At 44.7% G+C, this 144,179-nt stretch overlaps 1 protein-coding gene and 2 long non-coding RNA genes across 3 annotated transcripts; 2 read left to right on the forward strand and 1 right to left on the reverse strand.

The window, feature by feature from the left end:
* Nucleotides 1-6,993: 6,993 nt before the first annotated feature.
* Nucleotides 6,994-100,109, forward strand: ARTN (artemin). The gene is made up of 5 exons (XM_077450705.1): nucleotides 6,994-7,095; nucleotides 22,205-22,625; nucleotides 82,911-82,975; nucleotides 89,035-89,230; nucleotides 91,220-100,109. The coding sequence occupies exons 2-5, from the start codon at nucleotides 22,352-22,354 to the stop codon at nucleotides 91,663-91,665; spliced, it is 981 nt and encodes a 326-aa protein (XP_077306831.1). The 5' UTR covers nucleotides 6,994-7,095; nucleotides 22,205-22,351; the 3' UTR covers nucleotides 91,666-100,109.
* Nucleotides 100,110-138,167: 38,058 nt separating this feature from the next.
* LOC143927061 (uncharacterized) lies at nucleotides 138,168-139,310 on the reverse strand. Its single transcript, XR_013262236.1, has 3 exons — nucleotides 139,218-139,310; nucleotides 138,462-138,640; nucleotides 138,168-138,366 (listed from the first exon to the last, which is right to left on the reverse strand). It is a non-coding gene; the product is annotated as an uncharacterized LOC143927061 (long non-coding RNA).
* Nucleotides 139,311-139,890: 580 nt separating this feature from the next.
* On the forward strand, nucleotides 139,891-140,440 carry LOC143927062 (uncharacterized). The gene is made up of 2 exons (XR_013262237.1): nucleotides 139,891-140,146; nucleotides 140,242-140,440. It is a non-coding gene; the product is annotated as an uncharacterized LOC143927062 (long non-coding RNA).
* Nucleotides 140,441-144,179: the final 3,739 nt, after the last annotated feature.

A 144,179-nucleotide genomic window follows, 5' to 3' on the forward strand; every position in this document is an offset into this window, starting at 1 on the left:
GTTGGCATTCATGGGCCCCTCAATGATCTGTAGCCCCCCAGTGCCGGCAGCACTCATGCAGCCCCAGACCATGACACTCCCACCACCATGCCTGACTGTAGACAAGACACATTTGTCTTTGTCCTCCTCACCTGGTTGCCCCCACACACGCTTGTCACCATCTGACACCAAATACCTTTATCTTGGTCTCATCAGACCACAGGACATGGTTCCAGTAATCCATCTCCTTAGTCTGCTTGTCTTCAGAAAACTGTTTGTGGTCTTTCTTGTGCATCATCTTTAGAAGAGGCTTCCTTCTGGGACGACAGCCATGCAGACCAATTTGATGCAGTGTGCAGCGTATGGTCTGAGCACTGACAGGCTGACCCCCCACCCCTACAACCTCTGCAGCAATGCTGGCAGCACTCATACATCTATTTCCCAAAGACAACCTCTGCATATGATGCTGAGCACGTGACCTCAACTTCTTTGGTTGTCCATGGCGAGGCCTGTTCTGAGTGGAACCTGTCCCTTTACATAGTTACATAGTAGGTGAGGTTGAAAAAAGACACGAGTCCATCAAGTCCAAGCTATGTGTGTGATTATATGTCAGTATTGCATTGTATATGCCTGTATGTTGCGGTTGTTCAGGTGCTTATCTAATCGTTTTTTTTAAACTATCGATGCCCCCCGCTGAGACCACATCCTTGCCACTCTTACAGTAAAAAACCCTCTACGTAGTTTAGGGTTAAACCTCTTTTCTTCTAATTTTAATGAGAAAGTTCAGTGCTCATAACCTTTCCTCATAACTAATATCCAGGAGGAAGGAGGTCCTGATTCCTCTATGTAGAAGGTCCTGATTCCTCTATATAGATCTTTATATCACTAGAGGGGTCACCAGCAGGAGGAAGGAGATCCTGATTCCTCTATATAGATATTTTATCACTAGCGGGATCCCCAGCAGGAGGAAGGAGGTCCTGATTCCTCTATATAGATCTTTATATCACTAGAGGGATCACCAGCAGGAGGAAGGAGGTCCTGATCCCTCTATATAGATCTTTATATCACTAAAGGGGTCACCAGCGGGAGGAAGGAGGTCCTGATTCCTCTATATAGATCTTTATATCACTAGAGGGGTCACCAGCAGGAGGAAGGAGGTCCTGATTCCTCTTTTTAGATCTTTATATCACTAGATGGATCACCAGCAGGAGGAAGAAGGTCCTGATTCCTCTATATAGATCTTTATATCACTAGAGGGGTCACCAGCAGGAGGAAGGAGGTCCTGATTCCTCCATATAGATCTTTATATCACTAGAGGGGTCACCAGCAGGAGGAAGGAGGTCCTGATCCCTCTATATAGATCTTTATATCACTAGAGGGGTCACCAGCTGGAGGAAGGAGGTCCTGATCCCTCTATATAGATCTTTATATCACTAGAGGGGTCACCAGCTGGAGGAAGGAGGTCCTGATCCCTCTATATAGATCTTTATATCACTAGAGGAGTCACCAGCAGGAGGAAGGAGGTTCTGATTCCTCTATATAGATCTTTATATCACTAGAGGGGTCACCAGCAGGAGGAAGGAGGTTCTGATTCCTCTATATAGATCTTTATATCACTAGAGGGGTCACCAGCTGGAGGAAGGAGGTCCTGATTCCTCTATATAGATCTTTATATCACTAGAGGGATCACCAGCAGGAGGAAGGAGGTCCTGATTCCTCCATATAGATCTTTATATCACTAGAGGGGTCACCAGCAGGAGGAAGGAGGTCCTGATTCCTCCATATAGATCTTTATATCACTAGAGGGGTCACCAGCAGGAGGAAGGAGGTCCTGATTCCTCCATATAGATCTTTATATCACTAGAGGGGTCACCAGCAGGAGGAAGGAGGTCCTGATTCCTCCATATAGATCTTTATATCACTAGAGGGATCCCCAGCAGGAGGAAGGAGGTCCCGATTCCTCTATATAGATCTTTATATCACTAGAGGGATCCCCAGCGGGAGGAAGGAGGTCCTGATTCCTCCATATAGATCTGTAGTGAGACCTCATTTAGAATATTGTGTCCAGTTCTGGAGACCTCACTTACAGAAAGATATAGATAAGATAGAACGAGTCCGGAGACGGGGGGGGGGGGGGGGGTAACAAAAACGGTTAAAGGTGTGAGAGATAAAACATTTCGAGAGCGATATGTACAGTCTGGTGGAAAGAAGGGAAAGTGTGGAGACGTGACTGAATCCTTTAAAGACATCATGGGGGGGTGAATAAGGTTCAGGAGGGCAGTATTATTTTCCATATAAAACCAAAATCGAGGACACAGGGACATGACCTCAAACGAACTGGAGGGAAGTTCATATCGAAAAAGAAAAAAACACAAAAAAACAAAAGAAAACAAAAAAGAAATAAAATGGTCGGACTCGATTGACTACTCGGTCTTTTTCTGCCGTCACATTTCTTTGTTTCTAATGAGGGCTTATAAACGAGCAAGAATATTGGTAAAAGAATTTTACATTTGTGAATAATTAATGGATTTATATATCTAAATGAAAGCGCTTTATACGCACGTTCACGCAGCAAATTTATATTTTCTGCATTGAAAGCGTGTTTTTGCCGGCAGAGATAGCAGAAGATCCCATGTAAAACAAGCGTGTAAAGTACTTGCATTTGGACGAATTCAGTCCTTCTATTGGCTTCACACGTGTATACATGTATGTGTGACATCAGCAGGTATGTACAGCCCTGTATGAAGCCTCGTCACACTTTTTTTGCACGCCGCCAAATGACAGCACGCATTTTTGTTCGTAGGGCTCATTCACACACGCTTCTAAAACGTTCCTGAAATGCGTTCAAATGAATGCGCTGCCGCGTCCGCGCAAACACGTGGGGGGGGGGCGCAAAAACGTGGAGGTGTGAACCTAGGGCAACGCGTTTCTGTGTGGCGCGTTGGGGAGAGTGCGCGATTCTGCATGCGTTCTAGACGTGCGCAATTTGTTTCGCTATGAATTCGGTTCAGGATAGACATGTGCGATTAGTTTTGTATGAATCTCAAATTCGTACGAATTTCCCTAAATCCGTACGTTCGGGAGGATCCGAAATACGAATTGCCATGCGGTTCCAAATTTTGTACGAAATACGAACTTTTGTTTACGAATTTTCGGATCAGTCGTTGTCGCGTCGACGACTCATTATGCTTATTATGAGGGGCTCCCGCCATCCCTGTGCTATGCTGACTTCCTCCTGGGGCTGTAACCAAATTCCTGTGCTGTGCTGACATACTGAGCACAGCAGAGGTACAGCCCCAGGAGGAAGTCGGCACAGCACAGGGATGGTGGGAGCCCCTCATAATAAGCAGCCCCAGGAGAAAGTCAGCACAGCACAGGGATGGTGGGAGCCCCTCATAATAAGCAGCCCCAGGAGAAAGTCGGCACAGCACAGGGATGGTGGGAGCCCCTCATAATAAGCAGCCCCAGGAGAAAGTCAGCACAGCACAGGGATGGTGGGAGCCCCTCATCGAAATACGAAAATTCGTATTTCGGATAGGAAATCCTTCAACGGAATTTCGTATTTCGGATAAAAACCAAACTTCCATCAGCATCGTCATATTGAGGTATATTTTTGCTTTTAAATGCGAATGAATGAAGAGTCTTTGCCCGAAGTAACGAATGCCCTATCTAAACAGATGAAACATAATGAATATGAATGCATCCAAAGCATCGAATGCCACATTTAAATGAATGGAATGTAACGAATACAAATGATCCCATGTAACGAATGCCGCATCTAAACGAATGGAATGTAATGAACACAAATGCCTCTGAAGTTATGAATGATCCGAAGTATTGAATGCGGCATTTAAATGAATAGAATGTAATGAATACGAATGATCCTAAGTAACCAATGCCCTATCTAAACGAATGGAACGTAATGAATTCAAATGCGTCCGAAGTTACGAATCATTAGAAGTATCGAATGCGGCATTTAAATGAATGGATTGTAATGAACACGAATGATCCGAAGTAACAAATGAATAGAAGGAAATGAATACATATGCGTCTGAAGTTCCGAATGATCCAAAGTATCAAATGATCCAAAGTAACGAAATTCCCTATATAAACGAATTAAACATAATGAATACAAATGCATCCGAAGTTATGAATCATCCGAAGTATCGAATGACGCATTTAAATTAATGGAATGCAACAAATACGAATGATTCTAAGAAACGAATGCCCTATCTAAACGAATAAAACATAATGAATATGAATGCATCTGAAGCTACGAATGATCCAAAGTATTGAATGCTGCATCTAAATGAATGTAATGTAATGAATACAAATGATCCAAAGTAACGAATGATCCAAAGTAACGAATGATCCAAAGTAACGAATGATCCAAAGTAACAAATGCCTTATGTAAAACGAATGATCCAAAGTAACGAATGCCTTATGTAAAACGAATGGAACGTAATGAATTCAAATGCGTCTGAAGTTATGATTCATCCGAAGTAACGAATGATCCGAAGTTACAAATCATTCAAAGTATCGAATGCAGCATTTACATGAATGGATTGTAACAAACACAAATGATCCGAAGTAATGAATGCTGCATCTAAACGAATAGAAGGGAACAAATAGAAATGCGCCTGAAGTTCCGAATGATCCAAAGTAACGAATGAGCCGAAGTAACGAATGCCCTATGTAAACAAATTAAACATAATGAATACGAATACATTCAAAGTTATGAATCATCCGAAGTATCGAATGCGTCATTTAAATGAATGGATTGTAATGAACATGAATGATCCGAAGTAACAAATGCGGCATCTAAATGAATAGAAGGGAACTAATACAAATGCGTCCGAATTTCCGAATCATCCAAAGTAACGAATTATCCGAAGTAACGAATGCCCTATCTAAACAAATTAAACATAATAAATACTAATGCATCCGAAGTTATGAATCATCCGAAGTATCGGATGCCGCATATAAATCAATGGAATGAAACAAATACAAATTATTCTATGTAACGAATGCCCTATCTGAACGAATAAAACATAATAAATATGAATGCATCCGAAGTTACGAATCATCCAAAGTATCAAATGCCGCATTTAAATTAATGGAATTTAATGAATACAAATGATCCGAAGTAACGAATGACCCAAAGTAACGAATGCCCTATCTAAACGAATGGAACGTAATGAATTCAAATGCGTCCGAAGTTACGAATCATCTGAAGTATCGAACGCGGCATTTAAATGAATGGATTGTAACGAACACGAATATGATCCGAAGTAACAAATACGGCATCTAAATGAATAGAAAGGAACGAATACAAATGAGTCCGAAGTTCCGAATAATCCAAAGTAACGAATTATCCGAAGTAACGAATGCCCTATCTAAACAAATGAAACATAATATATACTAATGCATCTGAAGTTATGAATCATCCGAAGTAGCGAATACTGCATCTAAATCAATGGAATGTAACGAATACAAATGATTCTAAGTAACGAATGCCCTATCTAAACGAATAAAACATAATGAATACGAAACATCCAAAGTATTGAATGCCGCATCTAAATTAATGGAATACAAATGATCCAAAGTAACGAATGCCCTATCTAAACGAATGGAATGTAATGAATTTGAACGCGTCCGAAGTTACGAATCATCCGAAGTAACAAACGAGCCGAAGTTACGAATCATCCGAAGTAACAAATGAGCCAAAGTTACGAATCATCCGAAGTAACAAATGAGCCGAAGTTACGAATCATTCGAAGTTTCGAATGTTGCATTTAAATGAATAGATTGTAAAGAACACAAATGATCCGAAGTTACAACTGCTGCATCTAAACGATTTGCAGGGAACTAATACTAATGTGTCCAAAGTTCTGAATGATCCAAAGTAACGAATGATCCGAAGTAACGAATGATCTGAAGTAACAAATGATCCGAAGTAATGAATGATCCAAAGTAACGAATGATCCGAAGTATCGAATGATCCGAAGTAACGAATGATCTGAAGTAACGAATGATCTGAAGTAACAAATGATCCGAAGTAACGAATGATCCAAAGTAACGAATGATCCGAAGTATCGAATGATCCGAAGTAACAAATGATCCGAAGTAACGAATGATCCAAAGTAACAAATGATCCAAAGTAACGAATGATCCAAAGTAACGAATGATCCGAAGTAACGAATGATCCAAAGTAACGAATGATCCAAAGTAACGAATGATCCGAAGTATCGAATGATCCGAAGTAAAGAATGATCCAAAGTAACGAATGATCTGAAGTAACGAATGATCTGAAGTAACAAATGATCCGAAGTAATGAATGCCCTATCTAAACAAATTAAACATAACGTAATGAATACGAATGATCCGAAGTAATGAACGCTGCATCTAAACGAATGGAACATAATGAATACGAATGCGTCCGAAGCTACGAATCATCCGAAGTATGGAATGCCTCATTTAAATGAATGCCATGTAACGAATATGAATTAACCCGAAGTAACAAATGCTGCATCTAAATGAATGGAACGTAATGAATACAAATGCGTCCGAAGTTACGAATGATCCAAAGTAACGATTGGCGATCATAATGAATGATCTGATAAACAGAAAAAAAAAAATGAATGAAAGAAAAATGAAAGGAATCTCCCGGGAGTGCACATGTGTAATGCGTTGTTTTAGACACGTGTGTGCATGAGCCCCGTGTACCATCACATGTACAGACCGCGCAGATCTGCGTATTTTATGACTTCCATGTGCAGAAAGCAGTGAAGATCTTCTTCTTCTTGTGATTTGGATATCTGGAAGGTCTCATTCGATGCAGGAGGACTGCGAGGAATCCGAATGTATCATTGGAAGTCTTTGATGTGTCGGAGGAAAGTATCTTCTTTTTATCTTCCTGCCTGTGAAACGCTGAGATGGTGTGAATGCAGAACGCAGGGCGGACACCCCCCCCCCTCCTCCCTCCCCGGGAGGTGGGAGCAATGCTTGTCAGCTGAGAAGAGGATAGGATCAGCACAAGTCCTTCTATCCCAGAGCATGCCATGGGGTGGGTCAGAGAATCATCCGTCTGCTTACAAGTGAAGGCAGACCAGCAAGGTAAGTGAGATGACATCTACGCCTGCGAGTCGCGTTGGGGGGGCTCCCAGGTGGGCTGGGGGGGGGGTCCAGGAAAATAAAAGTCCCAGGCGGAGAATGTGTGCCCAGTCCCATGCTGATTATTTTATCTCGGCTCCCTTCCACCCTCCGGATCATCGGATCATTAACGCACAGCTGGAATATTCGTAAGGAATTCACAGAAGGTGTGCGCGGCTCGTCACTTTCACCTGCCGGCCGTGGCTCTGGGGCGCTCCTCCTGCATGTCTGGGCGCTCCTCCTGCATGTCTGGGCACTTTTCCTGCACCGTGGTGGTGCCTTCCGAAGATTTTGGCGAAGAGTTGACAGGCGGCGTTAACCCCTTGTCAGCCCAGAGCATAGCGCTGCCTCCGGCAAAGGGTTAAATACCGTCACCATGTGTGGATGTCGGCAAATATTTGCCGATGAATGCATCAATGCCTCCCGTCCTGAACCTTGGATTGTTTGCGCTGTATTGTCCGCTCACATGAGCCGTATTGTGGCGGGACGGGAGGATCGATCGTCCCCTTAACAGCTTCGCTGCTGCACAGGTCGGCACATGACGGGGAGTAGTTGGTGTTGTACAGCCGCCTACGAGCCGGGACCTTCCACCCCGGGGGGCCCCCCAAGATGGGACTTATTCCGGGTCTACATCGCTTCCAGTCATTGTAGCCGTATTAGTGCATCCGCAACAACGTAGCCGAGTTCCCTCATTGATACTTTGGGGGGAGAGTTACTAAAACTGGGAAATATAAAATCTGGTGCAGCTCTGCATAGAAACCAATCAGCTTCCAGGTTTTTTTTTTTTTTTTGTTTTTGTTTTTTATCTAAGCTTAATTGAACAATCTGAAGCTGGAAGCCGATTGGTTACCATGCATGGCTGCACCAGATTTTGAACTCTCAAGTTTTATAAAATGAATCGCTTTGTTTTATTTTTACAACAGTTACATTTTTCAGGATGAGCTTTGGGGAGGGGGGGGGGGGGGTCCACCACCTCCCCCTCCTTCTTCTTCTCCATCCAATCCTCTGTTCACATTTGTGCGATTTTTTTTCATCAGTTGTAGGGGCCAGATTTACACCTTGGGGGGGCCCGGGCACTTCAGGTTGGGGGGGGGGGGGGGGCTCATACACGGAGCTGGTTTACATTCTCAATGACAGTCACCCATTTTTTTAAATCCATGACAGAACGTCATTCTGAGGTCATGTGTGCACACACACACACGCGCGCGCAGTCCTAGCACTCTATTTGTAGTTCGCTTGAGCTGTCAAAATGTGTTTTTTTAAAACGATATCATATACCGTAAGTCCAAAAACTTTTACAGATGATGGCTGGCAAGATATTACTTCCCAAGATACATTTAATAAAAGAAAGGAAAGTAATTTTTTTTATTAGTATATATGTTATATTATCTTCTTAGTATATATTGTAGATTATTTTATTAGTATATATTTTATATTATTATAATATTAATATATAGTTTCGATTATTTTATTAGTATATATTTTAAGTTATTTTATAAGTATATATTTTATACTATTTTATTATTATTTATTTTTTATTATTTTATACAATTTTTTATATTGATTTATATTATTTTTGTATAGAAAGAAATTTTTTATTACTATATATTTAATATTATTTTATTATTATATGTATTAGTATATATTTAATATATTTTTATTATTATTTCTTTTAATTATTTTATACATTTTATTTTATATTGTTTATATTATTTTTGTACAGAATGTCATTTTTGATTACTATATATTTAATATTATTTTATTATTATATCTATTACTATATATGTAATATTATTTTATTATTATATTTATTACTATATATTGAATATATTTTTATTATTACTTCTTTTCATTATTTTATACATTTTCTTTTATGTAGTTTATATTATTTTTGTATAGAAGGTAATTTTTGATTACTATATATTTAATATTATTTTATTATTATATTTATTACTATATATTTAATATTATTTTATTATTATTTTATTATTATATTTATTAGTATATATTTAATATATTTTTATTATTATTTCTTTTAATTATTTATACATTTTCTTTTATATTGTTTATATTATTTTTGTATAGAAGACAATTTTTGATTACTATATATTTAATATTATTTTATTTTATTATTATATTTATTAATATATATTTATTATTATTTTATTATTTTTTATTATTTTATACAATTTTTTTATATTGTTTTATATTTTTTTTGTATAGAAAGTCATTTTTATTACTATATATTTAATATTATTTTATTATTATATTTATTAGTATATAATTACTATATTTTTATTATTATTTCTTTTAATTATTTTATACATTTTCTTTTATTTATTTTTTCATTTTCTTTTATATTTACATTTTCTTTTATATTTTTGTATAGAAGGTCATTTTTGATTACTATATATTTAATATTATTTTAAGAATATATTTATTAGTATATATTTAATATTTTTTTATTAGTTTAAACTATTTTTTATATTGTTTTATGTTATTTTTGTATAGAAAATATTTTTTCATTGCTATATATTTAATATTATTTTATTATTATATTTATTAGTATACATTTAATATATTTTTATTATTATTTCTTTATATAATTTTATACAATTTTTTTATATTGTTTTATATTATTTTTGTATAGAAGGTATTTTTTGACTATATATTTAATATTATTTTATTATTATATTTATTAGTATATATTTAATATTACTTTTTTGTATTATTTTATACAATTTTATATATAGTTTTATGTTATTTTTGTATAGAAAGTCATTTTTTTATTACAATATTATTATTTTATCATTATATTTAATAGTATATATTTAATATTATTTTATTTTTATTATTATTATTTTATTATTGTATACTATTTTATATATTGTTTTATTTTATTTTTGTATAGAAAATATTTTTTCATTATTATATAGTTAATATTATTTTATTATTATATTTATTAGTATACATTTAATATATTTTTATTATTATTTCTTTTAATTATTTTATTTAAAAAAATTATATTGTTTTATATTATTTTTGTATAGAAGGCAATTTTTGTTTACTATATATTTAATATTATTTTATTATTATATTTATTAGTATATATTTAATATTATTTTATTTTTATTATTATTATTTTATTATTTTTTACTATTTTTTATATTGTTTTATGTTATTTTTGTATAGAAAGTCATTTTTTTTATTATTTTATCATTATATTTATTAGTATATATTTAATATTATTTTATTTTTATTATTATTATTTTATTATTTTATACTATTTTTTATATTGTTTTATGTTATTTTTGTATAGAAAGTCATTTTTTTTATTATTTTATCATTATATTTATTAGTATATATTTAATATTATTTTATTTTTATTATTATTTTATTATTTTATACTATTTTTGTATAGATGGGGGGGCCCCTTCTGTTGGGGGTGCAGGGCAGTTGTCCCTTTTCCCCTCTTATAACTCCGGCACTGGTCAGGTTCACGACGGCGTCTTTTCCTAAGGTGTCTGTTTACATAACGCAACTCTTTTTTTTTTTTTTAAATGCCTCCTTTGGTGCAATGTTGGCCAATAACATTGCATCAAATATGCACGTGCGTGCGTGTGTGTTATGTACATTTTTGATAAGCTTCTGCTACAACAACAAGACAAGGCAGGAGATAATGCTTATCATTGGCCAAAACAAAAATGCACAAAGCATAAAAACGCATAAAAAAAATGTACAAAAATTGCATGAAAACTGCAGAACCTTGGGGTGCGAGTACGGCTTGGACCGAGGCGACCGGGGCGGTAGACCCATCGCAGCTCGCCTTGGAATATTAACTGTTGCACACAGAGTATCACAGACAGAATTCAACCATGAGAGTACGCTCTGTAAAATATAAAAGTGGGAGAGGAAGCGGCGGGACGGGAGTTTTTTTTTTTTTTAAACTTGAGACCCTTCGCTGATGAAGGAACTCATAACTTTGATTATGTCCTCCTCGTATTTGGTGATTGGTTCCAAGATCGGCGATCATTTCTCTTATTTAACCGCCAGTTCCATGGCGATTCATAAAGCAATGGTGTTGGAGGAGGGGACGGTGTGTTTACTACACTCGGGACCTGTAAAAATAAAGAATAAAAAGACACCAAACAGGAATTTGTGAGATTACCTCTCAGCTATTCCTGTGACTCGTAGGCAGAGAATCATATTACTAGGTGAAGGTTAACAATTTCGGAGTGAAGCTCCAGTAAATTGTCTCGGCTTGTCCCTGGTGTGACAGTGTGGCGAACCCTCTGCTGAAATCACAAGTGTCTTCGTGTGAACTCTCCTCTCGTTTTAAGGGGGTCTACAGGCTTTGTATGGAGCCGGGAAAGGGTTATTATTGGCATGCGTGTCGAGTCGACCCTTCGATCTGTACTGGTGGTGACCACTGTCAAATAGGAAGAAAGTGAAGGGGGAATCCAAAATTTAGGAGTAGTCACCAGAAGAAGAGGTGAGGGGAAACTGTCGGTGGTGACACCTGTTCTGGTGACAACTGTCACTGGGATGTTCAAGATAGGGAGAAAACAACATTTTGAGATGACACCAGAACAGGAATAGAGAAGCCACCAGAACAGGAAGAGAAGCCACCAGAACAGGGAAAGAGAAGCCACCAGAAAAGGGATAGAGAAGCCACCAGAACAGCAAGAGAGGCAATCAGAACTGGAAGAGAAGCCACCAAAACAGGAATAGAGAAGCCACCAGAACAGGAAGAGAAGCCACCAGAATAGGAATAGAGAAGCCACCAAAACAGGAATAGTGAAGCCACCAGAACTGGAAGAGAAGCCACCAGAACAGGAGTAGATAAGCCACCAGAACAGGCATAAAGAAGCCCCCTAAACAGGAATAGGAATAGAGAAGCTAAGAGAACATGGATAGAGAAGCCACCAGAACATGAAATAGAGAAGCCACCAGAACATGAAATAGGAATAGAGAAGCTAAGAGAACATGGATAGAGAAGCCACCAGAACATGAAATAGAGAAGCCACCAGAACAGGAATAGAGAAACCACCAGAACAGGAGTAGATAAGCCACCAGAACAGTAGTAGATAAGCCACCAGAACAGGAATAGGAATAGCAAAGCCACCAGAACAGGAATAGAGAAGCCACCAGAACAGGAATAGAGAAGCCACCAGAACAGGGATAGAGAAGCCACCAGAACAGAAATAGAGAAGCCACCAGAACAGGGATAGAGAAGCCACCAGAACAGAAATAGAGAAGCCACCAGAACAGGGATAGAGAAGCCACCAGAACAGGGATAGAGAAGCCACCAGAACAGAAATAGAGAAGCCACCAGAACAGGGATAGAGAAGCCACCAGAACAGAAATAGAGAAGCCACCAGAACAGAAATAGAGAAGCCACCAGAACAGGGATAGAGAAGCCACCAGAACAGAAATAGAGAAGCCACCAGAACAGAAATAGAGAAGCCACCAGAACAGGAATAGAGAAGCCACCAGAACAGAAATAGAGAAGCCACCAGAACAGGGATAGAGAAGCCACCAGAACAGAAATAGAGAAGCCACCAGAACAGGGATAGAGAAGCCACCAGAACAGAAATAGAGAAGCCACCAGAACAGGGATAGAGAAGCCACCAGAACAGAAATAGAGAAGCCACCAGAACAGAAATAGAGAAGCCACCAGAACAGGAATAGAGAAGCCACCAGAACAGAAATAGAGAAGCCACCAGAACAGGGATAGAGAAGCCACCAGAACAGAAATAGAGAAGCCACCAGAACAGGAATAGAGAAGCCACCAGAACAGGAATAGAGAAGCCACCAGAACAGGGATAGAGAAGCCACCAGAACAGGAATAGAGAAGCCACCAGAACAGGAATAGAGAAGCCACCAGAACAGGGATAGAGAAGCCACCAGAACAGAAATAGAGAAGCCACCAGAACAGGAATAGAGAAGCCACCAGAACAGGAATAGAGAAGCCACCAGAACAGGGATAGAGAAGCCACCAGAACAGGAATAGAGAAGCCACCAGAACAGAAATAGAGAAGCCACCAGAACAGGGATAGAGAAGCCACCAGAACAGAAATAGAGAAGCCACCAGAACAGGAATAGAGAAGCCACCAGAACAGGAATAGAGAAGCCACCAGAACAGGGATAGAGAAGCCACCAGAACAGAAATAGAGAAGCCACCAGAACAGAAATAGAGAAGCCACCAGAACAGGGATAGAGAAGCCACCAGAACAGAAATAGAGAAGCCACCAGAACAGGAATAGAGAAGCCACCAGAACAGGGATAGAGAAGCCACCAGAACAGAAATAGAGAAGCCACCAGAACAGAAATAGAGAAGCCACCAGAACAGGGATAGAGAAGCCACCAGAACAGAAATAGAGAAGCCACCAGAACAGGAATAGAGAAGCCACCAGAACAGGGATAGAGAAACCACCAGAACAGAAATAGAGAAGCCACCAGAACAGGAATAGAGAAGCCACCAGAACAGGGATAGAGAAGCCACCAGAACAGGGATAGAGAAGCCACCAGAACAGGAATAGAGAAGCCACCAGAACAGAAATAGAGAAGCCACCAGAACAGGGATAGAGAAGCCACCAGAACAGAAACAGAGAAGCCACCAGAACAGGGATAGAGAAGCCACCAGAACAGAAATAGAGAAGCCACCAGAACAGGAATAGAGAAGCCACCAGAACAGGAATAGAGAAGCCACCAGAACAGGGATAGAGAAGCCACCAGAACAGGGATAGAGAAGCCACCAGAACAGGGATAGAGAAGCCACCAGAACAGGAATAGAGAAGCCACCAGAACAGGGATAGAGAAGCCACCAGAACAGGGATAGAGAAGCCACCAGAACAGGAATAGAGAAGCCACCAGAACAGGAATAGAGAAGCCACCAGAACAGGAATAGAGAAGCCACCAGAACAGGAATAGAGAAGCCACCAGAACAGGAATAGAGAAGCCACCAGAACAGGGATAGAGAAGCCACCAGAACAGAAATAGAGAAGCCACCAGAACAGAAATAGAGAAGCCACCAGAACAGGGATAGAGAAGCCACCAGAACAGAAATAGAGAAGCCACCAGAACAGGAATAGAGAAGCCACCAGAACAGGGATAGAGAAACCACCAGAACAGAAATAGAGAAGCCACCAGAACAGGAATAGAGAAGCCACCAGAACAGGGATAGAGAAGCCACCAGAACAGGGATAGAGAAGCCACCAGAACAGGAATAGAGAAGCCACCAGAACAGAAATAGAGAAGCCACCAGAACAGGGATAGAGAAGCCACCAGAACAGAAACAGAGAAGCCACCAGAACAGGGATAGAGAAGCCACCAGAACAGAAATAGAGAAGCCACCAGAACAGGAATAGAGAAGCCACCAGAACAGGAATAGAGAAGCCACCAGAACAGGGATAGAGAAGCCACCAGAACAGGGATAGAGAAGCCACCAGAACAGGGATAGAGAAGCCACCAGAACAGGAATAGAGAAGCCACCAGAACAGGGATAGAGAAGCCACCAGAACAGGGATAGAGAAGCCACCAGAACAGGGATAGAGAAGCCACCAGAACAGGAATAGAGAAGCCACCAGAACAGGAATAGAGAAGCCACCAGAACAGAAATAGAGAAGCCACCAGAACAGGAATAGAGAAGCCACCAGAACAGGGATAGAGAAGCCACCAGAACAGGAATAGAGAAGCCACCAGAACAGAAATAGAGAAGCCACCAGAACAGGGATAGAGAAGCCACCAGAACAGAAATAGAGAAGCCACCAGAACAGGGATAGAGAAGCCACCAGAACAGAAATAGAGAAGCCACCAGAACAGGGATAGAGAAGCCACCAGAACAGGGATAGAGAAGCCACCAGAACAGAAATAGAGAAGCCACCAGAACAGGGATAGAGAAGCCACCAGAACAGGAATAGAGAAGCCACCAGAACAGGGATAGAGAAGCCACCAGAACAGGGATAGGAATAGCAAAGCCACCAGACAAAGGAATAAGGAAGCAACCAGAACAGGAATAGAGAAGCCACCAGAACAGGAATAGAGAAGCAATCTTCCAATGGGGACACCTTCTAGTGACAACTGTCCAAGAGGGGAATACCCCTCTCTTTGTAGAGTTTCCCTCTAACTTCCTGCCTGTGTCTCTGGGACAGTAAGTGATGGAAAATGCCCCCCAGTACATAGACAGTTAAAATATAACCCAACAAGGATTTTAACCTTTGCCTACTCTACTGTATCCAAAACAAGCTGACCATACACATAATGGGGTTGATTTTACCAAAGGCAAATAGACTGTGCACTTTGCAAAGCGCAGTTGCACTCTGCAGGTGCAGTGGCTCCAGAGCTTAGTAAATAAGGGGAAACTTCACTTTGCATTTTTGCTTGCACATGATTGGATGATGGAAGTCAATAAAGCTTCTGCTCATTTACTAAGCTCTGGAGAAACTGTACGTGCAAAGTTCAGTCTATTTGCCTTTAGTAAATCAACCCCCATTGATTCATGATTGTTCAAGGTACAGTTAAAAAAATCTAATGCCGCGTACACACGACCAGACTTATGTCTGACAGACTTTCGAAGGAGTTCTGACGGAGTTCTGACAGAGTTCTGACGGACTTTACAAATGAGCGGACTTGGCCACACACAATCACACCAAACTCCGACGGATTCGAACGTGATGACGTACGACTGGACTAGAATAAGGAAGTTCATAGCCAGTAGCCAATAGCTGCCCTAGCGTCGGTTTTAGTCCGTCGTACTAGCATACAGACGAGCGAATTTCTCGGTAGGAACTGGGTCCGGCACAGTTCTGGCGGAAAAATTTGAAGCATGTTCCATTTCTAAAGTCTGTCAGACTTTTGCAAATCAAAAGTCCGTTGCAGCCCACACACGATCGAATAGTCTGCCGGAATCATTCCGTCAGACTTTGGATGTTGAAAAGTCTGGTCGTGTGTACGGGGCATTAGATAACGCACCTAAAATACAACCTACCAGAAACGAGCTATTGAAAACGATCATTTCCTTGAAACTGTTTATTGCTGGCCATACATACTTGATCAATTTCTTCTCGATCGCTTCCGATGGGAATAACTGATCTATAGTTGGAAAGTTGGAAGATACGATCGTAAATTATCGATCTCACGCATGCATCCGCTCTGTCCAAATGTGGATGGATTCATGCTGATCGATGCAACGCGATCAATAATTTTCTGCCTTGGCTGATCTTCTCAGTTTGATCGATTCTGATCTAAATTGAGTCAACATCAATCAGAAGGGAAGTTATGGCTGTTCTATCGATCAGTAAAATTCCACCGCAGCCAATTGGTTTGCCTGTAGTTGAAAATGATCTAAAACTGATCGAATGGAGATACTGTAATTTATAGTTCTTATATAGTATATATCCTATAGTTTGATCACTCTAATGATTGATAGAATGATCACATTGATAGATGTGTGGCCACCTTTGGATACACAAACTCTTTCATTCTTCCTGAATGGTATGATCTTTCTCACGGTGTGAGATATTTTGGCACAGTATGGCGGTTTGCTACTTAGGTCACCAAGTAAAGACTCCTCCGTAGGATAATATGTCAGATAATGACATTTTATTCAGTCAAAACATTTTGGAAAGGTCTCAGATTCCCGAAAGGCTCTGCTAACAATCCTAAAATGTCATTGACAAGTGCATAGAGAAGGTATTCCCCCCTCCCCCCCCCCCTCAGTAGTCGCACACTGGGAGTCCACATTCTCTACAGTAATCTTCAGCACTCTGGTTCAGCCTCAGAAGCGAGGGTGTTATGGTGTCATGTCAAGCAACGGTGTCATGGTGTATTGTCGAGCGATGGTGTCATGTTGGCTTCTGTAGGCTACTGTAAGCAATTACTGCTCGGGTTTCACCGCTGTACTGGAGAAAGGTCTTCTCTGTTGAGTCAGTAGCGGATTTCCACCTTGGTGATGGGATATTATGACATAATGAGCACACATAAAAGGTTGCATGGTACCCAGGGCCGTCTTTAATATTGATTGGACCCTGGGCAAAACTTTTCTTGGGCCCCCCCCCCCCCATGCAGTCCCCATGCAGTCTCACTCTCCACCTGCTCTGAGACATACAATAAATAGCAGCTAGACTCAAAATCAGTTTACTGATTCAGATCAGGCAGCTATTGCGATTGGTTGCCAGAGGTTTCAGTGTATCATTACCGCTCACTGACTGGTTGCTAGAGGTTACAGAACACATTACAGCTCACTGGTTAGTTGCTAGAGGTTACAGCACATGATTTCCGCTTGTTGTTTATTGGTTGCTAGAGATTATGCAGATCAGGCAGCTATTGCGATTGGTTGCCAGAGGTTTCAGTGTATCATTACCGCTCACTGACTGGTTGCTAGAGGTTACAGAACACATTACAGCTCACTGGTTAGTTGCTAGAGGTTACAGCACATGATTTCCGCTTGTTGATTGGTTGCTAGAGATTACTATGGATATGACCTCAGGGGGGCATGATATACATATCAATGCCACCAGCCGCCTCTGTTTACATATGAATGCCGGTAATTTACATGTAAACACAGGGTCTGCGGGTGAGTCATCTGGGACACAGCACAGGACTAAAACCTCAAGGGGCGAGGGAATTTAAACCATGATAGTTGGCAAGTATGAAGCAGCTGCTTTGGGCCCCACAACAATGACAGGGCCCAGGGCAGCTGCCCCTTTTGCCCTGCCTTAAAAACGGCCCTGATGGTACCCAAAGTAACTAAATTAAAAAAAAAAAAAAAATGGCCATCTTTTCTTTTGGCAACAAAGAAAAGGTTTTGGTTAAAAAAAAAAGAGAAAAAAACTTTTGGCAGCAGCATTTTTTAGGGGTATATTGTCGGGTTATGTGAGGGATATCTGTAGATATGACAGGCAGGGCCGGGACAAGGGGTGGGCAGGAGGGACGGCTGCCCCTGGCACAATGGTTTATTAGCAGGGGTAGGGGGCACCCTGACCCTAACCCTAAGGGAAAGGGGGGGGCGCAGTTTGGCGTCTTTGCCCTGGGCGCTGGATGACCTTGTCCCGGCACTGATGACAGGCACTCTTTATTGGCGGAGGAAGCGATGATTGTAGCCAAAGGTTAGACATGACTTTGCTGGAAGAATCTAGGTGTCACTTTCCTCTACATGCAAAGTAGAGCACAAAGTGACATTTGCATATTAATTAAAAAAAAAAAACTAAATATATGGCCATCTGTAAGGATCCTCCTGTGTAATACAAAACCCTCTGCATTTATAAATGTATATTTAGTATCGAAAAAAATAACCTAAAAACAAAAATGCAAAACACAGCCATGGCCTTTTTATGAGATGAACATTTGAATAGTTCTCTGGTCATCTCTTCTTCTATGGAAATGTTTCTTTTCATGCAAGACAATGCGAGTATTTCATTTCCATGTCCTGCGTTCGGCGCTTTTGTTTCTGCCATTGGTGGTTCAAGAAGTAGATTTGCATGGTCGGACCGTCGCATTTTCCATCTCTTTCCGCCGGGCGTTGATAGAAATAGACTTGTGTCCTTTGATAATGTTGTGTAGGGGGCCAAGAGCAGTGCCTTACCCTCAACCCTTTGGTAGCATCTCCATGGTGGCAATTTAAAACTTGATTTTCTGTTACTGAGATTACATTTGTTGGTACATGAAGCTGTGTGGTCACAGAAGGTACACATCTAGGTTGGTAAGTTATCAAAAGACACAACTTTAAAATCTGATCTACCCTGTTATTTCAGACTATTACGGTAGTCGAGAATATAAACATAGGACACTATATCAGAACTTCCAAAAAAAAAAAAATCACTTCATGGGGCAAAATAATGCTCCTGACCTTCTCTCTACCTTTCTGAGTACATTCCAACACAGGGATATCGCACCTCCAACATGACCATCCATGAGCTAAAAAACACTCTGCTCTTGACCTTCTCTCTACCATTCTGAGTACATGCCAACATCGGGATATCACATCGTCCAACATGACCCTCCATAAGGTAGGAAATACTCTGCTTCTGACCTTCTCTCTAGCTTTCTGAGTACATTCCAACACTAGGATCTTACACCATCCAACATGACCTTCCAAACAGTAGAAAATAGTATGTTCCTAACCTCCTCTCTACCTTTGTGATTACAGCCACCATTAGGATATCACATTTTCCAACGTGACTATCCATAAAGTAGAAAATACTCCTCTCTACCTTTCTGATTATACCCTCTACCGGGATATAACATCTTCCATGACTCTCTATAAAGTAGAAAATACTCTGCTTCTGACCTTCTCTCTACCTTTCTGAGTACATTCCGAAATTGGGATATCACATCCTCTAATGTGATTCTCCATAAGGTAGAACATATTCTGCTCCTGACCTTCTCTCTACCTTTCTGATGTTGGAGGTTAGAAGCAAAGTGTTTTCTACCTTCTAGTGGATCATGTTGGAGGATTTGATATTCCAGTGTTGGATTGTAATCAGAACAGTAGAGAAAAGGTCAGGAGCAGAGTACTTTCTACTTTATGGAAGGTCATCTTGGAGGGAGTGATATCCCAATGCTGGGTGTAATCAGAAAGGTAGAAGCAAGGTCAGGAGCAGAGTATTTTCTATCTTTTGTAGGGTCATGTTGGAGGGTGTGATATTCTGGTGTTGAACATAATCAGAAAGGTAGAAAAATGGTCATGAGCATGATATGTTCTAACTTATGGAGGGTCATGTTGGAGGGTGTGATATCCCAGTGTTGAAATGTACTCAGAAAGGTAGAAAAATGGTCAGGAGCAAAGTATTTTCTACCTTATGGAGGGTCATTTTGGATGGTGTGATATCAAAGTGTTGGAATGTACTCAGAAAAGTAGAAGAAAGGTCAGAAGCAGAGTATTTTCTACCTCATGGTGGGTCATGTTGGAGGCTGTAATATCAAAATGTTGGAATGTACTCGGAATTGTAGAAAAAGGGTCAGGAGCAGAGTATTTTCTACCTTTATGGAGGGTCATGTTGGATGGTGTGATATTCCGGTGTTGAAATGTACTCTGAAAGGTAGAAAAAGGTCAGGAGCATAGTATTTTCTACCTTATGGAGGATCAAATTTAGGGTGGGATATCCTGGTGGTAACTTTAAGCGTAATCAGAAAGGTAGAGAGAAAGTCAGGAGCAGAGTATTTTGTATCTTATGAAGGGTCATGTTGGACAGTGTGATTTCCTGGTGGTGGCTATAATGAGAAGAGTAGAGAGAAGGTCAGAAGCAGAGTATTTTCTACCCTATGGAGGGCCATATTGAAGGTGGGATATCCTGGTGGTGGGTGTAATCAGAAAGGTAGAGAGAAGATCAGGAGCAAAGTATTTTCTATCTTATAGAGGGCCATGATGAAGGGAGTGATATCTCGGTAGTGGGTATACTGAGAAGGGTAGAGAGAATGTCAGGAGCAGAGTACTTTCTACCTTATGGAGGGTCACGTTGGAGGGTGTGGTATCCCGGTGATGGAATGTACTCAGAAAAGGTACAAAAAAAGTCAGGCGCAAAGTATTTTCTACCTTATGGAGGGTAATTTTGGATGGTGTGATATCAAAGTGTTGGAATGTACTCAGAAAGGTAGAAAAAAGGTCAGAAGCAGAGTATTTTCTACCTTATGGTGGGTCATGTTGGAGGCTGTAATATCAAAATGTTGGAATGTACTCGGAATGGTAGGAAAAGGGTCAAACTTAAGATGGGATATCCTGGTGGTAACTTTAAGTGTAATCAGAAAGGTAGAGAGAAAGTCAGGAGCAGGGTATTTTGTATCTTATGAAGGGTCATGTTGGACAGTCCGATATCCTGGTGGTGGGTGTACTGAGAAGGGTAGAGAGAAGGTCAGGAGCAGAGTATTTTCTACCCTATGGAGGGTCATATTGAAGGTGGGATAGCCTGGTGGTGGGTGTAATCAGAAAGGTAGAGAGAGGGTCAGGAGCAGAGTATTTTCTGTCTTATAGAGGGTCATGATGAAGGGAGTGATATCCCGGTGGTGGGTGTACTGAGAAGGGTAGAGAGAAGGTCAGGAGCAGAGTACTTTCTATCTTATAAAGGGTCATGTTGTAGGTGGGATATCCTTGTGGTGGGTGTAATCAGAAAGGTAGAGAGAGGGTCAGAAGCAGAGTATTTTCTGTCTTATGGAGGGTCATGATGAAGGGAATGATATCCCGGTGGTGGGTGTACTGAGAAGAGTAGAGAGAAGGTTGGGAGCAGAGTATTTTCTACCCTATGGAGGGCCATATTGAAGGTGAGATATCCTGGTGGTGGGTGTAATCAGAAAGGTAGAGAGGTCAGGAGCAGAGTATTTTCTGTCTTATAGAGGGTCATGATGAAGGGAGTGATATCCCGGTGGTGGGTGTACTGAGAAGGGTAGAGAGAAGGTCAGGAGCAGAGTACTTTCTATCTTATAAAGGGTCATGTTGTAGGTGGGATATCCTTGTGGTGGGTACAATGAGAAAGTTAGAGAGGTCAGGAGCAGAGTATTTTCTACCTTACGGATGGCCGTGTTGGATGATCCACTATACCATCCTCAGATCACAAGATTTATGTTTGCAGAAATCATTTTAAACAGGAATTTTGAGAATGCAAGCTTTCTGATAGTCCGCAGTCCCGAAACTTGAAGCACCCAGTAATAACATGGTTAATTCGAGCAGGATTTACAAGATGTTGCCTGCCAAGGTCCTGCGTCATTTTACTGACCCTGGAGAGCAGCCTATTACTCAATCAAGTCATTGTGCTTGGTCGCTCTGAGTCTATGTGACAGGCGAGGTGACTTGTACAATCTGTAAAGTAATAAGGAAGGATCACCCGCGATGTGTGTGCGTGGTCAGGACACACATGGACGCTACGCTATCATACTTTACTGACGTTGTGTTGTGATATTGTTTGCCAAGCCCCGCCAGCCCTAATTATTTATGCAAATCAGAAGACGGAGCAGCTCCAGATCTGATTGGGGCGAAACATGTGATTGCAACGTTGATAAAGTTGTGGGCAGACACTTGGGAGTTCCCAGATAAATGACATTTGCTTTGTACTTCTCTTCTTCTCCTCTCTCCCCCCCACAGGCACACAGAGCGTCTACTCCGAGCTCGCCGTGGTCCACCCATCGTCCCTTGTCACAGTCATTCCTAACCGGTGGGCTGGACAAGCTTCGTCCCACAACAGATTATGGTGTCGTGGAACTGTATTTAAACTGGGCTCACCCCCTGGAGATGCTCAGTTTTGCCCGAGGGGACCTCACCGTCACTTTACAACACCACGGGAGGAATCAGATACAGATCTCCGACCAACTGCCGGGAAGGATTGTACACTATGGGCGTGTCTGTGGGGAGGACAAATTTAAATTGACAGAGGAACACTTTGGTGAATGGAGCGCAGAAGATAAGACGTCTTCTCAACGGAACACTCGCTTCACAGCAGTTTGGGATCCACAGCAACCTGAGAGGTCGTCTACTGAGAGGGGCAGCGGAGAAGACCTAATTCACGGTGAGTTCTGTTCCTCTATCTAAGTGTGGTGTGGTGTGTGGTGTGTGTGGTGTGTGGTGTGTTCATATCATTCATATCAAGAGGTTTTATAGATTCTTCTCCTAGAGCAGCCATTCTCAACCAGGGTTCCTCCAGAGCCTGCTAGGGGTACCTACCTTGAGCAACCAGGGTTCCTCCAGAGCCTGCTAGGGGTACCGACCTTGAGCAACCAGGGTTCCTCCAGAGCCTGCTAGGGGTACCTACCTTGAGCAACCAGGGTTCCTCCAGAGCCTGCTAGGGGTACCTACCTTGAGCAACCAGGGTTCCTCCAGAGCCTGCTAGGGGTACCTACCTTGAGCAACCAGGGTTCCTCCAGAGCCTGCTAGGGGTACCTACCTTGAGCAACCAGGGTTCCTCCAGAGCCTGCTAGGGGTACCTTGAGCTGTGGCCGATGGACCTCTCATCTGATGGTGTCTTCACACTAGTTCCAGAGCCAATGCAAATTAGTATAGCCAGCCACGTGACACCAAAGATCTAATTAGCTGTCTGGAAGGGTGGCATTCAAATCATCAAACATTCTTCCCAATTTTTCTTTATTAACCACTTGCTTACTGGGCACTTAAACACCCCTTCCTGCCCAGACCAATTTTCAGCTTTTCGGTGCTCTCACACTTTTTGAATGACAATTACTCAGTCATGCAACACTGTACCCAAATGAATTTTTTTGTCCTTTTTTCCCCACAAATAGAGCTTTCTTTTGGTGGTATTTGATCACCTCTGGGGGTTTTTATTTATTTGCGCTATAAATGAAAAAAGACCGAAAATTTTGAAAAATAAAAACGCATATTTCTTTGTTTCTGTGTCTTTGTGAAAGTTAGAGAGTCTACAAGCTGTGGTGCGAATCGCACAAAATTGATCACATCTGATGTACTGGTGGCCTATCTCATTTCTTGTGACCCGAACAAGTCAGGAAAGTACAAATACCCCCCAAATGACCCCTTTTTGGAAAGTAGACATTCCAAGGTATTTAGTAAGAGGCATGGTGAGCTTTTTGATGTTGTCATTTTTTTCCCACAATTCTTTGCAAAATTAAGATTTTTCATATTTTTTTTTTTTTCCACAAAATTATCATTGTAATAGGTTATTTCTCTCACATGGCATGTGTATACCACAAATGACACCCCAAAATAAATTCTGCTACTCCTCCTGAGTATTACAATACCACATGTGTGGGACTTTTTCACAGCCTGGCCACATAGAGAGGCCCAGCATGCAGGGAGCGCCATCACGTGTTCTAGGAGCATAAATTACACATCTAACTTGTTGACTACTTATTACACTTTTGAAGGCCCAGGAGCACCAGGACAATGACACGTGGCACTGATGACAGATGGCACTGATACGTGGCAATGATGACACTTATACGTGGCACTGATGACACATGGCACTGATGACAGATGGCACTAATATGTGGCACTGATGACAGATGGCACTTATACGTGGCACTGATGACAGATGGCACTAATACGTGGCAATGATGACACTTATACGTGGCACTGATGACACGTGGCACTGATGACAGATGGCACTAATACGTGGCACTGATGACAGATGGCACTTATACGTGGCACTGATGACAGATGGCACTAATACGTGGCACTAATACGTGCCACGGAGGACAGATGGCACTAATACGTGGCACCGATGACGCGTGACACTGATGACAGATGGCACTGATAAGTGGCATTAATGACACGTGACACTGACAACAGATGGCACGTGACACTGACAGGTGGAACTGATGACAAATGGCACTGATACGTGGCACTGATGACAGATGGCACTAATATGTGGCACTGATGACAGATGGCACTATGTGGCACTGATGACACGTGGCACTGATGACAGATGGCACTTATACGTGGCACTGATGACAGATGGCACTGGGGACAAATGGCACTGACAACAGGTGGCACTGGGGACAGATAGAACTAACAGGTGGCACTGGGGACAGATAGCACTAACTAACTCTGTCTGTGTGAGGAGGGAGAGCGGCGCTGAGAGATGATCTCATATGTTTACATATGAGATCATCTCCCATTGGACACGCCGTTTGCGCTGTAAACGGCCGCTGTGATTGGCCGTGTACAGCGATCTGTGTTTGCCTGTCTCCGGGGGACACGGCAAACACAGAACTTCCCCGATGCGTGCCCGCGGCGGCGCGCATTGCAGAAGTAAACAACAGGACGGCCGTCATTCGGCTATAGGGCGGGCGGGAAGAGGTTAAAAGTCTTGCAATCAATAAGCATAAAATCACTATATATAAATATATACATATTTACATAAATGAAAATAAATATAGCAAATCTGCTCTCAAACAAAAAAAAAAAAAAGACTTTACAGCAAAAACATAAATCCTATTACGACTCACACCATTACACCAGACATCAAACTTGTGAGGTCAAGAAACAATCCCGCACCCATTATGCATGCAGCCCTTCTTCAAAAAGAAGATATTAACCAACACAAGCTAAGGGAGTGAAAGAAACAGAAAAAAGAAAAGAGCTCCTCACCCAGAGATGGGCAGTTCACCAAAGGCAGGTCTGATATTCCTCCACGTCCTCATCCAGACTGCCCGAGGCTCCCTGCCCTTCTCAAGACCCCGAATTTTCCCAACCTCACCCAGAATATCGTGCACCACCACCTCAACAGAGAGGACTTTCTTCCGCAGGGTAATCTGGCACCGTGCATTCCATGTGAAGTAACGGACAACTATACTAACTAAAAACAGTGTATCCAAATCAGAATCCCAGCGAGTCGGGAATGCCCCATACACCCACTCCGCATAACTCATGCGATAGAAAAAGGGGATGCCTAGAGCCCTCCCCACCCTTTTATACACCTCTGTGTTAAAGGGACAACAAACATTCTTCCCATTAATCACCAATGTAAGGGACATTCGTCCTACTGACCCCCAATGTGAGGAACATTCTTCTCACTGATCACCAATGTAAGGAACATTCTTCTCACTGATCACCAATGTAAGGAACATTCTTCTCACTGATCACCAATGTAAGGAACATTCTTCCCACTGACCACCAATGTAAGGAACATTCTTCCCACTGACCACCAATGTAAGGAACATTCTTCTCACTGATCACCAATGTAAGGAACATTCTTCTCACTGATCACCAATGTAAGGAACATTCTTCCCACTGACCACCAATGTAAGGAACATTCTTCCCACTGATCACCAATGTAAGGAACATTCTTCTCACTGATCACCAATGTAAGGAACATTCTTCTCACTGATCACCAATGTAAGGAACATTCTTCTCACTGATCACCAATGTAAGGAACATTCTTCTCACTGATCACCAATGTAAGGAACATTCTTCTCACTGATCACCAATGTAAGGAACATTCTTCTCACTGATCACCAATGTAAGGAACATTCTTCTCACTGATCACCAATGTAAGGGACATTCTTCTCACTGATCACCAATGTAAGGAACATTCTTCTCACTGATCACCAATGTAAGGGACATTCTTCTCACTGATCACCAATGTAAGGAACATTCTTCTCACTGATCACCAATGTAAGGAACATTCTTCCCACTGATCACCAATGTAAGGAACATTCTTCTCACTGATCACCAATGTAAGGAACATTCTTCTCACTGATCACCAATGTAAGGAACATTCTTCTCACTGATCACCAATGTAAGGGACATTCTTCCCACTGATCATCAATGTAAGGAACATTCTTCTCACTGATCACCAATGTAAGGAACATTCTTCTCACTGATCACCAATGTAAGGAACATTCTTCCCACTGATCACCAATGTAAGGAACATTCTTCCTACTGATCACCAATGTAAGGAACATTCTTCTCACCGATCACCAATGTAAGGAACATTCTTCTCACTGATCACCAATGTAAGGAACATTCTTCTCACTGATCACCAATGTAAGGAACATTCTTCTCACTGATCACCAATGTAAGGAACATTCTTCTCACTGATCACCAATGTAAGGAACATTCTTCCTACTGATCACCAATGTAAGGAACATTCTTCTCACTGATCACCAATGTAAGGAACATTCTTCTCACTGATCACCAATGTAAGGAACATTCTTCTCACTGATCACCAATGTAAGGAACATTCTTCTCACTGATCACCAATGTAAGGGACATTCTTCTCACTGATCACCAATGTAAGGAACATTCTTCTCACTGATCACCAATGTAAGGGACATTCTTCCCACTGATCACCAATGTAAGGAACATTCTTCTCACTGATCACCAATGTAAGGAACATTCTTCTCACTGATCACCAATGTAAGGAACATTCTTCTCACTGATCACCAATGTAAGGAACATTCTTCTCACTGATCACCAATGTAAGGAACATTCTTCTCACTGATCACCAATGTAAGGAACATTCTTCTCACTGATCACCAATGTAAGGGACATTCTTCTCACTGATCACCAATGTAAGGAACATTCTTCTCACTGATCATCAATGTAAGGAACATTCTTCTCACTGATCACCAATGTAAGGAACATTCTTCTCACTGATCACCAATGTAAGGAACATTCTTCCCACTGATCACCAATGTAAGGAACATTCTTCTCACTGATCACCAATGTAAGGAACATTCTTCTCACTGATCATCAATGTAAGGAGCATTCTGCCCACTGATCACCAATGTAAGGAACATTCTTCCCACTGATCACCAATGTAAGGGACATTCTTCTCACTGATCACCAATGTAAGGAACATTCTTCTCACTGATCACCAATGTAAGGAACATTCTTCTCACTGATCATCAATGTAAGGAACATTCTTCCCACTGATCACCAATGTAAGGAACATTCTGCCCACTGATCACCAATGTAAGGAACATTCTTCCCACTGATCACCAATGTAAGGAACATTCTGCCCACTGATCACCAATGTAAGGAACATTCTTCCCACTGATCACCAATGTAAGGAACATTCTTCTCACTGATCACCAATGTAAGGGACATTCTTCTCACTGATCACCAATGTAAGGAACATTCTTCTCACTGATCACCAATGTAAGGGACATTCTTCTCACTGATCACCAATGTAAGGAACATTCTTCCCACTGATCACCAATGTAAGGAACATTCTTCCTATTGACCCAAGAAGAACTGATATGAGAAGGGTTTTTCGGAGACCTGAAAATTATTTCGATGGTTCCTTTGGGGTAAAAAGGTTCAGAATGGCTATTCTAGGCCAACTACAGTGTATAATCCGTCATAATCGAAATGTTTAGTGTTCACTGTAAAGTAATTTTTAGAAGAGACTTTCATATTTTTACATGTTTGCAGTTGTTATTATTATACAGATTTGTAAATTCGAACCTTTATCTGCAATTATCTGTATTACGATGCATTATGATTTGTAACATTCGTTTTTTTTTTGGGTGTTTTATTTGCTCTCTTCACACCAAACTAATGTTCATGTTCTTTCGCTGGGTGAATTGCTGTGCAATTTTTTCTTTTTTAGCAATCACTTGCGGACCGCCCACCACCTTTTTTTTATACTGCAGCAGGATGGCCCCTCTGCATTGGATCCCGTACATGACATGACGTAATCCAGTCTCTCCTGGTAGGGAGTGCGCACACCACCACCCCCATCTGTGCTGCTACATCAAAAATCGGATTAGCCAATGACAGAGCCCTGTGGTTATTAACAACACAGGGCTCTGTACACGGAGCGGCGATGTGGCAAATCGGAGAGATAAAACAGTCACATCTCTTAGTAAAAACTGCACACATTGTTAGGCACACAGTTAACTCTTTGATTGCCCCTAAATGTTAACCCCTTCCCAGCCAGTGTCATTAGTACAGTGACAGTGCATAGTATTAATCACTAATCACTGTATCAGTGTCACTGGAGATGTCAGTGTCAATCAGTCAGTTCCAACCCAGCGTCAGTTAGTGTCAGATTGCCCGCCGCACTCACAGTTCCACTATAAGTCGTTGGTCGTTGATACATACAGTGCCGTAATTTGTATATGCAATAACGTTCATGCTAACCAATCAATATAGACTTATTGGAATTTATTTTAACCACTTAAGGACTGGAGGGATTTGTCCCTTAATGACCAGGCCATTTTTTTACGATACGGCACTGTGTAGCTTTAACTGACAACTGCGCAGTCGTTGTACCCAAATAAACTTTATGTCCTTTTTTTTTCCCCACAAATAGAGATTTCTTTTGGTGGTATTTGATCACCTCTGCAGTTTTTATTTTTTGTGCTATAAACATAAATAACCCGACAATTTTGAAAATATTAAAAAAATATGTTTTACTAGTGATTAGGAACAGCGATCTCTCTCCTCCTCCAGTCAGTCCCCTCCGCCATTACTAGTAAAGAAAAAAAAATAATAATAAAAATGCCATAAATCTATTTTGTAGACCATATAACTTTTGCGCAAACCAATTAATATACGCTTATTGCGATTTTTTTGACCAAAAATATGTAGAAGAAAATATATAGTGGCTTAAACTGATGAAGAAATTCTTTTTTTGCATTTTTGCAATTTCCAAAAAAAATGCAAAAATGCAAAAAAAGAATTTCTTCATCAGTTGAAGCCAATAAATATTCTTCTACATATTTTTGGTCCAAAAAATCGCAATAAGCGTATATTGATTGGTTTGCGCAAAGTTATAGCGTCTACAAATAGATTTATGGCATTTTTATTATTATTATTTTTTTCTTTACTAGTAATGGCGGTGATCAGCGATTTTTAGCGGGACTGTGACATTGCGGCGGACAGATCAGACACTTTTGACACTTTTTTTGGGACCAGTGATATTTATACAGGGATCGGTGCTATAAAAATGCACTGATTACTGTGTAAATGTCACTGGCCGGGGAAAAGGGGTTAACACTAGGGGGCGATCAAGGGGTTAAATGTGTTCCGTGGGAGGTGTTTCTAACTGTGGCGGGGGGGGGAGGGGACTGACTGGAGGAGGAGAGAGATCGCTGTTCCTAATCACTAGGAACAGACGATCACTCTGTAACTCCCCTGTCAGAACGGGGATCTGTTTGTTTACATTGGCAGATCCCTGTCAAGGTTGCCAACCGCTAGTAAATTTACTGACAGTTTGTAAAAATCTGTTTTTTTTGTTTGTTTTTTACAACTGTCAGTAAATATCAGGGGCTGATAATTTCATGCTGTGTTGACTTTTTAAGTGTAAATCAAGCTTCCATATCATGTTTATACCATTTAAACTTTCACTGTGTTTATTTTCAATAGCAGTTTTGTAATTTTTCAAGTCGCCAGTAAAAAAAATGTGCTCCGCCAGTAAATTTTCTATGTTTTGTCAGTAAAAAAAGCTGCTGGAGGTTGGCAACCCTGACCCCCCCCCCCCCCCCCCGTTCTGGCTCTCTGTGGAGTGATCGCGGACGGTCGGTGTGTGCGCGCTCCCACTGTGTATCTTTTGCACTAAGGGGCGTACACCTACGGCAATTTGCGTATAATGACGGCGGCTGGTCAGCAAGTGGTTAACAAAGACATGTAGCAGAATACATTTTGGCCTAAATTTTTGAAAAAATTTATTTTTTATTTTTTGATTGGATATATTTAATAGCAAAAAGTAAAAAAAAATATATATTTTGTTTTGTTTTTCAATTTATATAATAAAAAAAGAATCAAAAAAATGCAGCGGTGATCAAATACCATCAAAAGAAACCTCTATTTTTGTGAAAAAAAAATTATATAAATTTGGGTACAGTGTTGCATGACTGCACAATTGTCAGTTAACCACTTCAATACAGGGCATTTTCACCCCCTTCCTGCCCAGGCCAATTTTTAGTTTTCAGCGCTGTCGCACTTTTGAATGACAATTGGGCGGTCGTGCGAGGCTGTACCCAAACAAAACTGATGTCCTTTTTTTCCCCCCACAAATAGAGCTCGAGTGATATTTGATCACCTCTGCGTTTTTTTTATTTTTTGCGCCATAAACAAAAGAAAAGCGACAATTTTGAAAAAAATAAAATAAAAACACAATATTTTTTACTTTTTGCTAAAATAAATATCCCAATTTTTTGTAAAAAAAACGATTTTTTTTCCCTCAGTTTAGGCCGATACGTATTCTACATATTTTGGTAAAAAAAAAATTGCAATAAGCGTATATTGGTTGGTTTAGCGCAAAAGTTATGCCCTATACACACGGTACAGAAATTCAGACGGATAAGGTCCGGTTGGATTATATTGTCGGAAAATCCGATCGTGCGTGGGCTCTATCGGACTTTTTCCTGTCGGAAACTCCGGCGGAAAAAATTTGAAAACAGGATCTCAAATTTTACGACAAAAAAGAAAAAAAATCAGATCTGACTTTTTCCGATCGTTTGTAGAGAATTCCGATCGGACAAAGTGCCACGCATGCTCGGATCAAATTACGAGACCAAAGCTATTGGCTACTGGCCTCAACGTAGTCCCGTTATAACGAACGAACGGCGTCATGTTCCCGAACGATCGGATTTTCCGACAACTTTGTCCGACTGTGTGTACGCAACACCAGTTTCCGACAAAATCCGTCGGAAAAAATCTGACGGATTTTGTGGTCAGTATTTCTGACCGTGTGTACAAGGGCATTAGAGTGTCTACAAAATATGGGATAGATTTATGGCATTTTTTTTTTCACTAGTAATAACGGCGATCTGCGTATTTTTTTTTTTCGTGACCGTGATGTTGCGACGGACATATCGGACACTTTTGACGCATTTTTGGGACCATTCACATTTATACAGCGATCAGTGCTATAAAATTGCACTGATTACTGTGTAAATGTGACTGGCAGGAAAGGGGTTAACACTAGGGGGCGATTGAGGGGTTAATTATGTTTCCTAGGGAGTGATTCTAACTGTAGGGGGACTCACAAGGGGAGGAGACCGATCGCTGTTCCTCTGTACTGGGAACACACCATCGGTCTCCTCTCACCTGACAGGACATGGATCTGTGTGTTTACGCATACACAGATCCACGGTCCTGCTGTGTTCACGGGCAATCGCGGCCACCAGGCACGCCCACCAGGCCCCGAGCAACGCGCTCGCCCCCTAGACGGGCCAGGGATATCGGACACTTTTGGGACCATTCACATTTATACAGCAATCAGTGCTATAAAATTGCACTGATTACTGTGTAAATGTGACTGGCAGGGAAGGAGTTAACACTAGGGGGGGGCGATCGAGGGCTTAATTATGTTTCCTAGGGAGTGATTCTAACTGTAGGGGGAGGGGACTCACAAGGGGAGGAGACCGATCGCTGTTCCTCTGTACTGGAAACACACCATCGGTCTCCTCTCACCTGACAGGACCGTGGATCTGTGTGTTTACGCATACACAGATCCGCGGTCCTGCTGCGTTCACGGGCAATCGCGCCCGCCGGGGCACGCCCACCAGGCCCCTGAGCAACGCGCTCGCCCCCTAGACGGCCCGGGAATATCGGACACTTTTGGGACCATTCACATCTATACAGCGATCAGTGCTATAAAATTGCACTGATTACTGTGTAAATGTGACTGGCAGGGAAGGAGTTAACACTAGGGGGGGGCGATCGAGGGCTTAATTATGTTTCCTAGGGAGTGATTCTAACTGTAGGGGGAGGGGACTCACAAGGGGAGGAGACCGATGGTGTGTTCCCAGTACAGAGGAACAGCGATCGGTCTCCTCCCCTTGTGAGTCCTCCTCTCACCTGACAGGACCGTGGATCTGTGTGTTTACGCATACACAGATCCGCGGTCCTGCTGCGTTCACGGGCAATCGCGGCCGCCGGGGCACGCCCACCAGGCCCCCGAGCAACGCGCTCGCCCCCTAGACGGCCCGGGAATATTGGACACTTTTGGGACCATTCACATTTATACAGCGATCAGTGCTATAAAATTGCACTGATTACTGTGTAAATGTGACTGGCAGGGAAAGGGTTAACACTAGGGGGGGGGCGATCGAGGGCTTAATTATGTTTCCTAGGGAGTGATTCTAACTGTAGGGGGAGGGGACTCACAAGGGGAGGAGACCGATCGCTGTTCCTCTGTACTGGGAACACACCATCGGTCTCCTCTCGCCTGACAGCACCGTGGATCTGTGTGTTTACGCATACACAGATCCGCGGTCCTGCTGCGTTCACGGGCAATCGCGGCCGCCGGGGCACGCCCACCAGGCCCCCGAGCAACGCGCTCGCCCCCCTAGACGGCCCCGGGAAAGCCCGGGACGTCATATGACGCCCCGCCCAGGATGGGGGATCCCTCCTGCGGGGGGCGTCATATTACTATGGGCGGGTAGGGAAGTGGTTAAAGTAGCGCAGTGCCGAATAGCGAAAAAATTTACTTGGTCATGAAGCTGCTAAAGTGGTTAAAAGTGGTTTGAAGCTTTTCAAAGATGACTTTTGAAACTAAGTCAAGTCTTCATAGATTGTCGGCCGTGTTATCCGCAGAGCTGCATATGATGAAGTTGCCCCAGGGCCGGTCTTGTTATTTAGCAGGGCTGATAAATCCCAATTAAGCAGTAAATTAAATCATGTAAAATAAGCAAATACACGGAACGCGGCAATCATCTCAGTATTTGTTATCAGAGCTCAGCTTAGCCGGAGACCATTTTAGCAGAGCAATTCGCTTTTTCACCGCCGTCAGGGAAAAAAAAAAAGAAAACGTGAACTATCGGGCCCATGTATGTCGAATTCCTTAAAAAAATAAAAAAATAAACCCGAAATGAATGGTTTACTCCACAACTCCCAGTTCAATGACCAGAAGGGCTCCGTGGATGGAAATTCTTGGCATAGCTGCTGGGTGGGAAGAAGGAATCCTCCGATGGTGAATGTGATAGTAGTGCCCACAAACGGGGGGCTTCATAAATGAGGATGAGTGCAATTATCTGCTGTAAGCAATCCCATTAAGGATCCTCTCTGGGTTGGAGCCTAAAGCTCGAAGGGTTTGGCGCTTCTGTCCACAAAGTCGAGGTCAGATTCCTTTCTCATCCTGATTCTTTCTACGCACTCATATGGGACTGGCCCCTTTTCTGAAGGCAATTATGGAGAATATTGAAGCCTTCACATTAGTCTCTGCCCAAAGGCCCTTTAAAATGAAATGTCTCCACCACACACGCCTATAGATCCAGCTATAATGCCTGTATGTTCAGGATTGCGGGAATGCTACTTCAAAGCTCAGAGGAAACACACAAGCAAATGGATAACATACAAACTCTATACTTAAAATGTAATAAAGATCATTTTCAAAAAAAACGTACAAACTCAAAGTCTTTGGTGGGATGCAAACCCCAAGTGCTGCAAGGTAAAAGCTATAATCAGTTTGAGTTTTAGGAGTTTGCTTTATGAAATATATAGTTTTCCTTCTGTATTGAATATGTTTTAGTATTTCATCTTCCGAGTCCCACAACTCCTAGAAACTATTGCTCTAATTTTTTAGGTTACATAGGACCTATTTTACCCAAGTAGTTGTTCAAGAAGTCCTAGATGCCAGTACAAGGGTGGATCAATAAAATGTCCTATACAAAATCAATATTGAAAAACATTTCCTTCTAAAGTCACCGTAAACCCTTAGACCTCCTAGAGTCGCCATAAGACTGAAACCTTCTAGAGTCTCCACAGTTGCAAGAGCTCCTGGAGTCCCCATAACCCTAAAACTTCCTAGAGTCACCACAGCCCTAGTACCTCCGAGAGTCACCACAGCCCTAGTACCTCCGAGAGTCACCACAGCCCTAGTACCTCCGAGAGTCACCACAGCCCTAGTACCTCCGAGAGTCACCACAGCCCTAGTACCTCCGAGAGTCACCACAGCCCTAGTACCTCCGAGAGTCACCACAGCCCTAGTACCTCCGAGAGTCACCACAGCCCTAGTACCTCCGAGAGTAACCACAGCCCTAGTACCTCCGAGAGTCACCACAGCCCTAGTACCTCATAGAGTCACCACAGCCCTAGTACCTCCGAGAGTCACCACAGCCCTAGTACCTCCGAGAGTCACCACAGCCCTAGTACCTCCGAGAGTCACCACAGCCCTAGTACCTCCGAGAGTCACCACAACCCTAGGAACTCCCAGAGTAACCATAAGATCACCTAGGGAGGGCCTGGTCATTGTGTCTACACAATGGCCACCTTTTTCACTCTCCCTCTCCACTATCCCTTCCCCACTTTATCTGTTTATTTTATTTGTGTGTTGTGTGTCACGTTTTATGTTTGTCACTTGCACGTTTGACTAGTAGGGTGTCGGTCCTCGGGCCAACCCTGAACGTCTTGTGGGAGGGTGGACATAGGCTTTCTGGCTTGGTTCGCCCTCTCTTTGGGGGGTCTCCCTTCGGGGGGGCCCCTACCCTAATACCTGGGTGGGTCTGTTTCGGGCAGACCTTCCGGAGAAAGGCGGTCGTCCGGCTTCGGCTGGATGGGCCATGTATTTGGTACCTCAGTCCCCGTCTGGAGCCTAACGCCCCGGGGGATCAGGGTAAGGTCCTTCCTTGTGGAGGACAGCAGACACCCGTTGCACGTTTTTGTGTGTCACTCTTGATGTGTGTCCACTTTTTTTTGGCACCGGGTGGAAGTTTTTGGGTGTGTTTTACACGCCATAGGCTTTTAAAAAAAAAAAAAAAAATAGGGTCTTCACAGTCCTAAGAGCTCCTTATGTCACCATAGCTCAAAGACCTCATAGCATGACTATAAGAACCTAGAACCTCCTGGTGTAGGGTGACCACATGTCCCAGATTGCCTAGAGTCATCATAACCCTAGAACCTCCTAGAGTCTCCATAGCCCTCGATGCTCTTGGAGTCTCCATAACTCTAAGATCACCTTGAGTCACTATAAGCCTATAACCTCCTAGAGTCACCACAGCCCTAAGAGCTACTTATGTCACCATAATCCAAAGACCTCCTAGACTCACTATAACCCTAAGATATCCCAGAGTCTTCATAACCTTAGAACCTTTTAGATAACCCTAGGATCTCCTATATTTGAACCAAAACCCTAACATTCCCTAGAGTCACCATAATCCTAAAATCTTCTATAGTCATCATACCCCTAAGATCTCCTATAATCATCATACCCCTAACATTTCCTAGAGTCACTATAGTCGTAAAATCTTGCATAGTCACCATAATTCTAACACTCCCTATAGTCACCTTAATCCTAAAATCTCCTATAATCACCCTAACCCTAACATTTCCTAGAGTCACCGCATTCCTAAAATCTCCTATAATCACCATAACCCTAAGATCTCCTATATTCAGCATACCCCTAACATTTCCTAGAGCAGTGATGGCGAACCTTGGCACCCCAGATGTTTTGGAACTACATTTCCCATGATGCTCCGCTACACCGCAGAGTGCATGAGCATCATGGGAAATGTAGTTCCAAAACATCTGGAGTGCCGAGGTTCGCCATCACTGTCCTAGAGTAACCATATTCTTAAAATCTCCCATAGTCACCACAATCCTAACACTCCCTATAGTCACCCTAGCCCCAACATTTTCTGGGAATCACCTTAATCCTAAAAACTCCTAGCACTAACATTTCCTAGAGTCACCACAATCTAAAATCTCCTATAGACACCAAAACCCTAACATTTCCTAGAGTCACCACAATCCTAAGATCTCCTATAATCACCATAACCCTAACATTTCCTAGAGTAACCATATTTTTAAAATTTCCCATAGTCACCATAATCCTAACACTCCCTATAGTCACCCTAGCCCTAACATTTCCTAGAGTCACCATATTCCTATGATCTCCTATAGTCACAATAAGGCTCCATGCACACTGAAGCTGATAAACTGCAGTTTATTGGGGTTTGGGCATTTTTTGTAAAAGCCCATAAACTCCACTCTATGTTAGCCTATGTGTCCATGCACACATGGACGTTTTTCAGCTTTAATGAGCAGTGGAGTTTATGGGCTTTTTTCTGAACGCCAGAAATTCGCGCTCAGGCTCCATGCACACTGAAGCTCAAAAAAGCTATTTCTGGATGCCAGATTGCTGGCAGAAAACGCTGGTTGAAAAACCTGCTTTTAACAGCGTTTTATACTAGCGTTAATGAGCGTTAATGAGCGTTAATGAGCGTTAGCGTTAATGGGCGTTTTTTATAAAAATACACAGAGGACACTCCAAAAATCCCACAATGCATTGAAAAATAGAATGCTGAACACTAATGAACGAGCGTTAATGAGCGTTTGTCATTTTTTGCCGCTGAAAAACGGCACTTTGAACGCGAATTTCTGGCGTTCAGAAAAAAGCCCATAAACTCCACTGCTCATTAAAGCTGAAAAACGTCCATGTGTGCATGGACACATAGGCTAACATAGAGTGGAGTTTATGGGCTTTTACAAAAAACGCCCAAACGCCAATAAACTGCAGTTTATCAGCTTCAGTGTGCATGGAGCCTTAAAGTGCCGTTTTTCAGCGCCAAAAAACGACAAACGCTGATAAACGCTCATAAACGCTTGTAAACGCTCATAAACGCTCGTTCATTAGTGTTCGGCATTCTATTTTTCAATGCATTTTTCAATAAAAAACGCCCATAAACGCTAACGCTGTAAAACGCTCATAAACGCTAGTATAAAACGCTGTTAAAAGCAGGTTTTTCAACCAGCGTTTTCTGCCAGCAATCTGGCGTCCAGAAATAGCTTTTTTTAACTTCAGTGTGCATGGAGCCTATCCCTAACATTTCCTAGAGTCACCATAATCCTAAAATCTCCCATAGTCACCATAATCCTAACACTCCCTATAGTCACCCTAACCCTAACATTTCCTAGAGTCACCACAATCCTAAAATCTCCTATAGTCACAATAACCCTAATGCCGCATACACATATAGCCGACTATCCGGCGGACTTAGTCCGGCGGACTTCCCGCCGGACTGTCCGCCGGACTTTCCGAACGGGCGACTTGCCCACACACGGCACTTTTTCAGCGGACTAATACGGCGTACTAAGTCCGCCGGACTATCCGCCGTACTTTTGAAATGTTAAATAGAAATGTGTATCTATCACAGGGTGGCTTCTGCGGCTCAAGAGTCAAAAAACCAATTGCCGCGTCCTAGTCATAGCTTCAATTAGAAATTGCAAGGGAAAGGGGAAAGGGGGAGGAGAGAAAAACCTTCACACAAAAGACCTCAAGGAAAAGTGTTGGTTCTATTGGACTTTTTAGGCAAAATTTAAAATAAGAAAAAAGATATATTCAAAAATATTATTTATTTAAAAAACTAGAAGTTAAAAAAAAGAGGAAAAGTGAAAATATAAAAACATATCAAGTACTGCTTTGTATCCTGTCTATGTTAGTACAGTCTAGACAATATCCATATTCATTTCTATATATATCCAAAAGGTGACAAATTGTACATTAATACAAGAAATAAACTAGACAGGGTATCAATTACAGAACTAGATCTCAGATATGTTCTGGCGCTCTACATGTTTCGCGTTTTTGAGCAACGCTTCTTCAGGAGCTTTAACAATTTTGTTTCTTCATGGGTGCACCCCAAGAGAAATGTGCAGGAGGGAGAAGAGAAATGAAAGGAAAATATTTTTCCAAGTAGATAAAAAACGGTTTTCACTTCGGCACCACACTTTGATCTATATAAGAGAGTGCGGTTAGCATAAAGGCTTCAGGTACTTTGTAGTGTGAGGCAGCCAAGAAAACAGGAGGGGGTTATAATACCCCGTATTCTTTTAGATTTAAATAGTCACTTCCTGTAGTGTCTTAACCACTTCCCGACCAGCGCACGACGATGTACGTTGACAGAATGGCACGGTCAGGCATATTGGCGTACAGGTACGTCCAATATTCAATGCCGCCCTGCCATCGGGAGCGCGCCATCGGCGGCGCGCTCCCGCGCTGGTCGGGACCCCCGTGAGTCCGGTCGCGGGACCCGCGGACTCGATCGCCGCGGGCATCCCCGCGATCGTCTCACGGAGCGGCCGAATGGAGGAAATGCTGTGTAAACAACATTTCTCCATTCTGCCTAGCAACTAGTGACGCTGATCTCTGCTCCATGTGATTGGAGCAGAGATTAGTGTTCACTAAATGAAAGCCCAACCCCCCCACAGTTAGTAACACACCCCTAGGAACACTTAAAGTGGAGGGCCACCCTGAAAACCAAAAAATGTTAAAAATGACAAAAAAATCTAAAAAAAATAAAATGAAAAAAAATTTTTTTTTTTACTTACCAGAAATGCCTGTTGCTAGGCACTTTATCCTAATCTTCCTCTTCCTCCTCCGCGGAGATCTTCTGTCTTCTGTCTTCGTCGCGGCGTCTTCTGAGTAATGGGTCGCGCTGTGTTCTGGGAACTGTGTGTTCCAGAACACAGCGCGTCCCATTCAGAAAGCGCTGCGGGACTCGAGCATGCGCAGTAGCTGCGGGACTCGCGCATGCGCAGTACGAAACGGGCAGTGAAGCCATAAGGCTCGGCTGCCTGTTTCCCTTAGAGGGAATGGCGGCACCGGGACCAGGGAGCCGAGGGACGGGTCGGCCTCGGGCGGCCGACATCGCGGGCGCCCTGGACAGGTAAGTGTGTTTATTAAGTCAGCAGCTGCAGTGTTTGCAGCTGCTGACTTTTTTTTTTTTTTAACTGGCCCTCCTCTTTAACCCCTACACTGTCACCCACTGGTTAACCCCTTCACTGCCAGTGTCATTTACACAGGAATCACTGCATTTATATAGCAGTGATTACTGTATAAATGACAATGGTCCCAAAAATGTGTCAAAAATGTCCGATGGGTCCCCCACAATGTCGCAGTCACAATAAAAATCGCTGATCGCCGCCAATACTAGTAAAAAAAAAAATAATAAAAAATTATTAATAAAAATGCTATAAAACTATCCCTATTTTGTAAACGCTATAACTTTTGCGCAAACCAATCAATAATCGCTTATTGCGATTTTTTTTTACCAAAAATATGTAGAAGAATACGTATCGGCCTAAACTGATGGAAAAAAATGTTTTTTTATATATTTTTGGGGAATATTTATTACAACAAAAAGTAAAAAATAATGCGTTTTTTTCAAAATTGTCGCTCTATTTTTGGTTATAACGCAAAAAATAAAAACCACAGGGGTGATCAAATACCACCAAAAGAAAGCTCTATTTGTGGGAAAAAAAGGACGTCAATTTTGTTTGGGAGCCACGTCGCACGACCGCGCAATTGTCAGTTAAAGCGACGCAGTGCCGAATCGCAAAAAGGGGTCTGGTCTTTGACCAGCAAATTGGTCCGGTCTGCAAGTGGTTAAAGTAGATAGATTGAAGACAGCCTCTCCCAGACAGTCCAAGGTGAGGAGGGGATCCTTGTAGCCCCTATAGTGTTTTGTCTAGATAAATAAATGCTTTCTAAGTCCGTCGTACTTTCGGGTAAAAAAAGTCCGCCGGAGGCTACACACGGGGTAATTGTCTGGCGGACTTGAGTTTGCCGGACTTTTCCACCCGATTGTTTGATCGTGTGTACGCGGCATAACATTAACTAGATTTACCACAATCCCAAAATCTCCTATAATCGCCATATCCCTAATATTTCCTAGAGTCACCATAACCCTAAGATCTCCTGTAGTCACCATAATCCTAAAGCCTCTAGTTGGCAACATAAACCTTGGCTCTCCTACAGTCACCAAAAGCCTAGGACAGGGTACATTATCCCCATGTGGTAGGCGCCAGTTCACAATAATGGATGGTTTGGGTACCTAGGAACATGGTGAGATCTTCTACAGTGGGTGGGAGCAAGTCTTATCAAGTGAGGAAGAGCTTTCCAGGCGATGGGCAATGTAGAGTTGAACGTTATGTTAGTAGATTACGCAAGAAAATTCTGAAAAGTGACTGTTCTGTGTTCTGGCCTGAGCAAACCCTCACTCCGCAGTTCTGAAGTAAACAGGTGGTTGTCCCACATTTCTGTGAGGTGGCGCAGGAAGAGAAATGCTGAAACGGCTTTGGGCTACGAATGAGCTGCACTTTTACACAAAAATAAACAAAGATAAAAATGTTATCGATGGTGAAAAAGATAACATTATCTATATCATGTAGAACAATTTGGCAGAATGCAGGCCGTGAAGGCTTTCCAGAGAATGAGATTATGATACGGGTCAAAGTAATTGCCTCTAATTTATATCCTGGTGTACAAGCATGTTATTTTGGGCCGATTTGAAAGATGTAATTACAAACTTAAAAGAAAACTGAATGCAGAAAAAGCAAGATTATTTCTTGCCTTAATATATTTCATGCCAAAGATTTCAGTAAGAGCATTTAAGTAAGAGATATATTCCCAGAAATGGGTCCGCGTATAGACTAGCCAACAAGGGCATGCCACATAGCCTGCCCAGCCTAATAAGTATAATTAAACCTTCTAAATATAATATCCCTAAGACTTTCTGGAGCTATCATAGCCCTAAGCCCTTGTACACACGGGTCGGACATTCCGACAACCAAATCCGTCGGATTTTGTCTGAAACTGTTGCATACACACGGTCGGACAAAGTTGTCGGAAAATCCGATCGTTCACAGTGTGATGACCTTATTTCGTTACGACGGGACTACGCTCAGGCTAGTAGCCAATAGCTTTGGTGTAGGAATTTGATCTAAGCATGCATGGCACTTTGTCCGATCGGAATTCTCTACACATGATCGGACAAGGTCCGATCGGATCATGTTGTCGGAAAATTTTACCGACAAGTTGGAAAACTTGGTCCGTCGGATACTCCGACGGCAACAGTCCGATGAAGACCACACACAGTCGGATTATCCGACAAAACGGTCCGATCGGACACATTCCGTCGGAATCTCCGACCGTGTGTACAAGGGCTTAGACCTCCTGAAATCACCATAATCCTAAAGCCTTCTGAAGTCACCATAACGCTAGGATCTCTTACATTTTCTATAAGTCTAGAACAGACTATTATATGACTCCTCGGGTATTGGAATCGGTTTATAATATTGAATGATTATGTTATTTAGGAATATGGTGAGGCCATCTAAAGCTGGTGAGGGCGCAAGTCAAATCAAGCAAGAAAGAGAGCGCCGGGCAATGGGGCAACCCAAGAAAAGCCTCAGAGCTGGAGATGTGAGGAAGGTTATGACTGCATAAAACACTTGTAGGTCCATGGATGATTGGATGGTAGTTTGAGGTGTAAGGATCAATTAGGAAGTAATATGAAAGCAAACCCAATAACAAGGGAAGACCAAAATAAGGAGTTTTCACATCACAAAAAAAAAGCTGGCAAGCATTTGGACATTTTCACAAAATGTTACAATTTAAAAAAACGGGTTGAAGTATGGGAAGGATAAATTAAGTTGGTTTTGGGTAGTTTTTAAGGGGCTTTAAAGGGTTTCAGAGTATTAGGGAAGCTCCATTCAACTATCAAAGGACTTACGTTTATCTTTGTAATCATATGCTTTTATTAGAAAACAAAGCCATGTACAAACATTTTATTGAGCAAAGTTCCCCCGAAACAATCCGCCTGGCGAAATTTAAGGCCAAGTCTGATAAAATTTTGACTTGGGTAAATTTGGTAATTTCTCCCCAAAACAGTAATGGTCAGTGAAATTACTCCATACTTCCCAAAATAGTTCATCAGATTTTATTTTAACGATCATCAGAAGCCAGTGAAGAGGATGTCAGAGAGGGGCAACAGGTAAAGTGTAAAGACAGGCAGATAGATCTTCCAGCTTTCAGGTTAGACCACTGGTCTCCATTATGGGGGCCGGATGTGGTCTTTTGCTTGCTTTTATCTGGCCTTTGGGGCACTATTTAATTCACTGACACCAACTACGGGGCACAATTCCTACAAATGATATCAACGATGGGGCAAAGTTCCTTCCAATGACACCAATAATGGAGCCCAATGACGGGGCACAATACCTCCCCAATGATGGGGCATAACTCCTTCCACTAACACCAATGATTGGGAATTGTTTACTTCCACTGATGGTGGGACATTTCATATTTCTAATGGCCACATTCCACCCCAACCCCCTAAAGTCTGAATGAGAGTAAACTTGCCCTTTGTTTAGAACGTTTGGAGACTCCTGGGTTAGACCAACCATTCTCAAGTAGAAAAATATATAAAGCTGCGCCAACCCTCTAATATGTGTAATGTGAGATAATAAAAATAAAAACTATAATTAATTAACAGATAAATAATTAATACAATTATGCAAAACACCTCAAATTGTGTATAGATAGCAAAAAAAGCCAAAAAATGGCAAAAGAAAAAAGTCCAATCTAGGAAAAGTTCATAGGTGTTCATTCTCAAGTAGGGTTCTTCCAGAGATTGCTGGGGGTTCCTTGAGTTGTGACTAATTGACCACCCATCTGATGGTACCTGCATAAATCCGGGTCCAACACTAGATATGTGCAATTCCTTTTGTTTCAAATAAATTTTTTCATGAATTTTGATAAATTTGTTAATTTCTAAATATCCAAATTCATCCGAATGCAGTATCTAAACGAATGCAACGTAACAAATTAATAATAATAAATAACACTAATAATAGTAAAAACGTTTTATTATTATTTATTATTGATATATTCCGTCCCATTTGTTTAGATGCGGCATTCGTTATTTTGGACAATTCGTAACTTCGGATAAATTTGTATTCGTTACATTCACTGACAGCCAAATTTGAATTCCAATACCGATAATTTAATAGTTAGTTATTATTAGTTAGTCATTCTTTCGAATTTTCAGATTTTCTTTCTTATTTTCCAATTTTTGAATTTGCAAATTTGCAAATTTACAAATTGAAAAAATTTCGAATTTACACATGTACGAATTGCAATCAATGACCCGAAAAACAAAGAACAAAACAAAAACAAATGAAACAAAAATGAAAACGAACACATTTTTCGGCGGTGCACATGTCTATCCAACACCACGTGGCAGAGCCAGCAGCATGCCTGCAAAGGTGGCCTTCCCGCCACCCATGTAAGATGGAATTCTTCCCACTGACCACCATCAATTTAGGGGACATTTTCTCAGTGACTCCTGATGGGGTTTCCCTGAGATCTGAAATTGATTTCAAGGGTTCCACTCAAGTAAAGAGGTTGGGAAAGGTTGGGTTAGACCAGCCATTCTCAACCAGGGTTCCGTCAGAGGTGGCTAGGGGTTCCTTGAGTTGTGGCTGTTTTACCTCCTGTTTGATGTGGTGCCTACATAGATCTGAGCAAATGCCACTTGGAGGAGCCAGTGGTATGAGACCAATGATTTTTATAGCTCCCCTGCAAGAGGGCCATTCTTACCACCACTGTAAAAAAAGGGCATTCTGCTCACTGCTCACAAGTAAGGGGCATTGTTCCCATTGCCCCCCAATGAATGGGCTTTATCAGGGGTTCCCAGAGACCTGAAAATTATTTTAAGGTTTCCCCTGGAGTAAAAAGGTTGAGAAAGGCTGGGTTAGACCATAGTTGCTCAACATGTGGCCCTCCAGCTGTTGTGGAACTACAAGTCCCATCATGCTTCAGCTTTTGGGAGTCATGCTTGTAACTGTCAGCCTTGCAATGCCTCATGGGATCTGTAGTTCTACAACAGCTGGAGGTCCACAGGTTGAGCACCCATGGGTTAGACCAGGGGTAGGGAACCTCGGCTCTCCAGCTGTTTTAAAACTACAAATCCCATCATGCCTCTGCCTCTAGGAGTCATGCCTGTGATTGTTAGGGTCTTGCAATGTCTTATGGGAGTTGTAGTTTCAAAACAGCTGGAGAGCCAAGGTTCCTTACCCTTGGGTTAGACTGTATAGTAGACATTCTCAGCCAGGGTTTTGTGGAACCTTAGGTTCCCTGATTGACCTCCAATTGGATGATGTCTACAAAGTTTCAGGGGCCAATGCCACTTAGCAGAACTGTCTGTACGGGTGGCATGCTGAGCACCACTGTAAAGTGGGAATTCCTCTCCCTGGCCACCATCGTAAGGGGCATTTTTTTCAACTGGCCCAAAATTAGTTGGCTTTGCAGGGGTTTCCCAAAACCTCAAAATTATTTCTAAGGCCGCGTACACACGGGCGGATTGTATGGCCTACTTAGTCCGTCATACAATCCGACGGACAGTCCGTCATACTTTCGAATGAACGGACTTGACCACACACGGATGCACAAACAGTCCGTCGAAAGCTTGCGCGATGACGTGTACAGCACGTACGACGGGACTAGAAATAGGAAGTCCAATACACAGCAATGCAACCTTCCGCCGTGTAAATCCTTTCTGAGCATGCGCCATTCTTAGTCCGTCCAACTAGCCTACTCACGAGCGGATTGTCCGCTGAAACCAAAGTATGACGGACAGTATTACGGAATTTCCGAAATACTTAGTACGCCGGACTGCACTCTGAAAAAGTCAGCTGAAGCCCACACACGAGCGGACTGTCCGCTGAAATGTGTTTCGGCGGACTAAGTAGGCCATACAGTCCGCCCGTGTGTACGCGGCTTAAGGCTCCTCTGGAGTAAAAAAAAAAAAAAAGGTTGAGAAAGGCTGCTGTAAAAGTCAATAGAAGATTACACAAGACATGCTGAAAAGTGACAGTCCTGGCCTGTGCAGACAATCTCTGCAGCTCTCATAGTTGGTAATTGGCTCACAGTTCAGCGATGACGCAGGTATTGTCACTCGATCCGCGGCGGGCGGAGGAATGCCGAAACGGCTTTGGGCTGTGAATGAGCTGCAGGTGAAAGAAGCCTTCACTTTTATACAAAAATAAACTAAGATAAAATATTTATCGGTGGTGAAAAGATATCATCATCATCTCCTTCACGTGGAACAATTCTGCAGGTCTTGAAGCCATTCCAGGGAATGAGATTATGACACTCGAGGAGGTTCATGTAATCTCTGTAATTTGGAAGATGTAATTAAAGACTTAAAAGTAAACCAAATGCAGAAAAAGCAGATTACCGCCCGGCCTCAACAACTGAAGATTTCCATAGGAGCACCTAAATAGGACGTCGATTCCCAGAAAGGGGCCTGCGTGCCGCAATGGTATGTCATGCAGCTTGCCCAGCCTAATAAGTATAATTACACCTTGTAGGTGAATATTGTAACATTCCGGAGTATATAATTTAAGTTTCACAATTTAAAACTATCATATAAACAAAGGCTATCCCATAGTTTCCAACCGCAGGGCTTCCCTATAAATAACCACTACTACCCATTTTTGTCTCCTGAAGCCGGGATGGCTGCCAATAAGAAAATTTGCCAATTTCCTAAACGAGACTTCCAGAATAACTCATTGTCTGTGCCCCGCTCCCCCCACCGCTGACAGCAGCCAATGTGTTGGCAAAACAATAAGGTGAAATTAAATACGCTTTATATAACACCTCAACTGGTGCCCTGGTATGTTGGTAAATAAGTCCGAAAAATAACCTTTTTCGCTTAAGTGGTGCAGATTCTGACAGGCCTGGTGGATCAAAGTCAACCCTCCAGTAAGTTTACAAGCAGTGGGGTAACTCCCAGGGTAGCAAAGGTCGCACTTGCCACCAGGCCCTAGCATTCTGCTAATGAGTGTAAGGGGGGGGGGGTGAGACTCAAAGCAGGCACTTTACTCCCGTCAGTGCCATAACAAAACCTCCTTGTCCCTGGCCGCCGCAACTAAGGAGTGGCTGGCAGTGAAACACTTTAGAAAGAAAAAAAAAAAAACTCTGCGATTCTGAACTGTGCACATGCAGTTCTGGAGCCAGCCAATAACAGAGCTGCCAGGCTTGGCCTCAGATCGGGTGGGGTGTGGCCTATAATCCCACGCCCCGCCGCACGAGTAGAGGCTGAGCTCGGCAGTTCTCTGGCTGGCTCCGGAACTGCCCAGGTGTAGCTCAAAGCAGCTGAGTGGGATTTATTTTTCGAAAGTGTTTTACCACCAGCCGCTTGGGGCCAGGCCAGAAGGTATGTGAAAGGGAGCACTAACTCTGGGGGTACTCTGGAGGAGGGGCAGGATGACATAAGATTAAGCTAAATTAAAGGGTATGCTCGAGGAGCAGGACTTAAGGGGGGGCTAACTTTGGGAGCACTTCAAAGCAGAAGGGGGATTATAAGGGGGTAATCAGGAGAAGGATGTAAAGAAGTACTCTGGAGGTACATCCAGAGTGCCCCTTTATATCCCCCAGAGTGCCCTTTACATCATCCAGAGTGCCCCTTAGTACAGTATTACTAAAGGGCACTCTGGAGGATGTAAGGATGCACTCTGAAGGCACTAAGGGGGGGGGGGGCAACCTGGAGGAGGCTGTAAGAGGAACACTGAAGGGTGTAAGGGGGCACTCTGGACGTGTTAACTTAGCACCTCCAGTGTGCCCCCTTACATTCTCCAGCGTGCCTCCATACATCCTGCAAAGTGCCCCTAATGCCGCGTACACACGACCAGACTTTTCGAGGGACTAAGTCTGACAGACTTTCGATGGAGTTCTGACGGAGTTCTGACAAAGTTCTGACGGACTTTCCGAATGAACGGACTTGGCCACACACAATCACACCAAAGTCCGACGGATTAGAACGTGATGACGTACGACCGGACTAGAATAAGGAAGTTCATAGCCAGTAGCCAATAGCTGCCATAGCGTCGGTTTTAGTCCGTCAGACTAGCACACACACGAGCGGATTTCTCAGTAGGAACTGGGTCCGGCAGAGTTCTGTCGAAAAAAAATTTGAAACATGTTCCATTTCTAAAGTCTTTCAGACTTTTGCAAATCAAAAGTCCGCTGCAGCCCACACACGTTCGAATAGTCTGCCGGAATCATTCCGTCAGACTTTTGATGTTGAAAAGTCTGGTCGTGTGTACGCGGCATTAGTAATGTGGGTTAAAGAACTGTGGTATATGTGTGCAATGTATACTGCAAGTACAGATTCTGTTCAATTCCCCTTTAAGACCCTCCTACTGATACCCTTTTTTACAGGAGGCCAGCGCCTCATCCCAGTCCTTGTCCGTCACCCACCTGGATTTCAATTGGTAAGCCTGTGTAGTGGCCATTGGTAACATAAGTTGGTTGTAGAATGAGGAGATCAACTTCTTGGGGTCCTGACCAAGGACCACATCCACCAGGTATAACGACTCCAGTCAAGGAATGGAATCGTTGAACTGGGAGCTGAGGGCGTGACGAAGTTGTAACTTACAGGATTTGCTTGATAAAAAATCATTTTTCGTGATTGAGACGTGTCAAGTTGACACTTTTTTTTGTTATAAAATCGGCACGCTCAATTTCTTTGAAAAAAAATTTCAGCACACTGCGCTCAAAAGGTTGCCTACCCCTGGCCTATGTAACCCATGGGGGGATCGTGAGATTTGTACGCCCAGGTCTTTCATCTTACTGGCTCTGACCGGGGGGCAATGCTTGGGCAACCGTGGGGGACATCTACATCTAGTGGAAGGATTTGAGATTTAGACCAGTTGATCTGCAACCTGGAATGCTCACCAAATTGTTTGATCAGCAGCAAGGCCTCTTGGAGTGAAGGACCGGCATCCTCCAGGTATGGGAGCGCGTCCCCTGCATAGAGGCTGAGGACCTATCTCACCGGCCCCATGTGGAGACCTTTGATATCGGGACGAGCCCTGATAGCAATGGCGAGGGGCTCCACGGCTAAGGCGTACAATAGAGGAGATTTAGGGGCAGCCCTGTCAAGTACCACGGGCAGGGCCGTCTTTAATATTGATTGGGCCCTGGGCAAAAATTTGCTTAGGGCCCCCCTCCCCCCATGCAATTTCGCTCTCCACCTTCCCTGAGACATACAATAAATAGCAGCTAGACTTAAAATCAGTTTACTGTATCAGATCAGGCAGCTATTGCGATTGGTTGCCAGAGGTTACAGCATATCATTACTGCTTACTGGTTGCTAGAGGTTACAGCACTCCTTAAGGCTCACTGATTAGTTGCTAGAGGTTACAGCACATGATTTCGGCTTGTTGATTGGCTGCTAGAGATTGCTGTACAGTAATACTGCTCACTGGTTGTTGTAGGTTATAGCACATCATCTCCTCACTGCAGGGGGGCATGATATACCTATGAATGCTGCCTTATTTACATATCAATGTCATTGGCCTCAGCTATTTACATATGCATGTCACTGCTATTTACATATGAATGCTGGTTATTTACATGTAAACACAGGGTCTGCAGGTGAGTCGTCTGTACACAACAGGACTAAAAACCTCAAGGGACAAGGGAATGTAAACTGGGATAGTTGGCAAGTATGAGGCAGCTGCTTTGGGCCCCACAACAATGACAGGGCCCAGGGCAGCTGCCCCTTTTGCCCTGCCTTAAAGACGGCCCTGACCACGGGACAGCGAGAAGGCGTCCAAAACCCTGCCGTTGACTTGGATCTACCAGGAATTGGGGTCCTGGTAGGAAGAGTTGGAGCCATTTTCTTTGGGGCCCAATTTTGGGGCGAAGCCAAACCCGCGGAGACATTCCCACCGGTAACTCCATTCCACGGAGTCAATCGCCTTAGCGGCATCCAAGGCTGACCACCACCCTGGATCCCGTGTTATCGTGTACAGCCTGGAGATTGTAAGTGGGCAAACTTACACAATCTGCAGGCGATCAAATCATTATTTTCCTCACTGTAAATAGGAAGCTACTATAATTAAATTAAATATTTCTCAGCCTTCGCTCAGATTTATGCGCCGGGGGGCACAAACGCACGTGCACCGATGTGCATTTTTTACATGCGTCAACATGTGTTGGAGTTAGCCCTTGTACGCACGGTCGGAGATTCCGACGGAATGTGTCCGATCGGACCGTTTTGTCGGATATTTTCCGACTGTGTGTGGTCTCCATCGGAACTGTTTCCGTCGGAGTATCCGACGGACCAAGTTTTCCAACTTGTTGGTAAAATTTTCCGACAAAATGCTTCGATCGGACATACTCCGATCATGTGTAGAGAATTCCGATCGGACAAAGTGCCACGCATGCTCAGATCAAATTCCTACATCAAAGCTATTGGCTACTAGCCTGAACGTAGTCCCGTCGTAACGAAATAACGTCATCACGTTCTGAAAGATTGGATTTTCCGACAACTTTGTCTGACCGTGTGTATGCAACAGTTTCGGACAAAATCCGTCGGACAAAATCCGACGGATTTGGTTGTCGGAATGTCCGACCGTGTGTACAAGGGCTAACCCATTTATTTGAAAATTGTGCAAAAAAAGAAAAAAAAAAAAATTCCTTTTCTTTGGAAACGCACGGCAATAAATGGCGTGCTCTGGTGTGGTGTGTCATGTGGAGTGCAATAAGCGCACGTGTTTTTCGTGATTTTGGCGTGCGTTTCCCGCAGCACCCAGGTGTGACCAGGGGCTTTTTTTTTTTATGGGTATTTAGTAAGGAAGACATCTGACAGGTGATGCCAGGCCTGGGAAAATGGGCGGAGATTCCTATTAACCTGTGACAGACCGGAGCAGCCCGGTTTGCTCAGCCCTAGTATCAGCGACTATTGCAAAACTATAATTAGGCGAACGCCTCCCACGCTTGATCTGCACGCCCTGCGTCTATTGTGTTCCTATGGGTGCTCGGCCGGTGTTCCCAACCTGCAGGCGAGAGGGCGACTCACACGAGACACGTGGATTCATCTATTACGCCCTGAGCGTCCAATCACCCGAATTTGGTGTGTTAGGATGTACCAAAAAAAAAAACTAGAAGTTTATATGAGTCTGAACGTTCGATAGAGAACTAGACGGGAATGCAAACGTCGCAAACAATCGATCGGGGAATATTCAATATAAAAAGTACGCAGAATAACCGTCCCATTAATTGTGAACTACACGAACAAGGGGAGATTATATAAATATTTATATATACATATTCATGTTACGTATATAATAATATTATATACAGTATCTCGCAAAAGTAAGTACACCCCTCACATTTGTTGTAAATCTTTTCTTCTCTCTTTTCATGTGACAACACTGAAGAAATGACACTTGTCTACAATGTAAAGTAGTGAGTGTACAGCTTGTATAACAGTGTAAATTTCCTGTCCCCCTCAAAATAACTCAACACACAGCCATTAATGTCTAAACCGCTGTCAACAAAAGTCAGTACACCCCTAATGCCGCATACACACGATTGGAATTCTCGTCGGAAAAAGCTTTCCCGACGGAATTCGGCTCAAGCTGTCTTGCCTACTGTCAAAAAAAGTCAGTACACCCCTAATGCCACGTACACACGATTGGAATTCTCGTCAGTAAAAAGCTCTGATGGCTTTCCCGACGGAATTCCGCTCAAGCTGTCTTGACTACACAAGGTCACTCCAAATTCCCGATAGTTTATAACGCGGTGACGTACAACACGTACGACGGGACTAGACAAAAGGAAGTTCAATAGCCAGTAGCCAATAGCTTCCGTCTTGTAGTTGAAGCTGAGCATTGTGTGATTTTTGGCACATCAGGAATTGCATACACACGATCGGAATTTCCGATAGCCCTTGTACACACGGTCGGAGATTCCGTCGGAATGTTTCCTATCGGAGCGTTTTGCCGGATATTCTGACTGTGTGTGGTCTGCATCGGACTGTTTCCGTCGAAATATCAGACGGACCAAGTTTTCCAACTTGTCTATAAAATTTTCCGACAACATGCTCCGATCATGTGTAGCCTACTCCGACGGACAAAGTGCCACGCATGCTCAGATCAAATTCCTAGACCAAAGCTATTGACTACTAGCCTGAACGTAGTCCCATTGTAACGAAGTAACATCATCACGTTATGTACAATCGGATTTTCCGACAACTTAGTCCAACCGTGTGTATGCAACATCACTTCCGGACCTCTTCCGGAATTAATCCGTTGGAATAACTCTGACGGATTTGGTTGTCGGAATCTCCGACCGTGTGTACAAGGGCATAGAGAGTTTTTCCGTCTGGAAAATTGAGAGCATGCTATCAATTTTTGGCTGGCGGAAATTCGGACAGCTAAATTTCCGATGGAGCGTACACACGGTCGTATTTTCTGATGAAAAGCTCTCATCTGTCTTCTTCTGGCCGGAATTCCGATCGTGTGTACGCGGCATTAGTGAAAATGTACACATTGGACCCAAAGTGTCAATATTTTGTGCGGCTACTATTATTTTCCAGCACTGCCTTAACCCTCTTGGACATGGAGGTCACCAGAGCTTCACAGGTCACCACTGGAGTCCTCTTCCCCTCCTCCATGATGACATCACGGAGCTGGTGGATGTAATGCCGTGTACACATGACCGAACTTTCCAGCAGACTAGGCCCAACGGTCTTCCCGACTGACTTTCGGCGGAGTTCCGACAGACTTTCCGAAACGAACGGACTTGGCCACACACGAACGGACTAAGTCTGTTTGTAAGTCCGTTCGTTTTGAACGTGATGACGTAAGACGGGACTAAACAAGGAAGTTCAATAGCCCTTAGCCAATAGCTGCCCTTGTGTTGTATTTGGTCGAAGCAGGGCGAAGAGACAAAAAGATTTTTAGTAAAAAGCAGCAGCACGCAATGGGGGTTATTTACGAAAGGCAAATCCACTTTGCACTGCAAATGCACTTGGAGGTGCAGTCGCTCTAAATCTAAGGGGTAGATCTGAAACGAGGGGAAGCTCTGCTGATTTAATCATCCAATCATGTGCAAGCTGAAATGCTATTTTTTATGTCCCCGTCGGATCTACAGCCACATTACTTCCAAGTGCACTTGCAATGGATTTCCCTTTAGTAAATAACCCCCAGTGTGTAATGTGTGCTGCTTTGTACAAAAAAATCTGTTTGTCCCTTCTCCCTGCTTTGCAGGGAGAAGAAACAAAGAGATCGCTCCCTCTGCATAGAAACCTCTGTGTTCCAGACCCTCCGATGCCCCTATTGTTTCCGGGTGTTGTTCTCTCCGTCAGTCCCCGGGTATCCTGAGCTCAGTGGGAGCCTGTGATTGACAGCAGTCAGTGATCGATCCCGTCCCCTCAGGTCCCTCTCACTCAGCGCCCAACACTTCAACTCTTCCATGTAAAGACATCTTCGGGCCGGGATTATCAGAGGAACAATTCAAACATGAGGGCCTCGTTCACACCTTCCATTTTTTTTTTTAAATGCCTTTTTGGCATGCATTTTTTTGGGCGTTTTTCTTGCGACGCTCATAAGGCAACAAATGCAGCGATAGGTTTCCCATGCGCATGCCAATTGTGCACGATTTACTGCGCATTCTGCTACGTGTGTTGTGCATTTCTTGCATGTGGCAAAACGCGTGTTTGCTTTCCACGTTTGGGGTACCGTTAACAATTAGGCTCAGTTCCCATCTACGCGTTCTGGGAATGCGTGCAAAAAAAAAAAAAAAAAACACGCATTTCTATGAGCTTTCCTGGAACGTGCGAAAAAATGTGCATCACACACGTGCAGTGCCATTAATTGTCAATGGCGCCTCCCCCCAAAACACGCGGAGCAAATATGCATTGTGCTGCACGCCAAGAAGTGTGGAAAATGCGGGCAAAGCGCGCAGTAGAAAACTGCGCAAACCTTAACGTGGTAAAATGCTCAGCGAGCTACTTTGCCACGTTTGCCGCACGTGGGGCCTTATGTGTGTCACGTGACAAAAAAAGCACGCAAAAAAAAAGAAAAAGCGCTCTCCCGCTACACTGGGTGTGAATGGGGTCTTAACGGCACTACAAGCGCGGCGCATGTTGTTTTTTGCGGGTTTCAGGAATGCGTATATAGAAATGCCAAAGGCTCCACCCACATTTGCGGTTTCCGGGTTAACGATCACAGAAGCGTGCATTTCCACGCACGTTGCACTTGTTCCATTAAGTGGCACCTCAAACATGGGAAGCAAACGTGCATTTTTTTTCCACGCTTAAAAAACAAAACAAAAAAAAACCGCAACAAATGTGGCAAATGCGAAATAAAAAAATGTGCAAACTGGCACCAAACTCTATTAGACATGTGCACGACCGAAAAATTCGTTTTTTTTTTCTGTTTTTGTTTATTTATTTATTTTTTATTTTTTTCGTTTAACCGATCATTTGTTACGATCGGCATTCGTTACTTCGGATCATTCGTAACTTCGAAATGCGGTATTCGTTACTTTGGATAATTTGTAAATTCAGATGCCTTCGTATTCGTTCCGTTCGTTTAGATGCGGCATTCATTACTTCGGATAAGTCGTAAATTTGGATGCATTCATATTCGTTCGGTTCACTAACAAATTTGAAAGGAAATTCCCAATACCTATAATTTACTAGTTTATAGTTTTATTATTATTATTATTATTATTATTATTATTTATTATTAATAAATAGTAATAATATTATTAGTATTAGTAATTATTAGTATTAGTAATAATAATAATAATAATAATAATAATAATAAAAAACTATAATAATACTTAATAATTTAATTACAATAGAAAAAAAAAATTATCCGAATGAAATCGATTTGTTTTACTCGTAGGTTGAATTGTTTTTCGTTATTTCAGATTTTCGAATTTTCGTTCTTTTTTTTTCAGATTTTCGTTCTTTTTTTTTTCAGATTTTAGTTCTTTTTTTTTCAGATTTTCGTTCTTTTTTTTCCGATTTTTGTTCTTTTTTTTTCAGATTTTCGTTCTTTTTTTTTTCAGATTTTCGTTCTTGTTTTCTGATTTTCGTTCTTTTCTGATTTTCAGATTTTCTTCCTTGTTTTCGGGTTTTTCTTCCTTTTTTTTTTATTTTTTCGATTTTCACTCTTTCGGATTTTCATTCTTTCTGAAAATTAGTTTTCTAATTCATTCGTCGAAAGAGTCTTTTTCGTTCGTTCATATGCTTCCCGACGAACGAATATGCCCAATTTCGTCCGAAAACGAATTTGGTACAGAACGCGTTGCACATATCTAGGTTCCATCAGGTACTTGGCTGTGCGTAGAGCAGCCGGTTGAAATCAATGGGCTGCCCTATGCGTTTCACGTGCAAAATGCGAAAAGAAGAAAAGCGCAAGAAAAGACGTGTTTCAGAAAAGCGAGGTGTGAATGGGGCCTTACACTTGACAGATTTATGTTTTATAACTTTACATCCAAAGCCGCCGTGGCTGCTTATCGGCCATAAAACACATTTATGAATTCCAATGGGACGTTTTTATTTTGTCGGTAAACAGAAGGAACCGATCCTCATGTCAATAACGTTCCAGGAAAGCCGGGCCTGTATTTAAGTTAGAGGTGGATATCTCCTTCCGATAAGGAACCTTATTAAAGCCTCATTCAGACAAGTGATCTGTAAACATTTCATGCTGCACAAGGTGGAAGGAAAGCTTCGCGTTGTAAGCAATGGGATCTTAGACCAGAAGAAGCATTTCTCTGCATGGGCCGGGACTGTTCTGCACTCCAGTTATATCTGCCACATAAGGGACACTTACCTAGGGGTGTGATTATAAAAACTATTTGCATAGCTGTTCGTCCACTGAAAACTGCATGTAAATTCATTGTGTGCGAATGAGACAAAACCGAATGTTCTCAGCCTATATACTTTGAAGATCGAAGGTTATTCATTCATTCTGGATGTAATGTAATGTTTGATGTAATGTAACGTTGTAGTGAGAAGGGTGGATGGATGGTGGAGAGTTGAGAAGGTTGGATTGATGGTGGAGAATTGAGAAGGGTGGATGGATGGTGGACGACTAAGAAGGGTGGATGGATGGTGGAGAATTGAGAAGGGTGGATGGATGGTGGAGAATTGAGAAGGGTGGATGGATGGTGGATGACTGAGAAGGGTGGATGGATGGTGGAGGATTGAGAAGGGTGGATGGATGGTGGAGGATTGAGAAGGGTGGATGGAAGGTGGAGAATTGAGAAGGGGGATCTGGATGGTGGTGATTTGAGAAGGGTGGATGGATGGTGGTGATTTGAGAAGGCTGGATGGATAGTGGAGGATTGAGAAGGGTGGATGGATGGTGGAGAATTGAGAAGGGTGGATGGATGGTGGAGGATTGAGGAGGAGGGATGGAAGGTGGTGGTTTGAGAAGGGTGGATGGATGGTGGTGATTTGAGAAGGGTGGATGGATAGTGGAGGATTGAGAAGGGTGGATGGATGGTGGATGATTGAGAAGGGTGGATGGATGCAGGTGGTTTGAGAAGGGTGGATGGATGGTGGTGATTTGAGAAGGGTGGATGGATGGTGGAGGATTGAGAAGGGTGGATGGATGGTGGATGATTGAGAAGGGTGGATGGATGGTGGTGGTTTGAGAAGGGTGGATGGATGGTGGTGATTTGAGAAGGGTGGATGGATGGTGGAGGATTGAGAAGGGTGGATGGATGGTGGATGATTGAGAAGGGTGGATGGATGGTGGTGGTTTGAGAAGGGTGGATGGGTGGTGGTGGTTTGAGAAGGGTGGATGGATGGTGGAGGATTGAGAAGGGTGGATGGATGGTGGTGGTTTGAGAAGGGTGGATGGATGGTGGTTGTTTGAGAAGGGTGGATGGCTGGTGGTGGTTTGAGAAGGGTGGATGGCTGGTGGTGGTTTGAGAAGGGTGGATGGATGGTGGAGGATTGAGAAGGGTGGATGGCTGGTGGTGGTTTGAGAAGGGTGGATGGCTGGTGGTGGTTTGAGAAGGGTGGATGGCTGGTGGTGGTTTGAGAAGGGTGGATGGATGGTGGTAGTTTGAGAAGGTTGTGTGGAGGATTGAGAAGGGTGGATGGCTGGTGGTGGTTTGAGAAGGTTGTGTGGAGGATTGAGAAGGGTGGATGGCTGAAGGTGGTTTAGGAAGGGAGGGTGGAAGGTGGATTCTTGAGAAGGGTGGATGGATGGTGGTGGTTTGAGAAGGGTGGATGGATGGTGGTGGATTGAGACGTGTGGATGGGTGGTGGTGGTTTGAGAAGGGGGGATGGATGGTGGTGGTTTGAGAAGGGTGGATGGATGGTGGTGGTTTGAGAAGGGTGGATGGATGGTGGTGGTTTGAGAAGGGTGGATGGATGGTGGTGGTTTGAGAAGGGTGGATGGGTGGTGGTGGTTTGAGAAGGGTGGATGGATGGTGGTGGTTTGAGAAGGGTGGATGGATGGTGGAGAATTGAAAAGGGTGGATGGGTGGTGGTGGTTTGAGAAGGGTGGATGGGTGGTGGTGGTTTGAGAAGGGTGGATGGATGGTGGTGGTTTGAGAAGGGGGGATGGGTGGTGGTGGTTTGAGAAGGGTGGATGGATGGTGGTGGTTTGAGAAGGGTGGATGGATGGTGGTGGTTTGAGAAGGGTGGATGGATGGTGGTGGTTTGAGAAGGGTGGATGGGTGGTGGTGGTTTGAGAAGGGTGGATGGATGGTGGTGGTTTGAGAAGGGTGGATGGATGGTGGAGAATTGAAAAGGGTGGATGGGTGGTGGTGGTTTGAGAAGGGTGGATGGGTGGTGGTGGTTTGAGAAGGGTGGATGGATGGTGGTGGTTTGAGAAGGGGGGATGGGTGGTGGTGGTTTGAGAAGGGTGGATGGATGGTGGTGGTTTGAGAAGGGTGGATGGGTGGTGGTGGTTTGAGAAGGGTGGATGGATGGTGGTGGTTTGAGAAGGGTGGATGGATGGTGGAGAATTGAGAAGGATGGATGGATGGTGGTGGTTTGAGAAGGGTGGATGGATGGTGGTGGTTTGAGAAGGGTGGATGGATGGTGGAGAATTGAAAAGGGTGGATGGATGGTGGTGGTTTGAGAAGGGTGGATGGATGGTGGTAGTTTGAGAAGGGGGGATGGATGGTGGTGGTTTGAGAAGGGTGGATGGATGGTGGTGGATTAAGAAGGGTGGATGGATGATGGTAGTTTGAGAAGGGTGGATGGATGGTGGTAGTTTGAGAAGGGGGGATGGATGGTGGTGGTTTGAGAAGGGTGGATGGATGGTGGTGGATTAAGAAGGGTGGATGGATGATGGATTGAGAAGAGTGGATGGATAGTTGTGCACACTGCCCTCTAGTGTCTGTGGGTGCTTTTGCAGCAGTTTCTTTATCTTTATGAATTGCATTGGGGCATCACTAGTATTCACTGGTATCCGATTCATGGACTATGGCGGTGGGTCTTCCTCTACTTAGCAAACACCAGTATGGAGGACCTGCAGCGCTCTCCGCACTCACGCATTAGAAGTATTAGACAGGACTGAGCACATGAATCAGCAAACCTCCATCGACACCTGGAGAGCAGGCCACGGGGTCTCTCATGTAGGAGGGCGCTCCATCGCTGATCAGGTTCTGTCAGCCGCTCCTCTCCAACATACTAATTCACAGATAGGCTATCTCAGCAGTAAACATCATTCCATCTCCCCCCAATGTGTTTATATGGAGTCCGCCTGGTACCCTCGTCTCTGATAGTGAATTCCACCTGTACAATGTTACACGTGGCGGGCCGTGCACGTGGGCCTTCCTGGCAAATAAACTATGATTACAGTGCCATAAAAAATCCTCACATTCTGCAAAGAGAAGGGGCAACTAGGACTGCTCAGGGCACAATGGGCAGAGCTGCGGACGGTCGTTCCTCGGAACCAATATCCATAATCACTCAACAAACTAACAAAGTATCCGCCATACCGGTCATATATGTAACAAAATACACCTGCAATGGTGCTGGTTAGTATCGGGCTGAGGCTCCCAGGTGGAGGAGGGACTATTGTAGATGGTCAGATGGGGATAAGCAAACCTGGGCAGGTTCAGCACAGCTGGTTTGGTGAAATCCGGGGGGGTCCCAAATTTGGCACCGAATCCCATTGAAGTCTATGGGAGGCAAATCTTGCTATTATTTTCTGGACAATTTCAGGACTAATAGACAAGCTATCATTTAAAAAAAGGCCATGGGGGGGGATGGGGGACATGTACCAACGCAAAAACATTGTTAAACACTTGCCTACTGGGCACTTTCACCCCCATCCTGCCCAGGCCAATTTTCAGCTTTCAGCGCTCTCACAGTTTGAATGACAATTACACGGTCATGCAACACTGTACCCATATGAAATTTTTATCATATTTTTCACACAAATAGAGCTTTCTTTTGGTGGTATTTAATCGCCACTGGGGTGTTTATTTTTTGCTAAATAAATGAAAAAAGACCAAAAATTTTGAAAAAAATTGTTTTTCATAGTTTGTTATATCATTTTGAAAACAGGTCATTTTTCTCCTTCACTGATTTGCGATTGTGAGGCTGCACTGGTGGGCTCTGATGAAGCGCCACTGATAGACTGCACTGATTGGCACTGATAAGGTGGCACTGGTGGGCACTGAAGAGGAGGCACTGGTGGGCACTGATAGGCTGCACTGGTGGGCACTGATGAGGTGGTACTGGTGGGCACTGATGAGGTGGCACTGGTGGGCTCTGATGAAGCGGCACTGATAGGCTGCACTGATTGGCACTGATGAGGTGGCACTGGTGGGCACTGATGAGGAGGCACTGGTGAGCACTGATGAGGTGGCACTGATGGGCACTGATAGGCTGCACTGATTGGCACTGATAAGGTGGACTGGTGCACACTGATGAGGAGGGACTGGTCAGCACTGATAGGCTGCACTGGTGGGTACTGATGAGGTGGCACTGGTGGGCACTGATGGGCACTGATGAGGAGGCACTGGTGATCACTGATGAGGTGGCACTGATGGGCACTGATAGGCTGCACTGATTGGCACTGATAAGGTGGACTGGTGGACACTGATGAGGAGGCACTGGTGGGCACTGATGAGGTGGTACTGGTGGGCACTTATGAGGAGGGACTGATCAGCACTGATAGGCTGCACTGGTAGGCACTGATGAGGTAGCACTGGTTGGCACTGATGTGGAGGCACTGGTGGGCACTGATAGGCTGCACTGGTGGGCACTGATGAGGTGGTACTGGTGGGGAAGGATGAGGAGGCACTGGTGGGCACTGATAGGCTGCACTGGTGGGCACTGATAGGCTGCACTGGTGGGCACTGATAAGGTGGCACTTGTGGGCACTAATAGGTGGCCCTGATGGGCACTGGTAGGCAGCACTGATAGGTGGCACTGTCAGGTGACACTGAGGAGGCACTGATGGGCACTGATTGGCAGCACTAACGGGCACTGGTTGGCAGCATTAATGAGCACTGATTGGCAGCACTGGTGGGCTTATGTTTCCATCGTGATCAGCTGTGATTGGACACAGGTCACACGGTAAAGGGGTGCTGTGATTGGCCTTTTACCCTGATCTGTGATTAGCTGTGTCAATAGGATGCAGCGATCGCAGAGCGCACTGCCCACGTGCTGCAGCAGGCCTGATCATGGGAGGACCTCAGATGTCTCCCTCCCAGAACTGGCCAGCCATGCTGTAACCGTCACCGTCATTTGCCTATAGCGCGGTCGGCAAGTTGTTAAAACATACTGTTCTGTGGGGTGACGGTCTTTTTTAGGCCGCTTAAAGCTGCTTTCACATCGCTCCACTGAAATAAACACGACAAAAACATATGCGTTTTCACCGCGTTTTTATTTTTTTATTTTTTTTCCAACGGAGCGGTGTGAAAGCATTGCTGGTGCATTTTGTGGTTGCCTGACATCAGCCTGTAAAAAGAAAAGGACTAGTGACTTAAAAATGCACTAAAAGTGCAACTGCGTCCATTTATTTAAATGGGGAGGTGCGTTTTTTAAGTTTTTTTTTTTTTTACCACACCAAATATGCAGAGCTTTTAAAAATGCAATTGACCGGCAAATTGACTGGTGTAAAAAGTTATGCAAAAACGGAAGAAAAACTGACTTGTGGGAAAGAGTCCTAAATATATACAAATTGTTTTAAATGTCATGCATGGGGGAGGGGGGGGTGCCTTAAAGCTGCCTGTGATGTCACAGTACCGTGTAGTCCTTTAAAAGTGTGGACATTCTTAAAAAAAAGAAAAATGGGAAAAAATGGTTTTGGGATCTTCAGTGACATCATATTTGGGGGAATGATGTCACCTTGGACCTCCAGCACTGTTTCAATGACAGCCCCCGCCGGGATTTATACTGCTGCCAGGGCCAAAGTCTCATCCAGTCTTTAACATGTTAATGTCGTTTCAAAAGTAAATTTCCAGGTATTTAAAAAAAAATCTGCAGCTTTCATAAAAAGTAATCCATGTTGATCCCGCCACGAAGGTCCTTGTTCAGACACTTTCTGTTATAAGGTGACAACGCTCTGTCTCTGCCTCCCAATTGCTCTCCTGCGTTGTCACCCCCGTCAGGGCCATCTTTAATATTGATTGGGCCCTGGGCAAAAATTTTCTTCGGGCCCCCCTCCCCCCATGCAATTTCACTCTCCACCTTCTCTGAGACATACCATAAATAGCAGCTAGACTTAAAATCAGTTTACTGTATCAGATCAGGCAGTGATTGAGATTGGTTGCCAGAGGTTACAGCACATCATTACCGCTCACTGACTGGTGGCTAGAGGTCACAGCACTCCTTAAGGCTCACCGATTAGTTGCTAGAGGTTACAGCACATGATTTCTGCTTGTTGATTGGCTGCTAGAGATTGCTGTACAGTAATACTGCTCACTGGTTGCTATAGGTTACAGCACATCAGCTCCTCACTGCAGCGGGGCATGATATACATATGATTACTGCCTTTATTTACATATCAATTCCGTTGGCCTCAGCTATTTACATATGCATTTCACTGCTATTTACATATGAATGCAGCTTATTTCCATGTAAACACAGGGTCTGCAGGTGAGTCATCTGTACACAGCAATAGGGTAGAGCTGGGCAGCATTAGTAGTAGCACTTCACACTGAGATATCAGGGCACAGCACGGGACTAAAACTTCAAGGGACGAGGGAATGTAAACTGGGATAGTTGGCAAGTATGAGGGAGCTGCTTTGGGCCACCACAACAATGACAGGGCCCAGGGCAGCTGCCCCTTTTGCCCTGCCTTAAAGATGGCCCTGACCCCCGTCACCCATGACTGCAAGTGGCCGTTTCAACACGTAGGCGCGTTCTGTTGTCACCATTGGCAGCAAACCTGCCATGGAAAATAAAAAAGCGCATTTAGACAAGAAGTGGCTGCAAAGGGGTCGTGGGAGATCAGCAACACTAAAGTGCAGATGAATATAAAGAAATGGCAATTATTTATTATATACAGTGCTTTAACAAATTAAAAAAAATTGTTTCTAAATCTCAAAGGGTTTATTTAAAAGGAGACAGATGTCCCAGATTTATATATATATATATATATATATATATATATATATATATATATATATATATATATATATATATATATATATAATTTTTTGGCTTCACCCTTCCTGACCCCCCCCCGTTTATAAAATCTCTGGCTGATCGTTTCCCGGCATTTCTCGGTTTTCCGCAGCTCAGGAAGGAGTTTGCATATGGCAGTGCACTGTAAATATTGATACTTTACACGCTTGTTTGCTTGACGAAAAAAAAATGCCCCGAGCTGATTGCATTCGGCAGTCGAAAGGTTAAATTCTTTTAAAGACGATCCCTCTTCCAACCCCCCTCCTGTACAATGCAGACACCTCCCCTCCTGTACTGCAGAAGGTGCTGCCAGCACTCAGCACAGACCTGCAGATGACAGCGCTGGGGTAGGACAATCCTCCTCTATATATTTCTATATATTCTCCTCTCTCTCTGCTTTCCTTCTGCATTTCTAACTTCATTTATCAACTTGTGTGTGTGTGGGGGGGTCTATAAATGTTGTGACTATTACTCGAAATGAACACTTTGGAGTTTTTTTTGGTAGCATGCAATATTGGGGGGGCAGTGTTGGCAGGAACTACAGAGGAAAAAATATTTGAGGGGCTTATTTTAGATATTCGCAAAATTAGCAAATAATGTGTCTGGGCATCGCAAGAGGGGTCACCAGCAGGAGGAAGGAGGTCCTGATTCCTCTATATAGATCTTTATATCACTAGAGGGGTCACCAGCAGGAGGAAGGAGGTCCCAATCCCTCTATATAGATCTTTATATCACTAGAGGGGTCACCAGGAGAAGAAAGGAGGTCCTGATTCCTCTATATAGATCTTTATATCACTAGAGGGGTCACCAGCAGGAGGAAGGAGGTCCTGACCCCTCTATATAGATCTTTATATCACTAGAGGGATCACCAGCAGGAGGAAGGAGGTCCTGATTCCTCTATATAGATCTTTATATCACTAGAGGGGTCACCAGCGGGAGGAAGGAGATCCTGATTCCTCTATATAGATCTTTATATCACTAGAGGGGTCACCAGCAGGAGGAAGGGGGTCCCGATTCCTCTATATAGGTCTTTATATCACTAGAGGGATCACCAGCAGGAGGAAGAAGGTCCTGATTCCTCTATATAGATCTTTATATCACTAGAGGGGTCACCAGCAGGAGGAAGGAGGTCCTGATTCCTCTATATAGATCTTTATATCACTAGAGGGATCCCCAGCAGGAGGAAGGAGGTCCTGATTCCGCTATATAGATCTTTATATCACTAGAGGGATCACCAGCAGGAGGAAGGAGGTCCTGATTCCTCTATATAGATCTTTATATCACTAGAGGGACCTCCAGCAGGAGGAAGGAGGTCCTGATTCCTCTATATAGATCTTTATATCACTAGAGGGACCTCCAGCAGGAGGAAGGAGGTCCTGATTCCGCTATATAGATCTTTATATCACTAGAGGGGTCACCAGTTGGAGGAAGGAGGTCCTGATTCCTCTATATAGATCTTTATATCACTAGAGGGATCACCAGCTGGAGGAAGGAGGTCCTGATTCCTCTATATAGATCTTTATATCACTAGAGGGGTCACCAGCTGGAGGAAGGAGGTCCTGATTCCTCTATATAGATCTTTATATCACTAGAGGGGTCACCAGCAGGAGGAAGGAGGTCCTGATTCCTCTATATAGATCTTATATCACTAGAGGGGTCACCAGCGGGAGGAAGGAGGTCCTGATTCCTCTATATAGATCTTTATATCACTAGAGGGGTCACCAGCAGGAGGAAGGAGGTCCTGATTCCTCTATATAGATCTTTATATCACTAGAGGGATCACCAGCAGGAGGAAGGAGGTCCTGATTCCTCTATATAGATCTTTATATCACTAGAGGGATCAAGGACAAGAGGAAGGAGGTCCTGATTCCTCTATATAGATCTTTATATCACTAGAGGGGTCACCAGCAGGAGGAAGGAGGTCCTGATTCCTCTATATAGATCTTTATATCACTAGAGGGGTCACCAGCTGGAGGAAGGAGGTCCTGATCCCTCTATATAGATCTTTATATCACTAGAGGGGTCACCAGCGGGAGGAAGGAGGTCCTGATTCCTCTATATAGATCTTTATATCACTAGAGGGATCACCAGCAGGAGGAAGGAGGTCCTGATTCCTCTATATAGATCTTTATATCACTAGAGGGATCACCAGCAGGAGGAAGGAGATCCGGATTCCGCTCTATAGATCTTTATATCTCTAGAGCAGCCTTTCTCAACCTTTTCAACTCAGAAGAACCCTTGAAATCGTTCTCTGGTCTCGGGGGAACCCCTGCTAAAAATTAGAAGTCTACAACTCCTAATACATTAGTGTGATGGTCAGTGGGATGAACGGTCCTTACATTTGTGGTCATTGGGAAGAATTACCCCCCTTACAGATAGCTAAAAAGGATCAATGGTGTGAGTGGGAACTTATCTGAGAGGCAGAAATTGCCCAATGCTGAAGGAACCTCTAGTGACCTCTGGAGGAACACTGGTTGAGAATCACTGCACTAGAGGGGTCACCAGCAGGAGGAAGGAGGTCCTGATTCCTGTATATAGATCTTATATCACTAGAGGGGTCACCAGCAGGAGGAAGGAGGTCCTGATTCCTCTATATAGATCTTTATATCACTAGAGGGGTCACCAGGAGGGGGAAGGAGGTCCTGATCCCTCTATATAGATCTTTATATCACTAGAGGGATCACCAGCAGGAGGAAGGAGGTCCTGATTCCTCTATATAGATCTTTATATCACTAGAGGGGTCACCAGCAGGAGGAAGGAGGTCCTGATTCCTCTATATAGATCTTTATATCACTAGAGGGGTCACCGGCAGGAGGAATGAGGTCCTGATCCCTCTATATAGATCTTTATATCACTAGAGGGATCACCGACAGGAGGAAGGAGGTCCCGATTCCTCTATATAGATCTTTATATCACTAGAGGGGTCACCAGCAGGAGGAAGGAGGTCCTGATTCCTCTATATAGATCTTTATATCACTAGAGGGATCACCAGCAGGAGGAAGGAGGTCCTGATCCCTCTATATAGATCTTTATATCACTAGAGGGATCACCAGCAGGAGGAAGGAGGTCCTGATTCCTCTATATAGATCTTTATATCACTAGAGGGGTCACCAGCAGGAGGAAGGAGGTCCTGATTCCTCTATATAGATCTTTATATCACTAGAGGGATCACCAGCAGGAGGAAGGAGGTCCTGATCCCTCTATATAGATCTTTATATCACTAGAGGGGTCACCAGCGGGAGGAAGGAGGTCCTGATCCCTCTATATAGATCTTTATATCACTAGAGGGGTCACCAGCAGGAGGAAGGAGGTCCTGATTCCTCTATATAGATCTGTAGTTATCACTGGAAGGATCGGTAGCAGACGTGATGGTCCACTTAGTTGTTTTTCCACCGTCTCTCTCCTATATTTCAATGTTTTTGAAGCTTGGATGACCAGACCACGTCTAGCAGCATCTGTATGAGACAGTTGAATGGTCAGTGACTCTGTGTCTTGTGTCTCAATCTGACTTTGTGTCTGAGAACTAGGAACACACACAGGTGCACATTCCTAGTTTTCTGTTGCAAGGTTAATTAACATTCACACTGCAAAGGGGAATTTTTTTTTTTTTGTACTCATAAAGGGGGGTTACAGAAGGTTGGCTGGGCAAAGTTTGTATTCTTCCTGAGCTCCGGCATTTCATCCAGTCTGCTCATTTTACTGCTAAATGATTTATTAATGGAGAGCAATTAACACCCCCGGAATAGCTTGACGATCTCCATCTCTGTCACATTTGGTAGATTGTCTTGTTCCAAGTGGTGAATCGATCTCTACCTTTCCCAAGCTGTGATCAATGTCTCCTGTATTTCTTAGGGCCGGTTCACACTGCGGGCGATGCGAGGCGACACCGACTTGCCTCGCCGCGACCTCAGCGGCGATTTGCAAATGACTTCTGTATAGAAGTCAATGCAAGTCGCCCCGAGGTCGCTCAGAAGTAGTACAGGAACTCGAGTCGCTCCTCTCAGAACGGTTCCATTGTACAGAACGGGGGCGACTTGTCAGATTGCGGCGAGGCAAGTCGTGTCGCCTCGCATCGCCCGCAGTGTGAACCGGCCCTTACGGTTGCTGTTGTCATGTTGTGGGGACCCCCCAGGGAAGACGGGGGGACCTGTAAGGTCTAATGTTTCATCACAACGTACTTTTGCTGAATTTTGCAGACATTTCCCTGGAGATACCTGTGGCCAAGAGAACTTAGAAATTAATATCAGGCATAGTCTAACCAAGACATACACTATATTACCAAAAGTATCGGGACGCCTGCCTTTACACACACATGAACTTTATTGGCATCCCAGTCTTCTTCCGTAGGGTTCAGTATTGAGTTGGCCCACCCTTTGCCCACTATAACAGCTTCAACTCAAGTTCTGGGAAGGCCGTCCACAAGGTTTAGGAGATGTGTCTATGGGAATGTGTGACCATTCTTCCAGAAGAGCCTTTGTGAGGTCAGGCACGGATGTTGGATGAGAACGCCTGGCTCGCAGTCTCCGCTCCAATTTATCCCAAAGGTGTTCTTTCAGGTTGAGGTCAGGGCTCTGTGCAGGCCAGTCGAGTTCCTTCACCCCAAACTCGCTCATTCATGTCTCTATGGACCTTGCTTTGTGGTCCAAAATATTTGGTGGAGGGGGAGATTATGGTGTGGGGTCGTTTTTCAAAGGTTGGGTTTGGCCCCTTAGTTCCCGGTGAAGGGAACTCTTAAGGCATCGGCATACCAAGACATTTTGGACAAGTACATACCCCAAACTTTGGGGCACAGTTTGGGGATGACGCTTTCCTGTTCCAACATGACGCAACATCCATAAAGACATGGATAAGCGAGTTTGGGGTGTTTGTAGTCACAACCAGGAGAGCAGCTTAGGGTGACAACGCTGCTCCCCTATAAATATATAGAGCAGCGAGCGTTGTCACCCTAGGACAGGAAGTGCATTACTGGCAGGATCACCAGTTGAAAATAAAGGGAAATAATCCTTAAAAAAAAAAAAAGGAAAACGAACACTGCACATTTAACCACTTTGCGCTATAAACAAAAATAGAGCGACAATTTTGAAGAAAATGCAATATTTTTTACTTTTTGTTATAATAAATATCCCCGAAAAATATATAAAAAAACTTTTTTTTCCTCAGTTTAGGCCGATACGTATTCTTCTACATATTTTTGGTTAAAAAAAACGCAATTAGCGATTATTGATTGGTTTGCGCAAAAGTTATAGTGTTTACAAAATAGGGGATAGTTTTATAGCATTTTTATTAATATTTTTTTTTTACTAGTAATGGCGGCGATCAGCGATTTTTATTGTGACTGCGACATTATGGCGGACACATCGGACATTTTTGACACGTTTTTGGGACCATTGTCATTTATACAGCAATCAGTGCTATTTAAATGTACTGATTCCTGTGTAAATGACACTGGCAGTGAAGGAGTTAACCACTAGGGGGCAGTGTAGGTGTTATGTATGACGTGATGTTTATTTTATTATTGTAGGGGGGTGTGGCCTGGTTTGTGATGTCACTGATCGTCCTTCCCTATAAAAGTGAACAGACGATCGGTGACAGCCACACAGGGAAGCACGGGGAGAGGTTTGTTTACACAGATCTCTCCTCGTTCTTCAGCTCTGTGACCCGATCGCGGGACACCAGCGGTAATCGGGTCCGCTGGTCCCGTGGCCACAGTCATGGAGCTCAGGACCGGGTCAGGCGTGCTCCCGACCCACGGCTGGGCACTTAAAGAATTATGTACCGGTACCATTCTGCTAAAGTATATCAGCGTGAGGCGGTCCCTAAGTGGTTAAAGTGGTTGTAAACCCTTCCATATACACAGTAAAGTGACTGGCCTCAGGTGATACACAGAGATGACACCAACAGTGGGGAAGTTTTTGTCTCACCAAGATAAACAATTGGATACTATTCTTCCCACTAACACCAATGATGGGGCACTATTCTTCCCACTAACACCAATGATGGGGCACTATTCCTCCCACTAACACCAATGATGGGGCACTATTCTTCCCACTAACACCAATGATGGGGCACTATTCCCCCCACTGACACCAATGATGGGGCGCTGTTCCTCCCAATGATACCAATGATGGGGCACTATTCTTCCCACTAACACCAATGATGGGGCACTATTCCTCCCACTAACACCAATGATGGGGCACTATTCTTCCCACTGATACCAATGATGGGGCACTATTCCTCCCACTGATACCAATGATGGGGCACTATTCTTCCCACTGATACCAATGATGGGGCACTATTCTTCCCACTGATACCAATGATGGGGCACTATTCCTCCCACTGATACCAATGATGGGGCACTATTCCTCTCACTGATACCAATGATGGGGCACTATTCTTCCCACTGATACCAATGATGGGGCACTATTCTTCCCACTGATACCAATTATGAGGCACTATTCCTCTCACTGATACCAATGATGGGGCACTATTCTTCCCACTGATACCAATGATGGGGCACTATTCTTCCCACTGATACCAATGATGGGGCACTATTCTTCCCACTGATACCAATGATGGGGCACTATTCTTCCCACTGATACCAATGATGGGGCACTATTCTTCCCACTGATACCAATGATGGGGCACTATTCCTCCCACTGATACCAATGATGGGGCACTATTCCTCCCACTAACACCAATGATGGGGCGCTGTTCCTCCCAATGATACCAATGATGAGGCACTATTCCTCCCACTGACACCAATGATGGGGCATTATTCCTCCCACTGACACCAATGATGGGGCACTATTCCTCCCACTGACACCAATGATGGGGCATTATTCCTCCCACTGACACCAATGATGGGGCACTATTCCTCCCACTGACACCAATGATGGGGCACTATTCCTCCCACTGACACCAATGATGGGGCACTATTCTTCCCACTGATACCAATGATGGGGCACTATTATTCCCACTGATACCAATGATGGGGCACTATTCCTCCCACTGACACCAACAGTGGGGCAGTTTTTGTCTAAACAAGATAAACAATTGGATACTATTCCTCCCACGAACACCAATAATGGGTCACTAATGCATCCTCCTAATGCCCCATAGGCATTATGTACATTTTTTTTCCTACCACTAACCAATGCGGCAATTTCTGCTCCCACTAGTGACAGTGCATCCCCCCCCCCCCAAAAAGTCTGAAGGACAATAAACTGGCCCTTTGTTTAGAACGTTTGGAGACCCCCTGCTATAGACAGTTCATAAAGCCCGGGGGGGGGGGGGGGCGGAAGGGATTGGTGATAATGTCCGTAAGCCAGTCCCGCCGGCCACAAACCTTTCCCCCGGACCATGATCTGTCTTTGACAGCTCAGTCTCTGCGCTGCGGGTATCCAGCGAGCGCGTTCTCAGGGCATAAACATCGGCCAACCAGCGGGGCAAATGTGCCCGGCGCGTGAGCGGTAAAGCCCACCCCTCTCCTCATGTGTGTTGAGCTGTTGCAAAGGGGTTAATATGACCAAGAATCCTTGTTGGGATATTATATTGCAGTTGTAGCATTTTTTTTTTTTTTTTTTTCAATCATTTGATTGAACTTGTAAAGAAAGAGGAAATACATTCACAATCTACAATGTAAACTTGTGTTTTATGTAATCAAAGTACAAAGTATCATTGTCAGTCCATTGAAGGAAGAAAGGGAAGTTGTGTGATAAGGACTCTGCTGGGAGAATATCAAAATATCAGGAGATGCGGAGAGAACACGGGGGGGTTGTGTGATGAAAACAATCACAATTGTAACAATTTTATTATTATTATTATTATTATTATTATTATTAATAAAAAAACAATTACATTTCTTCATTCCCATGTGTGGGAGAGTCTCCTGCCGGCGTGACGCGCTTCTACTAATGTCACCCGCTGATACGAAACACCTTCTTCTAATCTGCGTCCACTGAGCGGCGGTACGAATGATCTGCATGAGGAGGACAAATATCAGAGTGATGATGGTGACAAAAGCTTTCGTTTTAACCACTTAAGGACCGAGCCTCTTTCTGAGATTTGTCGTTTACAAGTTAAAAACTTTTTTTTTTTTGCTAGAAAATTACTTAGAACCTCCAAACATTATACTTTTATACTTACACCCTAGAGAATAAAATGGCGGTCGTTGCAATACTTTCTGTCACACTGTATTTGCGCAGCGGTCTTACGAGCGCACTTTTTTTTTTTTTTTTTTAAATAAGTTTTTTTAATTAAAAATTAACACAATAGTAAAGTTAGCCCAATTTTTGTTTAATTTGTGAAAGATAATGTTGCGCCGAGTAAATTGATACCCAACATGCCACGCTTCAAAAATTGCGCCCGCAATGGCGTGGAATGGCGAAAAACTTTCCAAAAATCTCGGCGTTTAAAAAAAAAAATTCTACAGGTTGCATGTTTTGAGTTACAGAGGAGGTCCAGGGCTAGAATTATCGCTCTCACTCTAATGATCGCGACGATACCTCATATGTGTGGCTTGAACACCGTTTTCATATGGCGGCGCAACTCACGTATGCGTTTGCTTCTGCAGGCGAGCTCGGCGGGACAGGGTGCATTTAAAAAAAAATATTTTTTTTTCTTATTTATTTTTTATTTTTACACAATGGTGTCACTTTTATTCCTATTACAAGGAAAGTAAACATTCCTTGTAATAGAAAAAAAAGCATGACAGGACCTCTTAAATATGAGATCTGGGGGGTCAAAAAGACCTCACATCTCATATTTATACTAAAATGCAATAAAAAAAAAAAATTACAAAAAAAAAGTGTCATTTAAAAAAAAAATATAAAAAAATGCCCTTTAAGAGCTATGGGTGAAAGTGATGTTGTGATGTCTCTTCTGCCCTGCAATGGTATGGTGACGGGTCCCCTCACTCGTCTCCATGCCCAGCAAGGGTGAAGATCCGATCGCCTCCGCTGCTGTCGACTGCTCCGGTAAGCGGCGGAGGGCACCAGAGCACGGCGGCCTCCCGCCGCTGATAAACCTTGCAGCGAATCCACTGCAGAGACCACTCTTATCAGAAAGCGGACCGCCGGACGAAGAAGAACATACCGGGGTTATGGTAGTAGCTAGCTGCCATAACCCCGATATTCCTCTTCAAACTAAGGAGGTGTATAGTCGTACGGCGGTCTGTAAGTGGATAAATATATTCTTTAACAGCCCCAAAGGGTATAAATTCACTTTGTGAGCGCTGAATGCCTTTACAGACCCAGATAATTACCCTGTAATAATAGCAGTGACATCACCACTGTGCTGTGCATAGCCTGAGTTGTGGGAGGGGCCCAGCAGGCTCCACCCACTACAGAAAACGACAGGAGGGGGTGGAGACGGGACCAGTCCCCCTGCACAAGGAGAGAGATCAGCAGTGAGCGGTCTTTATTCCAGGAAGTCTCTGCACAGATCTGGAAGGAACTCACAAAGCTGATGAAAGACGACCCATGATGGATGCATTTAGATGTCGTTGGCTCATCTCCGGAGTTCCGCCTTAAAGAGCGTCAGGCTGGGAGGAGTCAGCGGTGTGCGCAGAATGTAAGAAATGAACATGGAAGATTTCAGATTTTTTCACAGTGACGGAGCAAAACTATTTGTTAGCAAACTGCAGTTTCTTCTAAAGGGACAAGAATTTAAAGCCTCATTGCTCACGTGCGGAATCAAATGCATAGATAAGTCATGCACACATATGTAAATGGTATCGCCGCAAACGTTAGAGTGAGAGCGATAATTCTAACACTAGACCTCCTCTGTAACTCTAAACAGACATACTTGCCTCCTCTGTGCAGTTGGTTTTGCACAGAGCGACCCCCGATCCTCCTCTTCTGGGGTCCCTCAGTGGCGCTGGTGGCTCCTCCTCTTTTTCGAGTGCCCCGTCGGAAAAGCGCTCTGATTCGGGACACTCCTGAGTCCCCCTGTGGCGCCTATTGATACAGACAGCTGGACTCGGCCCTGCCCCCCCCCCCCCCCGACGCCCACGTCATTGGATTTAATTGACAGCAGTGGGAGCCAATGGCTGCGCTGCTGTCAATCTATCCAATCAGGATGCGAGACACCGGCCCGGAGCTGGTGTGCTCGTTCACATTGTGGGAATTACGGGGCTCAGTAAAAGGGGGACTCGGGGGGAGGGGTGGCTGCTGCGTAACAGGAGGTTTTTTCACCTTAATGCATAGAATACAAACCTCAAGGGTTTACAACCCCTTTAAGTATCATAGTTTGTCGCCATTTCAGGAGCGTGCGCAATTTTTTAAAGCGTGGCATGTTGGGTATCTATTTACTCGGTGTAACGTCATTTTTTTTAATATTACACAAAAAATTTGGGTATTTATTGTGTTTTTTGTTTTTTTATTTCGTTACATTTTATTTTTTCCCAAAAAACTGCCAAGGCCGCTCGTTCCTTACGAATGAATTGCCAACGCAACACAACGAATGAAAAAAATGCATGACCCCCTTTCTTTTTTTTTTAGCAACGCAGTGCAATTGCCTTCTGCTTGGCTGCCGTCATTCTGGCCAGACGTCGCTCATTTCTAAGTGAATGGGACAGACTGAGCAAAAGGGACCATCAGAGTCCCCACTATATCTGGAGTTACTCGTCTTTCCACGAATACAGCCACGCAACGTATGTCCCCAACCTGTCCATCTCACCCGTACCCGGCACGCCACGGGTGTTGTCATCTAGCTTTTATATCTTTTGACCTAATTTGGGTAGAGCGTCTCATGGGAACCACACAGCGAATTAATCTGAATTGTATGATGACCTCTGGCAGGAGACACACACACACAGCCAGATATTAATAGCTGAATGACATGGACTGAGCATTGCAGGCTGTATGGGAAGATGTGCTGCAGCGCTACTGCCACCTTGTGGGGAAATATATGTCTGCAGCTCATTGTATTTTGGGAAATCAGTGGTAGAAATCGTACATTGTTTCTTACCCAGCCAGTTCTCACACCTTTACCTCGTCATATGGAGCAGAGTAATTTGAACATTACTGCCATAGGTGTGCGCAGCCTGTTGCATTAGGGTGTGCACCCAAAAGCCCAAATACACGTGTGTGTGTGTGTGTGTGTGTGTGTGTGTGTGTGTGTGTGTGTGTGTGTATATATATATATATATATATAGCAGTAGGGCAATGGACAGTGTCAGTAGAGCAGCGGGTGATTTTAATAGGGCAGAGGTTGGTGTCAGTAGTTTATTTTTTATATATTTTTTATTATTACTTTTTTACAATTTTTTTTTTTTTACAATAATTTTTTATGATTTTTTTTTTTTTACATCTTTTTTTAGGAACCCCATTGCGGGGGGGGGGGGCTTTGGTGAAATATCCGGGACCTACCTGATGTAGACCCCTGATGTCTCACTTTGAGAAAGAAAAAGGGGCCGAGAACAGAGATTCCCCCTGTCTCTTTCTCTACAGCCAAGCAGCAGTGCCGGAATCTGCCCAGCACAGGGTGATTAAGGTGTGCCCAGGCACACCTGGCACACCCTGTGCGGAACGCCTATGATGACTGCTATGGGCCTGTTTATTCAGCAATAACTTTAGCGCTACTTAAAGTAGAAGAAAATGCAGTACAACACCCCCACACCACCCCACCCCCCCCCCCCCCCACCCCACCACCACCAGCTTTTAAATGTTGCCTCCAAGTGTTCCTATATTATCTACCATACCCACTTCAGCTCTGGAAGATTTTACCCCCCTTCAGGACCAGGCTTTTTTTTTTGCTATTTTAACTGGCTATTGCGCGGTCATGCAATGCTGTACCCAAATTAAATTGATATAATTTTTTTTTCACGTGAATAGAGCTTTCTTTTGGGGGTGTTTGATTAACACTGGCTTTTTTTTTTCATTGTATAACCAAACAAAAAAATGACAATTAAAAAAAAAAAAAAAGTTTAACTTTTTGCTATAAAACATATCCAATAAAAAAAAAAAATATTTTAATACATTTTGGGCAAAATGTATTCAGTTACATGTTTTTAGTAAAAAAAAAAAAAAATCCCAGCAAGTGTATATTGATTGGTTTGCGTGAAAGTTATAGCGCAAGCTATAGGATACCTGTATAATGGAATTTCTACTTATTGATTTTCTTTTTTTTTTTTCTCCTGAACATGTTCACTGATATGGCAAAAAAAACAAACAAAAAAACCCCCCCAAAAAAAAAAAATGTATTGATTTTCTTAATACTAGTAATGGCAGTGATCAGCGACTTATAACGCGAATGTGATGGTGCGGCGGACAATCTGACACTAACTGATGCTGAGGGGAACTATTTGCCACCACAAGTGACATTATTACAGAGATCAGTGCTAATATGCACTGTCACTGTACTAATTACACTGGCTGAGAAGGGGTTAACATCTAGGGTCATCAAAGGGTTAAATGTGTGCCTAACCAGTGTTTATGTGTGTGCTGCTTTTTACTGGGAATCTAGTTTGCTTAGCAGGCTATGAACAAACAATGACACCCCCTGTCACTGAACACAGCTCTGTGTTTACATTTACAGAGCTGTGTTCGGTGGAAGATCAGAGCCGATCGCCGGGTGCCGGTGGTCTATCATTGGCCAGGACCCAGTGATCGGCATGTACTGTGATCAGTACTGGGACAGGGTCACCCAGTGCCCAGGGCAAGAAGGAAGAATTGCGCCCCTCCCCCACTATTAATACATGCCGTAGAATGGGTGTACCACCCTGCGTCCATTTTTTCCCCCTTTGCTTACCTGCTCCCAGGGCAACTTCCCCTCCTGCCCACCCCTTGTCCTGGCCCTGGCTGCAGTGGCGTCGCTAGGGGGTTGCTTTTGGGGCTGTACCCCCGAATCTGGGGCCCATATCCCAGAGTCTCTTCAGGTGTCCCCAAGGGGAGAGGAGGCTTCTTTGGGGACCCTAATGTTAGTTGGGGGGCTCTCTGGGGACCCTGATGTAAGTGGGGGGCTGTCTGGGGATATATACATACACACACACGTGCGTATATTACTGTATATACATGTGTATGCCCACCTAAGTGTATGACTTTCTTTACTACGCTGCTATGGGCTCTAGCCCCAGATCTTTTGTAGACCCAGCAACACCCCTGTCCCTGGCTGTAATGAATCACAACACAGTCGGGTGGGCGTGTGCACACGCACCCCTACCTGCTAATGCAGAATCATGTGTGTGTATATATATATATATATATATATATATATATGTGATTCTGCACAGCCGCCTGCACTGTAGCTTTACTATGGTTGGGAAGTGGATACAGTAACCTTTCCCAAGTGGTCATGTGACTTCAAAGCCCTTTGTCTCTCTGTAGAGGTCCATTATTGCTGCTGAATCCTTACCACTATGACATCATCCCACCGGTGTCCATAGTTCTAAGGAAGTCGCGTCCAGGAGCGACACAAGGAGACACACTTCCCAGAGCTGTGTGGTCACAATGCGGAGCACTGGGAAAATGTTTTTAAAAAGTTATTTGCATAAAGATTTATTTCGATCTGTATGCAGGAAATATATGAGCGGTGGGCAGACAACAGTTCACAGCCCGGTGGTTGTGTTACCTTTTGCTTCTATCTTAAAGCGGTGTTCCGCCCCAAACAAAAACAACAACAAAAAATTAAAAGCCAGCTGCTACACATACTGCAGCTGCTGGCTTTTAACAAAAGGACACTTACCTGTCCTGGAGTCCAGCGATGGCGGCACCGCAGCTGATGTTTCCATCAGCTGTTGGGTGCTGCCGCCGCCACTGCGGGTGAGGGAAGCCGGCAGTGCAGCCTTACGGCTTCACGCCGGGAACCCTACTGCACATGGCCCGGCGACAGGGAGAGGAGGAGGGAGGTGGAGGAGGAGGGAGCCCCGCGGTGATGTCACGGGCCACGGACTCCCAGAAGTGGGTACAGGATACCTGTCAAAGACTGGTATCCTGCCCCCCTCCCGAAAGGTGCCAAGTGTGGCACCGGAGGGGGAGAGGAGACAAATGCGCGGAAGTATTGACTAAAATATGCATCATTAAAAAAAAACACTTTTTTTTTCCCCACTTTGATCATTGCTAGTTTAAAAAAAGTTAGTGTAGATAAAAAGTATAGATTTTATTTTATCATTTGTCCTGTTTAAAATGACACGAGATTTCTGATTCTGGTACAAAGCACGGCAAAGTTATTTACAAATAACATAAAGGCTTGTGTTACTATTGGCAATGTTTATTTAAATAGAAAGGCAGCAAAAATTGACTTTATAGGTATCAATTGTAAAAAGTATATATAGATTTTATTGTCTGATCATTGTTTATAAACAATGTTACTTTGTATCTCTCTAGCTCCTGTCTGATCAATGTTTATAAACAATGATACTTTATATATCTCTTTCTCCCTTCTGAGCAATTTTTTTTATAAATAATGTTATTTTGTATCTCTCTATCTCCCTTCTGAGCAATATTTATAAACAATCTTAAGGGGGACTCTGATGGGGACCGTGATGTAAAGGGCACTTTGATGGGGACCGTGATGTAAAGGGCACTCTGATGGGGACCCTGATGTAAGCAGGACTGTGATGGGGACCCTGATGTAAGGAGAAGGACTGTAATGGGGGCCCTGGTGTAGGAAAAGGACTGTGATGGGGACCCTGATGTAAGGAGAAGGACTGTGATGGGGACCCTGATGTAAGGAGAAGGACTGTTATGTGGATCCTGATGTAGGAGAAGGACTATGATGGGGACCCTGATGTAAGGAGAAGGACTGTGATGGGGACCCTGATGTAAGAGAAGGACTGTGATGGGGACCCTGATGTAAGAGAAGGATTGTGATGGGGACCCTGATGTAGGAGAAGGACTGTGATGGGGACCCTGATGTAAGGAGAAGGACTGTGATGGGGACCCTGATGTAAGAGAAGGACTGTGATGGAGACCCTGATGTAAGAGAAGGATTGTGATGGGGACCCTGATGTAAGAAGGACTGTGATGGGGACCCTGATGTAAGGAGAAGGACTGTAATGGGGACCCTGGTGTAGGAAAAGGACTGTGATGGGGACCCTGATGTAAGGAGAAGGACTGTGATGGGGACCCTGATTTAAGGAGAAGGACTGTGATTGCGACCCTGATGTAAGAAGAAGGACTGTGATGTTGACCCCGATGTAAGGAGAAGGACTGTGATGGGGACCCTGATGTAAGAGAAGGACTGTGATGGGGACCCTGATGTAAGAGAAGGATTGTGATGGGGACCCTGATGTAGGAGAAGGACTGTGATGGGGACCCTGATGTAAGGAGAAGAACTGTGATGGGGACCCTGATGTAAGAGAAGGACTGTGATGGGGACCCTGATGTAAGAGAAGGATTGTGATGGGGACCCTGATGTAGGAGAAGGACTGTGATGTTGACCCTGATGTAAGGAGGACTGTTATGTGGATCCTGATGTAGGAGAAGGACTGTGATGGGGACCCTGATGTAAGAGAAGGACTGTGATGGGGACCCTGATGTAAGGAGAAGGACTGTGATGGGGACCCTGATGTAAGGAGAAGGACTGTGATGGGGACCCTGATGTAAGGAGAAGGACTGTGATGGGGACCCTGATGTAAGGAGAAGGACTGTGATGGGGACCCTGATGTAGGAGAAGGACTGTGATGGGGACCCTGATGTAGGAGAAGGACTGTGATGGGGACCCTGATGTAAGAGAAGGACTGTGATGGGGACCCTGATGTAGGAGAAGGACTGTGATGGGGACCCTGATGTAGGAGAAGGACTGTGATGGGGACCCTGATGTAGGAGAAGGACTGTGATGGGGACCCTGATGTAGAAGAAGGACTGTGATGGGGACCCTGATGTAGGAGTGGACTGTGATGGGTACCCTGATGTAAGTCTTGGTTAATACATATGCAAATTGGATGTGAGTTTCCCCGCATCCAATGCACATAACAGGAGGGTGTGACCCGCTCTCAATGGATGCGGTTCACACAGCTGCGGGGCGGCTGCGGTCCACATTTGGAAAGAGTCCTGCGGTTCCAATTCAGGTGCAAATTCAGGCAAAAATTCAGACCTGATCCGTACCTGAATCGGTGAACAGGGATGCAACCGGACCCCCTGCTGTGAGCTGCGGCCGCAGCATGTGTGAACCGGGCCTAAGGGAGGATTTTGATGAGGACCCTGACCTGACATAAGAGGGGGGGCTCTGATGTAAGGGGCGGGACTCTGATGTAAGGGGGGGGGGACTCTGATGTAAGGGGCGGGACTCTGATGTAAGGGGGAGGGGGATTCTGATGGGGACCCTTTTGTAAAAGGAGACTCATCTATTTATAAAACTAATTTTTTTTCCAACCCGCAAATTTTTGTAAAGATTTTTGTTGGCCCTTTGACGGATTAAAGGACAATTGTACAGAGGTAGAGTTGCCCTTTAAACTCACTAAATCAACCATAACCCAACATTTGCTGCCCCGTTGACTCCAATGCATCTCACCAAACTGGAGCAAGGTGATCATCCGATATCGGGAGAGGCTGAGCCTATGAACTCTGTATCACCCGTCCTTTATATAAAAGGAGAATGTTCCAGAGGAAGCCGAGAGAGGTGGGCCGAGGTCGGAGCTGGTGGCCTTGTGTTCCGTCTATGTAATGTGTACTGAGCGCTCTTCCAAACCCCCAACCTGGAGGCTTTCCCAAAGCCACTATAAACACGGCTCTTCAATCAGACTCTTCTCGCTGAGGCCACGTGGGACAGCTCCTTCTTGTTCTGACAGGTCTCTCTATACAAAGACAGAAAAAGGACCTGAACACAAACATTTCCCCGCAATCCAGTGAAAGCATTGAAGGCTTTTCTCCTTTGTGAGCCGCGTGTCACAACACGTCTCCCTCTGTGCCGCAAATTTGTCCAGACCGGAATACGAGCGCCGCCACCCCTTTGTACATCGGCTCATATTTCCTATCTGCTGGCAGCACGAGAGGTGCCCCTGGCAGAGGCCCTAGTGAATAAAATGGGATGTAAACATCTCTTGTAACAGCAATAGGCTTGTGACAGGTACTCTTTATGCAGAGATCCGGAGTCTATTAAACCCCCAGACCTCTCCTCTGCCCTAAGAGCATCTGGTCACACCAAGATAAATTTGCCCATTTTAAAATGGCGCTGTTTACATCCAGGAAACAGGAAGTGACCACACTTCCTGTACCACAGAGGTCATAAGGGACCTTCTGTCCCTCCATGATCTCTATGGTAGGCCGGCAGAATCTCCCCATGCCCCCCCCCCCCCAATGGCCTATAAAAGCAAGCCACTAGGATGGCTTTTACAAAAAATCCAGCCGTCGGCTTTAACCACTTGGCACCCGCATTATAACCAAAATACGGCTACCGCGCAGGATTAAAATGCCAGGAAGGCATCCATTGGCATCTCGGCTGATCACAGATCGGGGTAAAGGGCCAATCACAGAGGGCCCTTTCCCTTTGCCACGTGATCACCTGTCAACCAATGACAGTGGATCACAGAAGTAAACAGAAGCCAGTTATTGGCCATTAACCGGGCTTCACCTGTGCTGCTAATCAGTGCCCACCAGTGCCACCTATCAGTGCCCATTAGTACTGCTAATCAGTGCCCTCCACTGCTGCTAATCAGTGCCCATCAGTGCCACCTATCAGTGCCCATTAGTACTGCTAATCAGTGCCCTCCACTGCTGCTAATCAGTGCCCATCAGTGCCACCTATCAGTGCCCATTAGTACTGCTAATCAGTGCCCTCCACTGCTGCTAATCAGTGCCCATCAGTGCCACCTATCAGTGCCCATTAGTACTGCTAATCAGTGCCCTCCACTGCTGCTAATCAGTGCCACCTATCTGTGCCCATTAGTACTGCTAATCAGTGCCCTCCACTGCTGCTAATCAGTGCCCACCAGTGCCACCTATCAGTGCCCATCAGTACTGATAATCAGTGCCCACCAGTGCTACTTATCAGTGGCCATCAGTACTGCTAATCAGTGCCCACCAGTGCCACCTATCAGTGCCAATCAGTGCTGCCAATCAGTGCCCATCAGTGCCTCGTCATCAGTGACACCTATCAGTGCTGCCTATCAGTGCCACCTACCAGTGCCCATCAGTGCCGCCTATCACTGCCCATCAGTGCCACCTATCAGTGCCTACAGGCATCATCCTGGTACAACTACTTAAAGCCAAATGATGTACAGATACTGGATTTGGCATTAAGTGGTTTGAGAAGATATGAACTCAGTCACTACACTCTCGTAGAAGATTTTGACCCCTTTCCCACTGGGGTCGCTCCGCTTTACCGTCTTTTAAGCTGCACTTTTCGGCCACTAACGGGGCCCTTTAACCCCTCACTAGCGACTAAAGAAAGGGTTAATAGCGCTCGTGTTTTTGGTGAGATACTCCCAAAAGGAAATCACATCTAAAGGGATGCAGACCCTGCCACTTTCCCCATAGCCCTTCAAGTGCAGCAGCTGGTTGATAATTATGAAGTCACTCCCATACTTATCCACTCATCACATGGACACAGACAAACAAACTGCTATTTCTTCAGAATAACAAAAGCTACGACTCTGCAATAACGTTTGTCACAATCCCTGCAATGTACAGAGATTACCCTGAGGGGGGAGGAGTCCCCCCCCCCTCCACAAAAGTGGAGTTACTCTAACTGTGTTCCAGGGACTGAGATGGAAATGTTGGTAAGAATGAACAGATAAATTATGATGTGTAAAAACTACACCTAAAGTACAAACCTTAATATAGTATACAGTATATACTGTTTATCCACTTCCTGTCCGCCATACGTTTAATAGACCCCAGATCGCTCCATAAAGAGGATCTGTCATGTACCTTGCTATTAGATGTTGTTCATCCCTTGTAATAGTTAATCAAAAAAAAAAAAAAAAGTTAAAAGGTACAGTGTTAAAAAAAATTAAAAATAAATAAAAAGAGGATAATAATAAAAAAATTTGAAGCGCCCCCGTTCCCCCACGCTCACACGCAAATGCGAACGCGCACGTAGGTCCCCGCGCTCTTATGTAAACAGCAATCACACCGCACGTGTGAGGTATCGGCGCGAACGCCAGAGCGAGAGCAACAATTGTAGCGCCAGATCTCCTGTGTAACACTAAACTGATAACTTGCGAAGGATTTAAAGCGTCGCCTATGGACAGACGCAATTTTTAAGCATGGTATGTTTGATATCAATTTACTCAGCATAACATAAAATTGTATATTTTACCAAAAAATTTTGTACTATATTGTGTTTTTGTGCATTAAAACTCATTAAAGTGTATTTTTTATCCCGTTGTATGTGACACCCACCATTTCATTCCCTAGGGCAGTGATGGTGAACCTTGGCACCCCAGATGTTTTGGAACTACATTTCCCATGATGCTCATGCACTCTGCAGTGTAGATGAGTATCCTGGGAAATGTAGTTCCAAAACATCTGGAGTGCCAAGGTTCGCCATCACTGCCCTAGGGCCTCTGCTTAAATAAATGAATAAATATAAATAAATAAATATATATATATATATATATATATATATATATATATATAAATATATATATAAAATATAAATAAATGTTTTGGGGTTCTAATGCCATATACACATGGCCAGGGGCGGACTGACCATTGGGCCACTCGGGCACTGCCCGAGGGCCCCGAGCCACAAGGGGGCCCCATCAGGGTTGCCAGCCTCGGTAAAACCAGGGACAGTATGTAAAAATTTGTGCTTATTTTTTTTATTTTTTTTACATTTGTCTCTGAAATGTCCCTTACCGACATCCTTTTGGTCTAAAAATCCTGAGATTATAGCTGCCCCACCTCTCCAGTACCTTCTCAGCCAATAGAAACATGTCTGTGTATACCGTGTGATTGTATACTGTGTGTGTGTTTGTGTCTACTGTGTGGCCCCATAATCTCTGATTGCCTGGGGGCCCCATAATCTCCTATTGCTCGGGGGGCCCCATGAGTTGTCAGTCTGCACACGGCCGGAATTTTTGGCAGCAAAGGTCCGACGGAACAAATCCACGGGACAATTCAATCGTGTGTGGGGCTTCATCGGACCCTTGTTGTCGAAAAATCAGACGTACTTTAGATTTAGAACATGTTTCAAATCTTTCCAACGGACTCGAGTCCGGGTCGAAAAATCCGTTTGTCTGTATGCTAGTCCGACGGAACGAAAACCGACGCTAGGGCAGCTATTGGCTACTGGCTATGAACTTCCTTATTCTAGTCCGGTCGTGCGTCATCACATTCAAATCCGTTGGACTTTGGTGTGATTGTGTGTAGACAAGTCCATTTCAGCGGAACTCCGTTGAAAAGTCCATCGGAGTTCTGTCCGACGAAAAGTCCGGCCGCGTGTACACGGCATAAGTCATTAACTAGCAAAAAAACATATGTTTTTTACATGTAGGAAATGAATGTCAGAATTGGCCTGGACTGGCCAAGTGGATATACACTTTATTAGACATGGTTGAGTGAGTTAGGGGGTGGAGGAACTTGACTGGCCTTCACAGAGTCCTGACCTCAACCCCAATAGAACACCTTTTGGGATGAATTAGAGTGGAGACTACGAGCCAGGCCTTCTCATCCCACAGCAGTGCTCTTCTGGAAGAATGGTCAAACATTCCCATAAACACCCTCCTAAACCTTGTGGACGGCCTTCCCAGAAGAGTTGAAGCTGTTATAGCTGCAAAGAGCGGAGCCAACTCAATATTGAACCCTACAGACTAAGACTGGGATGACATTAAAGGTCGGGTGGGCCAACTCAATATTGAACCCTACGAACTAAGACTGGGATGACATTAAAGGTCATGTGCGTGTAAAGGCAGGTGTCCCAATACTTTTGGCAATTAGATGTAGATGGAAAAAATAATTTAAAAAATTTAATAAACAGAAAAGCACAAGAGATATAAAAATAATACTAAATGATGAGGAAATCTATCTTCAAGAAAAGTAGAATATATTAAAGCTTAAATGAGATTTTAGTGATTTGGGTCTCACAGTCAGACAGACATACTCAGCAGGACAGAGAAGAACAAGGAGACCTCCATGAAATAATATGAATTATCTGGAAGGCTTGCATGGTTTCCTACGACATTGCAGGTTCCTTTTTTTTTTTGACCATTATAAGAAAGACCTGTCTGTGATAGATCGGTAGAACGTCTATAGAACGTTGTTGTTGGATGGAGCTTTGAGTCTGACCACCTTTGCCGTTCCCAGTAGGCAGCGCTTCTGATCATCTTTCATTTTCTTCTCCAGACAGGACCAAGCCGTTCATGGGAAGAGGATCCCTCTGTGTGACATCCCCGCCCTGGAGCTGTAAGGTGAGTCTATATCTGATACTATCCCAAACTTATAGCACTACATCAGAAGATACAGACACGGGAGTCGCATCAAGTGACTCGTACAGGACCATGTATTTTTAATTAGATCAGATAAGACTCTGATCTATGTAAATTGCGCGGGAGTTTATAAGTGATCTAAGGACGCTTTAGAGTCTCCTTTCTATACTGGTGGAACCCTTTACATAATTTTTAGGTCACAGGAACACCTCTTAAAATTAATTCTTTGGTGATCAGTGAGAAGAATGTTCCCTACATTGGAGGCCAATGGGAAGAATGTCCCTTACATTGGTGATCAGTTTCATAAGAACGCTCCTTATATTGGAGGTTAGTGAGAAGAATGCTCCTTACATTGGTGATCAGTGGGAAGAATCCTCCTTACATTGGTGATCAGTGAGAAGAATGATCCTTACATTGGTGATCAGTGAGAAGAATGCTCCTTACATTGGTGATCAGTGAGAAGAATGATCCTTACATTGGTGATCAGTGGGAAGAATGTTCCTTACATTGGTGATCAGTGAGAAGAATGCTCCTTACATTGGTGATCAGTGAGAAGAATGCTCCTTACATTGGTGATCAGTGGGAAGAATGTTCCTTACATTGGTGATCAGTGAGAAGAATGTTCCTTACATTGGTGATCGGTGAGAAGAATGCTCCTTACATTGGTGATCAGTGGGAAGAATGTTCCTTACATTGGTAATCAGTGAGAAGAATGTTCCTTACATTGGTGATCAGTGAGAAGAATGTTCCTTACATTGGTGATCAGTGAGAAGAATGTTCCTTACATTGGTGATCAGTGAGAAGAATGTTCCTTACATTGGTGATCAGTGGGAAGAATGTTCCTTACATTGGTGATCAGTGGGAAGAATGTTCCTTACATTGGTGATCAGTGGGAAGAATGTTCCTTACATTGGTGATCAGTGAGAAGAATGTTCCTTACATTGGTGATCAGTGAGAAGAATGTTCCTTACATTGGTGATCAGTGAGAAGAATGTTCCTTACATTGGTGATCAGTGAGAATAATGTTCCTTACATTGGTGATCAGTGAGAAGAATGTTCCTTACATTGGTGATCAGTGAGAAGAATGTTCCTTACATTGGTGATCAGTGAGAAGAATGTTCCTTACATTGGTGATCAGTGGGAAGAATGTTCCTTACATTGGTGATCAGTGGGAAGAATGCTCCTTACATTGGTGATCAGTGAGAAGAATGTTCCTTACATTGGTGATCAGTGGGAAGAATGTTCCTTACATTGGTGATCAGTGGGAAGAATGCTCCTAACATTGGTGATCAGTGGGAAGAATGTTCCTTACATTGGTGATCAGTGGGAAGAATGTTCCTTACATTGGTGATTAGTGAGAAGAATGTTCCTTACATTGGTGATCAGTGAGAAGAACGTTCCTTACATTGGTGATCAGTGAGAAGAATGTTCCTTACATTGGTTATCAGTGGGAAGAATGTCCCTTACATTGGAGGTCAGTGGGAGGAATGCTCCTTACATTGACTGGGGGGGATCCTGTAGCACAGAAAGTTTTTTTTACCTTGAGGTAAAAAAAACCTTGAGGCTTTAGAACCACTTTTTATGTGGTCTCACTATGTAGGGAGAGCAGAAAACATGGTCAGTGATTCTGAACTTCATAATCGGATCTTCTGCACTGTAGCGGCTGACACATGCACCCATGTCTTTCAGCGCAATCCACGCTGGAGCTTTGGTCTAGAAGCAGACCGAGACATGCTGCCTGTATACCCCTGCCTACTCCTGTATAACAAGATTAACAATGCAACGGGTTTCATGGGCTCGTCCCCCTTTGTCAAACCTAGCGTTCCCAGGGATGGCATATGTGGACTTTCACAGATCCTTGAACAATCTAAAATTTTACCAGTTGAATCTGCTAAGAACATTAGTAAGGATTATTTGCAACAATCTTGTTAGTGTTCAACATAAAAATTATACAATATTATAATGCAGCATATTGTAATTATACGTTAAAGGAAAAATATTGGTTGGAATACAACCAGGGCTTTTTTTCAGCAGGAACTAGGGGGAACTCAGTTCCACCACCTCTGGCTCAGGCCTTCTGCTCCCTGCTCACCACTATCACTTGGTAACACTGAAGTCCAGCTTCTGCATTTCCAAGTGATAGCTTATCTCCCATTAGCTCGCACAGGTCAGATCTCCTATGCAGATCCCACTGTGAGTGCCGGACAGGGACAAGGGAGATACAGAACAGGTGCTCAGGGTTCGGTGCAGTCATGGACAGGAGAGCGTGCGGGGTAGGCTGCACCCTCTGTGGTGTCCATTATTTCCCTGGTGACCAGTTGTTGATGTTCCTACTGCATAACCTCCCTGGCAAGTGACTGTAGTATAGTATAGTATAGTATGCTGGGAGGTACTACAGCCAGATAGGTGTTTCAGCTTAATATTGCAACAATGGTAAGATATATGACAGATGGTGGAGTGTTTAAGGAGGGGGGGAATGAGGGCAGTGGAGGGAGGGGGTTGTATGCGGAGGGAAGAGCTACTATTTGATGCCATTTGGCAGGTATGTGAGTGTGGCGGGCGTGGTTGGGTTCCTGTACCTATTCTCTGAGAAAAAAAGCCCTGGATACAACTACACCATGTAAAGGAAATATATATATATATATATATATATATATATATCAACTACTCCAATACAAAGGAAATATAAAAACCATTAAAAAAAACTCCTTTGTCTTGAAATACAGAAGTACGTGCACACAAATTCTCTATTTAACCACTTCCCACCCGGCCAATGCATATATACGGCCGGGTCGGAGCCGTCTACTTCTGATAGGACGTTCAGGAACGTCATTCAGAAGGAGCGGGATCGCGCGCGTGCCCGTGCGCGCGTGCCCGTGCAGCGGCGCGATCCCGATGTGCTCGTGTCACCTGGACACGGCGCATCTCAGATCGGCAGGAGGGCTCTGTGATTGGCCCTCCTGATCACATGACGGCCATGTCCAATCACAGCCGTCATGTGATGTAAACAAACAGCCGGTTGCTAGGCAATCGGCTCCTCCTCTCCTCACACAGAAGTCACCGCTGAGGAGAGGAGAGCAGAACGCTGCAGCCGGCTGATGATCAGTGAGTATGAGCTGTTTTTACAGCTTTTTACTCACTGATCACCAGTGTAGTGTCAACACACAACACACCACACAGTACAAACACAATGTCCCCACATATGTCCCCAAAACACACATGTCCCCAAATAATAAAAACACATGTCCCTAATAATAAAAACATGTCCCCCACATATGTCCCACTAAAATCACATGTCCCAATGATTATCTGCACACATATGTACGTGATCACCTGCACACATATGTACATGATCATTTGTGTACATATGTCCGTGATCACACAAACCAATTATTATACACTTAACAGATTTTTTTTTACCAAAAACATGTAGCAGAATACATTTTGGCTTAAATTTATGACAAAATTTGATTTTATTGGATTTCTTTTAAAATAGAAAAAAAGAAAATATTGTTTTTTTTCCAAATTTCCGCTTTTTTTTTGCGCTTATATCGCAAAAAATAAAAAACGGAGTCGTGAATAAATACCACCAAAATAAAGCTCTATTTGTGCAAACAAAATGATAACAATTTCATTTGGGTACAGTGTAGCATGACCGCGCAATTGTCACTGAAAGTGCTAGAGCGATGAAAGCTGAAAATTGGGCTGGGAAGGAAGGGGGTGAAAGTGCCCAGTATTGTAGTGGTTAAAACCAATAAATGTTTTATAACCTGTATTACATTCATTGCTTTGTAAAAGAGTTCATGCAGATTCACGTCTGTATTTCCAGACAACGGAGGGTTTTAATAATGGACTTTATATTTCTTTTTTTTATATTTCCTTTCTATGGTGTGATGATGTTTGTGGTTTGGCTAGAGCTCTGACATGGATTACTCTGAGAAATTGCGATTTTTGTGTGGCATCTCTCCCAAATCTGTCTGCTGCTACATTATGAGGAGAAGCCCCATGTCAGGCAGTTTTGTTGCGCATATGACGAGAGGCTGCACATTAGGTGCCATTTTCTTGCACAGATGAGAGACCCCTACATTGGGTGCAATTTTGTTTGCGCATATGATGAGGGGGGCCCCATGTTGGGTGCCATTTTGTTGTGCATATGATGAGAGGCTCCACATTGGACACCATTTTCTTGCACAGATAAGAGGCGACCACATTGGGTGCAATTTTTTCGTGCATATGATGAGAGGCCCCACGTTGTACACCATTTTGTTCCATATATGATGAGAGGCCACACGTTAGGTACCATTTGCTAAACATATGAAGTGAGGCACCATGTTGGATGCCATTTATTGTACATTATGGAGATTAGGAGAGGTGCCACATTGGGCGCTATTTTATTGCACATAAGAGGAGAGGCCCCACGTTGGGTGCCATTTTGTTGCCCACATTTTGAAAGGCTCCACATTGGGTGCCATTTTGTTGCACATATATAGAGAGGTACCACGTTGGGCACCATTTTGTTGCACATACAGAGGCGGACTGACCATTCGGGCACTCAGGCACTGCCCGAGGGCCCCATGCCACTAAGGGGCCCCATCAGAGTTGTCAGCCTCAATAAAACCAGGGACAGTATGTAAAACTCTGTGTTTTTAAAAAAAATACCAAGATTATAGCTGCCCCACCTCTCCTGTACCTTTTCAGTGTTTGTGTGTGTGTGTATTCTGTGTGTGTGTATACTGTGTGTGCATATTGTGTATCTGTGTATGTGTATACTGTGTGGCCCCATAATCTATTGCCTGGGTGCCCCATAATCTCCTATTGCCTGGGGGCCCAATAACCTCCTATTGCCCAGGGGCCCCATAATCTTCTCCTATTGCCTGGGAGCCCCATAATCTCCTATTGCCCAGGGGCCCCATAATCTTCTCTTATTGCCTGGGAGCCCCATAATCTCCTATTGCCCAAGGGCTCCATAATCTTCTCTTATTGCCTGGGGGCCCCATAATCTTCTATTGCCTGGGGGCCCCATGAGTTGTCAGTCTGCCCCTGTGCACATATGATGAGAGGCCCCATGGTGGGCACCATTTTGTTGCACATATGATGAGAGGTACCACGTTGGGCACCATTTTGTTGCACATATGATGAGAGGCCCCATGGTGGGCACCATTTTGTTGCACATATGATGAGAGGCTCCATGGTGGGCACCATTTTGTTGCACATATGATGAGAGGCCCCATGGTGGGCACCATTTTGTTGCACATATGATGAGAGGTACCACGTTGGGCACCATTTTGTTGCACATATGATGAGAGGCCCCATGGTGGGCACCATTTTGTTGCACATATGATGAGAGGCTCCATGGTGGGCACCATTTTGTTGCACATATGATGAGAGGCCCCATGGTGGGCACCATTTTGTTGCACATATGATGAGAGGCTCCATGGTGGGCACCATTTTGTTGCACATATGATGAGAGGCCCCATGGTGGGCACCATTTTGTTGCACATATGATGAGAGGTACCATGTTGGGTACCAGTTTGTTGCATATATGATGAGAAGCCCCATGTAGAGCACCATTTTGATGCATATGTGATGAGAGCCCCTGTTGGGCACCAATTTGTTGCACATGTGATAAGAGAGCACCATTTTTTTACATATATGATGAGAGACCACCATGGGGCACCAGGTTTTGTTTCACATGGGATGAGAGGCCCCACGTTGGGCACCAAGTTTTGTTGCATATATAAAGGATCTACTTTCCAGTGCAATAGGGGTGGGTGAAATTTGGGTGCTTTAATGAGGATTAGCTGTAATGAAATGAAGGACACAAACAGGGGTGTAACTGACAGGAAGTTCCCACCAGAAACAAGTGACTAAGTTCCACCTTCCACTTACTGTGTAAAAAATAGTTTTGGGCAACATATCCTCTCTCTAAAGACATCATTTAAATTCCAGAGTCTGGGAGGACTTAATTTTAGGGGTGTCTGTTTTTACTTCATATATGTGCAGTGTAGAGTGCTGACTGCTGTCTCACCCTTTTCCACCAGGTAACACTCTGGATTCTACTAGTGTCACTGCTGCTACTGTCATTCATGGCTGCTACCGTGTCCTCAACTCCAATCATGGAAGGTCGGCCCAATGCAGAAAGCGACAGCCTAGCAGTGCCTGACCCCAGGAACACTGAATTTGTGGTGGAGGAGAACATAGATGTGTCCATTAGGTCAACCTGGACATCTACTTATGGTGAGTGAGAGAGAGATGTTTTTTAAGTCTATTCTATTTTGGGAGGCTCAGCTTAAATAGCCACTGTACCTTGGCCATGACAGTGTCTCTTCCTAAGACCACCGCCCCCTTCCCGACACCACTATACTCTCCTTGCTTTTTACTCCCTCACCACTCCTTCCTCCACTGCAGCCATTGAAGTCACTTCCTTGCTCCTTTGACAGTGTGATGCCCGATCACAAGGGAGCAGGTTACATGTTCCCCCATACCCAGAAGGACCTTTGACGGAGCATAGCCAAGGTCAGTGTATGGGGTTGGCTGTCTGCAATTAAATGTGAAGAAAAATATAAATAAAGCTGTCATGGACCATATCTACTGAGGGTCCAGATGACACAAAAGCTTATTGGAGAGAGCGTGGGGACACAGGCATGACGGAGGTGCAAAGGGCACAGTAGGAGTCACTCCAATACACATGGTACATCAAGGCATACTTGGAGACACAGGGGAACAGAGAAGCGCACTGTGGTCTCTAGATGACACTAAATACTCAGGGGTTCACTGGAGTGGCTGGGGGCACAGGGCACACTAGAAGACCCAGAGGACCAGGGAGGCATGAAGACCCTAGATCACATAAGATGCTTTGGAGGGCACTTGGAGTCACTAGATGACACAAGATTCTAAGGGGTGCACTGGAATCACAAGGCACACTAGAAGACACGGGGTCCCGAATCTGGAACAGAGGGCCAGGGAGGCACAAAGACCCTAGAGCACAGACCCTATAGCACAGGATACTTTGGAGGGCACTTGGAGTTATTGGGGTGCACTAGTGTAAAGGGGCTTACACGGCACACTAGAAGACATTGGGTCTCAATTCTGGGACAGAGGGTTAAGGAGGCAAAAAGGGTTAGGTCTGTAGCAGGGGGGCTCAGCTGAAGCATGGCAACACATTGTTTGAATGCCAAGCCATGCGTCACGTTAAAAATGAAAGTGACACCAATGAAGAAAGCTGTCTCTTGATTGGCGGTATCTCCAATCACAAGGTCTGTCTCCTAGTTGGTCGAGGTGCCGCTGTTCTGGCTAAAGCTTAAAAGTGCTGAAGGCCGTGTGCTGGATCCCTGGAGAGGTAAGTGTGACGAAAAGCATGGGAAATAAATGGAGTGATATAATGAATACTATCTGTCAGGAATCAGCAGCAGGGATGTCCAGATCTGTGTGGCTACACTTAGGGGACTGGGACCAATGTGGTTCAATGTGATTTAAGGGAGATTTAAAGCGGAGGTCCACCCTAAAGTGGACCTTCCGCTCATTGGAATCCTCCCCCCCTCCGGCGCCACAATTGGCACCTTTCAGGGGGGAGGGGGGTGCAGTTACCTGGATAATCCAGGTAACTGTACCCACTTGCGGGATAGCTCTCTGCGGAAAGGGGCGTAGATCTACGGCCCTTTCCGAAAGTCCCCCGCTGCCTGCTGGGAAACACACAGATCCCAGAGACAGCGGGGTCCATCCTTATTGCGCAGCGCGAATCGCGCATGTGCAGTAGGGAACCGGGAAATGAAGCCGAAAGGCTCCACTTCCTGATTCCCATACCCAAGATGGCGGTGGCAGCACCCGAGAGACGATCGAGAGATCGGTTTCGGGTGCCGACATCGCAGGCGCGCTAGGCGGGTAAGTGTCCTTATTTTAAAAGTCAGCAGCTGCTGTATTTGTAGCTGCTGGCTTTTAAAAAAAAAAAAACGGCGGACTCCCGCTTTAAGTGAGGCACTTATAGGGGAGGACCTAAATACCCTCCCAGCAGCCAGCATCAGATATAAACTGATTACTGAGATCTGCTGGGAGACACCCGCTGGTGGGAACTACAACCTTCCACTCTGGGAAGCACGGTGCCCCCAGCAGGTGATCCAGGTCCTGACACTTTTATTACCTATATTTCACCTGTACAGGCACCAGAATACAAGATTTTTTTCACTATATGAGGTATGATAATGATTAAACTTTATATTTTTCTTTCAGAAAATGCAACCCTGGAAGCGCCCAGTGATGACGAGTTTGCAGACGTCTTGTTTCGCTCAGAGCGTTCCCCAGAAGCCTCGGCGAAGCCGAAAAAGAACAAGAAGGCCGGAAACCGTGGAAAAGACAAGAACAATGACAGGGAAAAAGATTGCAGCAGGCAGAGCCTGAGGGTGCGAGTGCGGGACTTAGGCCTGGGCTTCGACTCCGAAGAGTGGATTACGTTCTACTACTGCAGTGGCTCGTGCCAGCAACAGCGCAACACTTACGACATCACGCTGACCTCAATGCTCAAACACAAGCTGATCAACCATGGCGCCCACGGACGGGTCAGCAACCACCCCTGCTGCCGCCCCACCAGCTACGAGAATGTGGCATTCATGGACATCAATCACAACTGGCAGGTTGTGCAGAAGCTGTCAGCGGCCAATTGCAGCTGTGTACGCTGAGGTCGGCTCTCGGGGGGGGCTGGAGAGAGAAGCGATAGGAATACCTCGGAGCTCCTGGCACGGACCAAGAAGCGTAAAAAAAAAAGAGGTCGAGCAGCCTGGTAACCCGAGGGGAGACGTGGCCGGTTGTATGTGGTATTTCGTCGAACAAGGAAGGAAAAATAAATAAAAATTAAACAAAGCAGAGATGGTCAGCGGTCTTCCCGGCCTCCACCTCACTGGTCTCCAATTTGCAATCTTGGTTGGGAGCCGGTGCTGGCCTTAGCATCGCAAGCCATTGGCAAGTCTTTTCCGGAGCTGGAACATTGTGTAGCGCCGCCGCTGCTGCTATGTCGAAAGACTTTTATTTCTTTTCTTTTTTTTAACCATCACGGCATGAATGCAACAAGATGTTCCTTCAAGATGAAGGCCAGAGTTACCATTGAGCATTGACTGAACGGCTCATATTGCCGAGCAGGGGGGGATTACCTCCCGAGAAAGACCAAAAACAGGACTCCAGCGAGTGTTTCAAATACATATCGAAATCTAAGAATGGACTACATTGTTACAATATGAGGGTAAATACGCAAAAAAAACTGTCACCCTGACTACTGTAAAACGGCCGACACGGCCCCAACATGACACAGGATGGTGATAACGGCTGAGGAAAGTTCTGAGACTTTGCCTTGCTCTCCAAGACAGTCACACAGGGCCGGGACAAGGGGTGGGCAGGAGGGGAAGCTGCCCTGGGCACAGCAGAGCAAGGGGGCAGAGAATGGACACATGATAGTAAACCTCAGTGCCGGGACAAGGCCACCCAGCACCCAGGGCATAAATGCCAACTGCGCCCCTATCCCGATCATGATGTCCAAGCTTAGGGGACCCAGCAGTCACCCGCTTTTCAAAATCACTACCACTATCCCTACTCCTATCAGCCTTGCAATCCCTACAGTAAACCATTGCGCCCAGGGCTGCCGCCCCTAACTCCCGGCTAAATAGGCAGAGAAAGTACATATGTGGGAGCGGGCAAAGGAAGGATTTGTATTTCTGTCCATCCAGCCCTGAGATTTACACAGCTAGCTCTGTCACATAAGACAGCCCTGTCTGGCAGGCCAGGAAACCTGCTTTTTATCTAGAGGGCTGGATCCTCCCCCAGCCTGTGACCATGGGCGTCTTCAGGTAGGGGCAGGGGGGGCAAGTGCCCCCCCCCCTGGAATCAGGGATCAGATCAGGAGCGATGACCCTCATCACCCTTCTCTGTCACCCCCTCTCTCTCTCTCACCCCTCTGTCTTTTTCACCCCCCCTCTCTCTGTCACCCCCCTCTGTCTCTCTCTGTCACCCCCTCTGTCTCTTTCTGTCACCCCCCTCTCTCTGTCACCCATCCTCTCTCTGTCACCCCCCGTCTCTTTCTGTCACCCCCCACATGTATGCAGTCTCTTACAGTCTCTTAAGCCATGTATGCCATCTCTGACAGTCTCTTGTGCCATGTCTGCAGTCCCTGACAGTCTCTTGGGCCATGTCCGCAGTCTCTGACAGTCTCTTGGGCCATGTCCGCAGTCTCTGACCATCACCTGTATACTACGTCTGCAGTCTATGACTGTTATAATGTCATTGTCGAAAAAGGGTCAGAGAATGGGTGACCTTAAAATGATGCCCCTCCCTGAAAAAAGTTCTGCGGACACCCATGCCTGTGACTAGGCAGTGATAGGAGAAGCAGCAGATTGATGAGGTCATCCCTCTGCTCTCTTCCTTGTTAGCCAGTGGGCACAACTGATTGGCTCCTTTTTTCCCAGTCTGAGCTCTGCTGTACATGGGCTGATACCAGATCACATTCAGGTACTTACTTGAAAAAATGCCTTTAGTGATGTATTCATGATTACAGAGTTGCATTCGTTTGTGTCTTTTGTGCCCGGAGTTCAGCTTTAATCTGAGCAGTTACAATTCCAGTATCTTGATCTCCCATAACCTCACAATGCTGGACTCACAGCCCAGCAACCTCCCGTGGTTATTCGTCAAGTGAATCTGCGCTAACAGTACATTCATTCTGTGTGAATTGGGCAACAACAAACTTCCTTTAGGCTATTTCTTTTCTAAACAAATGTTCTTTTAGTATGAGCAGTAGTAAAATACTGCATTATGGCCACTAGATGGCGCTGAGCAGCCTATTAAATCTTTGTAAGAAGAGATAGAATGTATCAATTCTAGAGAACGCTAAAGGGAATTAGTGAATAGATGCAACCAATGGTCCAATGGCAATTTAAAATAGAAAACAAAAGACATCCCCAAGAGTAGCAAATATTCTCTAAACAAATGGAAACAAAGCAAACCCAATAACATCAACTATTCAAAGATTATGTAGTAGCGATTAATCCCCCAGATTGTACACTGCTCCAAATGCGTGCCAAGGTTGGCCTATAGACTCTGGCGAAACCATAAAACAATTTTTGTCAGCCGTGTAACTATCAGAAATCTTCAGTAAGACAGAAAGCAGTTCACGTTTCTTGTCTGGAAGGCACAAAGTTCCACTATAAAAATGAAAGCTAGTGTACTTAATAAAACGCATATGAATGTATTTGTACATGGAGCTGGCATAAATACACAAATCTGTCTTTATAACAGCTTCCTGTATGGTCCCATTCATGGGAGATGGAGGGGCAGCAATTACTACTGCTTAGTACAGTGCTGAGTGGTGTTTGAGGGTCAGCTCTTGTCTTGAATAGGGACTGAGTGGTGGCTGAAGGTTAGTTATTGGCTTAGATAGGGACTGAGTGATGGTCAAGGGTAGGCTCTTGGCTTAGATAGGGACTGAGTGATGGTCAAGGGTAGGCTCTTGGCTTAGATAGGGACTGAGTGATGGTCAAGGGTAGGCTATTGGCTCACATAGGGGCTGAGTAGTAGTTGAGAGTTGGCTCTTCGCTTGAATAGAGACTGAATGGTGATTGAAGGTTGGCTCTTGGATCACATAGGGACTGAGTGGTGATTGAAGGTCAGCTCTTGGCTCAAATAGAGACTGAATGGTGGTCAAAGGTCAGCTCTTGGCTCGAATAGGGACTAAGTAATTGTTGAAGGTCAGCTCTTGGCTCACTTAGGGACTGAGTGGTGGTTGAAGGTTGGCTCTTGATTCACATAGGGACTGAGTGGGGTTCGAAGGCTGGCTCTTGGCTCACATAGGGACTGAGTGGTGGTTGAAGGTTGACTCTTGATTCACATAGGGACTGAGTAGGGTTCGAAGGCTGGCTCTTGGCTCACATAGGGACTGAGTGGTGGTTGAAGGTTGGCTCTTGGCTTGAAAAGCCACTGAGTGGTAGTCAAAGGTCCTCTTTTGGCTCACATAGGGACTGAGTAGTTGTTGAGGGTTGGATCTTGGCTCACATAGGGACTTAGTGGTGTTCAAAGGCTGGCTCTTGGCTCCCATAGGGACTGACTGGTGGCTGAAGGTTGGCTCTTGGTTCACATAGGGACATAGTGGTGTTCGAAGGCTGGCTCTTGGCTCACATAGGGACTGAGTGGTGAGTGAAGGTTGGATCTTGGCTCACATAGGGACTGAGTGGTGGTTGAAGGCTGGCTCTTGGCTCACATAGGGACTAAGTGGTGGCTGAAGGTTGGCTCTTGGTTCACATAGGGACTGAGTGGTGTTCGAAGGCTGGCTCTTGGCTCCCATAGGGACTGACTGGTGGCTGAAGGTTGGCTCTTGGTTCACATAGGGACATAGTGGTGTTCGAAGGCTGGCTCTTGGCTCACATAGGGACTGAGTGGTGAGTGAAGGTTGGATCTTGGCTCACATAGGGACTGAGTGGTGGTTGAAGGCTGGCTCTTGGCTCACATAGGGACTAAGTGGTGGCTGAAGGTTGGCTCTTGGTTCACATAGGGACTGAGTGGTGTTCGAAGGCTGGCTCTTGGTTCACATAGGGACTGATTGGTGGCTGAAGGCTGGCTCTTGGCTCACATAGGGACTGAGTAGTGATTGAAGGCTAGCTCTTGGCTCACATAGGGACTGAGTGGTGTTCGAAGGCTGGCTCTTGGCTCACATAGGGACTGAGTGGTGTTCGAAGGCTGGCTCTTGGCTCACATAGGGACTGAGTGGTGTTCGAAGGCTGGCTCTTGGCTCACATAGGGACTGGCTGGTGATTGGAGGTTGGCTCTTGGCTCACATAGGGACTGAGTGGTTGTCAAAGGCCAGCACTTGGCTCAAATAGGGACTGAGTGGCGAGGGTTGGCTCTCTTGCCTTGTATAGGGAGTAAGCGTGCAGGAGGAATGCACCAAAAGCAGAATGTCTAAAGTCCAGATTTGATTTCATTTAGATTCCTATATCATAAAAGTCCAACTCATTTCGGGGGCTTAAATGGCTTCATCAGGGCTCAGCCCTGTTAAATGAAGAGTGTATTGAACTGATTTTTGGTGCCTTCTTCCTGGCAGACTCAATGAAAGCCCAACAGGGGTTCTAACTCCTCACCGCTCCATTCAACCTAAGCAGTGAGAAGTGCTTTGGCTCCGCTGTCTGACAGGAGTGTCCGAATCACAAGACTGTAGCTCTGCAGTGAGTCTCCAACATTTTATACAGCCAGTAACTTAATCAGACAGAATGGAGGAGACTTCAGACAAATCAGTGACAGTTTTACGTTATCCCTCCAATTATAAATTCAGATGCCTCATAAAACAAAGCGAGGAAGAGATGACCTCATCACCACATTGTCATCGTCTTGTGTAATCCCGCCAGCTTCACCCGTCACTCACTGAGACATCAGAAAGTTATTGGGAGACTTTTGCTGGAAGGATTTATTCATGACATTTTTTGTTGGACACACCCGGGAACATTTTATAGGGCGTATCATTCAGCGGCTCTGAATATACCATGCGGCAAATCCCTCTTGCTAGGAATGAGGGGAGGGGCAAAATATTACTGAGACACGCCCGAAAAACAAAAAGTGACTTCGCCGGCTTTGTTGGCGGAATTTAAAAACCATAGAAAATGGTAAAAAGAGAACGAGTAAAGCGGGTCGCACACAGGACCATACAGAGCAGCCACAGAGAAATAAAATACATTGACAATCAAAGTAATAATAGCCAACTGATTGCTTGTCATAATCATACTTATATATACTGTATGGTGGAAACCCAGACTATGGCAGATTTCTACCAGCCAGTGGCAGCCTCGGCTCCATGGGTCGGGGGTGGGGGGGGGGGGGGGTGGCAAGACAGACCTGACCACAACCCCCGTCACTCCAGCCCGCCACTGCACATCATTAACAATGCCTACACTCCCCCCCCCCCCAGTCGCCGGCTCGCCCTCTCACTCGCCAGGCCCGCACTTACCCTTTGCAGGTCACGGCTGAGGCGGCAGCTTACCCTCTCTGTCTCCTCCGTGTCCCGGCCATCGCTTCTCCCAATTGGGTCTTTGGACTCCTGGCCAATGGGGTCTCAGGACCCGCTTCCTGATTGTCCAGGAGGAGAAACAGGAAGACATGAGCAAATATTCATTCGCTAATGTCACACAACAGTGTGGACTCAGTGCTCTGCGTCCCCGAGCCCACCCTTTTTTGAAGCCAATTAGAGCCTCAGGCTCTAATCATGTACGTCAAAAAAATGAAAAAAATCCATAGAAATCCCTGTGTCCGGTGCCCTGCATGTAGATTAGAGGACTGGGCGCATAGATTGGAGGGGTGGGGGGGGGGCGGCCCCCATGCGCCCCTAATGAGCGGCCGCCACTGGTTTCAGCCATGATGAAGAGGAACGGTCGGCCCTGGAACGCGTTGGCTTTTTATCTTCTAGTTGCCACATTTTAATTGCAATAAATTCATTTGGATGGAAAAAAATGACCAGAGATAATTGTGTGGCCTCACAACAAAGCATAAAATAAGGAATTATACCTAATGTACCATCATCCAAATTAAATGAAATAAAAAATTATGACCAAAGATAAAAGTTGGCCAACACGTTCTGGGGTTGAACTTCTCCCTTCATCAAGGCTGAAACTAAATACAAAAGGTAATTAAAATATCACATAAATAGTCTAAAATTCTCACTATATAAAGTGTAAGTATGATTATGACCAGGACTATCGATGTATTCTGTTTTAGCCCAGATGAAGAAGGGGGACTGAAAAAAAAAAAACAGTCGGATCCCCTTTTTCTCAATTTATTAGCATTTGTCAATGTGGGAGGCAACTGCCCCTTGAGTGAGCCCCCCGCATTGTGAAAGAGCTGCCTTGGTGTAGTCATCAAGCCCAACCAACATCTTCTATTTTGACAGATAAAAGATCAAGTCTAACCCAGTGGCAGCTGGTGCTAAATACTTCCGGGGGGGCGGCAACCTAACGCCACCCCGCGGACGGAAATAAGCCCCCCCACCCCATGGGAGATGGTCAATGGAGCAGGGTGTCTGCAGATGATAATGGGGCATAGGCATGAGAAGGAGCTGGGCTGTGGCACTGTACCTGCTCCCAGGCGATGTGGTGGAGCGGGCTGTGGTTCCGAGCGGGAAGAAAAGTTTGTGGACACTGGGTTAGCAATCTGGTGCCATCTTGGCACCCTCCTCGTGTGGCCCAGGACTGCTGGCAAAGTAAGAGTCCAGGGCTCCCGAGGGGAATACGATAGCTTGGGCCGGCTGTGAGGAGGCTCTCCGACGGCTGGGCATGCTGTAGCGGGTGTGCGGTGGCGAAGCCCCTCTGTTAAAGTACCAAAAGCCCGGGTAGAAACAGGAGCTCTCCAGAGATGCGACCTTACACTTGCAAGTCCAAGCCACGCCCTGTGTAAAATGGCGAATATTCATTCGCTATTGTCACACAACTGGGTGGGCTCAGGGCGCAGTGCTCTGCGCCCCAAGACCATCCTCTTTTTAAGCCAATTAGAGCCTCAGGCTATAATCATGTGCTTCAAAAAAAAAAAAAAAAACCCCATAGAAATTCATGCGCCCGGAGCCCTACATCTAGATTAGGGGCTGGGCGCATGTATTAGGCGGGTGGCGCCCCCTGCGCCCCTAATGGACAGGCTGCCACTGGTCTATCCTTGTGTCACCTCTTCTGGAGTCTCTGGGTGAAGCCTGTGTATCAGGAGTGGTGGCCTCAGCAGACCCAGATATGTTTGGTGTCTGTGACTCACTTGGAGGTAAAAGAAAGGATGAGGATGACAGGCTGTGTTCAGGAGCTTCTACACTTGTGGGCAGTCCTGTCTGTCCCCATCACAGGGTGAGATACAGGCGGTCAGGAGCACAGAAGGTCAGGGCAACTTTCTATGCAAACAGCCCCCCCCCCCCCCTGCCGAGTCAGCCACAAAGGGACCATTCGTTTTGTTTTGTTTTTGCAAGTTAAACCTTGAGCTATTGAGCTCTGTAAACACCAAGCCTCTAAAAATGTGTTTTACTTGTATATTTAAAAAATTCCATAACGCGACATATCCCATCACACAACATATTTCTGCACAGTTACGGATATTTCTGAGCTAAAAAATGTTCTGGGAGGTCGGAAAACATTCCTGAAAGGGCTGTAAAGTCGCTACAAGAGACATTCAGGGGATCATGTGACCAGAGGGGTTGTTACTAAGAACTGGTAACAGGGGGACCAGACTTTCCCACATGTCACATTATCCCTTATATGCATCAATTAAACACCATTTGTGCATTTAAAGTTGAAGAGGTGTGCGTGATATTAAAGGGGTCTGTTTATGAAGACATTCAGTATATCTGCATGTGCATTTATTCCGTGCAAACTGGGAAAAAAGATGTCATTAAGGTTACTTTCTTATCTGAACAAATGTTCTTTTATTATGGGCAGTGGTAAAATACTGCATTATGGCCAGTAGGTGGAGCCGATGAGCATATAAAATGCACACCTTTGTACCAAGAGATACAATGTAACAATTCTAGAGAATGCTAGATGGAATTAGCAATATTATGGAAGCATTTCTTTGCTACATTTATTTGCTAGCATTCGTTCGGGAGGAGGAAATAGCGTAAAGAACATTCGTTTTTGCCCATTTCACATTTGGAATTACCAAAGAAATGTGACCCCCTTTTTTGTTACATTTATTTGCCAACTTCCTCTAGCCTTTATTCAGAGGAGGAAATAGTAGGGGTGCACTGAAATGAAAATTATGGACCGAAAACCGAAAATTCAGGATGCACTTGGCCAAAAACCGAAAAACCAAAATGGACAGTTTTTTTTGTTTTTGATTTAATTAATGTGGCTGGTGTTTCTGCATTGAAGTCAATGGGATCCAATTTGGCATTGAAGTCAATGGTATGCAATTTTGCATTGAAGTCATGGGGGGGGCGCGTTTTTTTGCATTAAAGTCAATGGGACATGATTTTGTATTAAAGTCAATGGGATGCAATTTTGCATTGAAGTCAATTGGATGCGATTTTGCATTGATGTCAATGGGACCCAATTTTGCATTGAAGTCAATAGGGGCGTTTTTTGCATTGAAGTTAATGGAATGCGATTTTGCATTGACGTCAAATGGGGGGGGGGGGGGGGGGCATTTTTGCATTGGAGTCAATAGGGGGCGTTTTTGCATTGAAGTCAATGGGATGTGATTTTTCATTTTAGTCAATGAAGTCTAAAGGCAAAATGCTGATAACCCTATTTTCAGGCAATCATTTCCGGCGAGCGATATACCGGTGCATCCTGAGAAAAAATAGCCTAAAGAGCATTCATTTTGGCTCAATTTGCACAGAACGAATGTACGTGGCTATGGAAATTTTTCATAAATAGACCCCTAAGCGTGTTTCCTACAGTTTACATTCATTTATTTTCACTAAGAAATCAGGACACATGGTTTAGCTTTTGCATAGGACTGCGGCTGACCACTGGGGGGGGGGGGGGAAGGGGTACTAAGGCACACGGGAGGGGCATTTCTGAGGTCAGCCAATCAAATGCAGATCTTCCTTCACCCAGGGGCGTCACCTTACATGAACAGGTAGGATCCTTAATGATAAATGTTATTGTGAGCAAAAAATAAATAAAAAAAATTAAATTAAAAAGGTAGCAAAAAAATAAATTAAGATGGCAACCGCGTTGCAAAGACAAATCTGCATACCTGTCCCCCTCCCCCACTTTATTAAATAATATTTTTTTCGGGAGTTACTTTTGATATCGCAGACATCACACCTACCGATTTCCCCGATCGATGCCGTTACCTGTGGCCTGTTTTTCATCACCGATCTATTTATTACATCTAACTTATTTATTTATTTGTGTTTCATTTTTTTGTACGGCTTGTTTATTCTTTTACAGACCTATTTATTAACATATCTCTTAACCTCATCTATATATATATATATATATATTGTGAAGTCATTAATATTTAAAGTCTATCATTAGAAACATGTTACACGGGGTCAGTCCCGTGTTTTCCAGGTCTGATCCGGGGACAGGGAAATACAAGGAGAGGATGAATGGATCCGGATCCATGTGTTTGTTCAACGGAGAAAAATATTTTGTACTGTTTTATAAGATATAATAACCCAATTCCTGTTTTTAATCAATAAAACTCTATTTTTGTATAGCTGCCTGTTTTACTAGAGGAATAAAGCTGATATTTAATAACGGTTGTGAGAGTGTAACATTTTAACCCTTTCAAGACATAGGTAACAAAAAAAAAAAAAAATTTAATTCCTGAACGCAGTTTTGCAACTTTTTGACACGTGTTAGTAAATCTGTACATATCATCGCCATGACTTATAACATATTGGGAAGTTGGGGGGAGGGAGGGGGGGGGGGGCGGTGTTCAAGGATTTTATTTATACAAGGTTATAATTTATTAATTGAAAAATGTAAATTAAATTAAAACATAGTTCCAGGGCTGAGTTTGTGTTCTTTTTTTTTTTTTTTTTTTATTATTTTATGCCTTGAAAACTTTGATTACCATTTACCACTAAATGAAACCCAGTCTTTTCTGAAAACAATATATATATATATATATATATATATATATATATATATATATATATATATATATATATATGTATATATATATATATGTATATATATATATATATGTATATATATATATATGTATATATATATATATATATTATTTTTTTTTTTTTTTTTTTTTAAGGCATATAAAAAAAAAAAAAGTTTTAAGGCATATAAAAAATAAAAATAAAGAACACAAACTCAGCCCTGGAACTAGGTTTTAATTTAATTTATATTTTTTAATTTATAAATTATAACTTTTTATAAACAATATATATTATTATTATTATTATTAATATATATATATATATATATATATATATATATATATATATATATATATTTTTTTTTTTTTTTAAGTTTTCAAGGCATATAAAAAAATAAAAAGAAAGAACACAAACTCAGCCCTGGAACTAGGTTTTAATTTAATTTATATCTTTTAATTTATAAATTATAACTTTTTATAAACAATATATATTATTATTATTATTAATATATATATATATATATATATATATATATATATATATATATATATATATATATATATATATATATATATATTTATTTATTTATTTATTTTTAAGTTTTCAAGGCATATAAAAAAATAAAAAGAAAGAACACAAACTCAGCCCTGGAACTAGGTTTTAATTTAATTTATATCTTTTAATTTATAAATTATAACTTTTTATAAACAATATATATTATTATTATTATTATTAATATATATATATATATATATATATATATATATATATATATTTTTTTTTTTTTTTTAAGTTTTCAAGGCATATAAAAAAATAAAAAGAAAGAACACAAACTCAGCCCTGGAACTAGGTTTTAATTTAATTTATATCTTTTAATTTATAAATTATAACTTTTTATAAACATGTTCAAGGATTTTATTTATACAAGGTTATAATTTATTAATTAAAAAATGTAAATTACATTAAAACATAGTTCCAGGGCTAAGTTTGTGTTCTTTTTTTTTTTTTTTTTTTTTTTTTTTAATTATTTTATGCCTTGAAAACTTTGATTACCATTTACCACTAAATGAAACCCAGTCTTTTCTGAAAACAATATATATTATTATTATTATTATTTATATATATATATATATATATATATATATATATATATATATATATATATATATATATATATATATATATATATATATTATTATTATTATTATTATTTTTTTTTTAAGTTTTCAAGGCATATAAAAAAATAAAAAATAAAAAGAAAGAACACAAACTCAGCCCTGGAACTAGGTTTTAATTTAATTTATATTTTTTAATTTATAAAATTTTAACTTTTTATAAACACCATCTTGAATTTTTTTTGTTATATTGTACTACATGTTCACTATTTTGAGGCACTTTAAAATCCCCCTTTTCCCCTCATAATCTCTCCTGATGGGGAGCCACAGGAACTCACTTTCTATAAATACTTATAATATATTATTCTCAGGAAAGATTGGATTTTATTTAGTGATAAATGGTAATGGTTATCTCTTGATTATTATTATTTTTCTTTTATTCAGGAGATAACCATTACCATTTACCACTAAATAAAATAAAAGAGTAATATATTATAAAAAATTATAGAAAGTGAGTTCCTGTGGCTCCCCATCAGCAGAGATTATGGGGAAAAGGGGGATTTTAAAGTGCCTCAAAATAGTGAACATGTAGTACAATATTAAGAATCCAAGATTTATTTTATACAAAACTAGAAATAGAGTTCCATAAAAACATATTATTTCAACACTGTAAGCATATAGTATAATACCAATTGTACAACAATGCATGGTATGGTGTATATGGATCAACACATTTCACCCAGATGAGGGGCTTCTTCAGGATCCACTTTCCAGTATCGATAAGTCTAGAAACTAATAGACAATACAAGCAATATATTAATTTCATAAAGTACATAAATACATAAATACATAATTTCATACAAAAACGTAATGTGAAAGATCAATCATTTTATATATATACGTAGTAAAGACAATATCATATATCTAATGAGCATATTGGACAGAGAGAGAGAGAGAGAGAGAGAGAGAGAAAAAAAAAAGACTTATCAATACTGGTAAGTGGATCCTGAGGAAGGCCCCCCCATCCATGCTCCCAGCCCCCTCATCTACATGCAGGGAGCCGCATGCATGGATTCCAATGGGGGGGGGGGGAGGGTTTGAAGCATGTGATTAGAGCCAGAGGCTCTAATAGGCTTCAAAAAAGGGTGGGCTCAGGGTGCAGAACACCGATCCCCAATCCCACCCAGTTGTGTGACAATAGCGAATGAATATTAGCTATTTTCACACTGATCTTCCTCCTGGCTAATCAGGAAGCAGGTCCTGAAACCCGTCATCAGATTGGCTGAAAGGACAGGGGATCCTATTGGATGCCCAGGAGGGAGGAGACGCACGGCGGAAGCAGGGGGGGAGGAGATGCCACCCGTAGGAGCGCTGGCCGCCCACAACCTAGATGGGGTAAGTGCGGGACTGGATGACTGACCGACCAACCGCAAGACCCCCCAGGTGGTTGGGGGGATGGGGGGGGATGCGGCGCCACCGGCCGACCACCAGCCGGCTACTGATTTTATTCAAAATACTATGATTAAAACAAAATCATTTTTTTTCTGTGAAGATTAATACTGGTTACTTGTATTTTCCTCTTATTATGACACACTTTAAAGCCCCATTCATTCTCTATTTGGGAATTTCCCCCGTCCAGGGATGGATATGGGAGCCACAAAAAATCTTTTTGAACACTTTAAGAAATTTCTACTTACCTTTAAACTGGTTTAAACATCATACATACCCCCCCCCCCCATTTATGGAACACCCAGCGAACAGGAAGGATTGGCCACTGCGATTATCTGTCCCAGTGGTCACATGATCAGGAGTCGTTCCCACGAGCAATCGATCTTTAGTTGGGAACGGGAGCTGCCTTTGAGCATGCTCTAAGCCAGTGGTCTCCAAATTGCAGCCCTTTGCTTGCCTTTATCCAGCCCCCGAGGCACTATTCTTTCCAATGACACCCACATTGGGGCATAATTCCTGCCACGTATTCCAACAATGGGGCACTAGTTTTGCCATTGACACCAATAATGGGGCACTATTCCTCCCACTGATACAAATGATGGGGCACTATTCCTCCCACTGATACAAATGATGGGGCACTATTCCTCTCACTGACACCAATGATGGGCACTATTTCTCTCACTAACACCAAGGATGGGGCTACTCCTCCTTCCACTGACACCAATGATGGGGCATTATTCCTCCCACTGACACCAATGATGGGGCACTATTCCTCCCACTGCCACCAATGATGGGGCACTATTCCTCCCACTGACACCAATGATGGGGCATTATTCCTCCCACTGACACCAATGATGGGGCACTATTCCTCCCACTGCCACCAATGATGGGGCGCTATTCCTCCCACTGACACCAATGATGGGGCACTATTCCTCCCACTGACACCAATGATGGGGCACTATTCCTCCCACTGACACCAATGATGGGGCACTATTCCTCCCACTGACACCAATGATAGGGCACTATTCCTCCCACTGACACCAATGATAGGGCACTATTCCTCCCACTGACACCAATGATGGGGCACTATTCCTCCCACTGACACCAATGATGGGGCACTATTCCTCCCACTGACACAAATGATGGGGCACTATTCCTCCCACTGACACCAATGATGGGGGACTATTCCTCCCACTGATATAAATGATGGGGCACTATTCCTCCCACTGACACCAAGGATGGGGGACTATTCCTCCCACTGATATAAATGATGGGGCACTATTCCTCCCACTGACACCAATGATGGGGGACTATTCCTTCCACTGCTACCAATGATGGGGCACTATTCCTCCCACTGACACCAATGATGGGACACTATTCCTCCCACTGACACCAATGATGGGGCACTATTCCTCCCGCTGACACCAATGATGGGACACTATCCCTTCCAGTGACACAAATGATGGGGCACTATTCCTCCCATTGATACCAATGATGGGGCACTATTCCTCCCATTGATACCAATGATGGGGCATTGTTTACGCCCATTGATGTCAGTGATGTCAGCGTTTTTTCTTTCTCACTGGCCACAGTCCAACCCCTTTAAAGTCTGAAGGACAGTAAACTGGCCCTTTGTTTGGAAATTTTGGAGTCCCCTGCTCTAAGCACAGACACATCAGCCACCCAGTGACACATAGTGGTTGTAAACCCTTCCATATACCCAGTGAAGTGACTGGCCTCAGGTGATACTGAGAGATGAAACAAATTCTCCTACAATCGTTGTACCTGTTTATCTGCAGGCTTCTCTTCTCTACATCCATTCAAAGTCCATAAATTATACAGCTTGTCTGAGCTTTCAGAAAGTAGGGGGCAGAGAGCTGAAATCACATTCTGCAGAGCAAAACAGAGAAAAACACAAACCAGGGCGCTATATGGAAAGTGACCACAAGATGGTGCTACAATAGAATACCAGTTCTCTGTTCTAGGATGTCACAAATCAAAACAACGAGAGCTGATTGGAGGGAAGGAACACACGCCCCTTCACACAGCGCACATGAACGGTGCTGAGGCTATCAATCACAGGCTGCGTGCTGGGGGTCCCTTCCCTGTCACCTTTATATCTCTGGGTGTCAGAAAAACTTGTCATAAGTCATTCATGCTGATAGCAGAGGAAGGAGGCAGCAGACAGAAATTACACTTAGTGCTCTGAAGTGACACAAGTACACACTATAGAGGGATGTGCTTTCTTTATATTTCATGTCTGAGGTTTACAACCACTTTAAGTGGGTGGCACCAGACTAAAGGGTTAATTCACCTAAAAAAAAACATAAAAAGGTGAACTAACTCACAACATGCTGCTAAGGAGGACCATCCCACCATCCCTGTGCTGAGTTCCCGGGTCTGTACACCTGCTGTGCCCATTATGAGGGTATCCCACCATCCCTTTGCTGAGTTCCCGGGTCTGTACCTCTGCTGTGCCCATTATGAGAGGTTCCCACCATCCCTGTGCTGAGTTTCCCAGGTCTGTACACCCGCTGTGCCCATTATGAGGGGTTCCCACCATCCCTGTGCTGAGTTCCCGGGTCTGTACCCCTGCTGTGCCCATTATGAGGGGTTTCCACCATCCCTGTGCTGAGTTTCCAGGTCTGTACACCTGATGTGCCCATTATGAGGAGTTCCCACCATCCCTGGGCTGAGTTCCTGGGTCTGTATACCCGCTGTGCCCATTATAATTGGGCCCAATTAGCCATTTTCCTTCCCCCGGTGTCATGTGACTCGTTAGTGTGGCAAAGAACTCTCTGAGGATCTGAAGATAAGAATTGTTGCTCTACATAAAGATGGTCTAGGCTATAAGAAGATTGCCAAGACCCTGAAACTGATCTGCAGCACGGTGGCCAAGACCATACAGCGGTATAACAGGACAGGTTCCCCTCAGAACAGGCCTCGCCATGGTCCACCAAAGAAGTTGAGGTCACGTGCTCAGCGTCATATCCAGAGGTTGTCTTTGGGAAATAGACGTATGAGTGCTGCCAGCATTGCTGCAGAGGTTGTAGGGGTTGGGGGTAGTAATGGCCGAACGGTTCGCCCGGCGGTCGTTTCGCGGTGAATTTCGGTCGTTCGTGGTCCGCTCGTTTGGCGGACTATTGGCGTCGTTCGCCCAGCGGACTTACGTGTTTAATGTGTAAAAGAATTTTGACCTATGATGACACATCCATCATGGGGTACAGGACAGCCAATTGAGACATGACAGCACATGGACACTTGGACATTCCCCCTAACTTATAAATACACCCGATCCGGCGGCCATTTTACATTCTTTCTTCTGTCACTATAGGGAAAGGTTGCTGTTTGGAGCAGGGACAGATAAAACGCTAGCTATTTGGTACACAAAAGTTCTTTTCAGGACTGGTATAGGTGTTAGGTGTATATAGGTTTGCTGTGCTACTGATTCTTGCAGCAGCCTGAGGCCGCGTACACACGCGGGGACTGTTCGCCCAACTTTGTCCGCTGAACAGTGTTTCGGCGGACAGTCCGCTCGTGTGTGGGCTTTCAGCGGACAGTTTCAGCGGACAGTTTGACGAACAAGGTTTTTTGGAAATTCCGTAAAACTGTCCGCTGAAACCTTGTTTGAGCGAACAGTCCGCCCGTGTGTAGGCTTGTTCGTCAAACTAAGTTCCGCGCATGCTCAGAAAGGATTTACACGCCGAAAGTTATAATGCAGTGTATAGGACGTCGTATTTTTCGTCCCGTCGTACGTGCCGTTCACGTCATCGCGCACGGTTTCAGCAAACTGTTCGTTCGTCGTGTGTGGGCATGTCCGTCCATGCTAATTTTGAGCGGACTGTTTGCCGAAACTGTTTGACGGACAAAGTTGGGCGAACAGTCCCCGCGTGTGTACGCGGCCTGAGTGTCTTTTGTCAGTTTAGATAAAGGGACAGAGCGCTGTGTCTGCTGCTATTTTAGGGACAGCCAGATTAGTCATCATCATCATCATCATCATTAGCTGTTACTATCAGGTCCACAAAAGAGCTATTCGAGTAACCAGTAATTGTTCCAGTCTCCTCTGTTTTGCCACTTTGTATAGGGACAGGAAGGAAGCAGTGTGTCAGGCAGTGAGGGTCAGTTTAAACAGTAGCTGTTACTATTAGTTCCACAAAGGTTCTTTTCAGGACTGGTATCAGTGGTACGGTAATAGGCTTGTACACGTATAATATTCTTTCTTCCAAATATAGAAAGAATATTATACTTGACTGCTGCCCTTCTGCTGCAGTCTGCTAATCAGTCACAACCTACTTGTTCCACAAAGCTCTTTATAAGGACTGTTAACTTGGTCTGTCTAGGGTGCTACAGTACATAGGGTTGAGTGAGGTACAGTCTGCCATTCTATAAGGACTGGTATCGGTCCACAATAAATAGGGTTGAGGTGCACCACTGCTGACCGCTGCCCTATACTGCAGCAGTCCTTCAGCAGTATAGGGACTGACGTACAGTCTGCTAATCAGTCACACACAACCTACTTGGTCCACAAAGGTCCTTATAAGGACTGGTAACTTGGTTAAGGGTGCTACAGTACATAGGGTTGAGTGGGGTACAGTCTGCTGTTCTGTAAGGACCGCTATCGGTCCACAATACATAGGGTTGAGGTGCACCACTGCTGACCGCTGCCCTATACTGCAGCAGTCCTTCAGCAGTATAGGGACTGACGTACAGTCTGCTAATCAGTCACACACAACCTACTTGGTCCACAAAGGTCCTTATAAGGACTGGTAACTTGGTGAAGGGTGCTACAGTACATAGGGTTGAGTGAGGTACAGTCTGCTGTTCTGTAAGGACCGCTATCGGTCCACAATAGATAGGGTTGAGGTGCACCACTGCTGACCGCTGCCCTATACTGCAGCAGTCCTTCAGCAGTATAGGGACTGACGTACAGTCTGCTAATCAGTCACACACAACCTACTTGGTCCACAAAGGTCCTTATAAGGACTGGTAACTTGGTGAAGGGTGCTACAGTACATAGGGTTGAGTGAGGTACAGTCTGCTGTTCTGTAAGGACCGCTATCGGTCCACAATAGATAGGGTTGAGGTGCACCACTGCTGACCGCTGCCCTATACTGCAGCAGTCCTTCAGCAGTATAGGGACTGACGTACAGTCTGCTAATCAGACAATAGATAGACCATCCCTGTGCTGATTTTCTCCTGGGCCTGCTTATTATGAGGGGATCACACCATCCCTGTGCTGTGCTGATTTTCACCTGGGGGTTCTTATTATGAGGGGATCACACCATCCCTGTGCTGTGCTGACTTACTCCTGGGGGTTCTTATTATGAGGGGATCACACCATCCCTGTGCTGTGCTGATTTTCACCTGGGGGTTCTTATTATGAGGGGATCACACCATCCCTGTGCTGTGCTGAGTTTCTCCTGGGCCTGCTTAATATGAGGGGATCACACCATCCCTGTGCTGTGCTGACTTCGTCCTGGGGGTTCTTATTATGAGGGGATCACACCATCCCTGTGCTGTGCTGATTTTCACCTGGGGGTTCTTATTATGAGGGGATCACACCATCCCTGTGCTGTGCTGAGTTTCTCCTGGGGGTTCTTATTATGAGGGGATCACACCATCCCTGTGCTGTGCTGACTTCCTCCTGGGGCTGCTTACGGTGCTGCTGTCAGTGCTGTATATTACGCTGCTGATGTCAGTGCTCTCTGTCACGGTGCTGCTGTCAGTGCTGTATATCACGGTGCTGCTGTCAGTGCTGTATGTCACGCTTCTGATGTCAGTGCTCTCTATCACGGTGCTGCTGTCAGTGCTGTATATCACGGTGCTGGTGTTAATGCTTTATGTCACGCTGCTGATGTCAGTGCTCTCTATCACGGTGCTGTTGTCAGATGCCTCTATCACGGTGCTGTTGTCAGATGCCTCTATCACGGTGCTGTTGTCAGATGCCTCTATCACGGTGCAGGTGTCATTGCTGTATGTCACGCTGCTGGTGATCATCTCCTGCACCCTCTTCTTTGCCTACCCTGGTCCCTGACCTTCCCTCTCCTCCATTGCCTTCATGCGCTCCACAGTCCTGAATTGTCAGAACAATTTCCCATATAAAAAAAGAATGCTTGTAGTTATCGATCCCAAATTCACCTCATACATGTGTTCTGTCATTGGCCATGTGGTGGGACTATGTTTGCCCAGCTAATAATTATCTTGTGGCTGCAAATTTGACCTAAAGGTTTGCGAAGTTCGTCTCCCATTGAAGTCAATGGGGCCCGCCGCGAACGTTTGGTTTCGCGAACGATCGGCCTCGTTCGCGGTCCGCGTTCGCGAAACGTCCCGTCAGAAGTTCGTCCATCACTAGTGGGGGGTCAGCCTGTCAGTGCTCAGACCATACGCCGCACTCTGCGTCAAATTGGTCTGCATGGCTGTCATCCCAGAAGGAAGCCTCTTCTAAAAATGATGCTCAAGAAAGACCACAAACAGTTTGCTGAAGACAAGGTCTCCAACATCCACCAGCTCCGTGATGTCGTCATGGGGGAGGGGAAGAGGACTCCAGTGACAACCTGTGAAGCTCTGCTGACCTCCAAGCCCAAGAGGGTTAAGGCAGTGCTGGAAAATAATGGTGGCCAAACAAAATATTGACACTTTGGGCCCAATTTAGACATTTTCACTTAGGGGTGTACTGACTTTTGTTGCCAGCGGTTTAGACATTAATGGCTGTGTGTTGAGTTATTTTGAGGGGACAGGAAATTTACACTGTTATACAAGCTGTACACTCACTACTTTACATTGTAGACAAGTGTCATTTCTTCAGTGTTGTCACATGAAAAGAGAGAAGAAAAGATTTACAAAAATGTGAGATACTGTATTTATTTCTTCTGCTCCTCAGCTCCATCTAGTGTCCATAATGTGATTTTTTTTTATTTATTTATTTACTACTACCCATAGTAAAAGAACATTTGTACAGAAGAGATAATAACCTAAAGAACATTTGTTTTTTTCCCCATTTTTGCGCAGAATGAATGTACATGCAGATTCTATGGGGGAGGGGCTATGCGATTATTTTTTCATAAATAGAATCCATATTGTCACAGATAAAACACAAACGCCTGAAGCTTGAAAACACATTAAAAAACGCATCAAACTCCACTGAATATTCATGGTTAAGAATGAGGGCTAAAGGGGACCTGTCACACCTTTTACACCTTTATATCTCTAGTGGTGACCTCATCTGGACAGCAGTGACATCATACGTGGAATAATGAGGCTCTAGATCCAGTCTCGTACCTCCGTAACCTCACACGCCCTCGTCTTTTAATGGCGCAGGGTGCGTCCTTCCCATTATATTGTCTAAATGTTCAATACTAAAATATACTTTCACTCGTTTACACATTCATCAGATGGGAAAATATTTGCATGTAAAAGCTGTATGTGGAGAGATGTGAAACCTTTACTTTTCCACGCCAAAAATAGCGCAGAACGCGGAGCGGCCGTCTCCTTGCCAGGAAGATCATTTACATGGCTAAATGATTGCAGATCTCATTCATCGGAGGGCGGGAGCCTGGCGGCTTTCCTGCATATTAATTCATAATAAACTCGGCTTTCCCATATTTCGCAGTCACATGGAGCCTGCGAACGCTGCCCGGCATGGGAAAGTTCACGGCATCCGGAACTAGCTGGAAATAAATCTGCGGCTCTTCCCATTGTTCTTTATAAAGACTTTGTTGTAGTAATTGTGACCCCGAATCCAGCCAATTCTTTATTTTTACCCAGGCGGTTCCCGGGTTGGGCGGTGGGAAATGAACGCTGTTTATGTTTGGTGATAAAAAGAGGTTTTACATGAAAGAGAGAGAAAGAGAGAGAAAGAGAGAGAAAGAGAGAGAAAGAGAGAGAAAGAGAGACAAAGAGAGAGAAAGAGAGAGAAAGAGAGAGAACCGCCAAAACCCTTTCATCGCCTGAGACTTTTATTTTTGCACACATGTTAATCCAGGGGCAATTTCTGAAAGCAGCGGGCCTGTGTGCAAAATGAGATGGGCCCCCTGGCCTGCACCACTTACTACTGACCCCTGACCTCTGCACCACTTACTACTGACCCCTGACCTCTGCACCACTTACTACTGACCCCCGAACTCTGCACCACTTACTACTGACCCCTGAACTCTGCACCACTTACTACTGACCCCTGAACTCTGCACCACTTACTACTGACCCCTGGACTCTGCACCACTTACTACTGAACTCTGCACCACTTACTACTGACCCCTGGACTCTGCACCACTTACTACTGACCCCTGCCCTCTGCACCACTTACTACTGACCTCTGCACCACTTACTACTGACCTCTGAACTCTGCACCACTTACTACTGACTCCTGAACTCTGCACCACTTAATTCTGACCCCTGACCTCTGCATCGCTTACTACTGACCCCTGAACTCTGCATCACTTACTACTGACCTCTGCATCACTTACTACTGACCCCTGAACGATGCATCACTTACTACTGACCTCTGACCTCTGTATCACTTACTACTGACCCCTGAACTCTGCATCACTTACTACTGACCCCTGAACTCTGCATCACTTACTACTGACCCCTGAACTCTGCACCACTTACTACTGACCCCTGAACTCTGCACCACTTACTACTGACCCCTGAACTCTGCATCACTTACTACTGACCCCTGAACTCTGCATCACTTACTACTGACCTCTGCACCACTTACTACTGACCCCTGCCCTCTGCACCACTTACTACTGACCTCTGACCTCTGCACCACTTACTACTGACCTCTGAACTCTGCACCACTTACTACTGACTCCTGAACTCTGCACCACTTAATTCTGACCCCTGACCTCTGCATCACTTACTACTGACCCCTGAACTCTGCATCACTTACTACTGACCTCTGCATCACTTACTACTGACCCCTGAACGATGCATCACTTACTACTGACCTCTGACCTCTGTATCACTTACTACTGACCCCTGAACTCTGCATCACTTACTACTGACCCCTGAACTCTGCATCACTTACTACTGACCCCTGAACTCTGCACCACTTACTACTGACCCCTGAACTCTGCACCACTTACTACTGACCCCTGAACTCTGCATCACTTACTACTGACCCCTGAACTCTGCATCACTTACTACTGACCTCTGCACCACTTACTACTGACCCCTGCCCTCTGCACCACTTACTACTGACCTCTGACCTCTGCACCACTTACTACTGACCTCTGAACTCTGCACCACTTACTACTGACTCCTGAACTCTGCACCACTTACTACTGAACTCTGCACCACTTACTACTGACCCCTGGACTCTGCACCACTTACTACTGAACTCTGCACCACTTACTACTGAACCCTGCCCTCTGCACCACTTACTACTGACCTCTGACCTCTGCACCACTTACTACTGACCTCTGAACTCTGCACCACTTACTACTGACTCCTGAACTCTGCACCACTTACTACTGACCCCTGAACTCTGCACCACTTAATTCTGACCCCTGACCTCTGCATCACTTACTACTGACCCCTGAACTCTGCATCACTTACTACTGACCTCTGACCTCTGCATCACTTACTACTGACCCATGAACGATGCATCACTTACTACTGACCTCTGACCTCTGTATCACTTACTACTGACCCCTGAACTCTGCATCACTTACTACCGACCCCTGAACTCTGCATCACTTACTACTGACCCCTGAACTCTGCACCACTTACTACTGACCCCTGAACTCTGCACCACTTACTACTGACCCCTGAACTCTGCATCACTTACTACTGACCCCTGAACTCTGCATCACTTACTACTGACCTCTGCACCACTTACTACTGACCCCTGCCCTCTGCACCACTTACTACTGACCTCTGACCTCTGCACCACTTACTACTGACCTCTGAACTCTGCACCACTTACTACTGAACTCTGCACCACTTACTACTGACCCCTGCCCTCTGCACCACTTACTACTGACCTCTGACCTCTGCACCACTTACTACTGACCTCTGAACTCTGCACCACTTACTACTGACCCCTGAACTCTGCACCACTTAATTCTGACCCCTGACCTCTGCATCACTTACTACTGACCCCTGAACTCTGTATCACTTACTATTGACCCCTGAACTCTGCATCACTTACTACTGACCTCTGCATCACTTACTACTGACCCATGAACGATGCATCACTTACTACTGACCTCTGACCTCTGTATCACTTACTACTGACCCCTGAACTCTGCATCACTTACTACTGACCCCTGAACTCCGCATCACTTACTACTGACCCCTGAACTCTGCACCACTTACTACTGACCCCTGAACTCTGCATCACTTACTACTGACCCCTGAACTCTGCATCACTTACTACTGACCTCTGCACCACTTACTACTGACCTCTGACCTCTGCACCACTTACTACTGACCTCTGAACTCTGCACCACTTACTACTGACTCCTGAACTCTGCACCACTTACTACTGACCCCTGAACTCTGCACCACTTAATTCTGACCCCTGACCTCTGCATCACTTACTACTGACCCCTGAACTCTGCATCACTTACTACTGACCTCTGACCTCTGCATCACTTACTACTGACCCATGAACGATGCATCACTTACTACTGACCTCTGACCTCTGTATCACTTACTACTGACCCCTGAACTCTGCATCACTTACTACCGACCCCTGAACTCTGCATCACTTACTACTGACCCCTGAACTCTGCACCACTTACTACTGACCCCTGAACTCTGCACCACTTACTACTGACCCCTGAACTCTGCATCACTTACTACTGACCCCTGAACTCTGCATCACTTACTACTGACCTCTGCACCACTTACTACTGACCCCTGCCCTCTGCACCACTTACTACTGACCTCTGACCTCTGCACCACTTACTACTGACCTCTGAACTCTGCACCACTTACTACTGAACTCTGCACCACTTACTACTGACCCCTGCCCTCTGCACCACTTACTACTGACCTCTGACCTCTGCACCACTTACTACTGACCTCTGAACTCTGCACCACTTACTACTGACCCCTGAACTCTGCACCACTTAATTCTGACCCCTGACCTCTGCATCACTTACTACTGACCCCTGAACTCTGTATCACTTACTATTGACCCCTGAACTCTGCATCACTTACTACTGACCTCTGCATCACTTACTACTGACCCATGAACGATGCATCACTTACTACTGACCTCTGACCTCTGTATCACTACTACTGACCCCTGAACTCTGCATCACTTACTACTGACCCCTGAACTCCGCATCACTTACTACTGACCCCTGAACTCTGCACCACTTACTACTGACCCCTGAACTCTGCATCACTTACTACTGACCCCTGAACTCTGCATCACTTACTACTGACCCCTGAACTCTGCATCACTTACTACTGACCTCTGCACCACTTACTACTGACCCCTGCCCTCTGCACCACTTACTACTGACCTCTGACCTCTGCACCACTTACTACTGACCTCTGAACTCTGCACCACTTACTACTGACCCCTGAACTCTGCACCACTTAATTCTGACCCCTGACCTCTGCATCACTTACTACTGACCCCTGAACTCTGTATCACTTACTATTGACCCCTGAACTCTGCATCACTTACTACTGACCTCTGCATCACTTACTACTGACCCATGAACGATGCATCACTTACTACTGACCTCTGACCTCTGTATCACTACTACTGACCCCTGAACTCTGCATCACTTACTACTGACCCCTGAACTCCGCATCACTTACTACTGACCCCTGAACTCTGCACCACTTACTACTGACCCCTGAACTCTGCATCACTTACTACTGACCCCTGAACTCTGCATCACTTACTACTGACCTCTGCACCACTTACTACTGACCCCTGAACTCTGCATCACTTACTACTGACCCCTGAACTCTGCATCACTTACTATAGACCCCTGAACTCTGCATCACTTACTACTGACCTCTGCACCACTTACTACTGACCCCTGAACTCTGCATCAGATACTACTGGCCCCTGAACTCTGCACCACTTACTACTGACCCCTGAACTCTGCACCACTTACTACTGACCCCTGAACACTGCATCACTTACTACTGACCCCTGAACTCTGCATCGCTTACTACTGACCCCTGAACTCTGCATCAATTACTACTGACCTCTGCACCACTTACAACTGACCTCTGCCCTCTGCACCACTTACTACTGACCCCTGAACTCTGCATCACTTACTACTGACCCCTGAACTCTGCACAACTTACTACAGATCCCTGACCTCTGCATCACTTACTACAGACCCCTGACCTCTGCACCACTTACTACCGACCCCTGAACTCTGCATCACTTACTACTGACCTCTGACCTCTGCATCACTCACTACTGACCCCTGAACTCTACATCACTTACTACTGACCTCTGAACCACTTACTACTGACCTCTGACCTCTTTACTACTTACTACTGACCTCTGAACTCTGCAACATCTACTACTGACCTCTGAACTCTGCATCTCTTACCACTGACCTCTGACCTCTGCATTACTTACTACTGACCTCTACACCACTTACTACTGACCCCTGAACTTTGCATCACTTACTTCTGACCTCTGTACTACTTACTACTAACCTCTGAACTCTGCAACATTTACTACTGGCCTCTGAACCACTTACTACTGACCTCTGACCTCTGCACCACTTACTAATGACCTCTGACCTCTGCACCACTTACTACTGACCCCTGAACTCTGCACCACTTACTACAGACCCCTGAACTCTGCATCACTTACCATATAACCCCTGAACTCAATGCACCACTTAATACTGACCTCTGCACTACTTACTACTGACCTCTGCACCACTTACTACTGACCCCTGAACTTTGCATAACTTACTACTGACCTCTGCCCTCTGCATCACTTACTACTGACCTCTGACCTCTGCACCACTTACTACTGCCCCCTGCACTTTGCTTAATTTACTACTGACCTCTGCATCACTTACTTCTGACCTCTGCACCACTTACTACCGACCTCTGCACCACTGTACTACTTTCTCCGGACTTCAAAAATCTGCACCACTTACTACTGACCTCTAAAGTCTGCACCACTTACTACTGACCTCTGAACTCTGCATCACTTACTACTGACCTCTGACCTCTTCACCACAAACGAATGACCTCTGACCTCTGCACCACTTACTACTGACCTCTGACCTCTGCACCACTTACTACTGACCTCTGACCTCTGTACTATTTACTACTGACCTCTGAACTCTGCAACATTTACAGCTGACCTCTGAACTCTGCATCTCTTACTAATGACCTCTGACCTCTGCACTACTTACTACTGACCCCTGAACTTTGCATCACTTACTACTGACCTCTGACCTCTGTACTACTTACTACTAACGTCTGAACTCTGCAACATTTACTACTGGCCTCTGAACCACTTACTACTGACCTCTGCACCACTTACTAATGACCTCTGACCTCTGCGTCACTTACTACTGACCTCTGTGTCACTACTGACCCCTGAATTTGCCTCACTTAGTTCTATGGATGGGCTGCAAAATTTCTGAAAATTTTCACTTAAAAAAGTTTCCACCAAGAGAGAAATCTCAGCTTTGCTCATCTCTCCATCCCTCGTGCATTGGAGTGAAATTTTACTAAAACGTCAGGCTGGGTTCACACTCATGGGACTTGGAGAAGAGTTTTCCCCCATCCCAATTTGCATGACAGGAGAGTGCGCCCAACTCAAAATGTCACCCACCCCCAGGGCGGCCGCGGAGCCCTGGAAAAGGGTCCTGTGCGTCTTCTGGTCTGTTCCAGGCCTTAATCAGGCAACAATTCGGACATGATTCGCACGTGAAACGGAGAACACGGACGCAACCCGGACCCCATGCTGTGAACCCGGCCTTAATGACAGCGAAATTAATTCAGCAAAAATTGTGCGGCTCATCGCTACACCAAACTACCGAAGAAATGTTCATTTTTGGACACACGTTATAATACACACAACAATTTCAGCCCTGTGCTGCCACCTGGAGGCCAAGTAACATAACTACAGTGCAAAACTATAATAATAGTAAAAAATCTCAGCAGCTCAATAAAAAATGCCTTTTTAAAGTGTAATTCCAACCTCAATTTAGTAATGGATAAAATGTAGAAGGGTCAGAGTCTCAGTCAGGCTTTGATTGCGGTCTGTGGCTCCAGTGGGGGATTTTCTTCCATTTTCCAGTTTTTAGCTGGGCATGTGGGAGCTACAAGCTGGCATACACTGTGCCAATTGTGCATAGAAACCAATCAGCTTCCAGGATTTATTGTCAAAGTTGAATTGCACAAGCCGATGTTAGAAGCTGATTGGCTAACATGCAGAGCTGCACCAGGTCATGCACTCTCCAGTTTTAGTAAATCAACCCCAATGCATCAGTTATGTTATTACTTTGTATCCCCACTTTGTGTCAGTTATGGTAATACATTGTATCAGCTCTGAGACTAATGTACACACTACAGGAAAATCTGAAAAAACAAAATAACAAAAATTTCCTGACAAGGAACGATCGTTAGATTATCTATCCATTAGTATATTGGTTTTGACAGCCGCCGTCCGAATTTCATTCGATGTGTACAGTAACCATAAGGAAACAATCAAATAGAAAACACTGTGGATGATCAGAAGTAAAAAGCTAGTCTGTAGCTACGTTTCCCTTTGTCGTGTGACAATATTCATACGAGTTATTATCCCTCTAGGTTACACCATGATATGCACCTTCGTGGAAAATCGTTCGTCCAATTTTCTCCTAGTGGGTACTCGGATTTCACACGAGGCGGACTGCGGCTGCGATCTGCTTGATCATCTGTCTGCTGGTTCCTGCTGAGCAGGTGGACATGGACACAGAACACGGACACAGGACACGGACACGGGACACGGGACACGGGACACGGGACACAGACACAGGCCACAGGACACAGGACACGGACACAGGACACGGACACAGGACACAGGACACAGGACACAGGACACAGGACACAGGACACAGGACACGGACACAGGACACAGGACACAGGACACAGACACCGGACACAGGACACGGACACAGGACACGGACACAGGACACGGACACAGGACACAGGACACAGGACACAGGACACAGGACACAGGACACAGGACACGGACACAGGACACAGGACACGGACACAGGACACAGGACACAGACACCGGACACAGGACACGGACACAGGACACGGACACAGGACACGGACACAGGACACAGGACACGGACACAGGACACAGGACACAGGACACAGGACACAGGACACAGGACACAGGACACGGACACAGGACACAGGACACAGGACACAGGACACAGGACACGGACACAGGACACAGGACACAGGACACAGACACAGGACACAGGACACGGACACAGGACACAGGACACAGGACACAGGACACAGGACACGGACACAGGACACAGGACACAGGACACAGGACACGGACACAGGACACAGGACACAGGACACAGACACAGGACACAGGACACGGACACAGGACACGGACACAGGACACGGACACAGGACACAGACACAGGACACAGGACACGGACACAGGACACAGGACACAGACACAGGACACGGACACAGGACACAGGACACAGACACAGGACACGGACACAGGACACGGACACAGGACACGGACACAGGACACAGGACACGGACACAGGACACAGGACACAGGACACAGGACACAGGACACAGACACAGGACACGGACACAGGACACAGACACAGGACACAGGACACGGACACAGGACACGGACACAGGACACGGACACAGGACACAGGACACAGGACACGGACACAGGACACAGGCCACTCTCCTCTATGGGTGCTGGATGTAAACGGAACAACTGTCCACTGACACCCAACTGCCATCTGATCAGATCGCCTGGATGGAAGGGGAATCCCCATCCATCTCCTTTTGGGAGATTTTCCACATTTTCCATCTTTTTTCATTTATATCGCAAAAAAAAATTAAAAACAGAAATGATCCAATACCTCCAAAAGAAAGATCTATTTGTGTGAAAAAATGATATAAATGTCATTTGGGTACAGTGTAGCATGACTGTGCTTTAACTACTTTAAAGTAGCGCAGTGCTAAATAGCAAAAATAAAATAAAAAAATAAAATGGCCTGGTCATGAAGGGGGGAATTTTCTGGAGCTAAAGTGGATAACAATGCATCGGGGGTTATTTACTAAAGGAAAATCCACTACAAGTGCACTGCAAGTGTACTTCCAAGCACTTGTGGAAGTGCTTGGAAGTAAAGTCGCTGTAGATCCGAAGGGAACACGCAAGGAAAATGAAAAACAGCATTTTAGCTTGCAAATGATTGGATGATAAAATCAGCAGAGCTTCCCCTCGTTTCAGATCTTCCCCTCAGATTTGCAGCGACTGCACCTCCAAGCGCACTTGTAGTGCAAAGTGGATTTGCCTTTCATAAATAACCCCCATTGTGTCAGTTATGGTAATATATTGTATTATTTGCTGCGGCCCTCTGGGTGCTATTTTATTCACTGACACCAAAGAAAGGGCAGAATTCCTCCCAATAAGACCAGCGATGGGGCACAGTTCCTCCCAATGACACCAACAATGGGGCCAGTGACACCAATTATGGGGTACAATTCCTTCCAATGACACCAACAATGAGACCCAATGACACCAATGATGGGGCACAGTTCCTCCCACTGTTACCAATGATGAGGCCAATGACACAGTACCTCCCAATGACACCAACAATAGGGCACAATGACACCAATGATGAGGCACAGGTCCTCCCAATGATGCCAACAATGGGGCCAATGACACCAATGATGGGGCAAAATTCCTTCCAATGACACCAACAATGGGGACAATGACACCAATGATGGGGCACAGTTCCTCCCAATGACACCAACAATGGGGTCAACAACACCAATGATGGGGCACAGTTCCTCCCAATGACACTAACAATGGGGCCAACGACACCAATGATGAGGCACAGTTCCTCCCAATGACACCAACAGTGGGGCCAATGACACCAATGATGGGGCAAAATTCCTTCCAAAGACACCAACAATGGGGCAAATGACACCAGTTATGGAGCACAGTTCCTCCCAATGACACCAACAATGGGGCCCAATGACACCAATGATGGGGCTCAATTCCTCCCAATGATATCAATGGTGGAGCACAATTCCTCCCAATGTCACCAATGATGAGGCACAATGACACCAATGATGAGGCACAGTTCCTCCCAATGACACCAACAATAAGGCACAATGACACCAATGATGGGGCACAGTTCCTCCCACTGTTACCAATGATGAGGCCAATGACACAGTACCTCCCAATGACACCAACAATAGGGCACAATGACACCAATGATGAGGCACAGGTCCTCCCAATGATGCCAACAATGGGGCCAATGACACCAATGATGGGGCAAAATTCCTTCCAATGACACCAACAATGGGGACAATGACACCAATGATGGGGCACAGTTCCTCCCAATGACACCAACAATGGGGTCAACGACACCAATGATGGGGCACAGTTCCTCCCAATGACACTAACAATGGGGCCAACGACACCAATGATGAGGCACAGTTCCTCCCAATGACACCAACAGTGGGGCCAATGACACCAATGATGGGGCAAAATTCCTTCCAAAGACACCAACAATGGGGCAAATGACACCAGTTATGGAGCACAGTTCCTCCCAATGACACCAACAATGGGGCCCAATGACACCAATGATGGGGCACAATTCCTCCCAATGACACCAACGATGGGGCTCAATTCCTCCCAATGTCGCCAATGATGGGGGCCAATGACACCAATGATGAGGCACAGTTCCTCCCAATGACACCAACAATAGGGCACAATGACACCAATGATGGGGCACAATTCCTCCCAATGACACCAACAATGGGGCCAATGACACCAATGATGGGGCAAAATTCCTTCCAATGACACCAACAATGGGGACAATGACACCAATGATGGTGCACAGTTCCTCCCAATGACACCAACAATGGGGTCAACGACACCAATGATGGGGCACAGTTCCTCCCAATGACACTAACAATGGGGCCAACGACACCAATGATGAGGCACAGTTCCCCCCAATGACACCAACAGTGGGGCCAATGACACCAATGATGGGGCCAAATTCCTTCCAAAGACACCAACAATGGGGCAAATGACACCAGTTATGGAGCACAGTTCCTCCCAATGACACCAAAAATGGGGCCCAATGACACCAATGATGGGGCACAATTCCTCCCAATGACACCAACGATGGGGCTCAATTCCTCCCAATGTCGCCAATGATGGGGGCCAATGACACCAATGATGAGGCACAGTTCCTCCCAATGACACCAACAATAGGGCACAATGACACCAATGATGGGGCACAATTCCTCCCAATGACACCAACAATGGGGCCAATGACACCAATGATGGGGCAAAATTCCTTCCAATGACACCAACAATGGGGACAATGACACCAATGATGGGGCACAGTTCCTCCCAATGACACCAACAATGGGGTCAACGACACCAATGATGGGGCACAGTTCCTCCCAATGACACTAACAATGGGGCCAACGACACCAATGATGAGGCACAGTTCCTCCCAATGACACCAACAGTGGGGCCAATGACACCAATGATGGGGCAAAATTCCTTCCAAAGACACCAACAATGGGGCAAATGACACCAGTTATGGAGCACAGTTCCTCCCAATGACACCAACAATGGGGCCCAATGACACCAATGATGGGGCACAATTCCTCCCAATGACACCAACAATGGGGCTCAATTCCTCCCAATGTCGCCAATGATGGGGGCCAATGACACCAATGATGAGGCACAGTTCCTTCCAATGACACCAACAATAAGGCACAATGACACCAATGATGAGGCACAGGTCCTCCCAATGATGCCAACAATGGGGCCCAATGACATCAATGATGGGGCTCAATTCCTCCCAATGATATCAATGGTGGAGAACAATTCCTCCCAATGTCACCAATGATGAGGCACAGTTCCTCCCAATGACACCAACAATAAGGCACAATGACATCAATGATGGGGCACAGTTCCTCCCACTGTTACCAATGATGAGGCCAATGACACAGTTCCTCCCAATGACACCAACAATAGGGCACAATGACACCAATGATGGGGCACAATTCCTCCCAATGACACCAACAATGGGGCCAATGACACCAATGATGGGGCAAAATCCCTTCCAATGACACCAACAATGGGGACAATGACACCAATGATGGGGCAAAATTCCTTCCAAAGACACCAACAATGGGGCAAATGACACCAGTTATGGAGCACAGTTCCTCCCAATGACACCAACAATGGGGCCCAATGACACCAATGATGGGGCTCAATTCCTCCCAATGATATCAATGGTGGAGCACAATTCCTCCCAATGTCACCAATGATGAGGCACAATGACACCAATGATGAGGCACAGTTCCTCCCAATGACACCAACAATAAGGCACAATGACACCAATGATGGGGCACAGTTCCTCCCACTGTTACCAATGATGAGGCCAATGACACAGTACCTCCCAATGACACCAACAATAGGGCACAATGACACCAATGATGAGGCACAGGTCCTCCCAATGATGCCAACAATGGGGCCAATGACACCAATGATGGGGCAAAATTCCTTCCAATGACACCAACAATGGGGACAATGACACCAATGATGGGGCACAGTTCCTCCCAATGACACCAACAATGGGGTCAACGACACCAATGATGGGGCACAGTTCCTCCCAATGACACTAACAATGGGGCCAACGACACCAATGATGAGGCACAGTTCCTCCCAATGACACCAACAGTGGGGCCAATGACACCAATGATGGGGCAAAATTCCTTCCAAAGACACCAACAATGGGGCAAATGACACCAGTTATGGAGCACAGTTCCTCCCAATGACACCAACAATGGGGCCCAATGACACCAATGATGGGGCACAATTCCTCCCAATGACACCAACGATGGGGCTCAATTCCTCCCAATGTCGCCAATGATGGGGGCCAATGACACCAATGATGAGGCACAGTTCCTCCCAATGACACCAACAATAGGGCACAATGACACCAATGATGGGGCACAATTCCTCCCAATGACACCAACAATGGGGCCAATGACACCAATGATGGGGCAAAATTCCTTCCAATGACACCAACAATGGGGACAATGACACCAATGATGGTGCACAGTTCCTCCCAATGACACCAACAATGGGGTCAACGACACCAATGATGGGGCACAGTTCCTCCCAATGACACTAACAATGGGGCCAACGACACCAATGATGAGGCACAGTTCCCCCCAATGACACCAACAGTGGGGCCAATGACACCAATGATGGGGCCAAATTCCTTCCAAAGACACCAACAATGGGGCAAATGACACCAGTTATGGAGCACAGTTCCTCCCAATGACACCAAAAATGGGGCCCAATGACACCAATGATGGGGCACAATTCCTCCCAATGACACCAACGATGGGGCTCAATTCCTCCCAATGTCGCCAATGATGGGGGCCAATGACACCAATGATGAGGCACAGTTCCTCCCAATGACACCAACAATAGGGCACAATGACACCAATGATGGGGCACAATTCCTCCCAATGACACCAACAATGGGGCCAATGACACCAATGATGGGGCAAAATTCCTTCCAATGACACCAACAATGGGGACAATGACACCAATGATGGGGCACAGTTCCTCCCAATGACACCAACAATGGGGTCAACGACACCAATGATGGGGCACAGTTCCTCCCAATGACACTAACAATGGGGCCAACGACACCAATGATGAGGCACAGTTCCTCCCAATGACACCAACAGTGGGGCCAATGACACCAATGATGGGGCAAAATTCCTTCCAAAGACACCAACAATGGGGCAAATGACACCAGTTATGGAGCACAGTTCCTCCCAATGACACCAACAATGGGGCCCAATGACACCAATGATGGGGCACAATTCCTCCCAATGACACCAACAATGGGGCTCAATTCCTCCCAATGTCGCCAATGATGGGGGCCAATGACACCAATGATGAGGCACAGTTCCTTCCAATGACACCAACAATAAGGCACAATGACACCAATGATGAGGCACAGGTCCTCCCAATGATGCCAACAATGGGGCCCAATGACATCAATGATGGGGCTCAATTCCTCCCAATGATATCAATGGTGGAGAACAATTCCTCCCAATGTCACCAATGATGAGGCACAGTTCCTCCCAATGACACCAACAATAAGGCACAATGACATCAATGATGGGGCACAGTTCCTCCCACTGTTACCAATGATGAGGCCAATGACACAGTTCCTCCCAATGACACCAACAATAGGGCACAATGACACCAATGATGGGGCACAATTCCTCCCAATGACACCAACAATGGGGCCAATGACACCAATGATGGGGCAAAATCCCTTCCAATGACACCAACAATGGGGACAATGACACCAATGATGGGGCACAGTTCCTCCCAATGACACCAACAATGGGGTCAACGACACCAATGATGGGGCACAGTTCCTCCCAATGACACTAACAATGGGGCCAACGACACCAATGATGAGGCACAGTTACCAATGATGAGGCCAATGACACAGTACCTCCCAATGACACCAACAATAGGGCACAATGACACCAATGATGAGGCACAGGTCCTCCCAATGATGCCAACAATGGGGCCCAATGACATCAATGATGGGGCTCAATTCCTCCCAATGATATCAATGGTGGAGAACAATTCCTCCCAATGTCACCAATGATGAGGCACAGTTCCTCCCAATGACACCAACAATAAGGCACAATGACATCAATGATGGGGCACAGTTCCTCCCACTGTTACCAATGATGAGGCCAATGACACAGTTCCTCCCAATGACACCAACAATAGGGCACAATGACACCAATGATGGGGCACAATTCCTCCCAATGACACCAACAATGGGGCCAATGACACCAATGATGGGGCAAAATTCCTTCCAAAGACACCAACAATGGGGCAAATGACACCAGTTATGGAGCACAGTTCCTCCCAATGACACCAACAATGGGGCCCAATGACACCAATGATGGGGCACAATTCCTCCCAATGACACCAACAATGGGGCTCAATTCTTCCCAATGTTGCCAATGATGGGGGCCAATGACACCAATGATGAGGCACAGTTCCTCCCAATGACACCAACAATAAGGCACAATGACACCAATGATGGGGCACAGTTCCTCCCACTGTTACCAATGATGAGGCCAATGACACAGTTCCTCCCAATGACACCAACAATAGGGCACAATGACACCAATGATGGGGCACAATTCCTCCCAATGACACCAACAATGGGGCCAATGACACCAATGATGGGGCAAAATTCCTTCCAATGACACCAACAATGGGGACAATGACACCAATGATGGGGCACAGTGCCTCCCAATGACACCAACAATGGGGTCAACGACACCAATGATGGGGCACAGTTCCTCCCAATGACACTAACAATGGGGCCAACGACACCAATGATGAGGCACAGTTCCTCCCAATGACACCAACAGTGGGGCCAATGACACCAATGATGGAGCAAAATTCCTTCCAAAGACACCAACAATGGGGCAAATGACACCAGTTATGGAGCACAGTTCCTCCCAATGACACCAAAAATGGGGCCCAATGACACCAATGATGGGGCACAATTCCTCCCAATGACACCAACGATGGGGCTCAATTCCTCCCAATGATATCAATGGTGTAGTACAATTCCTCCCCCTGACACCAATGATGGGAGATAGTTTACTCCCACTGATGTTGGGACATTTTGTACTCCCAATGGCCACAGTCCGGCCCTTCTAAAGTCTGAAGGACATTGACCCGGGCCCTTTGTTTAGAAAGTTTGGAGACCCCTGATCTAATGGATCTAATGGATCTAATGGATCAATACAGCCTGATTTGGACTGTGTACAAGGAGCATCTGAATTCAATTGAACTCTATACTGTCTGTACCTATAGAGATATAATGGTACACTGCGAGGATCGATGTACCCCACATCTTCTGCTTCTTTACCCTGAAAGGTATTTCATTATCAACGGCATATACTGTATGTTTTTATATATTCAAATTCATCTTCTGTGATTATGAGATGAATGCCATTTTATTGTATCCGGATATATGAATTTTTGGATTCTTTAAGAAATAATATATACATTATGTGATATAATCATATACAGGATCCACTTATACAATGCACTTGTCCAGCCACTGGCTTTAATGAGGAAGATTTGGTCTGCACTATCATGATATATTGATAGATATTTACTGCAATCTTCAGTATTTTATTCTACCCCAGGAGGGGGTTATTCTATTTCTATGAAAGCGTCTGTTACCCCAGCAATTCACATTCCCGATATGTGGCTGCTGTTATATGTACTTGTATGAGGAAGTCTCCTGTTCTCTCTGTATTGCTTCCTTTATGTGAAATCCCTGGTGTCTCTGCCAGCCCCTCTGCTTTCCTATTTAAAAACTGACCACACTAAGCAGAAGAGCACGGTGTGGTCAGTTCTCTAGCTATGCTGGGAACTCAGGCTGCTCTCCTCCAATGATCAGACTTGTCCTGACACCCCCCCCCCCCCCCTGCACAGCCATTCACTGGGAAGCTCAGTGTGCTGCTGCTCCTCCTTCCCCGGCTCTTATGTAGCTGAGAACAGAGAGAATGTGATCATTTACAGCCACTTGAATGGTGAGTGGTTTTAAGGTTTGTCCAGGGTCTATAGGTAGTAAAGGATGTGATGGGTGACTGGAGAAGTCAGTATGAGAAGCCTTCTTAAAGAAGACCTTTTCCCCAGATTTAGAACTCAGTCTTGTGACAGACCCAACCAAGACAGGGGCTTCTGGAGAGGACTAGGAGCAAGCCTCTTACCCACTGTCTATGGCCCAGGGAGAGAGCAGATCATTCTCTAATGATGGACCACCACTTAAAGTGGTTGTAAACCTCCCTGAGACATTTGTACCTATAGGTGAGCCTAGCATAAGGCTTACCTATAGGTACTGTAAATATCTTCTAAACGTGCGCCGTTTAGGAGATAATTACTTTGTATTGCGTCAATGATGTCATTGGTGCATGTGCTGGGAACAAACGGCCATCCGCGCCCTTTCTTTACTAGAGAGTGCCGCCATGGACAGCTTCCATGTGCATGTGCGGGAGTGACGTCACAAGACTCCGGCCAGTCACAGAGCCGGAGTCCACGGTGCCAGAGGCAAACATGGATGTGGCCTCCAGCGGGGACAGTGCAGGCTTTGCTTGCAGGTAAGTGTCACATAATGTGCTAGTATGCAATGCAATGCATACTAGCACATTATGCTTTTACTTCGCAGGGAACAAAAAATGAAGTAAAACCCATGAGGGTTTACTTCCTCTTTAATGGACACTGAGAATGTGGTTTGGATTACTTCAGATGGAACAGTAATATTTATCCACAATATCGCCCAGGAAATATATAAAGACTATTCCTCGATTGTTTGATTCTGAACCATACATGTTAATTGAAAGAGCTGATCCCATTGGTCTCTGTTCAATGTAGGAGCCGGACAGTCTGCTACTGAGGTCTCCTGCTTTTGTCTGAACGTGTTCTGTGTTTATACTTATGGTGATGTGTATTGTACTTTATGAGCTTGGAGTTGACAAGTCTGACCTGGAATGAGTCCTCCAGATGGCTTATTAACCACTTGCCGCCCGCCCTATAGGCAATTGACGGTGGCAAAGTGGTTGCATAATCCTGATCGGACGTCATATGACGTGATCAGGATTATGAGCCGCTGCGTGCCCCTGGGGGCGAGCATCGCGCCGATCGTTGTTGCGGGGTGTCAGTCTGACACCCGGCAACTACGATCTCGGTAAAGAGTCTCCGACGGAGACTCTTTACCACGTGATCAGCCGTGTCCAATCACGGCTGATCACAGTGTACATAGGAAGAGCCGGTGATCGGCTTTTCTTCACTCGCGTCTGTCAGACGCGAGTAGAGGAGAGCCGATCGGCTGCTCCTCTGACAGGGGGGGTCTGTGCTGATCGATTATCAGCACAGCCCCCCCGAGGATGCCCACACTGGACCACCAGGGACGCCACCAGACCACCAGGGATGCCCAGCAAAAGGTAATCCTCCCTAGACCACCAGGGATGCCAGTCAGTGCCACAATGGATGCCAATCAGTGCCCATAATGGATGCCAATCAGTGCCCACAATGAGCATCACTGATTGGCATGCATTATTGTTTGGCACTGATTGGCATCCATTAGTACAGTATAACAATACAATGCCGCCTTTGAGTGCCCACCTGTGCCGCCTATCAGTGCCCACCTGTGCCGCCTATCAGTGCCCATTTGGGTACAGTGTAGCATGACCGCGCAATTGTCATTCAAAGTGCGACAGCGCTGAAAGCTCAAAATTGGTCTTTGTGCCCTGTATTGAAGTGGTTAACATAATGTTTATACTATATTTCTGTTGTTCTAATTATATTCCTGTGTGCAGTTTGTGGTGTTAGGGTAATATGTAGACATGTGCACTGACAAAAAATCTGTTCATTTTCGTTTCATTCGTTTTTTTTGCTTTTTTCAGAAATTCGGAAAATTGAAAATTCGGAAAATTGAACATTCGGAAATTTCAGGAATTTTTACATTTCAATTTTTTGGATTTCCGAATTTTCGGATTTCCAAATTTCCGAATTTTCAATTTTTGGAATTTTGGATTTTCGGATTTCTGAATTTTCGAATCCCTGAATTTTCTGAATTCGGGAATTCAAAGATTTGAAAGTCCAAAAATTGGAAAATCTGAAAAAAAAGAAAGAAAACAGAAAATTGTACCATACTTACCGTAATTTTCTTTTCCTGGTGCCTATCCATGGCAGCATACCTGTGACAAGCTCCGCCTTGGCTCCTCCCTCAGGACTAGTGAATATTATAAAAGAAATCGTTAGCACAGCCCCAGCATTCTCCGTAATATAGAATACCGAGGGTGGGATTGTATGCTGCCATGGATAGGCACCAGGAAAAGAAAATTACGGTAAGTATGGTACAATTTTCTGTTTTCCTGGTGCCTCCATGGCAGCATACCTGTGACAAATAACTAGCTAAAGATGGGTGGGATGATGCTTAGAAGTTTATTTTAAAGAAATTATTATTTATAAGAAGCAAAAGCTGATGTGACTGCCTGTCTGCCAAACTCCACTGATGAGAGAGACCCCTGGGTCCACCCTGTAATGTTTCGGAACGTATGTTGGGACGACCAAGTCGCTGCCCTACAAATAGTTTCAATTGACACAGTCGCTCTTACCACCCAAGAGGCAGAAACTGCTCTGGTGGAGTGCGCCCTGACCGCCGAAGGGGGTTCCAGCCCATTTGTCTTGTACCCCTTGTGGATGAGTTTAACGATCCATGAGTCAATCGTTCTTGCTGATGCCTCCTTGCCTTTGTTTTTTTTTTTTTTTTGTTTGTTTTTTTTATCCCAGGGAATTATAAACAGCCTGATGGATCCCCTGCAGATAGCATCTCAAAGTGGAGGCAATGTCCAGCTCATGAAAAGAGCCAGAGTCCTGTTCAGAAAATGTTGGGAGTGCCCAAGGTTCCGACATGTTCAAGGATGATGCAACCTTGGGAATAAATCCTCGCACTGTTCTGAGTTCTACTCTGACCGGATAGAATATCATGTGAATTTGATCTGTTCCTAAAGCTTGGGGCTTTGAAACCCGTCTGCCAGAGGTTATAGCTATCAGGAAGGCTAGCTTCAAGGTTAGATTCCAGAGTGATGCTGACTCCGAAGGGGCAGAAAGGTGGATTGGCTAAGGACGATAAGGATGATAGCAAGGTCCCAAGTGGGAAAGGATTGTTTTGTTGGCGGTCGGATCTTTTTGACAGCTTTGAAGAACTGGATTATTAAAGGATCCTCGGCCCATCTTCTACTGGTTGCTGCTGAAATCGCTGACACCTGTACCTTTAGTGTACCTCTTACAAGGCCTAGGTCTAGGCCTGCCTGCAAAAACTCAGGAATTTGAGAGGATGATAGGGAACCTGGATCACAGCTTCTGCCAAGCATGAAGGCCCTGAACTTGTTCCACACTTTATCGTATATGCCGTTTGTGGGTGGTTTTCTTGCCTTGAGCAAGGTTGCGATCACTTTATTGGAACACCCTAGGGATTGGAACCTTTCTCTTTCAGCTGCCAGATGTGAAGGTCCAGCCTGCGGGGGCCTGGATGGGTATGACATCCTTGCGACAGGAGAAGAGGTATTATTGTAACCTTGACTGGAGGCCGGGTACTCAGATACATTGCTGTGGGGAATTGGCCGGTACGGTATGACCGCTATCACCGTCGTGGTTTCTGTCATAAGTCTTGACAAGAATCTTGGAATGAGAGGCCGTGGAGGGAAGGCATAGGCCCGGTTGCATGCCCAGGGGGCTGAGAGGGCATCTATTGTCTCCGCCTGGGGGTGAGGAAGCCTTGAAACGAACCTTGGGAGTTTGGTATTGAATGCTGTTGCAAATAGGCCTAGCTCGAGGGGACCCCACTAGTTCACTATCCAGTCAAAATCTCCGGGTGTAGAGACCATTCGTTGGCATCAATGAACCTGTGGAAAAGGCTGTTGGCCCTCGAGTTGAGATGACCGGGCAGATAGACTGCCCTCAGGTCCTTTAGATTCCTTTCTGCACAGAGAATTATGGGTTCCACCTCCTTCAGGAGGGACCTGCTGTGTGTCCGCCTTTGCCGGTGTACATAAGAAACTGCAGCCCTGTTGTTCATTTGGAGGAGAACTGGTTTCCCTGTAATCTTGAACTCTAGGGATAGAAATGCGAGGTAGGCCATTCTTGACCTCCAGGACATTTGACACCAAGCCTGCTGTATGGAAGGACCGTCTTCCCTGCACTGAAATCTGGTTGCAGTGTGCTCCCCAACCTGCTGCACTGGCATCGGTAGTAATTGTGATCCAGTCGACATGCCCTAATGGGCGCGGAATCAGAAGTGTCTGTTTCTTCATCCACCAACGTAGACTCCTGAGCATCAAGGTCGTCAAGTGTATGGTTTGGGATAGATACCGTCTGTTCCACAGTCTCAAGAACTCCAGCTGGAAATGTCTCAAATGCTAATGGGCCCAGGGGACCATAGGGATACAAGACGACATCTGGCCTATCAGGCCCAAACAGTTTGAGACTGTCAGGTAGGATCTCGTACTCACTTTCTTCATTTGTTGAATAATGGATGTCACCTTCTGAGGTGGGGGAGCCACTGTTCTGTTCCTTTTATTGAACAGCGCACCCAAATAAACCATCTCCTAGGTTGGAGAAAGGTGACTTTTCTCCTGGTTTATCTTCCATCCGAATTCTGCTAGAGTTGTCAAAAGAATGTTCCTGTGTTCCCCTAACTGGGCTGGATCCTCCGCCAGGAGTAGAGTGTCGTCCAAGTAATGGCATACCTGAAGCCCCAATTCCCTCAGAGGGGTTATGATGGCAATCAGGGTCTTTGTGAAGACTGCTGGCGACGTGCTGAAGCCAAATGGATCTCAGATACTTCTGGAACTGGAGTATGGGTATACGCAGGTAAGCGTCCTGCAAGCCTATTGACAATAACCAGTCCCCTGGTTGGACTACATGAATAATCATCTGTAGTTACTCCAGTTTGAATTTTTCTAGGAAGATAAAGGGGTTTAGTCTCTTTAGGCCTATCACAGGTCTTCACCCTCCATTTCTCTTGGGGACTAGAATACAGGAGTAACAACCCGAAAAACTCTCTGATGGAGGCACTGGGACTACTGCTTGCTGTCCTTGCAAGGAGAGAAGAAATCGCTGTAGTGCCTCCGCTCTTTTTTTTAAATTTTTTTTATTTGGAGGGAACCTTGACACCCTTTTCGGGGAGAAGAAGTCCTTGGGAGATTTGTCTAGGGACAACCAGAAATGGCTGTATTTGACTGTGGAGACTACCCAAGGATCCCTGCACTTTTGTTCCCAGATCTTTGAGAAGTGTTTTAACCTGGCCCCCATAGCTTGGGCTGGCCTGGCGTCCAAAGGATTTAGTGGAATCCTGTGGGGTAGGCACTGGTCTCTGCCTTCAGGTCTTGAGGAACGTAGACTGTGTGCTTTTCCAAGAGCATTGCCCTTGCGGAGCAACGAATTGAATCAATGGCGGCTTCACCAATAAAGTCTGCTGAGAGCTTCAGCTCATCCAAGGCCTTGATTACATCCTCCTTTGGGATTTCCTGTTGGCCTGCCGAATCTATATTATTAATCCAGACACGTAGTGCATTTGACACTGATGTCAGAGCTATCACAGATTTACAGGCGTTGCCTGCCATCTGGTAAGCCTTTTTGGATCCAGATCCATCCTCCTGTCCAGTGGGACCTTAAAGAAGATGAGTCTTCCAGGGGCAACGTGACATTCATTGCCAACCTTACCACTGCTGCATCGACCACTGGAGAACCCTCCAGCATTGCGGAACTAGCCTCAGAGAGGGTATAACGTTCCCAACTGATTAATGCAGAATCTTTTCTCTGTCTTTTTCCACTCTTCTTCAATCACATCCCTGATCTCGTCCATGAGAGGGAAAAAGGATATCTGGCATTTGAGAAAGGGGAAGTACGATTTAGACTTTTAACCTCTGTGTTGGTCTCTTCCCAGCCGCTCTCTTGTTTAACTGCCTGTACAGAAAGCTGTACCATGGCGAAAGCAAAGCCAGAGGCATCTAGGTCATCAGATGATTCCACTGAGATGGCATTCTCTTCCTGATGTTTTTAGAGGAAGATGCAAGGGTCGGACAAGAAATTCCACTTGTAGACGGCCCGGGAATGGGAGCCTCAGCCGTTTGCTCCTGAGGAGGAGATGCTGGCTGCGTCGGCATTGTAGCTACCAGTTCCGCAGTGGAATCATTTACTGCTTTCTTAAGTAGGTCCGCCACTTGGAGACTTTCAGATTCTCTGTCCGCTGCATAGTCCCTGATGCAATTTCGACAGATCAGTTTGTCTGGAAGTGGGGTAGCCCCACAGGGCTGACATCTTGGAGATCTAGGTCTCGGGGAGCATGAATGACGGCGCTTTTGGGCCGATGCTTTCCCCTGGATGACCTGCTGTGACGAGAGTCATCATCGTCTCCATGTTGCCTTGAGGTCTTCTTAGACGTCTTCTGGCATACAGGACTGAAATACATAAAAGTACCAGCCACAGTGCACTCTTTTATCCATTTTTGAAAAAGTGTATCGACTTACCTGGACGTAGGTCCTTACCTCAGGTGTAGAGTAGGATCTTGTGCGTGCGGCAAATGGCTCATACTAGACGGATTAGCAGAAGCAGCAGCTAAGAAAATAGTTTTAGAGAAGAAAGATCAACCCACCACGTCTTGACTTGGTAAAAGTGAAATTACCTCTATAAACAATGGGTTCTCTACCTTTGTCTTTTTTTTTTTTTTTTTTTAACCCAGATGAACATCTATTTAAATAATTTTTATTAATTTTGTTTATATAATAATTTAATATATTTATCTTAAATTATTTAATTAATCGCTCCCCTTTTTTTTTTTTTTTTATTTTTTTTTACATTTATTTATTTATTTATTTTACCTAAAAGGAATGGGTATTTGCTCCCTGGAGCTCTCAGACGCAGTACTCCCTGCGGCCACAGGCGTCCCACTGAGGCCGACAGGGAGATAAATAGTGAAACAGGAGACGCAGGGCACGCCTCTATCCTGTCCTTAATGTTTTAATGGCATAGTTGTCACCATGCCCTTATCCAAAATGGCCGCGGCGGCCCCCGGGAACTACTGCGCATGCGCCGACCGGCGGAACGGAAACCCGGAAGCCTCGCACCGCCGGTGCATGCGCAGAGCACCGCGGGGAACGCCGAGGGGGCGAATAAAGTGCCGGGGCTGAGCGCGCGCGGCTCCTACGGAGCTAACAATGGCAGGGGCTAGGAGAGGGGTTTTTCCTCTAAAAGAAGCAACGAAAAATAAAAGAAAAATGAGAGGTCAAAAGAAAGACAGAAATGGAAAGTTGAGGAGGGGAAGACAGAGAGGGAAGAAGAAAGAGAAAGGACGAAGGGGAGAGAGAGAAAAAGACAAAGATGTAAAACTTAAAAGGGGAAGGAAAGAAGGAGGGAAAAAAAGAAATGTAGAAATAGCTGCTGCCTCTGTTACCATGAACGAGCTGGTGCCTGATCAACTTGCAGATAAAGCTCTTACTTAAGAGACAAACTGCTTGTCCCAAAAGATCCTACAGAAGGGACTTCCAACCTTATAAGCGCGTTTAGCTGCCCAAGAGAAGGAACTGCGTCCGGGAGAGGCTTGAACCCGGACGGAAGCTGCCGAATGCAGAAGGTAAGGACACCGACCAGGATTCACTGCCATGAGCTATGAGGAAAAAAAGGAGAATGCTGGGGCTGTGCTAACGATTTCTTTTATAATATTCACTAGTCCTGAGGGAGGAGCCAAGGCGGAGCTTGTCACAGGTATGCTGCCATGGAGGCACCAGGAAAATTAGTTTAATCAATAACTAACTATTAAATTAACGAGTACGAAGTTATCCGAAGTTATGAATTATCTGAAATAATGAATGCCGCATCTAAACAAATGGAACGGAACAAATTAATAATAAATAATTAATAATAAATAATTAATAATAATAAAAAAGGTTTTATTAATATTATTAGATCGTTACGTTCCATTTGGTTAAATGTGGCATTCCTTATTTCAGATAATTTGTAACTTCAGATAAATTCGTACTAAATTTGCAAGGGAATTCCAATACCTATAATTTAACAGTTAGTTATTATTTAGAATTAAACAGATTTTCTTTCTTTTTTTCAGATTTTCGAGTTTCTGAATTTCCAAAAATTCTGAATTTCGAAAATGCGAAATTCGAAAATGCGAAATTCAGAAATTGGAAATTCGGAAATTTGAAAATCCGAAAAATCCGAAAAATGGAAATTTGGAAATTCGAAAATCTGAAAATTTGAAATTCAGAAATTTGTAATTTCAGAAATTCGGAAATTCGTAAATTTCCGAAATTGAAAAATTTGTAAATTCGGATTTAACTAATTTGTCAAAATGCGTTAATAAACGAATTTGGAACTAAACGAATTGCACATGTCTAGTAATATGATCAGGAGGGGGGATGTTCTCCTATGGGGTATATATTTTGTGTAAGTTTGTTACGTTCACTAACAGACAAATTTGAAAGGGAATTCCAATACCTATAATTTAATAGTTAGTTATTATTTAGAATTAAACAGATTTTGTTTCGGATTTTCGAATTTCCAAATTTCGGAATTTCCGAAAATTCGGAATTCCGAAAATCCAAAATTCGAAAAATGCAAAATTGCGGAAATCCGAAAATTCAAAATTAAGAAATTTGAAAATTCGGAAATCCGAAAATTGGAAATTCGAAAATCCGAAAATTGGAAATTTGGAAATTTGTCATTTCTGAAATTCTGAAATTTGGAAATTTCGGAAATTTTAAAATTCAGAAATTCGGAATTAACGAATTTGTCAAAATGCGTTAAAAAACTAATTTGGAACTAAACGAATTGCACATGTCTGGTAATATGATCTGGAGGGGGGATGTCCTCCTATGGGGTATATATTTTGTGTAAGTTTGTTCAAATAAAGGTGTTCCAGCTTTGCAGCCAAACAAGTCATGCCTTGTTCTAAGTTGCAATAGGCGGCTATAATATCTGATATTCATGTTCAGACTGGAGGAAGCAATATATTGACGGAAGCACTCAAGCGGAGTGTGGGACGTTCCGTTACAAGTCTCCCCCCCCCCTTACATACGCGCTTTCTATATTTTTTGTATTCCTCGTGATTTTGCTTTCTTGTTCTTCATCTACGCAAGGCTGATACAGCCATTCTCCGCCACCCAGCTTCTTAGTATACACGTCACCCATCCCAGAAGGCTGCAGGGCTGTAGATGCCGAACTGACGGAAATACTTGTTGATCCTGCCAGAAATACGGTGCCCATGTCAATTCCTGTAAGATGAATGGAAAGCACACATAGGGGTTGATTTGGCTCCCATGGAGAGCTGCAGCAGATTTTGCACTCTCCAGTTTCGGTAAAAAAAAACACCGTGTGTTTCATCTCCCTTCTATAAACTACTAATCCCCCCCGTCCCTCGTAATGGGGATGAACAAAGGCAGACATGTTTGAAATCCAGAAGGACGGATTAAAGAGATGCTGAGACTAAAAACTTTGTGCAGTGAAGGGATGAAAAGCATCAAACAGCTCGGCGGTTCACAAACAGCAAAGCTTCTCTCCTTCCTCGGGTACCCAAAAGTACCTCCACCCATAGGGATGCAGAAAGGACCAACAGGATGAAAGACAACGGCTGGTTTATAAACATGGCGGTTCTTTTTTAATTGCTTTTATGGATACTTGTGCTGTTGATGAATTTTTATATTTATATTCATGTTTATCTGCTGTTCATTTTTACATCTACTATTATAAAAAAGGTAGAGATTGGAATGGGACTTTAAATGAGGCCAGCCAATGATTAATCAGCTGTTTGTGTTGCCTAAATATTAAGGTCATATTGTAGCATTTTCCAAAGCATCATAACTATATCTATAAATTAATAACACATATAATAATACCGTAATCACAAGATTTACATAGTAATATTCATATAAAATATTTCATATAATTTATCATTGGACATAATGGTACAATCAATAAAAATAGTAAATCATACAGAAGGCATATAATATAATTAATACAGCCATATATACATAAAGGTTCAACAAGACAGTCGATTTGATGATTATATAAGAAGGTTATAGAGATAAAGGAAAAGGTCTGGTGTCCCCAGTGACACACTTCCATCCCTGTAATATATAACAAACAACAAAGGATTCGCCCTGGGACTTTAAATGAAGTGGGTACTGTTTCCGCCAGTAAACATAACAGTAGTAAATATAATATATGGTTTATTCAAGTACAATTGTTTACATGGATAAATAACATCAACGGTTGCCAATATAAAATATATAAACAAGGAGTATTGGTACATAGATATAGAAGTAGTACATGGTACACGGGCATCATACTACTGGACTAGTTTCGTGAGATCCAGCTCGCTCTTCAGGGGTGGATGTGTGTAACAATGTACCTAGGATGAACAAAAATATATATGTTTGGCAATATAGCACAGTATTAGTTATAACAGCGCAGGGTAGGAGGGGTTGTAGGCCCCCCCATACTTACCACTGAGCTTGGCCATGGCTCCAGGTGTGCGGCCTCGAGACGGCAGCAGCGTATGCCTCCCCTGGGAGCTGAGGGGGCAGGATCAAATGGGACCCCATTCAGGGCCAAACGGAGAGCAGGCATGGCAAAGGTGTAGTGATGTATCCCTAGGGTCCTCATTGGTCGATAAAAAGTATAGGCTGTGAACATAAGTATGTTTGTCAGGCATCTGAAGTAGTAGAGTAAAATCAATAGATATTGGTATAAAGATATGTATGCATGAATGAAAGGCCTGAGCCAAAAGTTGTAGGGCCATGAAGATGGTTAGAAACCTAGGACAACAGAGGGGTACTACCAGGTGACAAAGTGGACAAAGAAAGGGGGGAAAGAGGTGAACTACAATTGTGTGGGTGGTGATGTATCCCTAGGAACCTCATTAGTCCATAAAGCGTATAAGCTATAAACAAATATGTTTATCAGGCATCTAAAGTAGTAAAGTAAGATCAATGAGTATAGGCATAGAGATATGTATAGCCAAGTAAAGCCTGAATCAAGGATGGTAGGGACGTGGAGATGGTGGAAACCATAGGGTAGCAAGGGGGTACTGGCAGGTGACAAGGTAAGAAAAGAAAAAAAGAAAGATGGACTCGTGTGGAAAAATCATCAGTATCCAAGAAAATAAATAAATAAGAATAAGTGCTCGTAAGATAAACAATGTGTGAGATATGCAAGTGTGCCTAAAGAGGTAAGTATCAAAAAGGTGAATATGGTAAGTACCTGAGTCAGGTGAATATCCCAAGTATAAAAGTAATGAGACACAGCAAGCAATCTCCACAGCTGTGTGTGTCCTCAGTGAAGAGTGAAATGAAATCCAAGTCATGCCTGACCTCCAATTTAACCCCGGAAGGCCCCAACAGACTCCGCCCCCAACACCATGTGTGGATGGCTGACATGTGAGTGCAGGAGGCACCCACTGTCATAGGAAGGCACGCAAATACAAGCATACCCCCATGCCATCTGATGATATAGTGCGTCCAGCTATGCCGACGTCTGCAAAATCGCAGACGCCATGCTTCTGAAGCCTAAACATGGTGCCGATGTGAAGGTGTCCCCATCCGCCAGAAAGCAGATGGGGACAGCAGGAGACATGAAAAGGCCTCCCTTTATACACATCGCAGCTCCCAATGCGAGACAGAAATCGCTAGCGCCAACCGAGGAATCGCATACAGAGCCAGGGTATATAACAATACTGGAATAAAAATTGTGTTGGAGAATGAGTAACCTAATATAGTATCAAAGTATAACAGTTATTTGTACATGTACAATTGTAGTTCACCTCTTTCCCCCCTCTCTTTGTCCACTTTGTCACCTGGTAGTACCCCTCTGTTGTCCTAGGTTTCTAACCATCTTCATGGCCCTACAACTTTTGGCTCAGGCCTTTCATTCATGCATACATATCTTTATACCAATATCTATTGATTTTACTCTACTACTTCAGATGCCTGACAAACATACTTATGTTCACAGCCTATACGTTTTATCGACCAATGAGGACCCTAGGGATACATCACTACACCTTTGCCATGCCTGCTCTCCGTTTGGCCCTGAATGGGGTCCCATTTGATCCTGCCCCCTCAGCTCCCAGGGGAGGCATACGCTGCTGCCGTCTCGAGGCCGCACACCTGGAGCCATGGCCAAGCTCAGTGGTAAGTATGGGGGGGCCTACAACCCCTCCTACCCTGCGCTGTTATAACTAATACTGTGCTATATTGCCAAACATATATATTTTTGTTCATCCTAGGTACATTGTTACACACATCCACCCCTGAAGAGCGAGCTGGATCTCACGAAACTAGTCCAGTAGTATGATGCCCGTGTACCATGTACTACTTCTATATCTATGTACCAATACTCCTTGTTTATATATTTTATATTGGCAACCGTTGATGTTATTTATCCATGTAAACAATTGTACTTGAATAAACCATATATTATATTTACTACTGTTATGTTTACTGGCGGAAACAGTACCCACTTCATTTAACCACTTGCTTACTGGGCACTTAAACCCCCCTCAGTCCCAGACCAATTTTCAGCGCTGATGCACTTTGAATGACAATTGCGCGGTCATACAAAACTGTACCCAAATGAAATTTTTATCATTTTTTTCCCACAAATAGAGATTTCTTTTGGTGGTATTTAGTTACAGCTCGGAGTTTTATTTTTTGCTAAACAAACAAAAAAAGATGCAAAAAAAAAAAAATCATGTTTTAATAGTTTGTTATACAATTTTGCAAACGGGTCATTTTTCTCCTTCATTGAAGTGCGCTGATTAGGCGGCACTGATGGCTGCATTGGTGGGCACTGATGGGCTGCATTGGTGGGCACTGATAGGCTGCATTGGTGGGCACTGATAGGCTGCACTGGTGGGCACTGATAGGCATAGTTAAGGCGGCACTAATAGGCACAGATAAGGCGGCACCGATCGGCACAGATAAGGCGGCACTGATGGGCAAAGATGGGCACAGATAAGATGGCATGGATGGGTGGCACGGATAAGTGGCACGGATGGGTGGCACGGATGGGCACTGATAGGTACCACTGATAGATGGGACTGATGGGCACTGATAGGTGGCACTGATAGGTGGCTCTGATAGGTGGCACTGCTGGGCACTGATGGGCGGCACTGCTGGGCACTAATGGGCGGCACTGCTGGGCACTGATGGGCGGCACTGGGGTGCAGCACCTTTGCGGCAGATTGTGGGCACTGTGGGTGGCACTGCTGGATGGCACTGTGGGTGGCATTGTGGGTGGCACTGTGGGTGGCACTGTGGGTGGCGCTGTGGGCACTATGGGCACTGCTGGGTGGCACTGATGGGGGGCACTTACTTTCATTCAGGATGGCACTGCGGTGGGCAGGTGGGCACTGGCAGGGGGCAGGTGGTCAGCTGTATTGCTGGCCGTGATCGGGACTGATGTCCCGATCACAGCCGCCGGTGATCGGCTTTTTTTTTCTCTCCTCGCGCTGTCAGCGCGAGGAGGAATAATAGCCGATTACCGGCTCCGTTCTGTCACATGATCAGCTGTCATTGGCTGACAGCTGATCACGTGATAAGGGGTCGGGATCGACCCCTTACACGGATCGGTGATCAGGCGAGTCTCATGAACTCCCCGATCACAGAGCGCGCCGCGCGCGCCCCTCAGGGGGCGCGCAGGCCGATCGTAACCGGGACGACGTCAATAGACGTCGTCCCGGAAAAGTAGATCCGCGCTAATGCCGTCATTTGGCAATAGCGCGGATCTCAAGTGGTTAAAGTCCCAGGGCGAATCCTTTGTTGTTTGTTATATAAGAAGGTTAGGGCATCGATTAGATGTTAACTCTACGCGTTTCATCGTTTTATACCAATCTTTAGGAGTCAGGTGCATGTAATTATAGACTGGAAAGAAAAAAAAATTGTTTAAGGTAAATTTGTTGGCTTAACCACTTACAGACCGGACCATTTTGCTGGTCAAAGACGAGACCACTTTTTGCGATTCGGCACTGCGTCGCTTTAACTGATAATTGCGTGCGGTCGCAGCGACGTGGCTCCCAAACAAAATTGACGTCCTTTTTTTCCCACAAATAGAGCTTTCTTTTGGTGGTATTTGATCACCCCTGCGGTTTTTATTTTTTGCGCTATAAACAAAAATAGAGCGACAATTTTGAAAAAAAACGCATTATTTTTTACTTTTTGTTATAATAAATATCCCCCAAAAATATATAAAAAAACATTTTTTTTCCTCAGTTTAGGCCGATACGTATTCTTCTACATATTTTTGCCAAAAAAAGTCGCAATAAGCGATTATTGATTGGTTTGCGCAAAAGTTATAGCGTTTACAAAATAGGGGATAGTTTTATAGCATTTTTATTAATAATTTTTTATTTATTTTTTTACTAGTAATGGCGGCGATCAGCGATTTTTATTGTGACTGCGACATTGTGGGGGACCCATCGGACATTTTTGACACATTTTTGGGACCATTGTCATTTATACAGTAATCACTGCTATATAAATGCCGTGATTCCTGTGTAAATGACACTGGCAGTGAAAGGGTTAACCAGTGGGTGGCAGTGTAGGGGTTAAGTGTTCCTAGGGGGTGTGTTACTAACTGTGGGGGGGTTGGGCTTTCATTTAGTGAACACTGATCTCTGCTCCAATCACATGGAGCAGAGATCAGCATCACTAGTTGCTAGGCAGAATGGAGAAATGCTGTTTACACGGCATTTTCTCCATTCAGCCGTCCCGTGAGACGATCGCGGGTATGCCCGCGGCGATCGAGTCCGCGGGTCCCGCGACCGGACTCACGGGGGTCCCGACCAGCGCGGGAGCGCGCCGCCGGCGGCGTGCTCCCGATGGCAGGGCGGCATTGAAGATTGGAGGTACATGTACGCCAATATGAATGCCCGTGCCATTCTGTCGACGTACATCGGCGTGCGCTGGTCGGGAACCGGTTAAAGAATCCTCTATGTAAGTAGAGGATAAATATAAAGAAATATATGGTTTCCTTAAAGAGGAGGGCCGGTTTTAAAAAAAAATAAAAATTAAAAGTCAGCAGCTGCAAACACTGTAGCTGCTGACTTTTAATAAGCACACTTACCTGTCCAGGGCGCCCGCGATGTTGGCCGCCCCGAGGCTGACCCGTCCCTCGGCTCTCGGGTCCCGGCGCCGCCATTTTGGCTAAGGGAAGCAGGCAGTGGAGCCTTGCGGCTTCACTGCCCGTTTCCTACTGCGCTTGCGTGGGTTGCGCAGCGCTTTGTGAATGGGGCGCGCTGTGTTCTGGGACACACAGTTCTCAGAACACAGCGCGACCCATTACCCAGAAGACGCCGCACGGAGGAGAGAAGACAGAAGATCTCCGCGGAGGAGGAAGAGGCAGATTAGGACGATTTGCCTAGCAACAGGCATTTCTGGTAAGTTAAAAAAAAAAAGAAATTATTTTTTTTTCTGATTTTTTTCGAATTTTTAATGTATTTTTTTTTTTCAGGGTGGCCCTCCACTTTAATACTCACTAAACACCAAAAATTGTCAGAGCTCGTAAGGTGAAATCTAATGGTGGTCTGGATTACATTTGATCTCAACCGGGTTGAGGCAGAGAACCCTCCCCCAAACGGGTGAACCCCCCGGACCAGGGGAAACCAGCCGATGTAGTCACCGGAAACACCACAATGCACCATCGCTCGGGAATGTGCAAAAACATGCCGCCGTGAACATCCAATTCTAATAATAGAAAATATGTGTAGTGGTTAAAGTGGGGTACCCCCTAAAAAAAAAAAAAAAAAAATTCAAAGTCAGCAGCTACAAATACTGCAGCAGCTGCTGACTTTTAATAATCGGACACTTACCTGTCCCAGGGTCCAGCGATGCGGGGGAACGAAACCTCCCCCTCGTTCCCCGCTTCCGCTCGCTGCACCGTCATTCGTAGTGTGGGCACCTAGCTGGGGCTTCACAGACGGCACCCACTGCGCATGCGCGTGATACGCAGCGCCGTCATTCATACTGTGGGCACCCGGCTGGGGCTTCACAGCCGGGCACCCACTGCGCATGCGCATGTGCGAGCGGCGCAGTCACCTGGGAAGCGTGACAGGTCCCAGGTGACTGTGCGGCGCGAGGGGGAAGTGATGTTACCAGCCCAGGCAAGGAAAAAGGCAGACTACGAGGGACCCCCTAGTAACAGGTATTTAGAGGTGAGTAAAAAAAA

Source organism: Lithobates pipiens, unplaced genomic scaffold (genome assembly GCF_037356315.1).
Source record: "Lithobates pipiens isolate NorthernLeopardFrog02 unplaced genomic scaffold, aLitPip1_a1.2 Scaffold_23, whole genome shotgun sequence".
Taxonomy (NCBI): Eukaryota; Metazoa; Chordata; class Amphibia; order Anura; family Ranidae; genus Lithobates; species Lithobates pipiens.

Coding starts and splice junctions, on each gene's coding strand:
- ARTN (XM_077450705.1), top strand. CDS start 22,352: ATGCTCAGTTTTGCCCGAGGGGACCTCACCGTCACTTTACAACACCAC. Junction 22,626..82,910: donor CGGAGAAGACCTAATTCACG/GTGAGTTCTGTT, acceptor TTTCTTCTCCAG/ACAGGACCAAGCCGTTCATG. Junction 82,976..89,034: donor CCCCGCCCTGGAGCTGTAAG/GTGAGTCTATAT, acceptor CTTTTCCACCAG/GTAACACTCTGGATTCTACT.